This window comes from Miscanthus floridulus, chromosome 11 (assembly GCF_019320115.1).
Source record: "Miscanthus floridulus cultivar M001 chromosome 11, ASM1932011v1, whole genome shotgun sequence".
NCBI lineage: Eukaryota > Viridiplantae > Streptophyta > Magnoliopsida > Poales > Poaceae > Miscanthus > Miscanthus floridulus.
The window spans coordinates 7,528,028-7,672,206 of record NC_089590.1 but is presented as its reverse complement, the minus strand read 5'-3'; the positions used below and the strand labels follow the sequence as shown (position 1 = coordinate 7,672,206).

Here is a 144,179-nt window from a genome sequence, read left to right as displayed (position 1 = left end):
GAAGCACGCGTTCCGTTTCCCATTAGGACGCTGGAAGTCCCTGCTGCCTGATATGAAGAAAACAAGGAAGCATCAGAACACACGTGAACATTTGCACCAGTATCAACCCACCAGTCGATAGACTGAAATGCAGAATAAACAACAGGAGATTTACCGTACCCTCCTGAAGTCGAGGCCTCGCCAATGGTCACATTAGTGAACTTTTTGCTCAGTTCAGTGGTCCTGTCCTTGCGGTCGGGACAATCCTTGGCAAAGTGACCAGGATTACCGCACACAAAACAGGTGAGATTCTTCAGATCCTTCTTCTCTGTTTTCTTCTCTGTTTTCTTCTTTTTAAAGCTAGTAACCTTATTCGCCTTGGGACCCTTCTTCTTGTTAAATTGTTTCTTGTTTTGAACAAAATTGGCACTGTTCTGCACGTTCTTCACCTGCACATCTTTTGCCCTTGCCTTCTCTTCCACATCAAGAGCTGCAATGAGATCTTCAATAGAAATCTCTTCTCTTTTGTGCTTCAGAGCTGTAGCAAAATCACGCCACTCTGCAGGAAGTTTAGCAACAATCGCTGCTGCAACAAACTTTGGAGGTAAAGCACATCCCAAATGTGCAATCTCGCCAACCAGAAGCTGGAGGTCGTGTGCTTGAGTTACAATTGATTTAGCACTGTCCATGCTGAAATCAAAGAACTTTTCGCATACATACAGCCAGCGACCGGCTTCGGCTTCTGCATATTTTTGCTCCAAATCCTCCCACAGCATGGTGGCCGATGAGTAATTCATATACACATCATAGAGTTGATCCGCCAAAATGGTGAGGATGCAGCCCAATGCGGTGTTATTCGCATTCTCAAACTGCATGGTCTGTTCCTCTGTGATGGGAAACACAGGGTATATCACCCACCACAGCCCCAATGACATGAGCCAAAACTTGGCCCTTGTCTGCCATCTGCGGAAGTTCTCACCTCCAAACCTCTCAGGTTTCATGGCATCAGATGCATTATTTGCCATTGCTAGATCATAGAAATAGGCACAATCAGGTTTTTGGAATGTTGGAAATAAGTGCCTAATATACATTCCAGATTTTGTTTGGAGGAAAAAACTCATAGATAAAAAATGATGCAAGCACATAACACAAGTAAACAGGCAACATATTGACTAGAACAGGATTGCGCAAGGAAATTACTCAATGATCCCGCGCAAAACGTAGTCGAACGTGTTGAAAGTAGATGTTGCAGATCACCAAGCGGTCGCGTGTAGACGCTGCCCAAAAACCTGATTGCCGCCCCGTGCAGGAGTCTCGCGGCAGTGGTTTCGGAGATCCCGCTCTCTTCAAGTCCGGTGCACGCCGAACTCAAAGGTCGACGAGGCGCAGCAGCGAGAATCTCAGCACAGCGAGTGGGAAGGTGAGCGTGTGAATCCGTACCCTTCAACCTAGGACGTCTCCTGGTTTTATAGGCCTTCATAGTGCATCAATTCCCTTCATCAAGCAGTAAAAACTGCCCAATTTAATGACAGAAAATGCTGCAATCAAACAGCAGAAACTGACACACCTTATTACTGTTTAAAACGGCAGTTTCAATCACATTGAAGCGCCATTACGCTCAGCATAAAAAATAGAAACTGCACAAATAATAGCCTGCTGTACACGTACGCGTCGCGCTCGTCGCAAGTCACAAGTCACGCGATTTTTCACGCGAAAAATGCGCGCGAGCTGCGCGTGCGTGTAGCAACAGTCTCCTTCTCTCTCATTTTCACCTATTTTGCATAGAGAGGAGACTCCCATATTTAAGCAATGCAACCTCTCCTTGAATTAGCAATATGGGACTATAGGTTGTGCATGCTTTGGAATTTTCAGATTAGGCCAAACATGGGCCTAAATCCAATAGCCCCAAGTACATGCTTGCGGGTGGACGCAGCAGACGAGACGTGGACAGGCAGGACCGAAAACCTGGCACTTGCAGCCGCTACATGTTATACATGAAGCAAATTGACCTTAGCTTACTTTGTTGCCATTCCGATAATCTCGTATTTCAATAGCTATCACAGGTACTCAAACAAGACTAAAAGGCAATATACGTCAACCAGTGAACAAAATAGTAGAATATACCAGAGAATTGCTTAATTTAACTTAGATTTAATGTAATCCAATGAACCTGATTATGCAAATTGCAGAGTCCTAACAGTCTAGCAAATTAAAGTCCAAACAAATAAAAGTAGGCAGCTATTACATTTCTCCAAGCTAATGCGCAGTGCGTTAGCCAAAAGATTATATTTTACCCAAAGCATCTAGCTCTACTTCATAGAGACATGGACCTTTATATTATCTCTATTTATCCATAACCAAAAGATTCTTATCGATCAACAAAAGGAAGAACACTTCTCCAGGTACAAGCTTGACCAAAGGACCGAAGAATATTAGAACCCTACAAAACAATCAGCTCGTTGGTTTCAGTCATGACTTATCGGTCATGGTACGGTATTTTTCTCTCACAACAAACCAGCACCAGCCGAACTTATCAGATTAGAAATCAACCAGCAAACCAGCTGAATATAGTGTAATTTTTTTTTTGACTTGCAAGTGAACATATAAACTTTTGAGTTTAAGGAAACCACCTGAAATTCTAATCAACAGCCAAAGAGGATTAGAGGAGATAATCTTCTCGTACGATCGTACCTGAGATGAACGCCCAGCTGCCAGCTAGTGCTTCGAGAGTTCACGATCTTTTTCTTGTGCTTGCCTTGTTCAGCCGCCAGCCACCAGCAGCTGTCGGAACGAGAGGCTCTCGGAGAGGGGCGATTTGTAAATATGGACTCCAAACCTTGGTCGTTTACAGATTTAACATTAGATCCATATTCATAGACATAGATGGATTCATTTATCATTCACTCGAGTGCCATCATAATTAAGGAGTCAATCTTTCGAGTGTTATTTTTATAATTTTTTCCTCTGAGACGACCAAGAGGGATAGAAAAAGTGAAAACCTAATGATTTTTTTTTTGTCATTATAATTTTTCAACTTTTGAAAAGTACCGTTACAATTCATCCTATTAAAAACTTGTCATTGCAATTATGTTTCTCCCACAACAATACACTGATCTACTCGGGAGCGTACCTAGGCCCAGCTGCAGGCGACGTATTCGCGTATGTCCCTGTATTGCCCCCGGTTACAAGGATAAGAGCCTCTTTGGCATGGTTTATGCCGGCTTCGGCTTTATCTATTTTACGCAAATCGAGGCACTATAGCGTGAAGCCGTTTTGTAAGCCAGAGTTAAAATGAACTAGAAGCCAGAAAAAGCCAGTTTTTCTGGCTTCACCGGCTTTTGCTTCACTGGTGAAGCCGTTTTGGATGAGCCGTGCAAAGGAGACTTAAGGCAGGACCGGGCGACCGGTGGCGCCGGCCTTCGTCTTCTCAAGCGTTAGTCCGTGCTGGTTTCTTCTGCCCTGCGCCGCCGCGAAGGGAAGGAGGATCCACGCCTCCACCATCTTCGCCACACCGCCGCCGACGCCGAGCCAAGTAACGTCGCTGCCCAGATCCGACACGCGGCTAGAGCAAGCACAAGCCGCTGTCGGCCGATGGCGCCCCCGTCGCCGTCGAGTGCGAGTCCGAGAGGTCCTCACCATCACATGCCGCATCGCCAGAGTTCGAGTTCTGCAGGGTGGGCCAGAACTCATTTCCAGCACTACTGACCACTGACGAGCCCTTCTTTGGCGGCGGCGTGCTCCCGCTCCACACCCTCCGGACGACGGCGCGCCTGCCCCTCAACCTCAGGCCGATACCGAAGACGCCACGCCGTCAGACTTGAAGGGCGCGGGCGCGAATGCCACGGCGCGCCCGCTGCTTGAAGCACAAGCGCAAGCGGAGGTGGAAGGGGAGGCCACGCAGCCACTCGTGGAGTCCGGGATTGCACCGACGCTGGACATCTTCAAGGCGGCAACGGCCACGAGACCAAGGTGCGGTAGCTAGCTCACGTGCTTGCGTGCTTGCATGCTAGCGCAAGGTGGCCCCATGCGGCAGCTAGCTCGCGTGCTTGCGCGGCGGTAGCCCGCTTGCGAGCTCTCGCCGGCCATGACGCGGGCACCTGCTCGTCTGGTGGTGGCGCAGCAGTGCGCACGCGCGAGCCTGACTGCGGCTCGACTGGCCCGATGCGGCATCCAGTGGCGGACCTAGTGGGTGGTCAGGGTGGTCCACCGACCACCCTATGGGCCACCCGTCGATCGAGACGCAATGAAGCTTCTTTTAATTTCAGCTGGTGCAAGTTGCAGTAGATATCGTGCAGCGTGTCGTCGTGCAGTGCCAGTGTGTGAGCTGACTGCTGACGAGTGGTTGGTTGCATGGCGAGTGTGTGTCTGTGTGAGATGACGAGTGCCAGTGTGTTGCCACTTTGCCAGTGTTCCAGTGTGTGAGCTGACGAGTGCCAAGGTGCATGCACTGATGCACGGCGCGGAAGTAACCGGGTGACAGGCCGACAGGGTGGTCGGTAAACGTCGTCTCACGCCAGTCGCCATCAAACAACAACGCTCGGTCGTGGACTCGTGGCTCGCGGGGCAACCATACATCATGACGTCTGCTCGGTCACGGGGCCCATGGACTACGGCTCGGGCCACATCCGGCCCAAGAACGCGCTGGACCAGGCCTCGTCTACGACGTGACGGACGTGTCGTACTCGTACCAGGACTTCCAGGTTTGTTCACTTGCGCTAGTGACGGCTCCCAGCTCGACCGCTCGGTGCCGTGCGCCCGTGCCCAGAGCGCCCGCCGCCGCCCTACCAGCAGAGCAGATCATCGCCCGTCGCTTTGCCTGGCCTGGCCGCCCTGGACTGCCGCCATCGCCTGCAAGACTGATCACCAGTCCTTCCTCAGTTCCTCAGGTGATACTCCCCGTCCATCCCCGTTCTTCCTCAGTTCCAGGTTTCTTCCGATCGTTAGTTTTGATAATTGACGAGTGTTTTTTTCAGAACTCTTGAGTCTTGAATTATGAAAAGAAACGGAGACATTCGATCCCTTTTTCAGAAAGCAGCAAAGAAGGCGGCTGCTATTGACCCACCTCCGGATGAAAATATTGTGGAAGAGCAGAATCAAGAAGAAGATAGAGTACAAGTTGAAGAAATTGCAGATCATTTGCCCTCGCCCCCGCTAGCATCACCGCCACCGCTCGCATCAAAGCCGCCGGCGTATGACATCAATCGCCTACCATATGATCCAGGTGAAAGGCTGCCTATTGAAGATTATCCTGTTAATGATCAAGATGCAATCCGTAGAGCATATATTACTAAAGGTGCTTGCAAACCTTATATACATGATTTTCCATACCGAAACATTGGAGGCGTACCTCATCGATTCAGTATACAATGGTTGTATAATTATGAGTGGCTTGAATATAGTGTCAAGAAGGATTCTGCATTTTGCTTCATATGCTACTTGTTCAAGAAGGGCAGTGGGTCAAAAACTTTTATTGTTGATGGATGGAATAATTGGAATATAGGAAACACGGCACTTCTCAAACATTCTGGTTCTAGGGCACATAAAGCAGCTCAAGAGAGGTACATTGGTTTTATGAATCCCAAGGTAGCAATTGATTATAACATTGACAAGTGGAGTGAGGAGGAGCTTCGTCTTTACAAGAAAAGATTGACATATTCACTTAGATGTATCAAGTTTCTTTTGCATCAAGGATTGGCATTCCGAGGACATGATGAAAGTGAAGAGTCTAGCAACAGAGGCAACTTCATTGAACTTTTAAAGTTTCTTGCAGGAAATAGTGAAGAAGTGAACAAGTATGTCTTGAACAATGCACCAGGTAATTGCACTTTGACTAGCCCAAAGATACAAAAGCAAATTATTCACTGTTGTGCCATAGAAACTAGAAAGAAAATAATTGAGGAACTTGGTGATGAGCCCTATGCAATTTTAGCTGATGAGTCTAGTGATATATCACATAAAGAACAACTAGCTCTTTGCTTGCGTTATGTTGATAAACTTGGAAGGCCATGTGAGCACTTTATTGGAGTTGTTCATATAGATGATACTACCTCTTTGTCACTTAAGAAAGCAATTGAAGTTTTACTTGTCAGTAATGGATTGAGTATGCAGTAGATTAGAGGTCAAGGTTATGATGGGGCTAGCAATATGAAAGGAGATATTAAAGGGCTCAAAACTTTAATCATGCAAGAATCACCTTCCGCTTATTATATTCATTGCTTTGCACATCAACTCCAACTAGTTCTTGTTGCTGTTGCCAAAGGAAATACTGACTGCAAGACTTTTTTTGATCAAGTATCTATCTTGTTGAACATTGTTGGGGTTTCTTGCAAGCGTCATGATATGCTTCGAAATGCTAGGCTTGAGAATGTCAAGAAAGCACTAGAGTGTGGTGACCTTGAATCAAGGAGTGGATTAAATCAAGAGATGGGTTTGCCTAGGCCTGGTGACACACGGTGGGGCTCTCATTACAAAACTATATGTAGCATCATCACTATATATTCCTCAATTCATGATGTGCTCATTGAACTTGGTGCTGATAATGCATATAAGGAAGATTGGACAAAGATACATTTTGTGCTTGGAGCATTTGAAACCTTTGAGTTTGTTTTCTTTGTGCACTTAATGTATGTTATTCTTGGATATACAAATGAGTTATCCGAGTGCTTGCAGAGAAGGGATCAAGATATTCTTAATGCAATCTCACTTGTTAATGTGGCAAAGAGCAGAATGCAGGAGTTAAGGTCTAATGGTTGGGATAATTTTCTTCAGAAGGTCACTTCTTTTTGTGTTAAACATGGTGTTGAAGTTCCTGCTATGGATGGTGCTTATGTGCCTTATGGAAAATCAGCACGGTATGCTCGTGCCCGAAACCAAACAAATGATGACCATTTCCGAAGAGAAGTATACATTGGTGTCATTGATCAAATTAGTCAAGAGCTTGATAATCGGTTTGATGAGATCAATATGAAGCTACTCTCTTGTATGTCAGCCTTCAGTCCTTCCAACTCCTTTGCTTCTTTTGATGCACGGAAGGTACGTAGATTGGCTGAATTTTATCCTAAGGACTTCTCCAACAATGATTTGTTAAAACTGGAATTGCAACTTGATAATTATATTAATGACATGCGACAAGATGCTATCTTCCAAGGGCTAGACAACATTGTTGATCTCTCAGTTAAGCTTGTTGAAACAAAGAGGCACAAAGTGTATGATATGGTGTACTTGCTTCTCAAATTGATATTGCTTTTACCAGTGGCAACTGCGAGTGTTGAAAGGGTATTTTCTGCATTGGTTATAGTGAAAACAAAGTCAAGGAATAAGATAGGTGATACTATTTTGGATGATTGTCTAGTCACATTTATTGAGCGGGATATTTTCTTCCAAGTTAATGAAGATGATATAATGGAGACATTCATGTCATTGAGAAAGCGGCGGATAAACAAGTAATATTGTAAGTCTCCTATTGTTATATTTCGAAGTATTTGTATTTCATTTGAACAATTTATATTAAGATTTGACATCATTTTACCGAATTATAATATGGTTTTACCGAATTATAAATAGTTTACCGAATTGTATAAGAATTTTTTTTTGCGGCGCATACCCTATGCAAAAATCCTGGGTCCGCCACTGGCGGCATCCATTGAGGGTGGCCGAGGTGGGGGAGCTGGACGGCGGCTCGAGCAGCCCGACGCCACAGCCAGCCAGCCAGGAACCGGGAACTGTGACGCTAACTCTGGGCAGCCTTGCCCCAACCTCGCCAAGCCTCCCTCGATGCGCCGCGCGCCGCCGACCGTGAACCCAAACTGAGGATAGCGACGCCGTGCCTCTTCGCCACGCCATCAGGAGCCTCTACGCCGAGCCCCTCGACGTCGCGCTAGGCCGTGTCGCACAGCACTGCCGCCTTCGCCACACGCCACCGCCTGGAACTGCGTCAGCCTCACCGCTCTGCTCCGCCCACCTCTATACTGCCTCCTCCTGCGAAGGCGCGACGCCGGAGGTGGATCGGGGTGGGCCAACCAGTCCTGCCTTATCCTCGTAACCAGGGGCAATAAAGGGACATACGAGAATATAAGTAGCGTTGGCTGATTTTTCGTGAGAGGAAAATACTGTTTGTTGACTGAAAAAGTACAGCTTATAAGCCAAACGAATAGGGTGATTGTTGTAGGAGAAACAGAATTGCAATGGCAAGTTTCTAATAAGATGAATTGTAATGTCGTTTGTTAAAACTTGAAAAATTGTAATCGCGAGAATCCAAAAACCACAACCTAATCTCTTCAACTCTCGTTTGTACACCAGAGATAGTTAATTAGTGATCGACTGACTGTTGGACTACTGAGGTATCAGTAATGTTCCACCGCAGGTGTCTGTCCCATGTCCGTCTATCCGCACACTCCTAGCTAGGCCTACGAATCAGCCAACCGGCCTGCTCCTCTCACCACGGCATACACGGTTTATAAAAAAACGAAACTGCTAACGGCTGGACATCCGAGCGCTAGCGTCCGAAGCCTCACGCCTGATGCGCCCCCACATACGCATGTTGTTGCACCCGCCTGTACGCCTGCGCCAGCGTCACGTGGGGCCCGCGCCGCTCCGTTTCACATGCATGCGTGCGCCCATGCAGGGGTCGTGTCTCGATCTACGCTCGCTCCATTTCCTACGCCTGCCACTCACGCCCCCTCCGCTCCCACATGCATGCATGGGGCCAGCAACTACAAGCATGTGGCTATGTCAGGTGGGGTCCACTACAATATGTGTAACACCAGATCTACTTTTGCAACATAAAGATAAAACATTTACAACATACGTCTCAAACAGATAAAATATTTGAGACACACACTTGAAACACCATTGCAACATGTCCAACATTTTGATTTACTTTTGAAACATCCAGATGCAACACTTGTGTCGGTGCAGAAAGTGACCAACAAGTAAATATTTATAGTTTTGTCGTACGTTGTGATCGGAGGTGGCTTAGCACTCAATGACACAGGGTTTATACTGGTTCAGGCAACATGGCCTACATCCAGTTTGAGTCGGTCGGTGACTTTATTCCTAAGCCCAGGTGCTCGAAGTTTGCAGTGGGGTTACAAACGAGAAGGAGAAAGATGGGGGGTGCAAGAGGTACGGTAAGACTCCAGTCGGAAGGGCCGAGAGCGACAGGAGCTCCGCTATGAGCTAAGTGTTCAAACGTGTGCTTGAGGTTCGAACCTGGCGGTTCTGTGGTTGTGAACTAGTGAACTTGATCGATCTAATGAATCTGGAATGACTCGAATGTTGGGAGAAAGCGTATCCCCTTTTATAGATGAAGGGGATGGCCTTACAAGTGATGGGGAGAGGGTACGTATGTTTCTGAGCTTTGTTGTCCACGCCGACGGGTACAGAACGATGGTAGGCGCCCACAATACTGTTGAATGTCAGATGCACGTGGGAGGTGGTGTTGTCTTCTTCGGGCATGGCAGACGTCGACGCCTGCCACACTATTGATACCTAAGGCATGTAAGGGGTTTTTAACATGTTCGTCTGGTACGGTAAAAGCCAGCGCCCACAACACTATTGATGCCCAGAGGCATGTGGGGGGCCTTACTGTATGGGAGTTGTAGGCGCCCACAATACTGTAGAGGAAAATATCGGTGCCTACAACACTGTTTGTGTTAGAAAGGTTGTAGAATATTATTTCTGCAGGTGTACAGGGTATGGTCCCCGGTATCGTTGTTTGACTTGTGCGCCCTGCCTTGCTTTCCCCGTTCGTTCCCCGATCCCTTCCGAGTGGGCGTCCCCGGTCAGTTGGTCCCAGTCGGTTCTGATCGCGCCAGTCGGAGATGAGCAGTGAGCAGGGTTTTTGCATACCCTAGTCGGAGATGTGGGGTTAGAGTCGGAAGTAGTGTCTTGGCCAGGCCTTCTGATCAGAGAGGTTGTCCGGAGGTGGGCTAGAGACCGAAGTGAGCCCTTCGGTCAGAGAGGCGGGCCGGAGTCGAAAAATGGGCGTCGCTCCTCTTCGACCATACCTTCGGGTCGCTGATTGGATCGCCCTTCTTGCCTGTTTGTTCAGATACTTGGGCCGGCCCATGAGTTGCGCGTTGTCTGCTTGGGTCGTGCCTTTGTTGGGAAGATGGTTTGCGAGGGACCCTGGGTTTATGAACCCGACAACTTGCAACATATAAAAGAAGACAGATGAAATACTTGAAACAAGCATCTAAAAAACTTGCAAAAAAACACTTGAAAAGCAATTGCAAACATACGTAACATCCAGATAAAAACACTTTCAACATATGTGTGCAACATATGTAACATCCAGATAAACACACTTGCAACATACATCTGAAAAAATAGATGAAACATTGGGGACAGACGCTTGCAACATACGTGTACAACTGTTGCAACATATGCAACATCTCGATCTACTTTTGCAACATCCGTATGAAACACTTGCAACATACTATTCAAGTGTTATTTTTGCAAGTGTTTCAGACACATGTTCCAACTGTTTTATCTGTCTTCTTTTATATGTTGGAAGTGTTGCATCTGGATGTTTCAAAAGTAGATCAGGATGTTGGACATGCGGCAATGGTGTTTCAAGTGTATGTCCCAAATGTTTCATCTATTTTAGACTAATATTACAAATGTTTCATCTGGATATTACAAAAGTAAATCTGGTGTTGCACATGTTGTAGTGGGACCCACCTGACGTAGCCACTGCTTACCATTTCTGGTCCCATGCATGTGTCTAGGAGCAAAGGGGGCGCGAGCGGTAGGCGCGGGAAACGAAGCAGGCGTAGATCGAGACGCAGCCCAGCGTGGACACGTGCATGCATGGCAAACGGAGCGGTGTGAGCCCCATGTGAAGCGGGCACAAGGGTGTGGGTGAATGCAGCATCATGAGTACACGGGGACATAGCAGGCGTGAATGTCTGGGCACTAGCACCTGGATCGGATGTACGGGTGCTAGCAGGCCACCGCCACTCCAAGCTATAGCAGGCGATTGATATGCCTATCGGGCTTTTATATACCTAATACTAAAGAGGCAAAATTTCTAGACAACTTTAATTTTTCGTCGAACCAAATAATCCTAAATAGTCTCGGTGAGGATTTTCCAAAAAAAACTAAGGTGCAAGGAGACCGGGACTCTTCAATACGGTCTCCATAAGTCTACGTCTGGTGCAAGGAACCAAATCTGGGTTAGGAGCCTTGTTGCAGGTGTAAGGAAAATGGACCCTAGGCCTATTTACTTTGGATTTTGGTGTTTGATGACCAACACAACCAAATTGGACCAATGAATTTGCAAGTGATTGTTTTGTAGTTCAGTAGGGTGCAAGACATGACTTGGATGAAGGCGATGTGATGATCCGATGATCAACACCATAAGCAAGACCTTAGGAGCACAAGAAAAGACCCAAGATATCAAGCAAAGTCCAAGCATGAAGATAGGAACCAAGCTGTACACAAGATCGTGAAGAAACGAGCTCATAGAGGTGACCGGACGCTGGAAGAAAGTGATCGGATGCTCCAATCAGTGGCTCCATAACAGTAGGCGTCAGCAGCAGCGACCGAACGTTGAACAAGCAAAACGACCAGATGCACCGATGGCACTATTCATCAGTCTGGCAACACATTCAGTAGTGACCGGACGTTGGCGGCAAACCGATTGGACACAGGACAACAGCATCCGATCGAGTACAGAGAGGTCCCAAAGCGGCGAAAATGCGATCGGACGAGTCCGGTGGCATGTGATCGGATGCTGGCAGCGTCCGATCAGTCGATCGCAGCTCTAACGGTCGGGACGACACACGTCCGGTCAGGACGTGATCAGCGTCTGGTCAGTAGTAGAAAAGCTGGATTTCATCCCCAATGGCTACTTTCTAAGTGGGGCTTATAAATACAACCCCCAACCAGTCAAATGAGATAAGTGTGGAGCAAAGGAAACATATCAAGGGTGTTGGTACACCATTTTAGCGATCTCCACTTGCATAGTGCTTAGTGTTTTATTAGGTGATTAGCGTAGCTGCTTTGCGAAGTGTTTAGGTTAATTAGACCACCGCTTATGCGCTTGCTCTAGGTTTAGGCCTAGTGTTTAGTGAGGTTTGCATACCTCTTACCACTCGGTGCTTGCGCATTATTGTTATACATCGGAGGGGCTTGTATTCTTACGAGATCACACGAACTGCGTTTGTGGTGTGGCCGCCACCGTGTACCGAAGGGAACAAGGCCTACGGCATTTCAGTTGTGAAAGGATCAAGATGCCCAAGAGGTGGATGAATTAGGCTAATTCTAAATTTCTTTGTAATAATTAAGCCCTATGGTCAGCCCAACTTCACCCCTTGTGCCTAGAAAGTGTTTCTAATGTTCTACCGCACAAAAAGACTTATAACCTAAGTTCCAATCCTATTCTAGCATGGCAATTCTATGAATGTAAAGACAAGAATTGAATTGCACAAAGTAAATGTTCAAAGTAAAGAGAGAAGGAGGAACGCGGCGATATTTTGTTGACGTATCGGAGAGTCGCCACTCCCCACTAGTCCTCGTTGGAGCACCCACACAAGGGTGTATCTCCCCCTAGATCCACGCAAGGATCAAGTGCTCTCTATGAGTTGATTCTTTGACACTCCGTCGCGGTGAATCACCCACAACCGCTCACAACTTGAGTTGGGTCATCCACAACCTCCGTCGGATGATCACCAAGCTTCCAATCACCACCAAGCCATCTAGGTGATGGTGATCATCAAGAGTAACAAGCACAAATTATCACTTAACCATGACAAGCCTAATGAGAAGGGTGGATGCAAACTTTGCTACTCTTGCTTTCACTAATGAGGTCTCACTCTTAGATTCTCAAATCTCAATCACCTCACTAGGACCTTGCTCTTTTTGGCACTCTCAACGGTGTTTCTCAGCTGTTGGAATGAGCAAAAGTACTCCCTCACATGAATGGAGGAAGTATTTATTAGTGTTTTCCTAAATGCTAAACGTTAAATAGTCGGTCACCTACCGTTTAGCCATTATTCGGGCAAAACGTCCCATTAAACGGGCTAAACGGCCAATTAAACGGGGTAAACGGGTGATTAAACGGAAACGATGCACCACCGTGTAGCGTTTACATGGTGTTTAAACAGGCTAAACAACCGTTTAGGTGAATAGTGGTATTTATACACCCATGTTCAAAATGAATCGTTATGTGCCTCTACGGGGTGATCGGACGCTCTGGTCAAGTTGACCGGACGCTCCGGTCAATTCTCCCCGACTTCCAGTGTTCAAGTTGTGACCGGACATGTTCGGTCATGATTTTCCCTCTCTGGAACCTTACTGGAGTCGATCGGATGCTGGGACCCAGTGTTCGGTCACTCACCTCTCAGCGTCCGGTCACGCTAGACAATTTCACCTTGATCAAATGAACTGACCGAACTCTGCGCCAGCGTCCGGTCACACCGGAACCAGCGTCCAGTCAGAATTTGACCCTCCATTCACTTCCAACTCTCAATCATACATGAATGAAGTTTGCTCCAATAGATCTAAGGGCTTTTTAGGAGCTACCTAGTGCTAGATTTAGCAAGTGTGCACCACACCTAACTCACTAGACTCACCTAGGTCAAGGGACCCATCCATACCCCCCTTAATAGTATGGCCAAAGGAAAAACAAAGTCCTAAACTACTCTAAGTGTCTCCTCAACACCAAATGACACTTAGAACTAGTCCATCCTTAACCTTGTCGTTTATCCTTCGAAAACCGAAACGATTTACATCGTAGGGGCAAGACCACCATGATTGCCCAATCGATCTCCATTACCATAACCTAACTTAATTGTCTCTATAAAACACATGTTAGTCACAGTAATCATGTATTGTCATTAATCACCGAAACCCAACTAGGGGCCTAAATGCTTTCAATCTCTCCCTTTTTGGTGATTGATGACAATACCACCTCAAGTATGTGAAAGAGATGAGGTTTTTAACATGCTTGGTTCATATAAGCTTTTGTTAATAAGAACAAAAGAGTTAGGCAAGCTTATATGACCCAAGCCAACATATTGTACTCCAAAGATATGAAATAAGCATGAGTACAAGTAATAAAGCTCATTTGCATCGGAGTACAACGCGAAAGCAAAGCAAATGAGCATAACGCAAGTGATATGACATATAAATAATTCAAAGTAGAGAGCACACATGTCACATATCACATAATATCATGATCATATAGATATCACTATCACATAAATATAGTTTGATGCATGAAAGTAAACACACAAATGCATAATAGTGTATCACACATAAAAAGCCAAATATAGTAGATAAACTCCCCCTAAATAAATCGCTCCCTCTGAGTCTATCATACTCAATCCCTCTCCCCCTTTGGCGTCAAACACCAAAACCTAAGGGTCGGTCGGCGGGGCTACAGCAGATGAGTCAGGCGCTGAGGTGTGAGGAGCGAGCAAGAACTGTGTGCCATCATCATCTGATCCTAAGCTCTGAGCAGTCTGGCCCTCTGTAGCTTGAAGCGATGCTGAAGCAGTCTGGGGCGGATCTAGAACTGGCGCTGCCTGCTCTAATGATGCAACTGAAGAAGGGAGCGTCTCTATAGTCCTAGTAATAGGTGCAACTATGGAAGGACCTGGGACATGTAGCTCTGGCAGTATAGGCTACCCTGTCAACTCACTGAATGAAGCACCAAGGCTCCTGGAAACTAGGGTGAGCACTGATGAACTCTAAGGCGGAGTAAAGCTCGTATGAAGAGGTGTGAACTGTGGGGCTGGCACTAGCGAAGCAAACCACTAGGACACCTGCTCTATAGGTGAAAGAAACTATGGCGCTGGTGGTCCCTGACTCTAAAGCCCACTGGGCTGGAAAGCTGGAGTCATAGAAGTGGTGGTAGGCTAACCAAGCTAGGGTGAAGGCTGTGGCAGTGAAGCCCCAATAGCTGTCACAACATGCTGCATAAACCCAAGTAGTTGTTGTTGTATGAGAAGCTACTACTGATGCATGGCCTGCTACTGCTGTATAGCCTACTGCTATCACTGGAACTCATCCTACCTAGTCTGGAACTGTGTGAAAGTAGTAGCGGTCTCCTGAGCCTGGCGAGCCTGATTGTACCTCATCCGCTCAAGGATAACAAGTAGAGCGAGATCTATCTGTGGTGCAGGTGGAGTTGAACTGGAGCTACCGGCCTCATGGTCATGTCATCGAGGAGGCATCTGAGGAATATCCCGGTAGTCATCATCTGAGCTATCACTGGGGTCGCTCTCGACCATCCCCTCCTACTGAGCATCAAGCTGCTCCTCCACTATAGCTGTTATACCCTTGATGGTCTCATCATGTTGTGCTATAGTCTCTGGCACCTCTGGGTGATGGCGCGGCTGGCTGGGTGTCCTCACTACACTATGGCAGATCATCTGAGTCATGTTGTATGTAGGGAACTCTATAGTAGCACTACTATACTCTACCAGCATCTCAGGTGGCCTCATAGTAACTGCCCTATGGATAAAGAATATAATCTAGTGAGCATATGGGAGCTACATGTGACCCCTGAACCCCTCTATAATAGTATCCTCCATCTCTAATAAAAGGAGATCCCAAATGTCAAACATAGTCTGCTGCATCAGAGAGTTCAGTAGCCATAGCTATATGCGAGTCAAGCCCTCGTGATACCCCATCCTCAGAAGCACTGTCCTCCTCATAATAGCATCAAGCACTCTAGCAGTAGGAGTGAGATCACTGGGTGTCCTACTTGGCCCCTCGCCGAAAGGCTCTATGAAGCAATGGCGAACTAGATCTGTAGGGGGCATAAGACCGCTATGAGGGTGTCTAGGAGGTGCTGTCTATCCATAGCAAACCTCATGTAGCCGAATGGGCTGCTCCTGAAGCCTGAGAATCTCCCTAGCCCTAACGGTCATTAGCCTATAATCTCTGCCTCTAAATGCAAAGTGTATAAATCTGTGCTAAGTGTATAAATCTGTGCTGCGAGTCAGTCTAGAGTGTAGAATAAAACTCATGGACCCAAGATGGAACAAATAAGCCTATCCGTCCAAGTAAATCTGTCAGCCCTAGCAAGTAAGATAGGTAAGGGTGAATATGCTCTCTAGCTGCTGCTACTATGGACTCAATGTTGCACACCCTCTGAGATCTGAATACTGCCCCACTGTTAAGATATGCATTATAAAAATCTTCCTATAGTGGTGTGTAGAAGCCCTCTGAAGCTCGGTCATCCCTCCTCAGCGGGAACCACTACTCAAAGTCCACAAATCTAAGCTGCTGCACCTGCTTGGCCATGGCGGCCCTCAAATCTAGATGAGTCACTAGAGGCGGACCTTGTGGTCTAGGAGGTGGACGAGAACCCCTCCGCTATGTCTCTGGGCTCGGTGTGACCTAGGTCTGAGTACGACTAAAGCGGCGAAGCTGTGGCTGAGGTGCTTGCTCTGTCTCCTCGGCCTGTTCTCCCTCCTGAGTCTGCTCTGCTGGCTATGGCTGCTGCTGTGACTCCCCCTGAGGCTGACTCTCATCAATAGTAACACATCATCCTCCAACCATGGCTGTCCTAGCTGGACCACCATGACGATGCTCAACCTCCTGGATAGCGGCCATCTGCACTGGTGAAAGTTGATCTGCAATAACAACACCACTCCTAGCACCTCCTCTCTCTGTGCGCTCTGTGGCCTCTACACTGTAGCTGCTCTCGTTGTATCTGCATCAGGGTACTTGCACTTCTTCATCGCTAGCTTCTTTGTCACCTTGCCTTTTGCATCTGCAGGCTCGTGAGGCGGGGGCCTCGGATCCTCATCACCGGGAACTCCTCTGACATTCTTGACATGAGCCATCTAATGGAGCTTAAAAGAACAACTGTCGCTGACAAAGATCAACTGTCAACTGTCACTTCTGAGGTTTGGCCTCAATCAATACTCGCGAGCTTGGCCCTGAGAGGACTAACAACTGCCACTGAGACCTCAGAAACACTAACTCACTGCAAGTTAGAATAGATCGGATTTATAAATAATTACAATATATCTAGAGATACGAAACCCTAAGAAGCAAGCATTAGATATGAAATTGGAAACGAGGGCTTGCTACCTGACATACCGGTGAACCAAAGAACAAGGAACGGATCACGGAGAACCACCGGGACGGCAATTTAGGGTTAGGGTTGGCACTGTGTGGTGAATGTGGCACTGTTGGGGAAAGGCGGCAGCTCTGGTGGCGGTGTTGCGGCGATGTAGGCGCAAGAGGCTGCTCAGGTGGCGATGTAGGTGGAGCGGGAAAAGAGCACGGTGGTGCTAGGGCATAGAGTGGGCGAGCTGCGGCGCAGGCGTGGACGCGGCGGTGTAGCACGATGGCTCATGGGTGCGGGGAGCCAAGGCTATGCGGCGGTGCTGGCGCTGAGGCGCGGGTGCGGGAGCAACGTTGGCACATCGGCGGTGCGTAGTCAAGGCGTGAGCAAGGGAGCAGCGTGGGAAGCGGCGGCGTGGAGCATGGCGTGGATGCGGGGCTAGGTCAAGGTGGCGCTGCGGTTATATGAGGTGGCCCACCATGATAGATAAGGAAACAGAGAAAAGAGTTGGAATCCCTCACATTATCTACTGACCGGACGCTCCGGTGGCAACGACCAGACGCTGCCACCCAGAGTCCGGTCGACTCTAGAGAGGTCCAAAACCTCTGGAGCCACGACCGGACACATCCGGTGAACTCCGACCGGACGCAGCCAGAGTCTGGTCCTCACTGCCTTGATCGCCTTCGCTTGATCGGGTGCTGAACTACCATCTGACCGGACGCTGAACAGCAGAGTCTGGTCACTCCATCACAGTAGGTTCACCTCTTGTGAACAGACTAGACACTGGACATCAGAGTCCGGTGCAGCGTCCATTCACTCTTTTTCTAGCAAATCTTCAAAGTCTTTCATGCTGCCTGTTCCTAATAAAGTCCTAACTTCAATAAGATCCAAATAAACACCAATTGGGACTGATATAAGTGACCTCTCTCAAACCCTCAAATTTTTCAAAATATTTTGCCTCAGGCTATAATTCTTTTTAACAAAATAGGCAATAAGAGGGCAATTGAAGATAAACGACAAAGCAACATTCATTCATATGCAATGCAATACTTGAAAGTAAATCTAGTTGCTTGTCATGTTTGATCCAAGGTTAAGCTTCTTCACATGCTTTACGGCGGTTATCTTAACCATGTTAGACAAGCCCTAAGTGCATTACCATAAAGTAAACATGTTGTATATTATAATGCAATGCAAAGGACAACACAAGCTCATTTTTAGTGAAGTTGCTAAAATCAAGAACATTGAGCTCATTCCGCAATCTACAAAAAGTCGCCTCATCTAGTGGTTTAGTGAAGATATCCGACAATTGATCATCGATCCTTACACCTTCTAATGAAATATCATTCTTAGCAACATGATCTCTAAGAAAGTGATGGTGGATATCTATGTGCTTGGTACGAGAGTGTTGAACCGGATTATTTGCAAGTTTTACCGCACTTTTATTGTCGCACAAAAGATGTACTTTTTCTAGAACTACACCATAGTCTAGCAAAGTTTGTTTCATATAAAGTATTTGTGCACAACAAGCACCCACGGCAATGTATTCCGCTTCGGCGGTGGACAAAGCCACACTATTTTGTTTCTTAGAGGACCAAGACACAAGTGATCTACCAAGCAAATGGCACCCTCCGGATGTGCTTTTTCTATCAACTTTGCAACCGGCATAATCCGAATCAGAATAGCCAACTAATTCAAATATAGCTCCTTTGGGATACCAAAGGCCAATGCTTGGTGTGTGCTTAAGATACCTAAGGATTCTTTTAACGGCACTTAAATGAGTTTCCGTAGGATTAGCTTGAAATCTAGCACACATACACGCACTAAACATGATGTCGGGCCTAGATGCGGTTAAATATAACAAGCTACCAATCATAGAATGGTAGAGAGTTTGATCAACCATGTTACCTCCCTCATCTAGGTCGAGATGTCCATTAGTTGGCATTGGTGTCTTGATTGGCTTACATTCATTCATTTTGAATCTCTTGAGAAGATCATTTGTATATTTCTCTTGAGAGATGAAAATCAATTCTTTCATTTGCTTGACTTGAAAACCAAGAAAGAATTTAAGCTCTCCAATCATTGACATCTCGAACTCCTTCGACATCAATTCACCAAACTCTTTGCAAGAATCTTCATTTGATGATCCAAAGATAATATCATCAACATACACTTGACAAATGAAGATATGTCCATCAAGCTTCTTGGTGAATAATGTGGGGTCGACATTCCCAATGGTGAAGCCCTTCTCAATGAGGAAGTCCCAAAGGCGCTCATACCAAGCTCTTGGGGATTGCTTAAGTCCATATAACGCCTTGGACAACCTATAAACATGATTAGGATATCTAGGGTCTTCAAACCCGGAAGGTTGATCAACATAGACTAGTTCATTAATAAAGCCATTTAAAAATGCACTTTTCACATCCATTTGGTATAGTTTCATTTCATGATGTGATGCATATACAAGGAGGATACGAATGGCTTCTAGTCTTGCAACCGGTGCAAAAGTCTCTCCAAAATCCAAACCTTCAACTTGAGAGAACCCCTTTGCAACTAGTCTTGCCTTGTTCCTCACAATAACGCATTGATCATCTTGCTTGTTGCGGAACACCTACTTTGTTCCAATGACTCTTGCACCTTGTGGTCGCTCTTCAAGAGTCCAAACTTTATTGCTGGTGAAGTTGTTCAACTCTTCATGCATGACATTTATCCAATCTAGATCTTGAAGATCTTCTTCTACCTTAGTAGGCTCAAAGCAAGAGACAAATGAGTGATGTTCAATAAATAAAGCCAGCTTTTGAGATCGAGTCATTACTCCCTTTGATGGACTCCCTATGATGAGATCTTGTGGATGAGCTTATAGTAGAGGTGAATTTCTTCTATCAACCACTTGAGGGGAAGATGTGGAGCATCAACATCTTGTGCCTTGTGTCACCATTTGCTCATGGGAGACATGAGTATCTTCATTTTCTACTCTCCCATCTTTTTCACCATCTTGTGGCACACTTGATGAAGAAGCAGGATTGATCACTTGTACATCTTCATCATCATCAATAGGCCTGATGTCTCTAACCAGAATATTCTTCATGGCCTCCCTCAATGGTTCATCACCTACATCATCAAGATTCTCATGTGCTCCTTGGGAGTCATTAGATTCATCAAATTCCGCATCATATGTTTCTTCAACCAAGCCGGTGGTATGATTAAATACTCTATATGCTTTGGACTTTGATGAGTAACCAACAAGAAAATCAATATCACAACGTCTTTGAAACTTCTCTAGGTGTTGTTGCTTCTTGTAGATGTAGCATTTGCAACCAAACACCCTAAAGAAGGAGACGTCTAGCTTCTTCCCATTGAGCAACTCATAAGGTGTCTTGCCAAGAAACTTTTGAAGGAATAGGCGGTTGGATGCATAGCATGCAGTGTTGATAGCTTCTGCCCATAGAGCTTCGGGAGTGTTGTACTCATCAAGCATTGTTCTTGCTAGTGTGATCAATGTCTGGTTCTTTCTCTCAACTACAACATTTTGTTGAGGAGTATATGTTGCGGAGACCTCATGCTTGATCCCAACTTTATCACAATAGGCTTCTATGTTTGTGTTATTAAATTCTTTCCCATTGTCGCTTCTAATCTTCTTGAGCTTCACTTCAAACTCATTTTGTGCTCTCTTGGCAAACTTCTTGAAGCATGATGAAACTTCGGATTTATCATGAAGGAAGAATACCCATGTATATCTTGAATAGTCATCAACAATCACAAGACAATAAAGATTTCCTCCCAAACTCTTGTATGTTGTTGGTCCAAATAAGTCCATGTGAAGAAGTTCTAGCACTCTTGTGGTTGACATAAAAGCTTTTGTTGGATGAGTATTTGTAGCTTACTTGCTCGTTTGACATGCACTACAAAGCTTGTCCTTTTCAAACTTCACATCCTTCAACCCTCTCACCAAATCATTCTTCATTAGCTTCTTGAGTGAGCTCATCCCAACATGAGCAAGTCTTCTATGCCATAGCCACCTAAGTGTTGTTTTGGTGAATAGGCAAGTCTTCAAGTTAGCATCTTCGGATGTGAAATCCACTAAATATAGGTTGTTGTATCTAAATCCTTTGAATATCACTTGATCATCATCCTTCTTAGATACAACAACTTCCTTCTCGGTAAATAAGCATTGGAAGCCAAGATCACACAATTGTCCAACGGATAGCAAGTTGAAACTCAATGAAGCAACATATAGCACATTTGAGATAGAATGATTATTTGATATTGCCACTTTGCCCAACCCTTTAACCTTGCCCATTGAATTATCTCCAAATGTGATTCTTTCTTGTCCATCTACTTCTTCATCTAGTGAGATGAACATACGAGGATCACCGGTCATATGTTGTGTGCAACCACTATCAATAACTCAATGACTTCCACCGGTCTTGTAGTTCACCTACACATAAGAGATCAAGCTTTAGAAACCCAAACTTGTTGAGGGCCCTTCACCTTCTCAACAAGTGACTTTGCTACCCAAATTTTCTTAGGCCTATTCTTGTTGGGAGGTCCTAAGAACATGACTTTCATCTTTCCACTAGAATCCTTTCTAAGCATGTAATGAGCATTGAAAGCAAAAGGTCTAGCATGCTTGGGCAAGGGTTATGGTGGCGGAGTTTGGCACTCATGGGCAAAGTGGCCTTCTTATCCACACTCAAAACATCTCTTTGGCTTTGGCTTTGACTTGTGTTGTTGTTGAGCTTGAGCCTTCTTCTCTTGGTTTGCCATGTACCCAATGCCACTTCTATCCATTTTCATGACGGTGTTCATTAGTAGCTCACTTTGAAGATGCTTGCCTCTTGTGAACTTGCTCAATCCAATCTTGGGATGCTCTTTCTCCAATTTGAGCTTCTTGTTCTCTTCCTTGAGTGCATCATTATTTTTCTCTTCCTTGAGCTTCTTGTTCTCTTCTTTTAACTTCTCATTCTCAAGAATCAAATCACTATTATGATCAAGAGTTTCTAGCACTATGGTGTTGGTGGTTTTGAGCTCTTCAAGATCTTTCTTTTGCTTTTTAGTGTCATTCTTGAGCTTGATATACTCATCATAATTATCGGTCTCAACCACTTGCTTGCCCTTGCTACTAGAACTTTGCTCAATGCTCTCAATGATCAAATCATCACATGATGTAGCTATATCAATCTTAACAACATTGTCAATAGCATCATGTGGCTCATTGGATAAAAATTCTTGAGCAATGACAACATTATCATGATTAATCTTAAGAGTAGTATATTCTTCTTTCAGCATATTATGGCTAGTTATGAGCTCATTATGTATCCTCTCAAGTTTATTATGTTTTTCTTTAAGCTCTTTCTTAGAAGATTTGAGCTCCTTGAGTTTGGATGATATAGCATCATTTGCTTCTCTAAGCTCAACACTAACATTTTCGGCTATATCATATTTAGCTAAAAGAGAATCATTCTTAGCTTCTAGCTTGTCATTCTTAGCTCTAGTCTTTCTAATGATCCTAGTATATTTGTTTAGCAATTTGACAAGTTCATCATATGAAGGTGATTTAAATTCATCATCATCACTATCACTATCACAATCATCATTGTTAGCATGATCATCACTACTACTATCATCATCATTTGATACCTTTCGTTCACCCTTGGCCATAAGGTATAGGTGTGTAGAGGATGATAGCGGTGGTGTTGGTGAAGATGATGAAGAGTCAATCACAATGGCGGCCACCTTCTTATTATCACTATCATTATCGGATGAGTAACTTGATGAATCAATGTCTGTGAGCCAATCACCAACGATGTAGGCCTTCCCATTCTTCTTCTTCTTGTGGAAGTCCTTCTTCTTGCTATCTTTCTTCTTGTATGGCTTGTTCTTCTTCTTCTTATCTTCTTCTTCATTACTTGAGTCATCTTTCTTGCCCTTGTACTTGTCTTTCTTGGGCTTTATGCATTGGTGTGCTAGATGACCAAGTTCTCCACAATTGTAGCCATCTTGTGGTGTGATGTGCATGTATATCTCATGAGCATTGATCTTTCCCAAGATTTGTGTTGGTGTAGCAGTGGAAAGATCATCTTGATGAAGCACGGTCATAATATGCCCATATTTGTCAATGGGGAGGACACTCAAGATTTTTCGTACAATGTCGGATGGTTGCATTTGAGTAAGTCCAAGCCCATTGACTTCCTCTACAAGAACATTCAAGCATGAGTACATTTTATTAGCACTCTCTTTGAGAAGCATCTCAAATGAATTTAGTTTTTTCATGACAAGATGATAGTGTTCCTCATGCTCGCTCTTTGTTCCCTCATGGAGCGCAAAAATATCCGATCATAGTGCATGGGCGTCTTTGTTGTTCCTCATCCGGTTAAACACATCTTTGCAAAGGCCTCTAAAGATGGTGTTTCTAGCCTTTGCATTCTATTTTTTGTAATTCACCTCATCGCCTTGTAGGTGTGTCATGTGTGGCATCCCAAGGTTTTGGGAAACCTTGTGAGGCGGCTTTAAGTATTCCAACATCTAGAGCTTCTAAATACGCCTCCATGCATATTTCCTAATATGGAAAATCATCCCCCTCAAAGATAGGAGGAGGTCCATCCCCGTGAGACATCTTTCTCCAGACGGTTAAGTCTAATTCGTGAGAATGAGGCTCCGATACCAATTAAAAGGATCAAGATGTCCAAGAGGGGGGTGAATTGGACTAATTCTAAATTTCTTTATAATAATTAAGCCATATGGTTAGCCCAACTTCACCCCTTATTCCTAGAAAGTGTTTCTAATATTCTACCGCACAAAAAGACTTACAACCTAAGTTCTAATCCTACTCTAGCATGGTAATTCTATGAATATAAAGACAATAATTAAATTGCTCAAAGTAAAGAGAGAAGGAGGAACACGATGATGTTTTGCCGAGGTATCAGAGAGTCGCCACTCCCCACTAGTCCTCATTGGAGCACCCACGCAAGGGTGTAGCTCCCCCTTGATCCACATAAGGATCAAGTGCTCTCTATGAGTTGATTCTTTGACACCCCGTCGTGGTGAATCACCCACAACCGCTCACAACTTGAGTTGGGTCATCCACAAGCTCTGTCGAATGATCACCAAGCTTCCAATCACCACCAAGTCGTCTAGGTGATGGCGATCACCAAGAGTAACAAGCACGAACTCTCACTTGACCACGACAAGCCTAATGAGAAGGGTGGATGCACACTTTGCTACTCTTGCTTTCACTAATTAGGTCTCACACTTGGATTCTCAAATCTCAATCACCTCACTAGGACCTTGCTCTTCTTGGCACTCTCAACGGTGTTTCTCAGCTGTTGGAATGAGCAAAAGTATCCCCTCACACGAATGGAGGAAGTATTTATACACCTATGTTCAAAATGAACCGTTATGTGCCTCTGCGGGATGATAGGACGCTCCGGGTAAGTTGACCGGACGCTCCAGTCAGTTCTCCCCGACTTCCAGTGTTCAAGTTATGACCGGACGCTGGACAGCGTCCGGTCAGCACTAACCGGACACGTTCGGTCATGATTTTCCCTCTCTAAAACCTTACTGGAGTCGACCGGACGCTGGGACCCAGCGTCCGATCACTCATCTCTCAGCGTCCGATCGTGCCAGACGATTTCACCTTGATCAAATGAACTGACTAGACTCTACGCCAGCGTGCGGTCACACCAGAACCAGCGTCCGGTCAGCATTTGACCCTCCATTCACTTCCAACTCTCAATCATACGTGAATGAAGTTTGCTCCAATGGATCTAAGGGCTTTGTAGGAGCTACCTAGTGCTAGATTTAGCAAGTGTGCACTACACCTAACTCACTAGACTCACCTAGGTCAAGCTACCCGTCCATACCCCCCTTAATAGTACGGCCAAAGGAAAAACAAAGTTTTAAACTACTCTAAGTGTCTCATCAACACCAAACGATACTTAGAACTAGTCCATCCTTAACCTTGTCGTTCATCTTTCAAAAACCGAAATGATTTACATCGTAGGGGCATGACCACCATGATTGCCCAATCGATCTCCATTACCATGACTTAACTTAATTGCCTCTGCAAAACACATGTTAGTCACAGTAAATCACGTATTGTCATTAATCACTGAAACCCAACTAGGGGGCTAGATGCTTTCAGGCCGGAAGCTTGACAGTGCAGACGGCGGGGAGCATCCGGGAGAGGCTTGTCGGAAGGCACGTCGGAGACCCACTTGCGCGTGGGGAAGGCCCGAGGCTATCCACGGAGTTACCCGACCGGAAGCTTGGCCCTTGCGAGGGATTCCTTACGAGGGGCTCCAACGAGGACTAGGGGAAGCTTGCGCGCTTCTCGATACCTCGATAAAAATACCGGAGTCGTCGACGGGAGTTTGTATATATCTCTACCTTGTTCTTTAGCTTCCGCATTTACATTGATTGTATTACTCCTTTTGCGGTAGAGATAGCAACATACTAGCAAAACCATAGTTGCATATTTAGATAGCTTTTGCATAGGTTTTGCTAGGATTAGAAAAAAAAAGACCATAGTTTAGAAGTAGATTTTTAAGTTGTCTAATTTACCTCCCCTCTTAGGCGTCGCGGTCCCGTTCAGCAGGGTGGGTGCCAGTGCACCACGTGCTATGGAACATGAGCTAGGGTTTTTCTTTTCTTTTGTGTTTACGGTGATTTCTTCCGTTTGAGATGCAAATTAGCTGTTATGTCGCTCTACGCTAACCTTGTCACTTATGCCATATGCCACAACATTAAATTATGGAACCATGTAAGATTATTATCTTTCGTCGATATGGAAAAATGAAAAACGAAATTAAAAAAGCTCTCTGTGGTAAGATAAAATATTAAAATTAAAAATTAAGATAAAATTCATATTTTCTTTCAACCTGGTTTTTTTATTTCCAAAATAACCCCGGTGTCCCGCGGACTCCGTATGCGTGTTGCTGACATGGAAGTTAGAAACCCGGAAAATAGTCAAAGCCACCGACAGAATCGAAAACGAACTCCAAATCAAAACCAAAAGGGCACCCACGTCGCACCTATCCAGCTCGTTCTTCGTCCGGATTGGGTTATGTTTCTAGAACTAGAACTCGCATATGCTTGCAACCCCATAAATCTGCTTGCTTCAGCGGTCATTGCCGCATTGCCGAGCACCACCATTGCGTCGTTCAATCTGAGGAAGAGGATGCCGGCCATCACCTTCCTTCACCGGCATCATCAGTGTGCTCTGTCACACCACCACGTCGTCGTCGCAACAACTGCAAGAATTGCCGAGATGGCATAGCCATGGAAGAAGCAAGTAGAAATACAAGAAAAGTGTGCCTGGCGGTCTGAGTTCTGATTAACACGACAACATGGAGAAAGTGACATACGATGACAAGTTTATTAGATTTTATAGAAAGAGCAAAACATAAATAAATACAAATACACTATTTCTGTTTTTGTACCTGTAAATATTTGATATTTTTTTCTTTTCGTTGCAACGTACGGCCACTTTTGCTAGTAATAAATAATACTCGGGCCATGGTTTTTTTAAAGGCCATTAAAACCAGCACCAGGCCCGTCTGGCAAGTAGTCACAGGCCAGGCTTAGCCCGCCGGGCCGTCAGGTCGGGCCAGGCCAGATTTGCTCAGGTCTATTGACAAATGAAGAATTTGCAGCAAAGAGAAGCCCAAGATTTCATTTCCAAGGTGCAAAGCGAATTGAACCAAGGATAAAGGCACTATAGGCCGAATAACCGTACCTAATAAGACTCAAATTTTCTTTTGATTATATATACTTTTGTACCAAAAATGAAACATAAATAGACTGATCGGTTATTAAAGTCTTATCCTAACAACACCAAATACACCTTATATGAAATTCAACTAATCACATATGGATCTGTGAAATACATAATAGATATCTCATAAAATATTGGGCAAACTTTACCCCTCTACAAGGTCTTCAATAACCATCCTTCCTTTAGGTATTGCTAAAAAAAATTGCAATGTCCAGACACATGCATAATCTGATGTCCCCAAACTGAACCATGATCAGAACGCACAAAATACAAGGTGACACCACCATTTCACAGCAGAGGAGTTGAGTGAAATGGGACCTAGAAACATCATGGAAGATTAAATCACTTCTTGGGATAGTTGGTAGGATCAGGTCCAATATCACGTGATCCAGTATTCACATATGGCCCTCGGAAAGTAGCCTGTGGTGGCAGAGGTTTTGAGGAATCAATGATAGGCCTGTTCTTTGATTTCCTGCAAACAGTGTGCAGATTATAAAACAAAGGTTAGTGCACAATTCCTCTTTCCAAGTTCCATGTTGGTGCAAAACAGTACATAGGTTGGTCTTACACAAAAAGGAACGGAAATGATAAGCCAGCACCAGCGAAGACCAGTAATCCAGTGGCAACTAAAGCATTACGTGCCTTTGACATGAGCTCACCATATAACTGTATGAAATAAGGGAGAGATACACCAGATTAGAAAATACAACCAAAATCTCTATTTGTTATCACAAGATTAAATAGGACTCAAAAAGACAAGGGCACCTTAGATGACTGGAAGGCAAGAGCTATATTGTGCCTCACAAGATTTCATAAGTATATTAAAACAGAAATTAGTTGGCAAAGATTTGTTTCCACATGTCTTCTTATTTGTGACTAGAGAAAGCAGTTGTGAAACCGGAAAATCTCAAAAAAGCTACTTCTAATTCCTGTATAAGGTACCAAATTGATTGGGATACTGGTTCAAGATTTTATCTATAAACAAAGATTTTGTCTATACTGATTCAGAGTGGCAAAACAAAGCTTATGAGCACTGTTTTTGCTTCACGATTTTATCAATAAAAAAAGTCAATTGAATGGATCGACCATATTTATGATGGTACAAGTTTGCCACTGAGCAAGATACCATACACAAACCAATGAATCAACATATAGTTGCTGAAGATGTGCTAGCTGGACCTAGTGTTTCAGTTTTCTCAATTAAGAACAAAATAAGGTTTCGTGAAGCGTTTCAGAGAAATTCATATGAGGTGCATTAATCTGTAGGGCAGACCCAGTGCCGGAGGTTCCCACATGAGTGGGGTCTGGGGAAGGGAAAAACCGAGGCAAGCCTCCCCCCCGCAAAATCTGTGGAGAGGCTGCTTCGAACTCACGACCTGGTGACTCAGTGAGACAGCTCTCACCACTGCACCAGGCCTGCCCTTCCAAGGTGCATTAATTTGTATCTCAAAAAAAATATACTTAGCATTTAATTCACAGTGTTAACCTCAGTTTGTCACTTAACAGCTCCACTGAGTTTCTCTGCATCAAGTTTGTAGATACTAACTAGTTAAAATATTCAGTGAGACATTCATGATTTCACATATGTTTACAAAATTCTAGTCTAAAATATGAGAAACTAATTGATCACTTCATTTTGGATCATAACACCTGAATCTCATTGGACAAGGTGTGATTTAAAAGGAACGTAGTTCATCACATATCTGGGAATCCTGGCTATTTGGGCACTGGCGCTTTTTCATATGGCTTGCAGCCAGCAGATCGCTTGGCTTTAAGAAGTATGCCACACCCTGCTATCTGAAAGCTCTACGATCAGGAGGGTGAGCCCATCAACCATCTCTCGGTGCCCTGTGCTTTTGAACAACAAATGGAGTCTGTGGACTTTTGAGGGATGCAAGTTGTGTTAACATGTGTTCTGGTGTGAGTCCTTTTCTTTTCTCTTGCTGTTCTGGCACAAGTTATGTGTTTGAGGCAGTGTTAAAAAAAAATGCAACTAAACGCTTGCTTAGGCGCACTTTTAATAACTTAAGCATGGAATGGAGCCCTGGCGCCTCGCCAAGGCCACAAGCATCCAATTAAACGCTGGCCAACGGGTAAATGGCGTGGAATCATGGGGAATCAGGAAGAAGGCAAGCTAGCGTGTGCATGGGCAAGCGGCAGGAGTAACTGCGAGCACGGTGGGCAGCAGCGCGCACAGAAACAAGATCTTGAGCAGTGGCCACAGCTGCCACCTCCGCATCTGCCATTGATGCCAGCAGCACGGGTAATCTCGAGCACCAACTCCTCAAGGAGCCACCGGTGCAGCCCTGCGCCCCTGCCACCCCACGTGTGCCTCCCTGGTGCATGCTATCAAGAGGCTTATGCCACCTGAGGCCAGCAATCCCAAACCTTGTGGTTTGCGAAGTGTGACTGGCTGTGCGGGTGTGCGGTGGATGTGTGCGGGCGCACGGCGCTGGGAGGAAGAGAGCCGGGAGGGGAAACAGAATGGGAGTGGATAAGGCAGGGGACTTGCGATGTAGGGCCGGCCCCTTAATATCTTTTGGGCCAAGGGAGATACTACTGCTGGCCTGCTGGCATGTTGTTGTAACAAGGATTGGACTAAATTTGTGATGCAATGATACACTTAAACATATTCCGGTAAAAAAAAGCACAAACACTTAATCGTGTTTAATCTCCGCTAAGGCATCCTAGGCGCTAATCAGTGGGCTGGCGCCTGCCTAGCGCCTAGCCCCTTTTGGAACCTTGGTTTGAGGATGTTGCTGCACCTCTTTTCCTCTTTTCAATGCAAAATATTCGAGAAAACAAAGTTGACTGCATAGTTGTTTGAAAGCATGCTTTTTGAGGCATTGTAGCATACCCCAGGCACCACAGGACTCCACAAAGTTTTAGTTGCACTATATTTCCTAGGCATCTAGGCGTACCCCCAGTGCCACAGGCACCACAATGCCTCAGAACCCATGTCTGCAAGCAAAGGGAACTGATAACATACCAGATAAAAAAATAGTGTTTTATGTGCCATGTCTAGTCATGCCATGAGAAGCCTCGTCTATCAAAAATTCAAAATGTTGTTTCATGTGCTAAACGTGAGCTCCCTTCATGTAAAAAACTGAAAACTGATGAAATCAAAGTTTCTCTTGAGATAATGAAGTGCACATTTGAAGATGATAACCTGTAGGGATTGGAAACTGTGACAATAGAAAGTGATGATGAAATGCACAGAGAAAGGAAACCAGTTTTACAAAAGGATGGTGAAGGTAGTACAGAGGAAGTTGACAAGGTGGCTGAATCATTGGCCTTGATATCTTCCCATCCCAAAGCCCTAAATCTCAGTGATAGAAGTTTGCCTAAAACTTTCAAATGTACTATTTGCACTGAGATGCTGAATGCCTCTGATGTGCATCGACCACCCAGTACTGGATGTCACTGTTTGTGGATCATGAGATCAACGATTTCTTGTGATAGAGAAGAATCATCTTGAGGTGAATGTTTACCATCTTTAGTGTAGTAGTAAAGAAAATTTCAAGCTTGTACAGAATTAGTTCTGATTTGTGCTGCCATGATCTTGGCATTAACAATTTCTAAACAAGTCCTAGACAATACATGTTGTCAAAAAAGCTACCATGAGACGATGGGTGGTGCACGTGCCGGGTGCAACTCAACTACAACTACAAACATTCTAGGAAAGCTGCATCAATCCTGTAAAAACTTATGTGCCCTGCTGCAGTTGTACTAGACAAATAGGCTTATGTTGTGATTAGAATCTCAAGTTCGTCTGCTAGTCCCATGTGTTTGAACAACTACTGGTATATTGGGAACTTGCAATCTTGGAACTTGGGAGCAAATTGTTCATACCAAACTGAAAATATAAAACGATAGCAAAACAAGGGTTCATTACAGCAAACTGAATTTTTATACCTACCGCTTGCTTACTTCTTTCCAAAAAGTTAGCACCTCCGCACCTGACAGTGGAGGAAAGCCGGGAGGCCACACGCTGGCAGCCTGGCGCCGCAACCCCGGGCGAGTGCTCGCGCCCCGCACGGCCACAGCTGTCGGCGTCGCGTCGAGCCGTCGACCGCCCGTCCCCGCCGCCCACTGCGATGCTAGGGTTGCGGATTTGCTGATTTGGTCGGCGTCACGCCCCCACGCACTGCCGCTGCCGCAGTGCTGATGGTGGTGGGTCGGCGAAGGTCCGGAATAGTTAGGTGGGCTTCTCTTCTCCTTCAAAGCCCATGCTTAATTTTGCATTGAGCCCAGTTTAATGGCCGGCCCAACGAGAAAAAAACCCACATTACTTCCTCAACTTTTACGAAAGTCTAAAACTGACTAAACCACCTCCTAAACTTTTAAAATCATTTGTTTTACCTCCCTGACTGGTTATAAGCGATTTTCAAAAGTGATTTTATCTTTTTCTATTTTTATTTATTTCGGTTGAATTTTTGAAAAACCATAGTAAATCACAGAAAATTTATAAAATGGAAAATTCAAATTTTTTTGACTCCACGTGAGTAGATCTACATAGTGAACATATATATGATATGTTTTAGTATATTTTTTTTGATGTAGCTTTAGATCTATGCTAATCTATAATTAATTCATAGCTGCAGTTTTCATGGTCCAATTGTGGTGAAATTTTTGGGCTAATTATTATATGTTTGAACTGTAGTAAAAATTTCGTACTCATAGGATCATGTATAACTTAGTTATAGATTTATGAATTAATTATAGAAAAGCATAGATTTAAAACTACAGCAAAACATTTGTACTAAAACATACCATATTATACGTTCACTGTGTATATCTACTCATATAGAGTCCAACAAAATTGGATTCTCCATTTTATGATTTTTCTATAATTTATTATGATTTTTCAAAGACTCGACCGAAATAAATAAAAAAGAAAAAGACAAAACCATCCTTGAAAACCGCTTATAACCGATCAGGGAGGTAAAACGAACGGTTTTAAAAGTTCAGGAAGGTGATTTACCTGGTTTTAGAGTTTGGGAGGAAAAGCATACTTTCACAAAAGTTGATGAAGGTAATGTGGACTTTTTCCGCCCAACAACGCAATGCGCATTTCATTCAGGTAGTCTGTTAACTCTACGGGGTTGTTTGGTTCGTGACAAAACTTGCCACGCTAAAATTAGTCATGCGTTTTTCGGTAACTGTTTAGTTGACTGCAACAACTATGGCGTGCCATACTTTCGTAGCACCATATCCCACATGTCATAGACTTATTTTCGTGCCAAACTCTGCTACAAGTATGGCTTCGATTTTGCTCGCCACACTTTTTATGGTAGTCATAGTTTATCGAAGGTTAGACATGACAAACTTCGGCACCAATTAAACGGACCCTACATCGTGATAGCCCAAAAATACTTATAAATATTAAAAAGAGCATGTTATCAAATAAACGCTCAAACTAGTTCGTTTAGTCAGGCCTCACACTATGGTGTGAGATGTGACTGATAACCTCGGTCACGTTATATGTATTGGCGTGACTAAATAGATATGTTGTATGGTACCGAGTCTGTCACCCTAGCTAGATGTCATGAGTGGCTAGTTGAGTCACTTAAAGGATGCCCACCGTGGATGGCTCGCTGAGTGTTGACAGAATATCATCGGCAGTTCTTTGAGGGGTATCTCACGAAGATAGATTGATCGACAGAGAAGCGTGAGATCAAGAACAAGAAGGCAATAGAGACACACGAGTTAGACAGGTTCAGGCTATTAGTATAACGTAATACCCTACTCATGTGATCTGTTGGTTTGTATTAGCTATCGTCTGATATTGTGTGACTGCAGAGATATGTATCTTGATGTAGCCTATCCGCTAGGGGACCCCTGCCTCTCCATATATACTCTAGAGGGGTAGAGTTATAAGAAAAGTATCATATTTGGTACTATACAATAGCTTGCGGTGTACGCCGAGCAGCGTCGTGCACGCCTTGATCTTGTGGGCTGGGCCACCTCTGATGGTGTGACACATGTCTTGTCTTATGGATACCGGGGGCCATACCCCCACAGCTAGTCCCCGAGCCTAATAGTAGGTGACGTAGTCACGTGGTGCCAGGGTCAGAAAGTAGAAGACCAGCCAGTCCCCGGGTATAGCCTCGAGATGAGAACAAGCATATTCACCGTAAGATGAAGTGTGCCCACTTAGTCCCTGAGCCTGTTGGAAGATGAAGAATAAATCTTGTAGCAGGGTCAAAGAAAAATAAGTCTGAAAGCTTTGCCGACATCATCCGACATGCGCGCATCAAGACCCCAAATGTGCTGCCTAAGATCAGCACCCTGATCCGAACAACATGAAGCAGCTTGATAGCACACCGATGAGACGTAGCAAGATCCGACCACCAAGGGAGCACTAAGGAGTCCCCAGCATCGCTGGCGATGTCCGAGCACCGAAGAGCGAGGAGTCCCCGGTGTCGCTGGCGATATCCGAGCACCAAGGAGTGAGGAGTCCCTGGCGTCGCAAGCGATGATCGAGCAATGAGGAGCAAGGAGTCCCCAACATCGCTGGCGATGACCGAGCACCGAGAAGTGAGGAGTCCCCGGCATCACTGACGATGACTGAGCACCGAGAAGCGAGGAGTCCCTAGCGTCGCTGGCGATGACCGAGCACCAAGGAGCGAGGAGTCCCCGATGTCGCTGACGATGACCGAGCACCGAGGAGCGAGGAGTCCCCGGCGTCGCGGGCGATGACCGAGCACCAAGAAGCGAGGAGTCCCCGGCGTCGCTAGTGATGTCCGAGCACCGAGGAGCGAAGAGTCCCCGACGTCATTGGCGATGACCGAGCACCCAGGAGCGAGGAGTCCCCGACGTCGCTGGCGATGTCCGAGCACCGAGGAGCGAGGAGTCCCCGGCGTCGCTGGCGATCTTCGAGCACCGAGGAGCGAGGAGTCCCCGACGTCGCTGGCGATGTCCGAGCATCGAGGAGCGAGGAGTCCCCGGCGTCGCTGGTGATGTTCGAGCACTGAGGAGTGAGGAGTCCCTGGCGTCGCTGGCGATGACCGAGCACCGAGGAGTCCCCAGCGTTGCTGGCGATGTCCGAGCATCGAGGAGCGAGGAGTCCCCGGTGTCACTGGCGATGACCGAGCACCGAGGAGCGAGGAGTCCCTGGCGTCGCTAGCGAGGTCCGAGCACCGAGGAGTCTTCGATGTAGCTGGCGACGTCTGAGCACCGAGGAGTTCTCGGCGTCGCTGGCGACGTCCGACCACCGAGGAGTCCTCGATGCAGCTGGCGACGTCCGAGCAGCGAGAAGTTCCTGGCGTAGCTGGCGACGTCCGACCACCGAGGACTCCTTGGCGCAGCTGGCGATGTCCAAGCATCGAGGAGTCCTCGACGCCACTGGTGACGTCCGAGCATCGAGGAGTCCCCAGTGTAGCTAGCGATGTCCACAAGGTGAAGTGGGGTGAAGTATGCTCACTTAGTCCTCGAGCACGAAGAATCCGAGGGTCGAGGAGTAACCGACGTAGCTGGCGATGAAGCACGAGCAACGAACAGTCTGGTCAACTGGTCGGCGGCGAAGTAAACATTGAGTAGAAGCGATCGGCGGGTAGTGCGATCAACTGGTCGGCGACAAAGTCTATGGACCTAGCGGTCTGACCAGTTGATCGGTGGAGAAGCCCAAACACCAGGTGGTCCGATGATCCTGCAATACAAATATATAGAACAGGTAGTACATGATGTACAAATATATGAACCCTAGAGAAAAATCAGCAATGGCGACGAAATAGCGTAAGTAGCTCAGCGATTAGTTGGTGTGAAGATGTATTTAATATAAACCACCCGAATAGTTAGTGTGTAACTGAGTCTCTAGCCCTAGCTAGCCTGTTAACCATAACGCGGAGCGCAGAGCCCGTGCACGTGTAGAAGGAACAGGCATCGCTAAGGAGCCACTGCCGACCACCCATAACGCAGAGGGCAGACGCTCGTGCACGTGTAGGGAGGAGCCAGAGACAAGGCTGTCTCTGGAGGCATCCGAGCATCAACAGGACTGTTCAGGGGTTCAAAAAATCGTTTGGAGAGCAAATATGGAAAAAACAGCTCGGAGAAACATTATGACGATTAACAAAGATTGGAGAATATTTAGAAAATTATTAAAGCGTGACTTAGCTTTAGAAAGAACGTCTGGTCGGCGAGAGGATGGACATCTTCAACCTGGTTGGCGAATCTGTCCCTCAGGGCATGTTGGTAAGCGGCGGTGGTGTTGGTGAACCCAAAGGGTAGGGCCATAACCCCTGGAGTTTCTCGAGCAGCCTCCGATAGATCTGGATCGGAGGGTGGTCGACGCTGAACCAGAGTGTCTAGAGCCGATTCGGCGATGGAGAGGCAATCGGTGAGCTTCAGACCGACCCGATCGATGGATGCGATTAGATCGTCGTTGTTGATCTGCCTCCTCTAGTAGCGAGGAAGCGGACGGCGAGTTGTTGATGAAGGCGACCTCAGAGGCGGTTCCAAGATCGGATCTGCAGTCGCAGGTGTTGGAGTGATCGACGCAGAATCGATCTGCACCGGCTCGATGAGCTCTCTGACTCCTTCAGCGTTGATGACCCATGAGAGAGATCCGACCATGAAGATCAGGCCGGGCTGCGGGAGGGACGAAGAGCCTATGAAAAAAGTCATCTTGTTCGACAAGGAAACAGCACGCACAACCCCTACCTAGCACGTCAACTGTCGACGGAATATCGTCGGCAGTCCTCTGAGGGGTATTCCACGAAGGTAGATTGATCGGCAGAGGAGTGTGAGATCAAGAACAAGAAGGTAACAGAGACACATGAGTTAGACAGGTTCAGGCCGTCAGTATGACGTAATACCCTACTCCTGTGGTCAGTTGGTTTGTATTAGCTATCGTCTGTTATTGTGTGACTGCATATGTATGTATCTTGATGTAGCCTGTCCGCTAGGGGACCCCTGTCTCTCCTTATATACTCTGGAGGGGTAGAGTTGCACGGAAAGTATCCTATTTGATACTATACAATAGCTTGCGGTGCACGCCGAGCAGCGCCGTGCATGCCTTGATCTTGTGAGCTGGGCCACATTTGATGGTGCGGCCCATGTCTTGTCTTGTGGATACCGGGGGCCATACCTCCACACTGAGTCACGTTAATTTACTTGCATTCAAAACTAGGTTTACCTAGCTATTGGTTTTTTTCGAATGCTTTTAAATTTAGTTTCGATGAAAACTCAAATTTTGAGCATGTAATTTGTTAAGAAACTTCGGATTTCACCTAAACAAGAAGGATAAGAAATTCCATGGCAAAATAATACTTTCCTAACCATAAATTTAGATACTTAGATTTTTGAGTCCATTTTAAAACTAAATTGGTTAACCTACGACTCAAATATAGTATTAATTTCAAAATTACATGAGGTACAAAATAGCTCGTGCTTATCTTCTAGTATCTACTTAAAATTTTGATGAACTTTGGAGATGCATAAATCCTTTATTTTGGATTGACAAAAAAGCTAAAAAAAAATCTAAACACCTATGAACGCTAACGGAGATGTATCACGTTACTGGTGGTGGCATGACTCGTTAGCTCCGGCATCAACTTTGGCATGACTTATCTGGCCAGTCACGCTTCGCAAATGGTGTGACTCGGTACCGTGCCCCGTCGGTGTTTTTTGTGAAAAGTATTAGGCCGCGTTTAGTTCCTTCAGAATCAGCGCCGCCGAAATTCTCCGGCACTGTTCTGGCACTGTAGCACACTATAGTGTTGTTTGTATTTGATAATAATTGTCCAATCGTTGACTAATTAGGCTCAAAACGTTCGTCTCGTAAAGTACAACCAAACTGTGTAATTAGTTTTTGATTTCGTCAACATTTAGTACTCCATGCATTTGATTTCGTCAACATTTAGTACTCCATGCATGTACCGTAAGTTTAATGTGACAGATAATCTTCTTTTTGTATGGTGCCAAATTCAGAAAATTTGATGAACTAAACCGGGCTTATATGGATGTGTCAGCGTATGTCTAATTAGTCACGTCAACGCATGTAGTTTGACAAAGGTTATCAGTCACGTCATGATCTCTGGCACGACTAAAAGGACTAGTTTGTGAAAAATTAGTAGAGGACGGACTCCTTTTAACATTTTAGAATTTTTTGGACGAAAATAATAATTACACTATATGTATATACTTTGTATCGATATTTATACTTAACATTAAAGAGCGAAACTTTCTTTTCTCCATCTTTTAACTTGGTATATGTGGTTTTCTTCCGGTGGCAGACCATCGGGTGCTTGGTTTTTGTTTTGGGTTATGTGCAGTGCATTCATGGTTGTGTTTCAGGGCTACTGTCTCTTGTGTTGCTTCCATATTGCTTTGACTTGCTTCCGTATTGGGGTATAGGCTAAGACGCTAAGAAGTTGTTTGGTTCGGCAAAATGTAACGCCATCTAATTACGTCGGGATTGAACGATGATACAATCATTTGGTTCGGCCCGGCCCGTTAAAACATAACGCACAATCAGATAACGCTCCATTGAAGTCTGATACCACCCCTCCCGGTCCCTTATCCCATTACGCGACCGCTGCTCGAAGTCGACGCCTTCCTCTCTCCCCGCGTGGTGTTCCTCATTCGCACGACGGCGGCAGCGGCGACCACAAACTCTCACCGCTCACCGGTGAGCTCTCTCTTGAAAGCATCTAGGCCTCTAGTTGGGTTTCGGTGATTAATGACAACACTAAATTACTATGACTAATGTGTGTTTTACAGAGGCAATTTGAGTTAGGTCATGGTAATAGCAATTGATTGGGCAATCATGGTTGTCATGCCCCTGTCGATGGAAATCGTTTCAGTTTTCAAAGGATGGACGATAAGGTTAAGGACAGACTAGTTCTAAGTGTCGTTTGGTGTTGGAGAGACACTTAGAGTAGTTTAAAACTTTATTTTTTCCTTTGGCCGTACTATTAAGGGGGTATGGACTAGTAGCTTGACTTAGGTAAGTCTAGTGGGTTATGTGTGATACACACTTATCAAACCTAGCACTAGGTAGCTCAGGAATAACCCTAAGATCAATTGGAGTAAACTTCATTCACATAGGATTTCGAGTTGGAAGTGAATGAAGGGTTAAATGGCTGACTGGACGCTGGTCTGGTTATAACCGGACGCTGGAGGGTGAGTTCGGTCAGTTCATTTGATCAACTGTAGTCATCTGGTACTGACCGGACGCTGAATGAAAGTGGACCGGACGCTGGGTGCCAACGTCCGGTCAACTCTAGAGAGGTTCCAGAGAAGGATTTTCTTGACCGGATGCGTCCAGTCAGTGTTGACCAGACGTGGGTCAAGATCCGGTAACTGACCGAACGCTAAATAGTGAAGTGACCGGACTCTACGAGTCAACATCATTGCTGACCGGATGTAGGTCAGAGTCCAGTCAGAGCATAACAGCTCTTTGCGGGTATAACTGACCGAAGCGTCCGGTGACCCTGACCGGAGCGTCCGGTCACCCCGCAGAATGCTGACTCAGCCTTCAAATGTTATGTTTTGAATGAGTGAGGTATAAATACTTACTCCACTCATCCAAGGGAGGACTCTTGCCCATTTGTTCAGCTAAAAAATACCCTTGAGAGTGCAAAGGAGAGCAAGAGACTAGTGAGGTGATTGAGATTTGAGAATCCGAGATTAAGGTCCTCATTAGTGCAAGTAGAGTAATGAGTGTGCATCCACCCTTCTCATTAGGCTTGTTGTAGTCAAGTGAGAGTTTGTGCTTGTTACTCTTGGTGATCGCCATCACCTAGATGGCTCGGTGGTGATTGGGAGTTTAGTGATCATCCGGCGGAGCTTGTGGATGACCCAACTCAAGTTGTGAGCAGTTGTGGGTGATTCACCATGACGGAGTATTGAAGAATCAGCCCACAGAGAGCACTTGATCCTTGCGCGGATCAAGGGGGAGCTACACCCTTGCGCAGGTGCTCCAAGGAGGACTGGTGGGGAGTGGCGACTCTCCGATACCTCGGGAAAACATCGACGCGTTCCTTTCCCTATCTCTTTACTTTGAGCATTTACATTTCAGCAATTCATTTCATGTCTTTATATTCCTAGAATTGCCATGCTAGAGTAGGATTAGAACCTATGGTGCAAAACTTTTGTGCGGTAGAATAATAGAAACACATTCTAGGCATAAGTGGTGAAGTGAGCTAAGTGTAGGGTTTAATTATTGCAAAGAATTTAGAATTAGCCCAATTCAACCCCCTCTTGGGCATCTTTATCCTTTCAATTTGTATCAGAGCCTCGTGCTCACTAAATTAGGCTTAACCGCCTAGAGAAAGATGTCCTATGGGGATGAACCCCCTATCTTTGAGGGAGACGATTTTCCTTATTGGAAAATCCGCATGGAAGCTTATTTAGAAGCTTTAGACGTTGGAATTCTTAGAGCTACCTCACAATGCTTTCTAAAACCTAAGGATCCCACACACCTTCAAGGCGATGAAGTTAATTATGAGAAATGGAATGCAAAGGCTAGAAACACCATCTTTAGATCCTTTGCAAAGATATTTTTAACCATGTGTGGAACCACAAGGACGCCCATGCACTATGGTCGGACATTTGTGCGCTCCATGAGGGAACAAAGAGTGAGCATGAGGAACGCTATCATCTTGTTATGAAAAAGCTTAATTTATTTGAGATGCTTCCTAAAGAAAGTGCTAATGAGATGTATTCATGCTTGAATATTCTTGTAGAGGAAGTAAATGGGCTTGGACTCACTCAGATGCAACCATCCGATATTGTAAGAAAGATCTTGAGTGTCCTCCCCATTGACAAATATGGGCATATTGTAACCATGCTTTATCAAGGTGATCTTTCCATAGCTACACCAACTCAAATATTGGGAAAGTTCAATGCACATGAGATATATATATGCACATCACACCACAAGATGGCTCTTCTTCCACCAAGAAGAAAGACTTGGCATTCAAGGCTAGCCAAGAGAAGAAGGGCAAAGCAAGAGTTGATCATGAGAGCTCAAGTGATGATGAAATTGATGATGCAAGTCTTGCTCTCATGGTGAGAAAAACCACCAAGATGCTTAAGAAGCTCAACAAGAACGATGTCAAGTTTGATGGCAAGAAGAAGAAATTCTTCACTAGCAATAGAAGGAAGCCAATCTCCAAGATGGATTGCTATAATTATGGAGAACTTGGTCATCTAGCTCATCAATGCCCCAAGACCAAGAAAGATAAGTACAAGAAGAAGTACAAGGGCAAGAAAGATGACTCAAGTGATGAAGATGATGATGAGAAGAAGAAAAACAAGCCATACAAGAAGAAGGATGGCAAGAAGTAGGATTTCCACAAGAAGAAGAAGAATGGCAAGGCATACATCGTTGGTGATTGGCTCACGGATATTGATTTATCAAGTTGCTCATTCGATGATGAAAGTGAGAACAAGAAGGTGGCCGCTATTGTAATTGACTCTTCACTATCTTTAATGACACCACCGCTGTCATCCTCTACACACCTATGCCTTATGGCCAAGGGTGAATGAAAGGTACAAAATGATGATGATAGTAGTGGTGATGATCATGCTAGCAATGATGATAGTAATAGTGATGATGAATTTGAATCACCTTCTTATGATGATCTTGTCAAGTTGCTCAATCAATATACTAAAATCATTGGAAAGATAAGAGCTAAAAATAAAAAGCTAGAACTTGAGAAGGACTCACTCTTAGCAAAATATAACATAGCCAAAAAAGCTAGTGTTGAGCTTAGAGAAGAAAATAAAATTATGTCATCCAAACTCACTAAAAAGGAGCTTAAAGAAAAACATGATAAACTTGAGGGGATACATAATGAGCTCACCACTAGCTACAATATGCTAAAAGAAGAGTACACAAATCTCAAGGTTAATCATGATAATCTTGTTGTCTCTCATGAGTTATTATCCAATGAGCCACATGATGCTACTAACCATGTTGTTAAGATTGATATAGCTACATAATGTGATGACTTAATTATTGAGAGCATTGAGCAAAGATCTAGTAGCAAAGACAAGAAAGTGATTGAGACCGACAACTATGATGAGTATGTTAAGCTCAAGCATGAGAATGAAAAGCTCAAGAAAGATCTTGAAAAGCTATCAACCACCAACACAATTGTGATAGAGAACCTTGATCATGATTGTGATATAGCTCTTGAGAATGAGAAGCTCAAAGAAGAGAACAAGAGACTCAAGATGGAGAAAAATCATGATGAACTTAAAGAAGAGAACAAGAAGCTCAAATTGGAGAAAGAACATCTCAAGACTAGCTTGAGCAAGTTCACAAGAGGCCAATATCTCCAAAGTGAGCTACTCATGAACACCGTAATGAAGATGGATAGAAGTGGCATTGGGTATTTAGCACATCAAGAGAAGAAAGCTCAAGCTCAACATCAACAACAACACAAGTTAAAGCCTAAGCCAAAGAGATGTGTTGAATGTGGAAAAGAAGGTCACTTTGCCCATGAGTGTCAAACTCTACCACCACAACCCTTGCCCAAGCATGCTAGACCCTTTACTTTCAATGCTCATTACATGCTTAGAAAAAATTCTAGTGAAAAAATGAAAGTTATATTCTTAGGTCCTCCCAACAAGAATAGACCTAAGAAAATTTGGGTTGCAAAGTTACTAGTTGAGAAGGTCAAGGGCCCTCATCAAGTTTGGGTCCCTAAACAACAAGCTTGATCTCTTGTGTGTAGGTGAACTACAAGACTGATAGAAGTCATTGGATTATTGATAGTGGTTGCACTCAACATATGACCAGTGATCCTCGTATGTTCACCTCACTTGATGAAGAAGTAGATGGTCAAGAAAAGATTACATTTGGTAACAATTCAAAGGGCAAGGTTCAAGGATTGGGCAAAGTTACAATATCAAATAATCATTCAATATCAAATGTGCTATATGTTGCTTCATTGAGCTTCAACTTGCTATCCGTTGGTCAATTGTGTGATCTTGGCTTTCAATGCTTGTTTATCAAGAAGGAAGTTGTTGTATCAAAGAAAGATGATGATCAAGTTATATTCAAGGGCTTTAGATACAACAGCCTATATCTAGTGGATTTCACATCCGAAGATGCAAACTTGAAGACATGCCTATTTACCAAAACATCACTTAGGTGGCTATGGCATAGAAGACTTGCACATATTAGGATGAGCTCACTCAAGAAGCTAATGAAGAATGAATTGGTGAGATGTTTGAAGGATGTGAAATTTGAGAAGGACAAGCTTTATAGTGCATGTCAAGCCAGCAAGCAAGATGCAAACACTCATCCTACAAAAGCTTACATGTCAACAACAAGAGTGATAGAGCTCCTTCACATGGACCTATTTGGACAACAACTTACAAGAGTTTAGGAGAAAATCTCTATTGTCTTATGATAGTTGATGACTATTCTAGATATACTTGGGTATTCTTCCTTCATGACAAGACCGAAGTGGCTTCATGTTTCAAGAAGTTTGCCAAGAGAGCACAAAATAAATTTGAAGTGAAGCCCAAGAAGATAAGAAGTGATAATGGAAAAGAATTTGACAACATAAACATTGAAGCATATTGTGATGAAGTTGGAATCAAGCATGAGGTCTCCGCAACATATACTCCTCAACAAAATGGTGTAGTAGAGAGAAAGAACCAGACACTTATCACACTTGCAAGAACAATGCTTGATGAGTACAACACACCCAAAGCTCTATGGGTGGAAGTTATCAATACCGTATGTTATGCATCCAACCGCCTATTTCTTAAAAAGTTTCTTGGCAAGACCCCTTATGAGTTGCTCAATGGGAAAAAAGCCGGATGTATCATTCTTCTGGGTGTTTGGTTGCAAATGCTGCATCTATAAGAAGCAGCAACACCTAGGGAAGTTTCAAAGACATTGTGATATTGGCTTTCTTGTTGGTTACTCATCAAAGTGCAAAGCATATAGAGTATTTAATCATGCCACTGGCTTGGTTGAAGAAACATATGATGTAGAATTTGATGAATCTAATAACTTCCAAGGAGCACATGAGAATCTTGATGATGTAGGTGATGAACCATTGAGGGAAGCCATAAAGAACATTCCAGTTGAAGACATCAAGCCCAAAGATGATGAAGATGATATACAAGTGATTGATCCACCTTCTTTATCAAATGTGCCACAAGATGGTGATAAAAATGAGAGAGTAGAAAATGAAGATACTCATGTCTCTCATGATGAAATGATGGCACTAGCTCAAGATGTTGATGCTCCACAACCTCCCCCTCAAGTGGTTGATAGAAGAAATTCACCTTTACTACAAGCGCATCCACAAGATCTCATCATAGGGAGTCCTTCAAAGGGTGTAATGACTCGCTCTCAAAAACTTGCTTCATTTATTGAACATAACTCTTTTATCTCTTGCATTGAACCTAAGAATGTAGAAGAAGCTCTTCAAGATTTGGATTGGATAAATGCCATGTATGAAGAGTTGAACAACTTCACCTGTAATGAAGTTTAGACTCTTGAAGACCGACCATAAGGTGCAAGAGTCATTGGAACAAAGTGGGTGTTCCACAACAAGCAAGATGATCAAGGCATTGTAGTGAGGAACAAGGTAAGACTAGTTGCAAAGGGGTTCTCTCAAGTTGAAAGGTTGGATTTTAGAGAGATCTTTGCACCGGTTGCAAGACTTGAAGCCATTCGTATCCTCCTTGCATATGCATCGCATCATAAAATGAAATTATATCAAATGGATGTTAAAAGTGCATTTTAAATGGTTTTATCAATGAACTAGTCTATGTTGATCAACCTTCCTGGTTTGAAAACCCTAGATATCCTAATCATGTCTATAGGTTGTCCATGGCGCTATATTAGCTTAAACAAGCCCCAAGAGCGTGGTATGAGCGTCTTCGGGATTTCCTTATTGAGAAGGGCTTCACCATTGGGAAGGTCGACACCACACTATTTACCAAGAAGCTTGATAAAGAAATCTTCATTTGTTAAGTATATATTAATGATATCATATTTGGATCATCAAATGAAGATTATTGCAAAGAGTTTGATGAATTGATGTCGAAGGAGTTCAAGATGTCAATGATTGGAGAGCTTACATTCTTTCTTGGTTTTTAAGTCAAGCAAATGAGAGAGGGGATTTTCATCGCTCAAGAGAAATATACCAATGATCTTCTCAAGAGGTTCAAAATGGATAAATATAAGCCAATCAAGACACAAATGCCATCTAATGGACATCTCGACCTAGATGAGGGAGGTAAATTGGTTGATCAAACTTTCTACCATTCTATGATTAGTAGTTTACTATACTTGACCGCATCTAGGCCCGACATCATTTTTTAGTGTGTGTATGTGTGCTAGATTTCAAGCTAGTCCTAAGGAGGCTCACATGGTTGTCGTTAAAAAAAATCCTTAGGTACCTTAAGCACACACCAAGCATTGGTCTCTGGTATCCCAAAGGAGCTAGATTCCAACTAGTTGACTATTCTGATTCGGATTATGCCGGTTGCAAAATTGATAGAAAAAGCATATCTAGAGGATGCCATTTGCTTGGTAGATCACTAGTGTCTTGGTCCTCCAAGAAGCAAAATAGCGTGGCTTTGTCCACCGCCGAAGCGGAATGCATTGCCGCGGGTGCTCGTTGTGCACAAATTCTTTACATGAAGCAAACTTTGCTAGACTATGGTGTAGTTCTAGAAAAGGTACCTCTTTTGTGTGACAATGAGAGTGTGGTAAAGCTTGCTAATAATCTGGTTCAACACTCTTGCACCAAGCACATAGATATCTACCATCACTTTTTTAGAGATCATGTTGCTAAAAATGATATATCACTAGAAGGTGTAAGAACTGAGGATCAATTGGTGGATATCTTCACTAAATCGCTAGATGAGGCTACATTTTGTCGATTGAGGAATGAGCTCAATGTGCTTGATTTTAGTAACTTCACTAAATAATGAGCTTGTGTTGTCCCTTGCATTTCATTGTAATATACAACATGTTTAATTTTTGATAATGCACTTAGGGCTTGTCTAACATGGTTAAGATAACTGCCGAAAAACATATGAAGAATCTTAACCTTGGATCAAACTTGGCAAGCAACTAGAATTACTTTCAAGTATTGCATTGCATATGCATGTGTGTTGCTTTGTCATTTCTTTTTGGTTATGTTTTGAGCACCTGCTGTGTTTGTCCACAAATAGGGAGAGCATTTGAAGCTTCCATTGATCATGAAACCCTATTGTGTGACCACATGTTGCTCCTCGCCCCTTTTATTGCATATTTTCTTAAAAAGAATTATAGCCTAAGGCAAAATATTTTGAAACATTTGAGGGTTTGAGAGAGGTCACTCACATCAGTCCCAATTGATGTTTATTTGGGTCTTATTAAAGTTGGGACTTGATTGGGAACAGACAACGCGAAGGAACTTTGAAGATTCGCTAAAAAATGGTGACCAGACACTGCACCGAACTTTGCTTCCAGCGTTCGGTCAGTTCACAGTAGGTGAACCATTGCTACATAGGAGTGACCGGATGCTGCACAATATTCATCCTGCATCCGGTGTGAAGGTATCCCTACGTCCGATCAAATGAAGAAAAAGTTGTCCGGGTCGACCGGGCTCTACATGCGTCCGATCACGTGGGACCAGACGCGTCCGGTCATGACTTGAGGGGTTTTAGACCTCTCTGTTGTCAACCAGACTCTGGGTGGCAGTGTCCGATCATTACCACCGGTGCGTCCAGTCAATGGAAATTGAGTGGATCCAGATTTCTTTCCTTTTCTTATCCGACACATGGGGGCCACCTTAAATAGTTCCTCTTCTCGCACCCACGCAGCTAGTCCCTATCTTGCCCACGCTCATACTACCCTAATCCCACGCTGCCACATCTCCCGCCATCATGTAGCCACAATGCATGTGCCAACCTCGTCCGCGCCGACACTACCTCGCGCTGCCGTGCCTACGCCCGCACCACTGCACCAGCGTCGCCATCTACCCTAGCCACATCTGCTCCATGCTTGCCTCATGCCACCGTGCTCGTGCTCATCTCAGCTGTTGCACCACCGCATCCACACATGCAGAGCCCCATTGCCTGCCCGTGCCGCCGCGGCCACTGCCATCGCACTCCATGCCACACACCAGCGCCATCCACTATCTCGCGTGCCTGCATTGGACTGCCACCATGTTTCCTTGGCCGCCGCACCACTTCACATCGAAAACCTAACCCTAGCCCTTACCGATCCCAGTGGTGCCCCGTGGTCCTTACCTTTGCTAATTTGTCGTCGAATCATCAGATTTCATTAGGTCGCAAGCCATCGCTTTCAATTTCTTATCTACTGCTTGCTTCTTAGGGTTTCACACCTCTAGATGAATATAGTGATTATTTATATATCCTATCTATTCTATCGTGCAGCGAGTCGGTGCTCTTGTGGTTGTCTTTGTAGTTGTCAGTAAACTCAGGGCCAAGCCCATGTGTACGGATCAAGACCAAGCCTCGCGAGTGTCAGTTGGCATTGTCAGTGGTAGTAATTCTCTTCAGCTACAGCAATGGCACGTTGCAAGAATACCGGAGGTGGTCCCAGCGATGAGGACCCAAGGCCTCTGCCTCGCCTGACTGCTTAGGAAAAGGGGAAGGCAAAAATGACCACAACAAAGAAATGTAAGTTTGCTAATGCTAAGACAGAAAGAGGAGCAGCAGTGGTAGCTGCCGCAGAGCGAGCAAAGAGAGGTGGAGCTAGGAGTGGTTTCTATATTGTTGATCAGCTATCACTAGCTCAGAGGGCCATTGTCAAGAGGGTTGAGAGTCATCATGGTAGTCCACCTAGGACTGTCATGTTTGGAGGATGGCATGTCACATTAGAGGATAGTCAGCCTAAGGGGGTGACTATTGAGCTACAGACACAACCAGTAGAGTAGATAGAGGACACTCATCAGGTAGAGCAGATTGAGGAGACATAGCAGGTAGCATAGCCATGGCTTCGACGCTCTAGTCGTACACGCACTCAGGTGTCACCGAGGCCTGAGACATAGAGGAGGGGCTCTCGTCCTCCTCCTAGACCATAGGGTCCGCCTTCGGTGGTTCACCTTGACCTGAGGGCAGCCACAACCAAATAGGTGTAGAAGCTCCACTTTGTGTAGTTTGAGGACTAGTTTCCATCAAGGCGGGATGAGTGTGCGTCAGAGCACTTCTACACAGTACTGCAGCAGGATTTCTATAATGCATATCTTAACAGTGGAGTTGCCTTCAGATCTCAGAGAGTCTGCTCCTTAGAGTCCCTTGTTGCAACTATAGGTGAGTAGATCCATCCTCACCTTACCTATCTACCAGGCTTGACAGATCTTCTTGGATGGATTGGCCGCTATGTTCCGTCATGGGTCCATGAGTTCTACTCCTCTCTTTAGATTGACCCAAGACACAGATTCATTCACTTTGCATTTAGAGGCCATGACTATAGGCTCTAGAGCTCGAGGGTCAGAGAGATTCTTAGGATTCCAGAGTCACCCATATGCCTTCACAAGGTTTGCTATGGTCAGACAGAGCCTCCGAGATGCCCTCACGATAGACTTGTGCCTCCTACAGATCTTGTTCGACCATGCTTCATATAGCCGTTTGGCGAGGGGTCGAGTAGGACACCACATGATCTTATACCTATAGCTTGGCTTCTTAATGCTATTATGAGGAGGACTCTGCTCCTAAGGATGGGTTACCATGAGGGTTTGACTCGCATTCAGCTGTGGTTAGTGCATTCTCTGGTGTCTCAGACCATACTTGATATTTGGGATGTCATACTTTCAGAGATGGAGGATACACTAGCAGAGGGCTTTAGAGGTCACCATCAGCTGCCTTATGTTCATTGGATCATGTTCCTAATCAGAAAGGTAGTTACACAGAAGTCCCCAGAGATGATGGTAGAGTACACAGATGCTACTACTGAGTTTCCATCATATGACATGACCTAGATGCTACGTCATAGTCATGCTAGGACACCTAACCAGCCAAGCCATCACCCTAAGGTACCAGAGACAGCAACCTAGCAGGATGAGATCATCAGGGGCATTGCAGCGATAGAGGAGGAGCAGCTTGATGCTCCATAGGAGGATGTGGTCGAGAGCAACCCAAGTGACAACTCTGATGATGACTACCAGCCTATTTTGCAGATGCCTCCTTGACAACACGATAGAGAGGCCAGTGGCTCTAGCTTTGCTCCACCATAGCCACCGTAGACAGACCTAGCTCTTCTAGCTATACTTGAGTGGATGAGGCAGGACCAAGCATGTCAGGCATAGGAGACCGTAGCTGCACTTACTCAGGTTCAGGCCTGATAGGATGAGTTCCAGAGGCTTATGATTCAGCAGTAGTTACTTGGCTTCATGCAGCATGTCTTCACTGTTATTGGGGTTGCTCCTCGGTAGTCTACACCTCAGATAGGCCAGCCTGCTACTACTACTGCAGTGACTTCAGCTGTATAGCCCAATGGGCTTTAGAGTCAGGGACAACTAGCTACTTAGTTTGCTTCACCTATAGAGTAGGTGTCCTAGTGGTTTGCTTCACCAGTGACAGCTCAGGGTCCTCATTTCATTCCCATTGTTCCGGGCTTCACTCCGCCTTAGAGTTCCTCAGTGCTAGTGACTAACACCCCAGTCTCTAGGAGCCTCAGTGCTACTTTCAGTGAGCTTATAGGGTAGCCAACACTGCTAGAGTTGTGAGTCCATGTTCCTACCATAGCTGCTCGTATTACTTGGACTACTAAGACGATCCCATCGTCTGTTGCATCATCCAAGCCAGTTATTTTAGTTGTTTCAGCAACAGCAACTACAGCAGATGTGGTTCCACTTCCTACAGTGATACTTCTAGAGTCATAGGCCATGGTAGTTACTAAGCAGACCCAAACCGCCTCACCTTCACTTCCAACGACAGAGGGTCAGACTGCTCAAAGCTTAGGGTTAGAGGATGCTGCTGCTTAGTTCTAAATTTCTCACCGCACCTTAGTGTAACATCCTAGGTGTTTGTCACCAGTTAAGCAATGGGTTGGAGCCCAAACATGACGTGTTAAGTGGTGATGAAGGTGTCAAGATCAAATCTACAAGAGTGAGCTCCAACTTAAACTCCAACAACACACCTTTACTTACATGTGTACCCTTGTTAAGATTATGCAAGGGTAATGTTAAACATGCTTATTTTATATACATTACATCAACATGCATCCATCTTGACTAGTGGAAAAGTTTCATGAAGTTTGGAATCAAGAAGTCACATGAAATGATAAGTTATAATCTTTCTTGGATTGCTTTAGTAAGTAAAGGGGAATATGAGATGTCAATCAAACCTTGCAACCTAGCTCAAACAACTCTACTTACACTCATGAACAAAAGTTATGAAGGGTTCATGTTGAGCAAGTGGCCAGAAAATGCCTCAATCGGTCTAAAACTCTAATTTAAGTTTTACCGTGATGCTATTTTAACCGGTGTTGACCAATTGCTTACAGTGCTTGCATGGAGTTCCACCTTAAATAAAAGTTGAAGTTTGAGTGGAGTGAAACAAACTTTGTTTTTGGACCAGGAGCCAGATCAGCTTGGCACCAAGTCAAATAGAGGCTTGAAGATTGAATCAGCTGCTGTCTTAGGCTCTCAGAAAAATATTCTAAGTCCCCGATTGACAACAACAAGTTGACATGTTTGTGAATTTTTATCTTTCAAATTCATGTGGTAGCTCAATTGGATTCCTTAAGATGAGTTGAAGTAGTTTTCATGGTGAAAACAATAGATCAAGTATCATCAAATTTGGAGTTTATTTGGTTCTTCAAAAATAGTTTTCAAAACAGCAAAGGTTTACTTTGTCACTTAACTAACATCGACATTGACATTCTGCGTTCTCCAAATTTTTTTAAGCAACTCGATTTGGTCCAAAGATAAAAGTTGGAGTATACATTGTGGAGAAGAGCGTACAAAAAGATGGCATCAGTTTGACTTCATTTTCACCATCTATTTTGGAGTTTGTTAATCGCCATCAATGCATTGACAATGTCGTCTTGGAGTGTAATTAGCCACTAACCTGCAGCCCTAATGGATAGTTACCCTTAACAAAAGTTGGAGAGGACTTAGAGAGCAACAACTTTGGTACAGGCACCTAGGTCTAAATCCAAGTGGAATACGCCAAAAATAGGACCCAAGGTCGGGCTTGTTTGCGCACGACGCGTGCTCGATAGAATGCCCGCGTGGCGACCATGCAACAGAGCATGCCCCCACCATTGTTGTGCACTGCTGCCACATGGCCTACCTCCCTATCATGTCCTTGCTCCCTCCTGAAGTGGACGCTGAGTTTTCCTCTCTCCCTCACTCGCTTTTCCGCTCCCCGCCTCGCTCTGTCGCTCTGTGCCGCGCGCAAAGCACGGTCGTGCCATGGCCATCGCTAGCTCGAGCTTGTCTGCCATCATTCTTCCACCTCTGAGTGCCCTTGCAGCTCCCATTCGCCTCCACCTCAGTCGCTCCATGATCCACTGTCCTTGCCGCGCCTCCGGACTGCCGTTGCCGACCGTAGCCATGCCGCCATCGCTGGCTGCTAGTCGCCATTGATGGCTGTGCATGGCTGGGCCACTATAGGCCACCATGGGCCATGCTGAAGCCCTGCACCAGTGTGCACAAGCCCATGCATGCTGCGCCGCCACTCCTCATCGCCGTCGGGCCGCCGGCTGGCCCTCCCCGCCGTCCTCCCCTACTCTCTTCGTGTTGAAGAAGAGGAGGGACCTCACGCTCAAATAAGGGAGAAGGGAGGGGGTTAAGTGAAGAATCCATGACTCAGAGAAATAGTACCGAGAAGGGCCGGTTCGCTGATGTTTTATTTATGTTTTCTATAGGGACCCTAGTGAAAAAGTGTTTTCCTTTTGTTTTTCATTATATGCATATAATCATCTGAAATTTGGAAAATTGTAGCAAATTGTAGAAAAATCCAAAAATGGCAAATGAGGACTTTTTGGAATATTTGTGAAATTATATACGCAGTAGATCTATAATGTGGCATGCTTTAGTTTAAAGTTTTTGCTATAAAAATCAATTTGTGCAGTTAGGTTTTTAATACTAATTGTGTCTTGTCTTTTTCATAACTACAGTTGTGCTCAAATAAATGTGAAATTTTTATGGAGTGCTAAATAGGTGATGGTTGATGTCTAGTAAAAATTTCAAGAGTTTAGGCTTGATAATTTAAGAGCTATAAAAATAACAAGTTCCCTATGTTGCTTTGCTCCTATTCTAAATAGGCCTGCATGTTTAAATTAATTGGCTCAGTTAAGTTATGAATCATGCCTTCATGACAATACATGGATTGTAGTACTTTTCTTAAGATTTTCATAAAGCTAAATATCACAATTTTTGGTTAAGTAGATTTCTAGTTATAGTTGCTTAAAATTCTATGGCTGTTTCTGCCCAAACCCAGACAGGGTTGCCTTGTTGGTACTGTGGGGCCTTTTTAGTAGTAGAATTAGCTTTATGTGTTTATACCAACGTTGTTTAGAATTTGCTCATCTTTCCAAAAAGTATATAACCACATTTATTGGACATGTAGAACTCTAGTTATAGCTGTTTAAAGTGGCATGTAAGTTTTTGTCTATGTTTTGGGTAGAGATGCATTTATTGGATTAATTGACCTTGTTAACTATAGAATAATCTTAAGATGAGAATAAGAAAGTTGTAGGTAACTTCATAAGCTTTTCAAAAAGTTATGATTCATGTTTGTTGGAGGTCTAGAACTCTAGTTATGCTTTTCTGAAGTTCCTATCAATTTTATGTACCACTGCTGTTTGGGCTGCATGTGTAGTTTTGCTTGTGCAATTATTTTCATGGTGCAAATGATGTTTTTTGTGGTTGTAGTGAATACCAGAGTTGCATATAATCTCATAATCTTGTTTGTGTTCAAATTTCATGACTAGAGGTCTGATAGTTTAGGAGTTATGAATTTAACAAATGATCTATCATGTTTGGTCTATGCTCTGTGTAGATTTGAAGGATTTCATTCTTTGACCTAGTTAAGTATGAAACCATGTCTTAGTTATAATATAATAGTTATAGTTCTTTCCTTAAGATTTTCAAATTATCCTAGATCACCCCTTTTGGTGTTGTAGAGCTCCAGTTATAAGCTTGTGAAGTTGCATGGTAGAATCTGTCTAAGTCTGGGCAGAGGTGCTCAATTGTGCTTGATTGACTTTGTTAATTATGGAATCACCTTATGATGATAATAAACATGTTTTATATAATTTAATAATATTTCTAGAAAGTTAAGGTTCATGCTTGTTTGATGTCTATAACTCTAGTTTTATATTTTTGAAAGTACTACTACTTTTCTATCCTAGTTCTGTGCAGATCTGAAACATTGACATGGTTGACCTAGTTAGATTTGAAATAAGCTTTTGGTGATAATAACAATATTGTAGGCAATTTCATTAGCTTTCTAGAAAGTCTAGGATCACCTTCTTTGGAGGTCTGGATCTCTAGTTATGGTTAAAATAAGTGACTGTTGTGCTGCTGTCCAGATTTCTATACATGTGTTAGGTGATTGCTTTAGCTTGCTCTTGTTTTGGCTAAACATGTTGGTTAGTTCTTGATCGATGCATGTGTGCAATATCTGAACTTAAGTTTACTTGTGTGCCATGCCTAATATGCTTGCTATCCCTCTATAATAGGTTGAGTGATGTTTAGTTAAATAACTCTAGGTGCCTGTGTCTTACATAGTCTTATGTTTGCCTTGAATGCTATTATGTGATGCATCTCATATTACCATTCTTTATATTCATGCACTTGCATCTAGCATCTCATCTAGATACGTTAGATGAACCACGTGAAGGACGTGCTGTTCGAACCGAACCTAAAGATGGTGTATGGTGGACCTATCCCGAAGATGGAAGGACCCCTAGAGTACATGCCTGAATAGGAGATGATCGCCAAGCGAGTGTCATCTAACAAACACTGACCTAGTGTTGGATCACAGGCAAGCCCCGAAGCATTATAAGTCTCCCTATTTTATTAATGTCACCTAAGTTATTCGTATTGATGCATTACGTGACAGGAGTTGTTTGGAAACACTTGCTACATATTACCTTTCCTTGACCAAAAATATCTACCATGAATCCTATTTAAGTACAGGAACACTTATTATGCTTAGCTATGCTTAGACCGGTAGAAGTCGGGTGATTTCTTGTCACCTGCGAGCTATAGGCGATAACTTGATCACGGTTGGCTATATTGTGCTATCGTGGAACATAACCTGGTACTATTGAATAAATGGAGACCGGGCAGAGTCTTATGTTGTGGTATCATAGTGATTCCATCTGTGTTGTTTAAGGACCGACCATTGGAGGTCATCTTGTCATGTTGAACGCATGCCTCTCACATAGTTGGTCGGATAAGTCATTCCGACCACGAAGCCGAGTAGCTCAACTCAGGCAAGGGACATGAGCAGTTAAAGTCCACACCCTAGAGGTAGTAAGGATGTGCGGAGAGCCAATGACGTAAGCCCAAGGGAGGGTTAGAGTCCCAAGCCCCCTTGGCAGATTGGTGATATCTTTGAGGGTGCGGCGTTGGTCCTACCCACAATTGTACTTGAGTTGTACCAAAGGTGACCTAAGACTACCTTGGCGCAGGTATGTCTGGGTGTAAGTTAGGAATAATTCCCCAGCTAGGTAGGAATCGATTTGAATCGTTGTCTCTCCCAGATAATGAGAACTTGACAGGATCACACTTCATCGTAGTAATTGATGGAAGTATGGTTATGAGATTATGTAAGAACTCAACTAGATATGGTTAATATTGTGATGACTTAATGGTACCAACATGTTTGGCATAGGATAGTGCTAATGTAGTATGAGATAGGATTAATAACTGGTGATTCATAATTAAATATATATTGGATAACTTATGCTTTTTATGCAAATAATGTCTACCAGCTCTACTTATAAAGCCTTGCATACTCCTTGGTGTCTTAGTATTGTAGTTGGATGGGTAAGTCTAGCTGTGTACATTCGAGTACTCAGGGTTTATCCCACCATGTTGTAGGTGAAGTTCTTGGCCTGCTGAAGAGGGTGACTAACCACCGGTGGGCTCGGTGACTCTATATTTATTTCTCATCTATATGCTTTTGTTAGAGGATGTCACTTATGCTAGCAATGTATTTGGAACTTATATTAATGTAATCATTTGAAAGCTATGTTGTTTTCATTAATTGGTTTTGAAACCCAAACTTGTACTATTATTTGTGAACGCATTTGTAATATTTTTTCTGCTGCAACTCTACGTATATAATATGTATTTGCTTAATCACGCGATCTTGGTTGTGATGTTGATTTACCGAGGTCCTTCGTGACACTCGGCGGACTACCGGGTTTATATGAGTGAAAGTATGCGCATGTCAACGTGTTAGCGGGGACAACCATACTTGATCTTATATAAATTAGGCGGTTCTGTCACACTCAGCGCCTGACTCGACTGCTCCTATCCCACCATCCGACCCTTAGGTTTTGGTGCTTGATGCCAAAGGGGAGAGGGAGCGAGTATGTTAGATCTAAGGGGAGCGTTACATCTAGGGGGAGCATGTGATTCGTTACTTTTGGTCTTTGTGTGTGATACTTTATGCATTCACGTTTACCTTCATGCATTGCATTACATACTTATGATGGTGAGACTTATGTGACATGTGTGCTCTCTACATTGATTTATATATATGTCATGTCACTTGGTTATGCTCATTTGCTTTGCTTCCGTATTTTTATTCAAATGAGCTCTATTTCATGTACTCATGCTTAATTCATATCTATTGAGTACACCATGATGGCTTGGGTCATATAAGCATGTCTAACCCCTTTGTTCTTATTATCAAAAGCTTATATGAACCAAGCATGGTGAAAACCTCACTTATCTCTTCTACATACTTGAGGTTGTGTTGTCATCAATCACTAAAAAGGAGGAGATTGAAAGCATCTAGGCCCCTAGTTGGGTTTTGTGATTAATGACAACACTAGATTACTATGACTAACATATGTTTTGCAGAGGCAATTTGAGTTAGGTCATGGTAATGGCAATTGATTGGGCAATCATGGTTGTCATGCCCCTATTGATGGAAATCATTTCAGTTTTCAAAGGATGGACGACAAGGTTGTTCTAAGTGTCGTTTGGTGTTGGAGAGACACTTAGAGTAGTTTAGGACTTTGTTTTTTTTCCTTTGGCCATACTATTAAGAGGGGTATGGACTAGTAGCTTGACCTAGGTAAGTCTAGTGGGTTAGGTGTGGTGCACACTTGTCAAACCTAGCACTCAGTAGCTCAGGAATAGCCCTAAGATCAATTGGAGTAAACTTCATTCACAGAGGATTTCAAGTTGGAAGTGAATGGAGGGTCAAATGACTAACCGAACGCTAGTCTGGTTGTGACCGGACGCTGGAGGGTGAGTCCGGTCAGTTTATTTGATCAACTGCAGTCATCTGGTACTGACCGGACACTGGGTGAAAGTGGATCAGACGCTAGGTGCCAGCATCTGGTCAACTCTAGAGAGGTTCTAGAGAAGGATTTTCTTGATCGGATGTGTCCGGTCAGTGCTGACCGAACGCTGGTCAGGATCCGGTAACTGACCGGACGCTGAAGAGTGAAGTGACCGGACGCTACGAGCCAGCATCCGGTCAACATCAATAAGGTTCCAGAGAGTGTTTTTCCTGATCAGACGTAGGTCAGAGTTCGGTTAGAGCATAACGGCTCTTTGTGGGTATAACTGACCGAAGCGTCCGGTCACCCTGACCGGAGCATCCGGTCACCCCATAGAATGCTAACTCAGCCTCCAAACGTTATGTTTTGAATGAGGGAGTATAAATACTTACTCCACTCGTCCAAGGGAGGACTCTTGCCCATTTATTCAACTAAAAAACACCCTTGAGAGTGCAAAGGAGAGCAAGAGCCTAGTGAGGTGATTGAGATTTGAGAATCCAAGATTAAGGTCCTCATTAGTGCAAGGAGAGTAGCAAGTGTGCATCCACCCTTCTCATTAGGCTTGTCATGGTGAAGTGAGAGTTTGTACTTGTTACTCTTGGTGATCGCCATCACCTAGATAGCTCGGTGGTGATTGGGAGTTTGGTGATCATTTGGTGGAGCTTGTGGATGACCCAACTCAAGTTGTGAGCGGTTGTGGACGATTCACCATGACGGAGTGTCAAAGAATCAGCCCACAGAGAGCACTTGATCCTTGCACGGATCAAGGGGGAGCTACACCCTTGCGCGGGTGCTCCAACGAGGACTAGTGGGGAGTGGTGACTCTCCGATACCTTGAGAAAACATCGCCACGTTCTTTTTCCTCTCTTTACTTTGAGCATTTACATTTTAGCAATTTATTTCATGTCTTTATATTCCTAGAATTGCCATGCTAGAGTAGGATTGCAATCAAGGGTGCAAAACTTTTGTGCGGTAGAACAATAGAAACACATTCTAGGCACAAGGGGTGAAGTGGGCTAAGTGTAGGGTTTAATTATTGTAAAGAATTTAGAATTAGCCCAATTCACCCCCTGCTCTTAGGCATCTTGATCCTTTCATCTCTAATGCTCCACCTCTCCTCTCCTCTCCTTCTCTCTCTTCTCCCGTGCACCAGCGTGATTTCTAAACCCTAGATGGCGTTTTTTCTTTAGGTCCAAGATCCTTGCATGGAGAAGAGGACGTGCTCGATGGTGATCTCTCTCTAAGGCTCCGCCCTCCTCTCCTCTCCCCTTTCCTCTCTCTCTTCTCCCCGTGCACCAGCGTGATTTCTTTCTGAACCCTAGATGGCGTTTTTTCTTCAGGTCCAAGATCCATGCACAGAGGAGACCGCTGTTCAGTACTAGTGAATATTAGGACCAAAATAACTACTGGGGACCGTTGTTCTCCCTTGCCTTATGTATGACATCGTGGTTGCCTTCCTCCTCTCCCTCTCAAATCCCTATTTGTTTCATGCGCTTGTGTTGCAAAAGTAAGATACATGTCCGGGTGCTGTGAACTTTGAATAAAATTGGAGATATTTTTGTTGTGTCAACAAAATTAAAGTATCTCATGCATATTGTCAATTCCATGCCACCACCGATGCCTTCATGCAATTGTATTTGAGTGACCAGCTAGCAGATCCATTCCATACAGATGACAAGGTTGATGAAATTGACATGTATGCTCATTCATTCACTTATCTAATTAACCATTCGATTTAATTTGTACAGTCCCATACTTCCATTTGTCACTCCATATATTTTTGTTCTCACGGCACAGAGTAGGAGTGGACAAAAAGATTGAGCATGCTCTTGAAAACAGCACAAATTTCTCATTAATTGAATCCAAAACATGCTGTCTTAGTTATCTAAAACAATGTATGTGTACTGTAGAATATTACAGTGCAATCCAAATAAGTTTAAACCACGTAGAAAATGTTGGTTTAGTGTTAAATTCTATTATTTTGACAATATAGCTCTGCTTTGTATATTTAGAAGTTATACGAGATGATCAATATAGCTCTGTGTTGTCAAGTTAGTGTAAAAAAATCCATGTTGTATGTTGCTCTGCTCCATGTCAAATACGATATGTTGCTGGACACTTGTCTGAATTCTTACTTGACGATGCAACAATGCATTTTTTCCTAAGTGTATAGCAGATTATTTTACTGGTTAGTGCTTAAATAATTAATATATATTACTAATGTTGTGTCCAGCATCATTGCTCGTCTTCCTTTAACCACAAGAATTCGAAGAAGAAACATGGCCCTTAGAAATATGCTGACTTCCATCGTCGTCATGTACTATTACATGTGGTTCTTTCTTGCATTGGCTTATAGAAGAAGGTGTTTCAAGATAGAGAGAAGGATAATAAATGAAGAACTTAGAAATGAGAAGTTGTTCCAACTAATTCGTAACAGTGACACTACCCTTATTAGTGAGCTTCGCATGGATAGGAGAACGTTCTACATCCTGTGTGAGATACTTAGAGATGTTGGTGGGTTGAAGGGCACACGTAATATGGTGCTAGAAGAGATAGTGGCCCAATTTCTATACATACTAGCCCATCACTTGAAGAATCGGACGGTAAAAAATACTTTCTTCCGAAGTGGTGAGACAGTTAGTAGGCAGTTTAATTTATGCCCGCTAGTTGTTCTGAAATTGAACCATTTACTGCTTAAGACCCCAGAACCAATTCCGGAGAATAGCACAGATAGTTACTAGAAATATTTCAAGGTAAATGACTTATTAACAAAATTTTCTTTTAACAAAGAAAAATACATATTATAAAGTAAGCATGTGACAGTTCTTTTTTCTACATGGATCTTGTTTGTAGAACTGTTCGGGAGCCTTGGATGGAACTCATATAAAGGTGACTGTTACAATTCAGCTAAAAGGAAGGTATAGGTCTAGAAAAGCAGACATTGCGACAAATATCCTAGGTGTTTGTGCACCTGATATGCAATTCATCTATGTACTACCTGGTTGGAAGGGCTCAGCACATGATAGTCATGTGCCGAGAGATGCCATTACCAGGCCAAATGGCTTGCGTATCCCCCAAGGCGAGTTTCGTTTTGTTAACTCATGTGGTTTTCCTAATAAGTTATTTAGTGCAAATGTTGATTTTGTTTCTATTTGCAATCTTAAGGGTGTTACTATCTTGTGGATGCCAGTTATTCAAATGTAAATAGCTTTTTAGCTCCATATCGAGGTCAAAGGTATCACTTGGGAGGTTGGACTGCACAAAATCCACCACATAGCACAGAGGAATATTTTAATATGAGGCATGCAAAAGCAAGAAATATCATTGAGAGGTGTTTTGGAAGGCTAAAGGGTCGGTGGGGAATTTTGAGATCTCCATCTTATTTTCCTATAAAAACTCAATGCCGAATAATAATGGCTTGTGCCCTTTTGCATAATTTTATTTTGCAAAATATGTCAAGAGATCCAATGAAAGATGAGGATGAAACAGTGGTACCTTCAATGGAAATTATTGAATAAGTTAGTGAACCAGAATTTATCACCTGTGTGTCAGCTTCTAATGAGTGGACTAATTTTCGAGATGTTCTTGCTCAAGGGCTATATAATAACTATAGGGCTTCTTCTAGTTCTAATAATTGAGGTCTGCTTTTCATATTCTTCTAGTTCTAAAATTATTATATATTAGTTGTGTAGTATTTTAACATGGCCTTAATACTATGCAGCTATGAACCTTTCTCAGAAATCAACAATTGTGCATGGAAGGGGAAAGAATAAAAGGAAGTGGACTATGAATGAAGATGATATGAGCTTATGAAAGCACTGTATGAGATATCATTGGAGCCAAAGTGGAAGGGGCAAGGAGGAGGCTCTAATAATGGGTATTTATCTACATTGGAGGACATTCTGGCTGAGAAGCTACCAGGCGTTGGAATTTCAGCTTCACCTCATATTGAGTCTAGAGTCAGGCATTTTAGGACAAAGTATGGAGCACTGGAACAAATGCTGAACAAAAGTGGCTTCACCTGGGATGATACTAAGAAGATGCTTCAGTGTGAAAAGATACAGTACGATAAACATTGTAAGGTACGCTATCCTTTTGACTTTACATATGCATGTCTGTGGTGATGAGACTCATGAGAGCTGATTTCAAGTACTTAATCTTGTTCTGTCCAGGATGTATCTGTGTGCACTTTCTTGTTTTGTACTATGTAGCTTCTCGATTTTGGAAGTTATGTACTATGTAGTTAAGGTGTACTTGTTGAGTACACATGGTAGTTCTAATGGATAATCTGGCATCACTACATAATGTAAATAAGTAATCTAGTGATCGCAGCATACTAATGCAAAGGAAAATACTTTTGTCCTTGCATGACAAGTTTATTTTTAGTTAATTTGGAGGAATTAGAGTTTGCATAGAGATGGTTCAGATCTTGCATTGAATCTTATATATTTTTCAGGACCAATACTTTATATAATAGGGAGGTTGCTGCTGAACATGGGTTATAATAGGGAGGTTGCAAATTGTTTTGCATCAAGTGTGAAGATCAAATAGTGCCATAAAGGTTTAATTGTTGTTTTATTGAATCTCAAATCTTTCTACCATGGTCCATTATGACTGGCCATGGTTTAATATTTCGTAGAAATACATTAGGTGCTATACATATGCATATAGTTATTAGTTTGTATTTTTCAGCACATAAGTGATACACACAACAGTTTGTTTACATCCTGATGCTAAGGGCCTATATGGCATCAAATTCCCTTACTATGATACATTATCTGCAATATATAGAAATGATATAGGCACTGGTGAAGGTGCCGAAGATATCAGTGAGGCTGTTGGCAACATGGAAGAAGAGCTTGCTGCTGAACATGGTAATCGGCATGACGAAGAAGAGGATAGGATGTCCAGAGAAACCCCTAGAAGGTCTGTTGACTCAGCATCATCTAGCTGCAAGAGGAGGAAGCGGCAAGGAGGGAAGAGCAAGGATAGTGGAACAAGTGATCCTTTTCTGGACATGTTACATGAAGTCCAAGGTGATCTGAAGGGTGTGGCTAGTAATGTTGGAAAAATGGCAGAAGCCATGGACCGTGAGGCTGCAATTCAAGAGAAGACGATGAATAAAAATCCACAACATATTTAAAGGGAGAAGGCTGTAGCAGAGTTGCACAAGCTGGGGTTCACAGGGACAGAACAAATCAAAGCTGCTACTGTATTTGTGAAATCGCCAGATCAAATAAGTAAGCTGCTAACCCTTGACTAATCTTTGAGGAGGGAGTTCATTCTAAGCATGTTTAATGGTACGATTGTTAGCCAACACTCTTTATAAACCATGCATACATTGTACTGTTGTCATTGTGAGCTATGCACAAAATCTGTGGTGCTATTTTTGTGATGCACATATACTCTATCTTTCTAAAATCATTTTTTTTGTAGAGGAGGAGACAAGGAAGCGGATAGAAGGAGGAAGATAAGATGTTTGCATATTCATTCAAGAGTTGAAGGTGGAAATGGGATGTTGATAGTGCTTACTGTTGGAGGTGGAAAAGGAATGTTGACAGTGCTTGCTTTTTGCATTTGGAGTATCTTGTTTTTTTTGGCTTTATTTGATTGGCTTTGAGCCTTTTGCCAACTAATGCTGGTTTGCGGTATGGTTAAATTTTCAATGGTTGACATGATATTTTAAGACATGTTACTTTTATCTTTCTAGAGGATCAACATGGTAGAATTCCAAATACTATGTTGGTTTTCAGTACGGTTAAATTTCCAATGGTTGGCAAGTTATTTTAAGATATGATATTTTGAGACATGTCTTTTTTGAGGGAATATTTTGAGACATGTCAGTTTTATTTAACAGGCACTTTTCAACATGGTAGAATTCTAATGATAGTCTGGTCAGCAATTTTAAGCTGGCGTAAATTTTCTTTGATGATCTTGTCATGTTCAAGTCCGAATATATTAATATATTTGTGCGCTTCACATCAATTAATTTACTCAATTGAATGACCTGTTAATTTAGCGATCAGACTAGTATTCAAATTTTGGAGTAATACCATAGCATCAAACCAAACACAGTAACGGTATCCAATACCTTTACTATAACAAATCAAGGATCAACGATCCCCCCCCCCCCCCCCCCCCCCCCCCCCCCCCCCCCGAAATCAGTACATTACCGTTTACGTTACCGACCTGGGAACAAACAGCTCGCAAGTTCTATCAGACTTTTTATTGCTGATCCTTCAATTTGAGATGATAGAATAATTATTATTAAAAATTATGAAGGACAAGCATTGTTTTAAAAATCGTAATAAATACGGCACTAAAGTATTTACTAAAACTAGCTCTAGAAATAACGTGATAAACAGAATGATTTATAATGACTAATAGCTCCGCCATCTCATTTTTGTCATAGAAGATCACATTTCTTGGAGTGATAATAAATATTTCTGATTTGTTGTTGCTGTCTCATTTTGTTACGGTGCATCTTTCAATATGTTGTTATAGTTCTCTCGATTCATCGAGATAATGTTTTCTATTTGTTTTCAATCATATCTCGACCTTTTGTTTTGTTTTTAGGTTCCATAGAGCACCAACAAGGATCATCATCGTTCACTGCATTGAAATATGAGAATGAGTTCGAACGAGAGCATCCCCGGCGGCGGCGCCCCAGCCTCCCCCGGCCACAACCCCACGGCGTCGGCCACCCGGCCGCTGTCGCCCACAGCCCAGCTGGCCGCCCCCACTTCTCAGGAGACGGCAGCGCCCAACCCACCCATCCCAACCCCACTCTACTCGACGGAGGTTGCTGAGGAAGTGGAGCTGGTGGACTGGGACGAGCAGTCTGTCGGCATTGATGACGAAGATGGAGGAAAGCCTGCTGATCCAACTGCAGCGACGGCCCCTGCTCCGCATCCTGGGGCGCCACAGGCTACTGCGACGGGATCCGCCAGATCTGGTGACGCCAAGACGGAGGACGCCCCGCATCACGCCGAAGCCATGTCGGCATCGGCCTCGATCCAATCGCCTCCACCCGCAACGCCTCCCAAGATGCTTGCCCCCGTCCGGATCCTGGTGGTTCCTGAGCGCGCGCCATCGCCACCGGGCCATCATCGCAAGCAGGTCTGGAGGCGCCTGAATCTGAGGCCCACCACCCCATGCTTCGGGCACGTCAGCGGCAACGGCGCCAAGCTCCAAGCCACCTCTGCCGCCTGCTGGGAGTTCGACGAGCCATCCCGAGTAAATGAGGTGCAGGCCGGCGCTCTCTCGCCGGAATGGCAAAAAGCCAGACGGAAGCACTGGTGGAGGAAGACTGCTCCCCTGCCACAAGACGAAGCTGCAATCATGACGTCCAAGATGATGACGACAAGCTCTTCGACGGCGACCAAAATAAATCGCCTCGCCGGCCGCTGCTTCCGATGCCTCGCCACAGATCACCGCGTCGCCCAGTGTCGTGACCCAATCCGCTGCCTCAAGTGCAGTGGCCTGGGACACGTCTCCCGCTCTTGCCCGTCTCGCAAGCACCGCCCAACTTCGCTCCCGCCTCGTCTCCCCCCCGGAGAACATCCACAATCGCATAGCTTTCCCCCCGCTCCCAAGCCTGCATCATTCCCCGCTCCTGCTGAGATGACGCACGTCCCGATGCACAATGGTGTCGTCGTCGATCGCGGCATCGGAGTCCATGACCCAGGAGGCAAACCGCCTGAAGCTCCACGCGGCCACCATCGTCTCACTGCCAGAGGGCTAGCTATCGCCTCAGCACCCTGGAGGTTGCTTATGCCCTGTCCCAGCAGCTCCATGTACCGCGGCACAACATCTACATCTCCCGCCTGCGGTCTTTACAATTCCTCGCGGAATTCACAATGTCGCCGGAGCATGACCGTTCTCTTTGCAAGGGCTACATCGAGGCAGCGCGTGCGTACACTCGCTCGCCCCCGTCTTATCGACAGGCAGGGGCGAGGGGGGAGGAGCCAATGGACTGTTGGACAGAAGACATGGAGCCATTGGACCGCGGGCGTTCCTGGTCCCGCTCGCCCACAGGCTAGGACGCACGGTCGTAGGCGAGGACACACATCACCAGGCACGGCAGCACCCGCACCTAGCCACAGCCTCATCGCCGTCGTCCGCCCCCGAGCCAGGCTGGGCCTGCGTGCGCGGTGGCCTGGGGCGGCGCGGCCTGGCCGCTGGCCGGCGACGCGAGCAGGGGGGCGAGAGGCACGGCCTGTGGCGTCGCGCAGGAGGCGGCGGGGTGGCCTGGGGAGGAGCGACAGGGGGAGGTGGCCGCTGGCGTCGGTCGGGCTCCCGCGCGGAGCTCGGTCGTCCTCCGTGCCGGTGAATGCGGACAGGTGGGAGCAGGTATGATGAGCACGGGCGGCGGGGCCGGGCGCGGCGACACGGGCGCCGACCATGCGTGGTCGCTGCTGCTCTCACTCCCGCTCCCAGAGAAGGACTCCGAGGAGCTCTAGCTGATGGGTGCCGCGCAGACCGCCGCTCCCAGGAACGCCAGCCCTAAGGGCTATGTGTGTCCTGTTGTTGCGTGGTTCACGGAATGGATGACAACAACCTGGCAATTTCTGGAACCAAGTTTGGTTGTTTTGACTCCCTGGAGCATATGCAGCCAGAGGAATGCGAATACCTTCAGGAACTGCAGGGAAGTGGAGCATGTTGTTTTTGCGGGAGGGGTTTTCTTGAAGCCCCTATTTGTTGTGAAAGTAGCTATTATGTAATAGCTCTCCTGTGTTTCCTTGAACTCCTTGCAGCTTTGGCTGTGGGGAGCAGGGCTCCTCGCGCATGTAATCACTGTTGCTTCATTCTCCTTATTATAAACCAAAGCTGGGAAACCAGATCTTTAAAAAAAAAACCTTTTGTTTGATCTTTCTGTTCGGCATAGGACTCTACATGTGATATTTTCGTTGGATTAATTGGAAACATACCATTATAACTTTCGTGGATTGAAAAACTGCCATTACTATTCATCATATCGGAATATTGCCATTACAATTCACTGTCTCGCTGAACCGTGTATTTGTATGCCTGAGACGACGTTAGACCCAGATACAGGTCACTATATTTTCGTATACACCAAAATTCCCTGTCTTCTTCGTTGCCCCCCTGCTGCTCCGTCTTCTTCGTTGGACAGAACCTATCTCTTGTGTTCAGCTCAGCACTGCGCCGCAACCCCCTCCCCTCCACCGAACTCCCATGGTGCTGTCTCTGACCACTGCCGCCGGCGCCGCCAAACCTCACCTCATTCCTGCACAAGCGATGCTCCGCTGCCGCATCGATCGAGAGTGGGGGATTTGGGTTGGGAGCTCGCTGGACCTGTGTGCGCAGCGTGTGAGGCCGAGTTCGCTGACCCCAGCCATGACACCGGCCACCACATCCGTTGCTGTTCCCAGCTCCGGCCACCCCGTCAGCCCGCGGCGGGGCTGAGCTCATGCGCCCACGCCGGGGCCGAGCACCCCGCACGCGCGCTGGTTGCGGAGCTCACGCGCTCACCCGGGGCCGAGCTCGCCCGCCCGCGCGCTGGGGCGGAGCTCCCCCGCCTCTGCCTCGGGCCGAGCTCTCCCGCATGCACGCTGGGGCCGAGCTCACTCGCCCACACGCTGGCCCGGGGTGAAGCTCGCGTGCCTCCGTGCCTGGTCGAGCTCACCGGGCCGCGTGCTGCTCTCACTTGCCTCCCCTGTTCGTCCGAATTTTTTATTTCTTAGCCCCCCCCCCCCCCCCCCCCCCTTTCCCTTTTTTTTAAGTTTTTCACAAATACGTTTCTGGAAGAAAGATTTCAGAATCTATACCCTTAGCTCGGCGCTATCGATGCTGACGACAAGCTAATACGTCTCGACGTCAATGTCTCTGGCGCCGAGCTTTTGGACTCGAGACACACGTGGAGGTGACATGGCAGGAGGCGCCGAGCTTCACCCTGGGCCAGCGTGTGAGCTTCAATGATAGGGCTTCATTTAGTGAGATGCTTGCACAGGCTTAGGAGGAGCTGCATTGTCTTGGAGATTGAAAGCATCTAGGCTCCTAGTTGGGTTTCGGTGATTAATGACAATACGTGATTACTATGACTAATGTGTGTTTTTGCAGAGGCAATTAAGTTAGATCATGGTAATGGAGATCGATTGGGCTATCATGGTGGTCATGCCCCTACGATGGAAATCATTTTGGTTTTAAAAGGATGGACGACAAGGTTAAGGATGGACTAGTTCTAAGTGTTGTTTGGTGTTGAGGAGACACTTATAGTAGTTTAGGATATTGTTTTTCCTTTGACCGTACTATTAAGGGGGTATAGACGGGTAACTTGACCTAGGTGAGTCTAGTGAGTTAGGTGTGGTGCACACTTGCTAAATCTAGCACTAGGTAGCTCCTAAAAACCCTTAGATCTATTGGAGCAAACTTCATTCACATATGATCGAGAGTAGGAAGTGAATGGAGGGTTAAATACTGACTGGACGTTGGTTCCGGGGTGACCAGACGTTGGCGCAGAGTCTGATCAGTTCATTTGACCAAGATGAATTCGTCTGGTGCGACCGGACGCTGGGTGCCAGCATTTGGTCGACTCTAGTAAGGTTCTAGAGAGGGAAAATCGTGACCGAACGCGTTCGGTCAGTGCTGATCGGACGCTGTCCAGCCTCCGGTCATAACTTAAACACTGGAGTTCGGGGAGAACTAACCGGAGCGTCCGGTCAACATGATCGGAGCGTCTGGTCACCCCGCAGAGACACATAACGGTTTATTTTTCAACCGAGGTTATAAATACTTTCTCCATTCGTGTGAGAGGCACTTTTGCTTATTCCAATAGCTGAGAAACACCTTTGAGAGTGCCAAGAAGAGCAAGGCCCTAGTGAGGTGATTGAGATTTGAGAATCCCAAAGAAAGCCCTCATTAGTGAAAGCAAGAGTAGCAAAGTGTGCATCCACCCTTCTCATTAGGCTTGTCGTGGTCAAGTGAGAGTTTGTGCTTGTTACTCTTGGTGATCGCCATCACCTAGATGGCTTGGTGGTGATTGGGAGCTTGGTGATCATCCGACGGAGCTTGTGGATGACCCAACTCAAGTTGTGAGCGGTTGTGGGTGATTCACCATGATGGAGTGTCGAAGAATCAACCCGTAGAGAGCACTTGGTCCTTACATGGATCAAGGGGGAGCTACACCCTTACGTGGGTGCTCCAACAAGGACTAGTGGGGAGTGGTGACTCTCCAATACCTCAGTAAAACATCGTCGTGTTGCTCCTCTCTTTACTTTGAGCATTTACTTTAAGCAATTCAATTCTTGTCATTTACATTCATAGAATTTCCATGCTAGAGTAGGATTGGAACATAGGTTGTTAAACTTTTGTGCAGTAGATCAATAGAAACACTTTCTAGGCACAAGGGATTAATTGGCCTAACCGTAGGACTTAATTATTGCAAAGAAATTTAGAAATAGCCTAATTCACCCCCCTCTTGGACATCTTGATCCTTTCAGAGATGATGGCATTGCAGTTGATGGTGTATTGCACCTAGGTTCTCCTCCCAACATTCTCAAGCGAATGATCCCAATTGGTTGTGCGGATCAATGTCAGAACTATGTGAGATCGGCTATGAAGAGTCAGCTGCAATGTTTAGATGTGGTTGTGCGTCAGGTGTTAGTTGATCCCATCCCTCATGGGGTTTTCCCACCAATGGGTCAGTAGGCACACATCGACCCTCCTGTCCTAGAACCTAATATAGATGTGGAGGTTGCACCTACAGTTCTCGATGCTCAATCTGCCCCCAATGCGGTAGTTGGAGATGCTTGTCAGACTTATGTTGTTGTGGCAGATCCTCCTCATGAGATCCCTTTGACATAGAATCATCCAAGTAAGTGTCTTAATCGCATGCTTATTGGGAGCTTACCCCCTTCCTTACATCCATTTCTTTCATTCTTTTCTCACTTCTCTACTTATGTTGCAGGAGACATTCTTGAGAATGTGGATGTGCCCCCTATTGTTGCGCAAGTGCACTTTGGAGATGAATTCCGTGGCTCCAATAGTGCTGAAATTATGCATGATTTGGAGCCATATGAGATGGTAAGGGCTCTTGATTCTGATGATGATCGCCCTGTTAGAGAGCTGATAGAGAGTGATGTTGAGATACTGAGGCGTATCTTTCCCAACCACCTGATCCAAGAGTTCACGAGTTCAGCGATCTTACTCATTCCGATTAGGCATGTGTAGAAGGACATGATGATGAGCTCCTAGAAGCTCCTGAGGCCAGCCCTAACATGGTAATTAAGAATGGGAGGGTGTTCAATGACCTCCCTGCATTGAAGAGGTGGTTGCAGGAGTTTGCAGTGATACGAAAGAGACCTTACAAGGTCTTTCATTCATATGCGGAGCGCCGTTACATAGTTGTGTGTGACAAGGAACGCTGCCCATGGAGGGTTTGTGCAAGGAAGCAAATGATCACCAGAAAGTGGAAGATCATAAAAGTTGTTGGGCCACACAATTGTGCTGACAAGGAGTTGACATTGAGGCATCGGTAGTTGACATCTACCCTCATTGCCAAGCGGTTGATGGGAATATTGTAGGGAGAACCCAATATGAAGGTGAGGATAATTATCAGGACCATTGAGGCGTTGTATGGAGGTTATGTGATAACTTATGATAAAGCTTGGAGGGCTAAGCAGCGAGCGTGGAAGATGATATATGGGGACTGAAGGGTTATGAGGATGCTACGCTAGACGGAAAACAAAAATTTCAATCTCATAAACCAGGATCTACTACTAGTTATAGATCACAGGATTACCACTAGACGTGCAGGTGCAACAGAAGTGACTCGATGTAGTCAAACGCGTCATAGCAGTGCCATGCAGTTGTGAGGTCGTCCGTCCGTCCGTCCCCTTCGTGCGGTTCGTCCTTGTGCTCTAGATGCAGCACCTCCGAGGTATCCACACGTACAGGGAGGAAGCGTTGCGCCTTCGGACTACTAGGTCCGCGAGGAGCAGCAGGTGCAGGCATAGGATGGGCGGCGGTGGCTGCCAAAAGGCATGGATTGATTTGCCCTGTTGCCCCACCCCACATATTTATAGGCGTCCCTAATGAACTCCTGAGTTGGAGGCCCATTAGAAACCCTAAGCCTTGTCTAATTCGGATCCAATCCGAACTAGACTTCCAGCCCCTTAAGCGTGTGACCATATGGGTTCACGCACACATAAACATGGCTTGAGTACTCCTACTCGGCCATTAGTTGATAGCGGCCTCTAGCAAGGCATGTCAACTCCTATGCGTACGCAAAGATCATATCAGACGAACCACCATAAAACCACATACTTGTTATTCCCTTGCCTCACGATATTTGGTCCAACTCATAGGTTAACACTTAACCCAAGCACGGCCATGTATTTCTTGATCTAATCATTAGAGTGATCCAGTGATATCTCTCTCATATATAGAGAGGGGCAAATTCCATCTTGACTGTCTATGTCTCATAGCATGTTTCCCAACAAACCCAAAACCACCTTTATAACTACCCTGTTACGGAGTAGCGTTTGATAGTCCCTGAGTAGGTCATTTCACATCTTGAATACATACAACAATCTCAGGTCTAAGGACATAACGTACATGATGTGAATAGAGATAATAACGACATCTCACGTTGGGTCAGTCCAGCCCCATGTCATACATGTGCCAACATTATTAGTTTGACACCTTCATGTCTATGACTTGTGAAACATAGTCATCAACTAATAATGTGCTGATCCATTATTCATGTGTGTCCACACATGAACTCTGACCAGGGACAATATTAGAATAACCATTCAAGTAAAAGAGTTTCACAAACAATTCACATAATTGCTAATCGATATAGGTTGTCTTTAATGGAAATTCAATGAACTCATAATATATCATGGATACAAGGCAATATAATCATCTCTATGATTATCTCTAGGGCATACTCCTAACAATCTCCCACTTGCACTAGAGTTAATCTCAAAGATATCTAATACCCATAGCTCTTATGTGCGCCTCATGCTTAGGCTATGGAAGAGCCTTTGTCAAAGGATCTGCAACATTCAAATCTATGTGTATCTTGCACATCTTGATCTCATCTCATCTAACGAACTCTCGAATGAGGTGAAATTTCTATAGTATATGTTTGCTCTTTTGGTGATTCCTTGGCTCCTTAGCCTGCGCAAATGCCCCATTGTTGTCACAATGTAGATTCAATGGGTTGGATGCATTCAAAAACACACCAAGTTCAATGAGGAACCTCCTCATCCAAACACCTTCCTTCATAGCTCTAGAAGCTGCAATGTACTCGGCCTCTGTTGTAGAATTGGTCACCGTCTCCTGCTTGGAACTTTTCCAACTTACAGCACCACCATTTATTGTGAACACAAAACCTGATTGAGACTGTGAATCATCCGTGTCAGTTTGGAAACTAGCATCGGTGTAACCATTTACAATGAGCTCCTCCTCACCTCCATAGATTAGGAACACATCTTTAGTCCTTCTTAAGTACTTAAGAATGTTTTTAACAAGTGTCCAGTGACTCTCTCCTGGATCAGCTTGGTACCTGCTCGCAACACTTAGAGCATATGAGACATCTGGGTGAGTACATATCATGGCGTATATGATGGAACCAACTGCCGAGGCATATGGAACCTTACTCATGCGCTTCCGCTTATCAGCTATCGAAGGACACTGTTTATCGCTAAAGCGCATACCATGTGACATAGGCAAGAACCCTTTCTTGGACTGTTCCATGTTGAATCGTTTCAACACCTTGTCAATGTATGTATCTTGGCTTAATCCTATAAGCCTCTTCGATCTATCTCTATAGATCTTGATGCCCAAAATATATGCTGCTTCTTCTAAATCCTTCATAGAAAAATTATTATTCAATGAAGTCTTTACAGATTGCAACATAGGAATGTCATTCCCAATCAATAATATGTCATCCACATACAAGATCAGAAATACAACAGTGCTCCCACTTTCCTTCTTGTAAACACAAGGTTCTTCTTCATTCTGATGGAAGCCAAACCCTTTGACCACTTCATCAAAATGAATGTTCCAACTCCGAGATACTTGCTTTAACCCATAAATGGATTTCTGAAGCTTGCAATTTTTTCCAGCATTGTTTGGATCAACAAAACCTTCAGGTTGTATCATATACACGTCCTCATCCAAATTTCCATTTAGAAAGGCTGTTTTAACATCCATCTGCCATATCTCATAATCGAAATAAGCAGCTATTGCTAGAATGATCCGGATAGATTTAAGCATCGCTACCAGCGAGAAAGTCTCATCGTAGTCAATTCCTTGAACTTGTCGAAAATCCTTTGCAACAAGTCGAGCTTTATAGATGTGAATATTTCCATCCATATCCTTTTTCTTTTTATAGATCCATTTGCACTCTATGGGTCTAACCCCATTAGGCGGGTCAACCAAGTTTAAAACTTGATTGTTTCCCATGGAATCTATCTCGGATCTCATGGCACTTTGCCATTTCTCAGAATCTGGGTCCATCATTGCTTCTGCATAAGTCGCAGGTTCATCATCATCTAACAGTAACAAATCCCCATGCAACTCATGGATTCTTGCTGACCTTCGTGGTTGTGGCGATGTTTCTATTGCCATGGGTATCTCAACTTGTTCTGCTACATTAGCATCACTCGTAGAGTCCTTCTCAACTGGCTCATCGTGAACTTCTTCAAGATACACCTTCTATCCACTTTTCTCTCTTTTGAGAAACTCTTTCTCTAAGAAAACACCATTCTGAGCAACAAACACTTTGCCCTCTGATCAGTTGTAGAAGTAATACCCTAAAGTTTCCTTCGGATATCCCACGAAAAAGCATTTGTCTGATTTGGGTGTTAGTTTATCTGTCATAAGTCATTTGGCATAAACTTCACAGCCCCAAATTTTCAGAAAAGAGAAACTGGGACTCTTACCAGTCCACATCTCATGTGGTGTCTTAACTACTGACTTAGATGGTACCCTATTCAATGTGAAAGCGGCTGTTTCTAGAGCGTATCCCCAAAATGATAATGGTAGGTCTGACTGGCTCATCATAGACCGAACCATGTCCAACAAAGTTCGATTACGTCGCTCAGGCACACCATTTCTCTGAGGCGTTCCAGGTGGCGTAAGCTGTGGAACAATTCCGCAACTCTTTAGATGATTGCTAAACTCGTGGCTCAAATATTTGCCTCCACGATCAGATCTCAAAGCCTTAATTTTCTTACCATGTTGATTCTCTACTTCACTCTGAAACTCCTTGAACTTTTCAAATGTCTCAGACTTATGTTTCATTAAGTAGACATAGCCATATCTACTAAAGTCATCAGTGAAGGTTATGAAGTATTGGAATCCGCCTCTTGATGTCGTACTCATTGGTCCACACACATCAGTATGTATGAGTTCTAGCAAGTCTGCCGCCCTCTCAGGAAAACCTTTGAAAGGCGTCTTGGTCATCTTACCCAGCAGGCAAGCCTCACATGTCTCATATGATTCAAAATCAAACAAAGTTAAAAGCCCATCAGAATGGAGCCTCTTCATGCGATTCTCACTTATATGACCTAAACGACAATGCCACATATAGGTAGGACTTAACTCATTAAGCCGAGGCCTTTTAGCACTTATATTACAGACAGGAGCATCTTCAAGATTTAAAATAAATAACCCATTCACAATGGATGCAGAAGCCACAAACATATCATTTTTAGAGATCACACAACCATTGTCTTTACTCGCAAATGAATAACCATCCTTCATCAAACATGAAGGTGACATAATGTTTCGACTTAAACTAGGAACAAAATAACAATTATTCAACTCCATAATAAATCCTGACGGGAGGTGGAGTTGCATCGTCCCGACGTTCAACGCAGCAACTCTTGCATTATTGCCCACGTGGAAATAAACTTCTCTCTTTTCCACGCTTCTACTTCTTATCATTCCTTGCATCGTATTGCAAATATGAGCAACCGATCCGGTATCAAATACCCAAGAATTAATATAAGAATTAGCAAGGAAAATGTCTGTAACATAAACAACAAGTGTACAAGTTGCGGGAGTACCTTTACTGCCACGGTCCTTAATGGATTCTGGGTATAGCTTGCAGTTCCTTTTCCAGTGACCTTTCCCATGACAATGAAAGCACTCAGCATTAGCAGGTGGTCCAGCCTTGGGCGCAGGTGGGTTTGGCTTAGAGATCTCATCTTTAGCCTTGCCCTTTTTCTTCTTCCAAGAATTGCCCTTCTTCTTAAACTTAGGCTTGTTTTGGACCACCATCACATGGCTACTGCCAGCACCTTTCTTGATGTCATCCTCTGCTATTTTAAGCATGCCACATAACTCATTCAAGCCCTTCTTTGCCCCATGCATATGGTAGTTTGCGACAAAATTTCCATAGCTGGGCGGAAGAGACGCGAGAATAAAATCAATAGCTAATTCAGGGCCAATTGGGAAGTCCAGCTTCTCCAACCTCTAAGTATAACCAACCATTTTGATCACATGTGGCCCAACTGCTGCGCCCTCTGCTAGCTTGGTTTCAGTAAAAGTCTTTGAGACATTGAACCTTTTAGTCCTGGCTTGAGTCTGGAACATATCATTGAGCGCCATGATCATATCGAGCGCTACATGGTTATTGTCAAACTGCAACTATAGATCTAGTTCCATATAAGCAAGCATAAGGCAACTCACTTCAAGATCAGCATCACATGCTTTCTTGTAAGCGTTTTTCCCTGTAGCAGGTGCATTATCAACAGGCTCATCTGGTTATGGGGTGTCTAGAATTTCTTCCTTTTTCTCTGGTTGCGGATCCAATCCACATAGTTTGTTCCATTCAACTTATCTTTCTCAAGAATTGAACGCAAAGTAAATGGTTGATTGCTAGGTGCCATTTATCTACAACAAAAGTAATGCAAAATACTAAGACAATGTATCCAAGATAGAGTAAACAATATTAAAACTTTAATATAATCTACTCCCACTAAAATCAATATCCCTCTATTGAAACTTAGTGATTCAAGACCCACAACTAATAAGTCTACTAGTGAGCTTTAGCATCACCGCTAGAAGACATGGTAGATTGGTAAGCAACTCTTTGCTAATCATATCACATATGACTCTTGTTATTGGGTAGCATCTCTATGCTTTGGTGCCCAACTACTCATGCTCCAAGGTCCCTAACCGTTAGGATGACCTTGTTCAAGTAACCAACCCTTCTGCTGTAAGTATTCGATATGAACCTGTCTAGTCAAGGAAAACCAGTGGCACCCTAATTTCATAGACTCACCACCGATTGTACAAGACACCTGACAGTGTAAGGTTTGGGGAAGCATTTTAACTTAAACATTGCTGAGGGATCATTCTACTTCACCATCGCATGTAGACAAAAACATTATTGCACGTGAAAGTAGAATATAGTAAGAACGACATTAACACAGAGATATGACATGGTATAGCCCAATGTTCCTTTGGGGATCTCCATCTCCATCGAATTGTTCCTCATGATGATCTCCATCTCCATGATCCATGTATGCCATCCTTCAGTGATGAGTCCACCAAGACTAGCTATCACTAACGCAAGGCAGGGAAAGTAGATTACATAGTCGCGGGTAGGATCATCACAGTTTGGCACGCAGGCCATTACATCAATTTGACAATATCTTAGTGGCTCTAGCCATATTGTCATACTCACGACATGCAAGCCATGAATTAATTACATACATGCATCACATACACATAAGGGCTATACCAGTCACAAATTCCTGCAAAACAGAGTTAACTGATTCCGACGTCTAATCTTAAAACGCCGAAAACACCATCTTCCTGGCTTTTTTTGCAAATCTAATTTTAGCAAAACTGGCAAAGCGAGTGAGAATCGAATGTAAAATTTTTTTCTCTACAATTTTCATATAGAATTTGTCTCAATCCGAGGTCGTATGCAAAAGTTATGGCTGTTTTACCGAACAACACTTTTTCTTGCACCCCGGCGCCCGGCAGTAGATCCAATCTATCACCGTTGCACATCACATGTGCTCGGCACTTGACCTAGGTTTGATTCGATCAATCTAATTGATCGCCATCTTGCCATGACTGGATTTACATGTATCACTTAACTCGGATGGTGGAATTCCGACCGGTATGAGTAGATTGTTACAAGACCAACACGATAAAATCACGAACCATGATCAGAGACTCATCTACAATCACGCATATCTCCATACGCACTCATCTGAACCTATAACGACGTAGTAACGGCTTTGATACCACTGAAGGGTTATGAGGATGCTACGCTAGCTGGAAAACAAAAATTTTGACCTCATAAACCAGGATCTACTGCTAGTTATAGATCACAGGATTACCACTAGATGCGCAAGTGCAGTGGAAGCGACTCGATGTAGTCGAACGCGTTGTAGCAGTGCCGTGCAGTTGCGAGGTCATCCATCTGTCCGTCCCCTTCGTGCGGTTCATCCTTGTGCTCCAGATGCAGCACCTCCGAGGTATCCACACGTACAGGGAGGAAGCGTTGCGCCTCTGGACTGCTAGGTCCACGAGGAGCAGCAGGTGCAGGCGTAGGATGGGTGGCGGCGGCTGCCAAAAGGCGTGGATTGATTTGCTCCACCCCACATATTTATTGGCGTCCCTAATGAGCTCCCGAGTTGGAGGCCCATTAGAAACCCTAAGCCTTGTCTAATTTGGATCCAATCCGAACTAGGCTTCCAGCCCCTTAAGCGTGCGACCCTATGGGTTCACGCACACATAGACATGGCCCGAGTACTCCTACTCGGCCATTAGTTGATAGCGGCCTCTAGCAAGGCATGTCAACTCCTATGCGTACACAAAGATCATATCAGACGAACCACAAACCACATACTTGTTATTCCCTTGCCTCACGATATTTGGTCCAACTCATAGGTTAACACTTAACCCAAGCATGGCCATGCATTTCTTGATCTAATCATTAGAGTGATCTAGTGATATCTCTCTCATATATAGAGAGGGGCAAATTCCATCTTGACTGTCTATGTCTCATAGCATATTTCCTGACAAATCCGAAACCACCTTTATAACTACCCTGTTACGGAGTAGCGTTTGATAGTCTCTGAGTAGGTCGTTTCACATCTTGAATACATACAACAATCTCAGGTCTAAGGACATAACGTACATGATGTGAATAGAGATAATAATGACATCTCACGTTGGGTCAGTCCAGCCCCATGTCATACATGTGCCCACATTATTAGTTTGACATCTCCATGTCTATGACTTGTGAAACATAGTCATCAACTAATAATGTGCTGATCCATTATTCATGTGTGTCCACACATGAACTCTGACCAAGGATAACATTAGAATAACCATTCAAGTAAAAGAGTTTCACAAACAATTCACATAATTGCTAATCGATGCAGGTTGTCTTTAATGGAAATTCAATGAACTCATAATATATCATGGATACAAGGCAATATAATCATCTCTATGATTATCTCTAGGGCATACTCCTAACAGGGACTGGGAGAATGGGTACAAGCAGCTGCTAGTACTTTTCAATGCAATCAATGCGGTGAATCCAGGCATGCATTATGAGTACATACCAAAACCAAATGCATGGAAGGATGGAAGGCAGGTATTCTTCCGTGCTTTTTGGTGCTTCCCTCAGTGTGTCGAGGCCTTTAGGCACTGTCGTCCCATCTTCTCCATTAATGGTATATTCCTGATTGGCAAATATCAGGGCACACTTCTTATAGCCATATCCTATGACGCGAACAACAAGTTAGTTCCTTTGGCATGTGCTTTGGTTGAGAAGGAGAACAATGACAATTGGGGATGGTTCTTGAGGCTAGTCCGGATACACGTGGTTGGGCCTAGTAGGGAGGTTGACATCATATCTGATAGGCACTAGGGCATACTTAATGCCGTACGAGAGCAGATAGAGGGGTATGCACCTTTGCACCATCGTTGGTGTACTCGGCACCTTGCCGAGAATCTACTCCGGAAGGATGGTGTGAAGGGTAACTTTGATCTGTTCCAGGAGGCTTCTCAATAGCTTGAGGACAAGTACTTTTAGAAAAAGTTGGAGCAGGTCAGAACTGCATCAAATGCAGAAGGTAGACAATGTCTCACTGGTTTGATGAGGGATTTAGAGAAATAGACGAGAGCTCACGACACCGGTGGATGGAGGTATGAGTTTTAGTACAGCAATATGGTGGAGTCATTCAATAAGTTGCTATTGGGGATACGTGATATGCCTGTGAATGTAATCGTTCAATTCATCTTCTATAAGCTTGTGGCCTGGTTCAATGATAGACACACCCATGCATTGAAGTTACGGAGTGATGGAGAGATATGGGCTCTGAAACCGAAGGCACACCTAGAGAAGGCAAATGAAAGGGCTATCACACATGAGGTTACATGCTTTGATCATGCCATAGGGACTAATCAGGTCAAGCATAGGGGTGGTACACCATTTGACGGTGAGGTCCAAGAGTCGAGGATGCATGTGGTTGTCCTCCAAGATTTCAAATGCACTTGTGGTAAACCAAGGTAGTACCACTTTGTTTGTTCCCATTTGGTGGCAGCAACTAGTCATCACAACTATAATATAGAGAGCAGGATACCTCATGAGTTCAGTGTCGACATGCTTGTGCACACATGGAGCCCCCACTTTGTGCCTTTCTGGGACCTTAGAGAGTAGCCTCCATATGATGGGCCGAAGTACATTGTGGATCTAGCTTACCGTTGGAATAAGTGTGGATCAAGGAAGAGGACGAGGCACAAGATGGTTATGGATCAGATACCCGAAAGAATAAGGCATGGGAGAGGAACCCCATTTGTTACTGACCCTGAGCAATATGAGTGCGGCAAGTGTGGTAGACTTGGCCACAATTCATGAAGTTGTCATTGGCAGATTAGTGAGGTGCGATTATTGGTTGATTATATTACTTGATATTTGTCGTATTCATTTAATTAATTATGCATGTAATTATATCAATTACTTGTACATTTCTAAGTTCATGTTTCATTGCATATTGAATTTCTAATTCATTGAATTTTTTTGTAGGATTGCACAATTCCACCTACTCGACCCGACGTACGAGGAGACCCACCGAGGACGTCTCATAGCGTAGGGGCAGGTAATAATCTATATGTTTTGTTTAAATTTTGGTGAGCGTACATGTGTTTGTGAAGTAATAGGAGACTATGTTTTATTCCATGCAGGACCTTCCTCTCCTTCATCCTAGAACCTATAGTGGGTTCTTTTACATGCGGTACGATGATAGGTACACTCCTTTCCTGCAAAGAGCTGGCCTGGATGTCATCTCTTTTCAGGTTCGTCGTGGGCTGCCCAAGTTCAACTCAGCAGCCATAACTACATTGGTTGACAGGTATTATATTCAATCATTGCCTCCATTCATGGCCATTTGTTCATGTGCTTGCCTTTTTGATATGTAATCTTGATTTGTCTAAAATATAGGTGGCGGTCGGAGACTCACAGCTTCCACCTACCTTTCGGGGAGATGATAGTCACGCTTTAGGACTGTCAGAAGATGCTAGGCCTAAGGATTCACAACAACCCAGTCACCAGGCAGTGCAGGTCAGAAGGCTAGAGAGCATGAATGGAGGCCTTCCTTGGGCGTGAGCTTGGCGAGCAAGGGGCTCGCACTTCTAGAGTTCTCATCTTCTGGCTCTGGCAAGAGTTCGCACAGTGCCCCGAGGAGGCAGATGAGGAGACAGTTGGGTACTATAGTAGGGCATGGATCCTACACATGTTTGCCTATGTTCTCTTCCCCGATGCCATGGGTGACACTGCATCCTAGATGTGGGTCTATTGCCTTAGTGACTAGGACCAAGTGCGTCACTACAGCTGGGGCTCTACAGTCTTGGGTTTTCCATACCAGCAACTATGCAAGGGGTGTCGTCGGACTTCGTCCAACGCATCACTTGGTGGATGCATGTACCTGTTATAGCTGTGGATGTGGGCTCATCTTCTAGTTGGCCGTCTAGAGGTTCTGGCTTGTCGTGAGTGGTTCTAAGGTCAGCCTCCAAGTCGGCAGCCAACATGGGCGTACCTTTAGGACCAGGTCAGGGTTCCATACGTGAGGTTAGAGCGGGCATAAATTGAGTTCACGAATGAGCTAGACACGCTGCCAGCGTCTAGTGTAAGTAAATTTTATTTCCCATGCTAGTTTGAAATGGATTAGTATACCATCTAACATCTTGTTTGGACATATTGTAGGTGGAGTGGGAGCCGTACGATGGAGAGGGGGCACTTCCTTTTCAGTTGAGCAACGTTTGTGGGTTCGACGATGACTTCTATAGGATGAGGTGCCCTCTAATCTACTTCTATGCTATTGAGTTCCACCTGCTAGATAGAGTTGCACGCTAATTTGGAGTGAGACAGCTTTGGCCTATGGCTCCGTTCTCGACTGGCGTTGACTTACACAAGTAAGCGTTTTGCTATTTCAAATGTCTTGTGATGGTCCATTTCTATTAATATGGTGACATATACATGGATTCAAGTAATGATGACATACGTGTAGGTTGGATCATCAGAAGAACAGAAAGATTTTTGACTGGGAGATACATTGAGCAATGGGAGGAGATGCACGACAACGTGGATGAGAACAACGAGTCGCACACGAACCGTGAGTTCAGGTGATACCAAGCTTGGTACCAGCGTGCGACACATTGCAGGCTAAGGGTACAGTGGACAGAAGATGACTATGCCAACATCGAGTCCTCCAACAATGAAGACACGACGTACGACTAATCTACTTGTGCAGGAAGGCAGGTGGAGGCAGTACCGATCTTGGACAGAGTGGTAAGTCAATTGCCTTATTTTTCTATGTTAAGTTGCATACCAATACATTAGATGTTCTTGGACCGACATTAGGAGTTATCTATTTTAGTTAGTGCCACCTTCGAGCCGTATCACCCTTATAATACGTTAGATTCTTGTACAAAAGAAAACAAAACTTATTGATATATGTTCAGAAGTATTATTACTAAGAACTTTGTTGCAGGTAATACACTCAAATGCTCCATTGAAGAGATTGAGCACATTCGACCGAGAGTTAGGGACGACTACATGCTTAGCTTCCTAGATATAAGATTCAAAATATTCTTTCAAACATATTATTAATACGTTAGATTCTTTCAGTTAACATAATTTTGTACAACAGAGGCTGTCACGTCGGCTACGTCGTGCGACTGCTCGTTGTGGTTGTAGGACAGACACGATGCAAGACGTGTATATTCCTTCCGTAGGCAGAGGAGGCTTGGGTTCCTCTAGCCAAGCAGCTACAGGGGACAGGGACGAGGATGAGGACGATGACGACGACGTGGACCTGAGGCATGAGGAGCTTGGCCCCTCTCAGCTCCATGACGCTCCCTCGACTCAGCCAACACCACCTCCAGGCACTAGGCGGAGCCATCCGCATGACCCATACACTCTAGGTATGAGCGCTCTCGGTCACAAGGGTAAGGGCAAGAGTAGGAGACAGTGAGGGTTGTGGTAGATGTTAGTATGCACTATTATGAATTTTGTTTTTACTTTCCTATAACTATTTCGGATTGTATGGACATTGTGGACTATTTGTACTGTGCAGGACATGTTATGTTGGTTGTGATGTTCGTTGTGATTGCATTTTGCTCCTTGGATGATTAAATATTTGGAATATATAATGATGTCTCTGTTTGTAACTGTAGATGCTCCTGAAACAAGGGAAACTCTTGCGAATTTTTTCCGTGAATCATTAATCATACTACACTCCTAAAAAGGCACAAATGCATTTTCAATATATCCATAATATTAAGCGGAATATTAAGACCATAAATAATGAAAACAACCACATAATGAAAAGTCCAATACTATGCCACATTAAACAATATAATAATACTAGAAGTACATGCCGACAGTAGACATAGGGGGCAAATGCACTTTCAAATCCTCAGTCTAAAACATACTGAGTAAGCAACTCATCATCCGAGTACCAGTCCTCTACCACAACCCTATTGTTGTGGCTAGGCTCACCTGCATTGCTCTGACCTGCCTATCGCCTATAGTAAGCGGCCTCCACTTCATCTGTGGCTGCTGCGGCCTGAGTGAAGAATGCGTCGTCATCCTCCTCCGTCTGTAAGCCCGCCTCTGCTAGAGCGATGAGCTCGCTCAGTCTGCCAATATCATCCTCAGCCTCCTGCAACTACAAGCCTGCCTCTGCTAGAGCAATGAGCTCACTTAGTCTGCCAGTGTCGTCCTCATCCTCGTCCTCCTCATCAGACAACAAAATCGATGATTGAACGGTGCGACCAGTTCACGATCTATGCTCATCTAACTTCTTCTCCTCATACCTTGTATGAGCCACCTCTATGGCATGTTCCTCGCTGCAACCAAACCCTTCATATATAAAATGCAATCAGTTAGCAACGCGATTATATTACATTTAAAATCAGGAAACAAAAAAAAAGACTTTCAAGCACTCACTGGCACATAATGCAACAACATGCTCGTTCAAGACCTACATCTGTACTCTTGTCTCCTCCCTTGCCTCCTTCCTTGCCCTCTCCTCCTCTAACATCATCCACTTCTCCAATCCCCATTTGTTAAGCCCAACATCAATCAGGTTACAAATACCGCGCTGTCTAGCAAACTCACGCATCTTTTCTTTGTGATGTTTAACGAATAGGTTGACATAGTCAAGTCCATATCCCCTCTTCCATGCAATTACTTGCCTCCCCTTCAGTTCATCCAAGAACTTAGCTTGACCATCATAACATTTCCACCTGCATTTTCTAGTGCTCTGTTCAAAAGAAATATTATATCATATATGTCTTAGCAAAAGAAACAAAATACGATTTCATGTTTACCACAAAAATAACCAATCTCATTATACTCAACCATATGGCTGCAATAATGGCCTATTCCAAGCTCCAAAGGGACTAGGCCATAGTTAGATTTAACACCATATTCGCACATGATAGGAGGTGCTTTGTAAATTACCCTTTCTTTCTTCTTTTCCTTAACCTTTCACGGTTCTTTTGATCATTGGTTCTTAGGATCATACAACCACTTCTTGAAATGACACTTCGCCATTGCAAACACCTAAATAAGGTGACATTAGTACTTGAACACATATAGCTTAAGATTTCAACACATACACTTTGCACTTACTTCATGCTTGTTTGGACACATAAACTCCAACGTATTCTTAGGGTTTATCACAGCTCGATCTCCGTAATCGCACAGAGGAGGTTCCTCGAGTCATCTAACTGCGGCTAGGTGCTTCTCCTTAGCCATCATTGGCGGAGTGATAGGGGGGTGGAACCCACCGCTTGAAGTGCTCACGTGGATGTCTCCCTCTAAACCAATCGTCGAAAATGAGGTATCTAGGATCAAACTTGTCTGCACCGTCGATCTACTAAAAGAAAAAACATCTCTCATGGTCCTACACAACGAGATTCCAATAAAATATTAGTAGCATACTTACACAAATAAAGAAAAATGATAGTGGAAACAATTTCTTACATTAAAACGACTGCATGTGTAGAAGCACCGCGCCGCTGTGTCCGGATGTTTTGATTGAAAAACATGAGCTGGGAAACCACAGTCACAGTTAGGGATAGGGAGGTCAGGAGGGACGGGGGCATCTTTGCTAGACGCGTCGGGGTATAATTCTCGAGGATGACCCCGTTTTCGCCAAAACTCCACCCAAAACATTTCTTGCATCTAACAAAACGGATGTAATTTAACAAACATAAATCAAAACATCACAAATAAATATCAATGAGAACCATAACTACAATACAACTAATTTCGTTCTAAGAACCAAAAGCAATTAACATTAAACCCTAAACCTAGGGTTTGTCGTTTGATGCACAATAATGAACCCATAACATAACTACATGCGCCTAGGTTTGCTAGCTTTTCTATGCCTTTGCATCATCCTACGGTTGTATAATACAAATATTGAGGGATAGAATGAAACCCTAAGTAAAGACGATTCTTAGGTTGAAAATCCGACTAATATATATCGAATCGATGCGAAAAAACTAGAAGAGAGCGAGGATACCTTGCTCTCGAAGATCTATGGATCAAATCAAAGTTTTCAAGGTCCAATATGTCGATTCGTGAGGTAGGGTGAAGTGGGGAGAGAAAAAACCCGAGAGAGAGGAGAAAGAAGAGGAAGAAGGCTCGAGCAGGAAGGTTGGGCCGAGGTTAAAACACAAGCTCGGCGCCATTCACCCTGGCGCCAAGCTCGACACCAAGATCTACGGCACCGAGCTTGGCGTCAGGGTCACCTCCACGTGGGTCTCGAGCCCAAGAGCTCGGCGCTAGGGACGCTAGCGCCGAGCTAATGGTCCAAATTCTAAAATCTTTCCTTCAGGAACGTATTTATGAAAAACTTTCAAAAAAAGGCTAAAAAAAAAATTGGCCTGTTCATCGTGACGCGCCACCGCTCTCTATCCCCACGGCGGCTGCTGGCCTATGGAGGCTAGGCACAAACTGGAGGAAGGAGAGGTAGGGGACGACGGGTGGACCCCGCATGTCATTGACACGGAGAGAGGGGTGTAGCAGGGTATGTCGGCATACGAAAATACTGACATCTGCACATGGGCCTAACGGATCTAAAGCGTACAAAGTGACGTATCTCAGGTGTACATAATTTTTTTTTTGAGGAAACTAGGAGGAAAAAACCTCTACTGAACTCATTTTTATAAAGGGTATAAGTCTGTACAGGAAATCCCCTACTGAACTCATTTTTATAAAGGGTATAATTCTGTACAAAAGTAGAAAACAAGCTATACAAATCTGTGAAAGTTGTGAAGCCGTGTCCGGACGCTAGCCCCCGTTCTGACGCTATCCCAGTTCGGACGCCAGCGCGTGCGTGCCTGCCTGCTCCGCGTATACATGCTAGTGCTGCATGCCTCGCCCATTGCACCCGCCCGCATGCGTCTGATACTGCTGCGCGCCTATAATGCTGCTGTTGCATGCCCCGCCGGGCTCCCGAGGCGGCTGGCTGGACTGCCATTAATTCCATGCAAGACTTGCGAGATGGAGATGCCATCGTTCTTCCATGCATGTCATCAGTCATGACCTAAGCATACCGAGCACGTCTATCTGCACGCCCGCATGCGCAAGATGCTGCTGCGTGCCTACGCATGTGCTACTGGGCTGCACATGCCCGTATGCGCCTGCTGCTGCTTTCGCATGCTGCCTGCTAAAGAAAACACCGGCAACACGAAGCACTTTCTTTATGAGGTGAAATATTTAGAACATATGTTTACAACAAATATATATAACCACTGCAACATATATAATATTTAGATAAAATACTTGCAATATATTTTTGAAACAGCCGAAAAATATTTAGAACATACACTTGCAACCTACGTGTATAGCCACTGCAGCATATGCAACATACAATTGAAATAGCTGAAACATTGGAAACATATAATTGCAACATATGTGTATAGCCATTGCAACATATGCAACACCAGATCTACTTTTGCAACATCCAGATGAAACATATGCAACATACATCTGAAACGTATGAAACATATGGTTGTAAACATGTGCTCCTCTACTTGCTTTCACCCAATGGAGCTCGTTGACGTGGTGCGGGGGAGCACGGCACGAGGCACGGGCAGCATGCGACACGAGGTTTGAACGGGGGCGTAAGCGCGAGGCGGGTCCGGCTTGACAGGGGCGCACAACGCGAGGTGGGTCCGGCTTGACAGGGGCGCACAACGCGAGGCGGGTCCAACGCAAGGCGTGAGAAGCAAGGGCGCGCGACATGAGCTGGGTCCGGCATGAGGCGCAAGAAGCAAGGGCGCGACACGAGGCGGGTCCGTCCCGTCCGAAAGGACGGACGCTGCCGTGGCATGGTTTCGATTAATCCCTTGGATTTTTGGAGCTTGTGAGACATGATTCATGCATTTGTTTTCAACATTTAGGGTCTCTTTGGCACGGCTTATGCCGGCTTCGGCTTCATCTATTTTGCGCAAATCGAGGCACTGTAGCGTGAAGTCGTTTTGTAAGCCGGGGTTAAAATGAATTAGAAGCCGGGAAAAGCCAGTTTTTCTGGCTTCACCGGCTTTGGCTTCACCGGTGAAGCCGTTTTGAATGAGCCGTGCCAAAGGGGGCTTTAGCCAATCTTTTTTATTTGCGCCCTCCGAAAATAATCCCCTTTATCAGTTGAGACTTTTCCCCGTGTGCCATTATAAAAGATCGTAATCCCCTATGTGCCCCTAAAAAAATTCAGTGGTCTTCAGCGCCATTACTCTAACTTTTTCGTGTCCTCCATGCCACTTCCGTCAGTTTGGGCTCTAACGCCATCAAACTGCAAGTGTGAAAAGACAAAAATGCCCTTAAGTTCAAATATGTTATTATTATTTTTGAACATCTTAACGACTTCAAATGAAAAAACTCAAAACTAGAAAGTTGTAGATCTCGTCGAGATCTATAATTTTTATATAATTTTTTTTTTCATTTAATTCCGCAAAAAAAAAAATAATATGATTTTTCTAAGATATATTAATCATATTAAATCATATTTTTTTGCGGAATTAAATGAAAATAATTTTTATATGAAAATTATAGATCTCGATGAGATCTACAACTTTCTAGTTTTGAGTTTTTTCATTTGAAGTCGTTAAGATGCTAAAAAAAATTAATAACATATTTGAACTTAAGGGCATTTTCGTCTTTTCACACCTGCAGTTTGACGGTGTTAGAGTCCAAACTGACGAAAGTGGCATGGAGGACACGAAAAAGTTAGAATAGTGGCGCTAAAGACCACTGAATTTTTTCAAAAACACACAATAATTACGATCTTTTATAATGATACACGTGAAAAAGTTTCCTATCAGTTCACCAGTCAATTGACTTACGCAGAGACAAGATTCAGGCACGGACAGTACAGTTTCTCTCCAGTTCAGGAGAGAGCACTACCAAACCTGCACCAAATCGGAAAAGGGAGCCAGATCTACACCAATTTAATACTGTAATCGGTGGACTGAAGTGATGACGATCCGTGCATTAAGACATCGATTCGATTCGTACGTACGTGACGCCAATTACCACACATCCCCATCATCGCCCGGCCCTTTTCTGCTGCTGCAACAGGTGAGGCCAACAGCTAAGCTAGACCAGCAGCAATCAGCTGCTGCGTGATGCAGCTAGCAAGAATATTTAGACACGTATATAGAGTATTAAATATAGACGGTTATGAAATTAATTATATAGTTTACGACTAATTTGTGAGGTGAATTTTTAAATCAACGTGGTGCTACAGTAAACATGTGCTAATGTTGGATTAATTAGTCTTAAAAAATTTATCTTGTGAAGTACTAACAAATTATGTAATTTATTTTTTTTATTAGTATCCAAATATCCTATACAACATCCTCCTAACATGCCTCCTCAATTTTAGTCACGGCATCTGAACACCACCCGATACGATGCTAGATAGATAGCTCACGCCAAGCGTGAGGGGCCGACATAAATTCGCCGAAAAGGTGGAAACTTTTTCTTCATCTGTTGCCTGCCTGCCTGCCTTTTTCTCTTCTCCACGCATCTTCTATCCGGCCCACGGCCTATCTATCTATATATCTACGACAAAGCTACAACCAACCACCGTACCTGCTGGGGCTAGCTAGCTTCTTGATTTTGCTTGCTATATATACACGTACAAGACAGATCGAGATCGCCCCGGTCATTATCTGATTCTGAGATCGAGATCGCGACTCGCTGCCACTGCCATGGCGGTAGCTCACCTTCTTCTCCAACTCTCGGCCGGAGGCAATGGAGTTAGCAGGAAAAGCAGGATGGTCATTCCGGCCATTCTCCTGATTCTTCAGCTTCTTCTCTTATCAGGTGTGGTGGGATTCTTTATTTTTCCCACATGTTTTTTGCTCTTTCTTTGTGTTCTTTGGTGCTTTTTTTTTCATAGGTTGATCCAGCATTCTTGCGGAGAAATTAACCAGATTTCATCATTGGTTCTGGACTTCTGGTCTGTGCGTGAAATTGGATTCACATCAAGTTTTTGTTTCCTATAATCGATCTTGACTGAGTCTTCTTCAACCTTTTTTTTATCTTTATTAATTATTAAGTACGTTTAATTCCTGCATGATTTGATTTTTTTCATTATTATAGGAATCCTTCCATGATTTCTCTCTGCATGCATGCATGTAAATATAATATATACAGCTAATTAGTATTACATTACATTATTAAATTAGTCTGCGAATTGAATGTGTGCAGCGCTAGGCGTGAATGGAGCGGCATCGTTCAGCTTCACCAACGCGTGCCAGCACCCAGTGTGGGTGGGCGCGCTCCACGGCGCCAGCTCGCCGCCGCTGGCAAGCTCGGGCTTCTACCTGGCGCCGTCTGCCACGTCCCGCCTGGACGCGCCGTCGTCGGGGGCATGGTCGGGCACGTTCTGGGCGCGCACGGGCTGCGGCGTCGACTCCACCACCGGCCGCTTCTCCTGCGCCACGGCGGACTGCGGCACGGGCGACGTCGCGTGCCAGGGCCGCGGGCCGGCGCCGCCGGTCTCGCTCGTCGAGGTCACGCTCGCCGCGCCGGGCAGCGGCGGGGCGGACTTCTACGACGTCAGCCTCGTCGACGGCTTCAACGTGCCGGTGCGCGTGGCGCCCTCGGGCGGCGGCGGCAGTGGGGACTGCCGCCCCGCGGCGTGCGCGGGAGACGTCAACGCCATGTGCCCCGCGGACCTCCGCGTCGTCGCCTCGTCCGGCGGCGGCAGCGTCGTGGCGTGCAAGAGCGCGTGCGGCGCCTACGGCAGCGCGCGCTACTGCTGCACCGGACAGTACGGCACGCCGGCGACGTGCGGGCCCACCAACTACTCGCAGGTGTTCAAGAGCGTCTGCCCGTCGGCCTACAGCTACGCCTACGACGACGCCAGCAGCACCTTCACCTGTTCCCGCGCTTCCACCTATGACATCACCTTCTGCCCTGGGAGCTGATTAATGCCGTGATATGATTAGCGATAGCGTAAAAATCGATCACGGGCAGAGGATTATAATTCTTATATTTATTTGCTTAATAAAGAGCGCACAAATTTATAGAGAGAGATCAAGTAGAAGCATGATGATGCAGAAAATTAATTTTTTCCATACATATGCTAATCAGCCATGGAAACTGGAAAGGAGGGTGGTTCAACGCTCTAATGAAATGTTTCAATGCTTTTGTACCGTTGCCATTTTGGATGGATGATGCAAGACTTCAACATCATTTATTTATTTATTTATTTATTTTGAGAGCTATACATTGCTTCTTTTTTCTTCCTGTTTTGGTAATCAGTGTCATACATATGGCAAAGCAAGCGCGCCTTGGCAACTTTGGCACTTTATTTTCATATATTCATATATAGCCAACCTCTTATTCCATCTATTTATATACTGTAAATGTATATAATGTACTTCTCTCCTATTTCATTCATTTACTTCGATGCCCAAATGCACTTGCTCGCGAAAGCCATCCATCAGCACCTGGGTTCAACAAACACTGCTGTTGTTCTTTTTGGCACGGTGAATCGACCTGTGGTGGCCTCGTAGGCAGACTGCCTGACTAAAGCATCTGATGAATTCACCTGAAATATTTCATATAAGAACCATTAGATATAAACTTTATTAACTTAGAGTTTTTACTGCTTCAGATCCATCTTTTTCTTCACACATCAATTTGGATTAATGATTAAATGGTTTATGAAAGAAACTGATACTCCAAAGTACAAGGTTACATTTCTCCTTGCAAATCAGTGCTTATTCAATATTACACACGATTTGCAGACCGAACAGTGTTCACATTTTTCACAGTTTTATTACACTGACAACAGAGACGCGTGGTGCAATAAAGCTGCAAATCATGAGACTCAATTATTCTCTATTCAATTTAACAGGAAATTTCACTTCCCAACTACACTAGAAAGTGTGAATACTGGAATGGGAGTAAAATCGTAACAATGGTAACAGAGCAATGCTGTGAGCCGTGACAACTGCCTATTGTTGATGAGAGTATGATTAGTTACCTGCACTGGATGCAACTGAAGCCCCAGTGATGCAAGATCAGGGATTTCTATAGACACTTCGTACGGACATACATTGAAGACTGCAACGACATAAGAGAAGCTGCGGAAAGTCATAAACAGTTAGCTCTTGCAGAGAACATCAAAAGATCTCCATAGCAGATACATAGAAGTGCAGAGAACTAAAAGATTGTAATTAATTTTCAATTTTCAGTCAATATAAAAAAAATTACATTGTCCAAGACAGGAATATAAATATATATCAATGCTGCTTACGTTTCATCTATCTGGGCCATCTCATGCCTATCATTTCTTGCATCTTCAACGCTCATGACAATAACTCCTGGAACCAAGGAGGGCCCTGTGTTGTGAAAGTGAACCCTTTGCTGAAACAAGATGACAGCTCGTGACAGTCAGTATGAGAGAAAGAGCCAGAGATCAAATAAACAAATGGTAATTCTTTTCCCCTCAAACACAGCTCATTATATTAAGAGGAAACATGCCATCCAAAACAATAGACACACAAACACATTACATGAACAAGACTCATGACTACAGCTAGCAACAGAACAACCAAAAACAGAAAAAAAAATCAAGATAGCAGCTTTTTTTTGGCGGCAGTTGGTTTTTATTAGTTCATTTGTTGTACCTATGCTGTGGATCTGAAAAAACAAATGTTACAGGAGGATTATTGTTTACTCTAATTTTCAGGAAATAATTGGTTTCCAACTGCATGGTGTTAGTTGACATACATTTGTGTCCCATTGCAAAGTATAGCTCCATGGCACATGAAATCTGTAAATTTTACTTGATACATAGATCAAAATTTGCATAAAGGTGGTTTATGCTTGTGCTTAGCAAGGAAAAGCTGCTCATCTATATGATAGCAGTACAACAGTCTGGTGAGGTTCACAAAGAAATCCATGTACCTCAATGTCACTTGCTGTAGTTAGACGAAAGAGAGGTGATGAGTATCTGATCTTCAGGATATCGACAAAATTGTCTAAGGCAGCAATAATGTCACATTTGGCAGGTTTGAATGACGGGTTCTCCAATCTTGGCTTCATCCTGAAAATTTTCATATTGTGATAAAATGGTCACTTGCTACTTTACTGCAAAATGGAAACAATATGATATATAACAACGATAGAGGAAGTGTTCACTTCAGCTGCAATAAATTAAATCACACGGTTATCCTGCATCATTCAAAAATAAATAAATAAATGCCCTATGAAGTCTCAAGAAGAATTTGAAACTTACAAAGGCCAACTCCCTTCATTCTTTTCTCTTGGTGGAAGCCCAACACCCCAATTGTTTGTTTCATAGGTGAAATCAATCCTTCAAAAAGGAAGAGAACAGAATATTTACCCTGTTTTACATTCTAAGTGATTGGGAAGCGTCCGTTCAACTTAAAATAGTTCTTCACATAGGATAAGAATTGAGAAGTTATGGTAATGACAAGCAATTGTAATGTTCAATTTAAAATTATCATCCCTGAAAGCAATTCAATTTTTGCTAGCTGGTAATTGCTGTTTGTGTCAAGATCCAAAGGCCAGAGCAATACTTGTTAAACCAATCACCAGAGTTATATGAATCTCGATCAAGCGACTTAGATCGTAGTATCTCATCGCCAGCATGGAAAAAGGGTATTCCCTGGAAGTACACATAAATACATAATGATACAAAAATGAGAAACCCATTCCAAATGCTTAAGTTATTGGTCAATGCATGAAAAGTTGAAAACATATAGTACATGGATATTAAGAAAACCAAAAATTTACATAATCAGCAGAATATGTTAGTGCTGAAAGCTGAAAAAACAAATCAGGTTAGTACAATGTGCCTCTGAAGGAGTTTAGCTAAGCCTCATAATATTTATAGTTTTGTGTCCCAATATTTACAAATACTAACATCCTAACAAAAGGGGTCTCATGTTTACTTACCCAAACGAAGTAATCTGCAATTGGTATCAGAAAACACGACCATTTAGTGATTCCATATGCAGCAACAAGTTTAAGGGTTTTTTTCAAACCAGTAGTAGAGCTGTGTACCATTATATTAAGAAGAAAAATAAGTTTAAGGTTTAGCTGATGCGACTACCACTATGCTAGATAGATCAGACAGGCCACACCACACATTTTACTAAGCAAATTATTTTAGTGGAAATTCAAATTCAGATTATCCATATTGAAAAACAAGTGATCAATAAAAACTTTCATAAGGACCTGAGATAATGCAATCATGCTTGTGGACAAATGATTTATCCTGCATCGCTCATCAATTGAGAGGTTCATCGGAGTCTGCACAAGCAAACCAAGGAAAAGCTTCAGAAAGTACCAGATCATGCCTGAACTAGAGAGTAAAATTGTTTCTGGAAAACTATATTGTCACATAAATAACATGATTACTTTACAAATATAAAGCATAACTTCAAAAGGTAGCAAATACTGCAAGCAGTCAAAAAAGTGTAACAAAACATCCACGGTAATCTGTCTTGCCAGTAAATGTTTTTTTGAAGAAAGAAAAAGAAAATGATTGATTGGCAGATTGATAATTGATACCGAACAATAAGTAAATTGCAGTCAATTTCCTGGATATCCTGATAAGTTCCATACCTTTAGACTAATAATATCAAATAGTGTTTCATTGTCATGAGCAGAGGCATAGTTGATCTGAAATCCAAGAAACAGTGGTATGTTTCAGTAACTGAATTTTTAGCAGAATAAATAAGGAAAAAAAGTAATTCAATTATGAAGGCCGTCCTAATCAGAAAGCATATTATGCTCCTCCAGAATGTATTCCTGGATATTCCAATTTAATATATACAGTTTTTTTTTTTTAAAAAAAAGTTCACAAATTTACTATTTCTATAGGGGATGAAGCATAGCCAACTGGTGAGCCATCGAAGGTGCGAATTTCAGATCCTTTCCTAGCTTCTCCAGTATGAGATATTAATACATAGTCCTTCAAATTGCCAGCTAATCCAATCTGCAAGGAATGCTATGCACATAAGAAGAAAGTTCCAAAATCGGCTCATAGTGATAGCTCTTGTTAAACAAAATTTAAAATTCCTCTGTTGATAAAGGAGTTCCTTCATGGACAAATACTGCAAATCTTTCTAGGAACACCTGTTTGTTTGGACTTTCTGGATATGAAAGACAAACATGGAAAATTCATAATATACTTGGTTGTAAGAAAGACTTAGCATATAATTGATGGAAGCAAACAGAAGACAACTTACAGAATAGGAAAATGAGAATTTAGAAGTTTTGGTGTTTTGCTGGAGCCTGAAAGCTTCAGAATTTATTTATTTTTTTGTCGTGTAGAGGGTATTGTGTAGGGTTTCTTTTCAGGTCGGATCGTGCTTCTGTTGGTGTCGCAATCTCATCTTACCTCCTAGGTGAGATAAGTAGGTCTCTTTGTACAGGGTTCTTCCCCTATTCTCTCTCCCTGCAATATAAAGGTATGCAGTTCTCCTGCGTGTTCGAGATTTTTTTTTGAGAATTTAAGGTAAAAGTCAGTTCAGGTGAATGTTCATAACAACAAATTTATGGTAAAAGTAAGTTCAGGTGAATGTTCATAATAACTTACAGGTATACATTTATACCACTTAGTGTCAATGTAAATACCATTTCGTTCTCTTTCACCATGAAATTTAGCATTAGCAAATCATCACTCATCATTATTAATTTCTTATTACAGCTGAACCAGTTACAAGGCTGCATGCACTTGCATCCAAAATACTAACTGTCACGGGCCTAAATACAGGTCCCCGAGCCAGGCTAAACGAGGCCCAGAGGAGGGCCCTGGCCGGTCACACCCTGGCCCAAGGCACCGCCAGGGGCGCGCGCGACCCGGGGGCGGCCTCTATGGCGCCGCCAGCCCCTCCCACCTGGAGGAGTCCAGATTAGATGGGAATTAAAGAGAGTTAGATGAGGATTAGAAAAAGGAAATAGAGTCTGTTTAGGAAAGGAGTCCAGATCTATAAGGACTCTACCTATAGATTGCTTGGAGGTCAAGTCCCCTAGGGACTAGAAATATAGGGGTCATGTAACCATTTGGATCTTAAGCAAGAATAGAGCATTGCTCTTCCCCTACCCCTCTCCCTGTCTATCTCTCAGTGCCTCTCTCCCTCTCTCCCTGCGCCTCCCTCTCCTTTCTCTGCGCCTACCTCCCTCCCTGCGCCATTCACAGCAGCCGCACCCCCCTCCCCTAGCAGGGCTGTGACACTAACTAATTAACTTTATTCAGCTTTGCTACATTTCGACATGACTGTTGCATTGAGGAAATCCATTTATGGCTAAGAGCCCAAGACATTACTTCTTTTCCTGAATTGTATCCATGTGGTTGCTAACAGAAAACCTCCAATTTTTCCTATAACAGAGCTGCATCACACATATGTAACAATCGATTCTACGATAGAAGCAATTTTTCATGCCCACTTGTATAGTAAGTTCAACATACAACAGAAAGTGAAGATCAGCAACAGATGTTGCAAAATATTGATCTCAAATATTCAATCTCTAGTTTTCTCATAGGCCACCATTGACAGTGTTTATTTATATATCCATGCAATAAGATAATACTAGTGAATAGAATATGTTCCCAATTAAATTGGTGCACAGGTAAATACCTAGTTGAAACTCAGCAAGCAGGAAAAGAAGAACCAACCTGTATATGGTCAGCGTATGTAGCAAGCGTGAGCCTTGTCTCTGTTTCATTGCCCTGATAAAATCCATTTGGCTGCAGAAAAGGATCAATACAAACTAATAAAGCAAATTGAATTTTGGAGCTAATCCAGTAAGATTTCAGATAATTGTTATCTTTTATCTTGAATGGCACAGGAGAGCTACGTGCTATTTCATTAAGAGAGACAGAGGTACAGGTGTGGGCAACTGCCCCACCCAGAAACACACCGGCTAGAAACAAAAACAACAGGTGCCCCCGACTAGAGGAAAACATAACCAAGGGGGCGGCAGCCTACCAACAGAGCCTAAAGATCTCGGGTGAACGACCTAATGAGCACACTCATCAACCACTGTTTGCACGAGACCCTAAAAGTTTGGTGAGGCTCCCTCAAAAACTTAGGCATTCCTATGTTTCAAACCATCCCAGGCGACTAAGATGATTAGAGAACACAATACACAGCCCTCTGCGGAGTTAGGAGTGCTTCTGATCGTGTTACCCCAGCATACGAAGAAGCAAGTTGCAGTGACTGGAGGTGCTACAGCTGCCATGGTAGGTTTCTGAAAACTTATTGTCCAGATCTGTCGAGTGAACACACAGGAGATAAGAATGTGCTGAATTGTTTCCTTGGGATCACAGAACGGACAGGCAGGCTGGTGGGGCAAACCACGCTTGGCTAGGCAATCGGCTGTCCAACACCAGTTATTGATCGCTAAACCAAAGGAAAAACTTACATTTTAGAGGGGCCCAGCTCTACCAAATTCTTTTTCTGGGACCAAACTTGATAGATCCCAGGAAGAAGGCTGCATAGGCCAATTTGCTAGAGTATGAACCAGATTTGGAGAACTTCCAACGGTACTGGTCAGTAATATCTAGTCAATGCCATCCACCAAGTCCCAAATATGCAGATACTCAACTAGCACCTGTGCAGTTAGAGTTCCTTTGATATCAGCCACCCAGGCACGATGGTGAAGCACCTGAGCTTACTGTCGGTTCTTGACAACCCTGTTGGAGATCATCTTGTGCAAGTTTGTGCAGTTAGGGGCCAATCCTGCTATTGTCTTTCCCTGTAACCAATGATCAGCCCAGAACCGTATCTGCTCACCAATTTCAGATATAGTTTGATAAAATATATCAAAAGCTAAGCATGAGAGTTTGTACTCTAAAATATTTTCAGCTCCATCGAGGGAAAGAAGATAGTAGATAGCTTAGTGGTTCAATCAATATCAATACCTAAAAATACTCTATACCTGAAGAATGCACGTCAAACCATCTGACAGAACTGGCAGACTAACACAGCTTAAAAACTATGCAAGCCATGGTACGAGAAACAAGTTTGTATGACCATGGATTGTACAAGTGGAGAGACTACCACTGCACCAGGCCTTAAAGGGTAAACAAGGAAATTGTTCTTGGCATATACTATTATAGTTTAAAACAAATTTGGTTCCAAATACTGCTGTTCAGAAAATTAGAGCAGTAAGTGCATTGTTCTTTCGAATAGTTTAATCGAAAGAACCAACAAGGTTTCGGATATAAGCAGCAATTGGCAGAGGAATAGTCATAGATCCGGCTCTTGGCGTGCACAAGTAAATGAGTCTTGAAAACAGTAAACTCTTATTTGGATAGACCTCAGGAGTTTTCATTTTTTTTTTTGAACGGGAAATACAGCAGGGGAAGCCCCCACTGTAGGATTTTATTTAATTTTAAAACAAACATAAACCTGTACAAAGAGATAGAATATACAACAAACCAACCAGCTGGAGGGCTGAGGTAGCTACAGCAGGAAGGGAACCGCCGGCCCAAAGCCAGGGAGGTCTAAGAGAGAAGATCTAAATAGAGGAGAAAAGCTGCACATTTGTCATCTCTCATTCTAAAAGCTTGAAGTTTGGCCTCTTCACAGAAGAGGTTTTTCCAAGAAGAGAAAGAAGGCCGGCCTCTATCAAAAATGAAGTTGTTTCTCTGCTTCCAGATATGCCAAGCAGCAATGATGAAGGTCTCCATGAAGAAGGGATTTTGGTGTTGCTGTTTTGACTGTATCATCATTTGAAATAATTCACTCTGAAGGTTCCAGTGGATTCCCAAGTGCTGCCAACATTCCTGGCTGAAGGGGCAGCTGAAAAACAGGTGATAAGCAGTTTCCTCAACATTATTGCTGCACAGAACACAGTTGTAGTTATTTCCCTCCAATTTGTGCTTTTTTCTCCTAAGGATGTTTCTAGTATTTAGCCTATCCATGAGCAGAAGCCAGGAGAACACTCTGAGTTTGTTGCAGCACTTTGAATTCCAAATCCAGAGAAAGGGAGCAGGAGGCTGTAAATTTTTGTAGGGTAGGTGGTAGAATCTAGATGATGTATAGTTGCTGCTCCCCCACAAGTAACTCCAAGAATCTTTAGTATCTTGCTCCACCTGAATTGTTTGTATGTATTCCTGAAGATCTTGATATTCAAGATATGCTTGTTCAGACAAGGGGAGATGAAACTGTGATTGTTTAACAGAAATTGTGACACAGAGATCTTCTTGTTCTTTGCAAAAGAGTAGAGCCTTCGAAAATTGATCTGCATGACATTCTCATTCCATAGATCTGACCAAAAGAGAACGGTTGATCCATCTCCAACTTTGCAATTAGCAATCCCTCTAAAAAGGTCGCAAAGCTTCAAAAAGGAGTTTTCATTCTCCTTTGTAATTCCTTTACTTTGTTTGGTTTGTACATAAACTTTTCTTAATAAAAAAATATGTGCCAAAGAGGGCAATATTACAGTTTTGCGAAACAAAAAGAAAAGAAAAAAGAAACTGCAAGATTATATGGAAATATAAAAGCAGCAGAGGTCTCATTTCTTGATAGGATATAATTATAAATGGCATGAATATTACCTCTAAGAACAATCCAGTAGAGAAACCTTGTTGTAGTGGATTCCCAAATGGACTGCCACCATTTATAGCATCACGGATTCTATCGTTGAAACTGTAAATATGGTAGTGGTATGGGATATAGTCACATTGCATAGATTAAAAGAAACTAAATACATAACAAAAAAAAAAAGAAAAGGAAAGATTCCAAGACAAGCTATTTAGTAGATAAACTGTACCAAGATGCTTTCTTTTTTGGAATGTTGATAATTCACTTTTTCAGTCCATTTTATGATAGTTAAAATATACACCGAAATTTGTTCTGCATGTCTAACAAGGCCAGCTTGTTTACAAGTAGCAAATAAAAGGTGGCCACTGAACATCACGAGTTTGTTCCAATTAAACTTACCTACCAATCCCAGTGCCACTCATATTAAGCTGGGATCCATTTATCCCACGTTGATTTTGCGCAACTTCACCGAAGTCCCATCCTTCACCATACCTGTGACGATGTAAATGTCTTAAACAGTTGAACATATGGAAACTGTGTGCCAATAACATTAAAACCGATTGCTCTGAGGCTCAGGAATCTCAGTCCTTACAAGTATATCTTTGAACCATCTACTCCATGCTCATCAATTGTAAGGCTTTGAAGAGCCGATTTTGCTCTAATCTGTGTTCAACAAGCAGGATTGTTTTCAAGTATATAGTACAGTACACTAAATTACGAAAAAGGGAAATTCAACTGCCCACAGACATTCTGTGCAACAATCCAACCTCATTGTCACATGTCGCAAAAAAGCTAGTAACATTTGGTTTACTCAATAGCACAAACTGTTCTTTCTCTCAAGTTTCTAAAATAATATGAACAGATGCATAGATTTAGCTTTTTGGTATTGAATTTCATATACTTATTGTTCCATCCTTGTTAAATAACAAAAAAAAATGGTTTTCTCCATATTGACTGACATGCTAGACATAGATAACTGAATACCTAAGGCAAAACATATCACCCACCTAAGCTACAAGGTACAAAATTCAGCAACTAAATCCACAGCCTGCATATTGATATTTGCTGTATTTTTGTCTTAAATATACCTTGCTGAAAGAAACTGAGGTGAGAATTTCATAAAGAATTTTTTTTCTGAGAACGTGCTTAAAGAATATTTATTAGGTCCAGTTAGATCAACTCCAGCGAATCAATATGCTGAAATCAGAGGTTAAAAGGAAATTATTCAAATTGTACTCCCTCTGTTTTCATAATTTCTGTCGTTTTGGATGGCACGATCTCTAAAACATAGATTTGACTGATTTTATATAACAACAACAACAACAACAACAAAGCCTTTTAGTCCCAAACAAGTTGGGGTAGGCTAGGGTTGAAACCCAGCAGAAGCAATCAAGGTTCAGGCACGTGAATAGCTGTTTTCCAAGCACTCCTATCTAAGGCTAAGTCTTTGGGTATATTCTATCCTTTCAAGTCTCCTTTTATTGCCTCTACCCAAGTCAACTTCGGTCTTCCTCTGCCTCTCTTCACGTTACTATCCTGGCTTAAGATTCCACTACGCACCGGTGCCTCTGGAGGTCTCCGTTGGACATGTCCAAACCATCTCAACCAGTGTTGGACAAGCTTTTCTTCAATTGGTGCTACCCCTAATCTATCACGTATATCATCGTTCCGAACTCAATCCCTTCTTGTATGACTGCAAATCCAACGCAACATACGCATTTCCGCAACACTTATATAACAATATTACAAAAAATCAATAAGTCGTTTTAGCTTTTCTAGATACATAGGTTTAACTATATCTAGGTGCATAGCAAAAGTTATGTATCTAGAAAAGCCAAAACGATTTTACATTTTGGAATGGAGGGAGTACTTTTCAAAACTAATCTATAAATGTTTTCTTTGCGTCTTCAAACTAAATATTAAAGTTCTAAAAAGTTGACCTCAACCTTGTTCAAAATGTCAGGAATATGGAACCATAGGGAGTATAGTTTCAGTGCCACTAGAGAACAACTTCCACAAACAGCTATTACAGTATTCTCAAGAGACTTTTGGTTCTCCCTCCTGTTGCGCTTTGGTTTTGCAGCACTTGCTCCTCACCCTTCTGACCAATCATTTGATAATTGGTGGAGAAAAGTTGATAGTGCTGCTAGTGGAGATTATAGGTTGGGTCTGAATTCCCTAATCATTTTGGGAGCCTGGAGCATCTGGCGGCATAGAAATGATTGTGTTTTTAATGGGGCAACCCCAAATGTTAACTTGGCTCTAGCTCTGGCTAGGGAAGAGCCTCATTGGTGAAGCCTAGCAGGAGCCAAGGGAATTTCCCTGCTCTCTGCTGGAGGATCAGTCTAATGGACTGTTGTAGGGTCGTCTTTTTGTCTTTCTTAACCGGTGATCCAGTGTCTAGGTAGTGGTGTGTGTGTGGGTGGGGGGTGGGGGGTTCGGGTCTATGTATGACTCTCTTTTTCTTCTACTAATACAATGATACGCAGCTCTCCTGCGTGTTCGAGGAAAAAAAAACAGCTATTACTAAGTGAGATTTGACAAGATTAATGCAAATACTTGTACTAGATCATGGGGATCAAACCAAAAGAATTATTTCGGTTTAACCACCAAATCATCATGATACTTAATCCAGTCTGAAGGTGAGCTTACTTACCATTGTCTTTTTCATGATATGTCCCATTAGATCAAATCTGAACCCATCAACCTAGGGCAACAACTATACAATCATAAATATAGATAATAATGAATAATAGGTCAGTGTTAAAAGACATGCTACCACTAACACAATTTTTTTTGGCCAAAAAAGAAAGGAGAGAAGCAGCATGTTGTCATTAACTCATTAATATATTTCCTGTGATTCTACACAAGATCATCTACATATTTCCTGTGATTCTACATATGTATGATATTTTACAATTACGACTCACTTTGTAATTTACTGCCCAATTCAGAAGGTCATCCACGATTAATCTATCAACCATGAACTGCTCACTTGCTGTATTGTTCACAGCTGCGCTGTTCTCAATCTGACCGTTAGAGTCCCTTCTAAGGTAGTATCCAGGTACGATCTGTAAATATCATCAACAAACAATGATTAGGAATAAGGATACATGAAGAAGGTAGCACATATGTCATCTTTTTTGTCAAAAAATGGATGAGGAACTTTGAGATAACCGACAAATGTATATGTTAGAACTATAAAACATATTTCAGGGTGTAGAGACACACCTCACACCCAATATGGGTGGGTGACCTTCATATATATAGCCAATATAGCTGGGTATACAAGGAATACAATCAAGTATACATAGCAGGTGCTAAACATAGCTAATCACACATGGACTTGCCTAATACCCGCCTGCAGTCTAAGCGGGAGGATCCCGGATGCATAGACTGGACCTGAACTCAGTAAATAGCTATACAGGAAGGCCCTTGGTCATGATGTCTACGAACTGGTGAGAGGACGGCACATGAAGGACCCGAACTTGGCCCAAGGCGACCTTCTCACGGACGAAGTGAATATCAATCTCAATGTGCTTCGTGCGACGATGATGAATGGGATTGGTTGTCATGTAGACAACGCTGACATTGTCGCAGTAGACAACCGTCGCCGAAGCAATGGGAACATGGAGCTCCTGCAGGAGCTGGCGCAGCCAGCAACACTCGGCCACCACATGAGCAACAACACGGTACTCTGCTTCTGCACTGGAGCGGGAGACCGTGGTCTGACGCTTGGAGGACCAAGAAATCAGATTGTCGCCGAGGTAGACACAATAGCCGGAGGTGGAGCGCCGAGAGTCTGGGTAGCCAGCCCAGTCGGCATCGGAGTAGGCGACCAGGGACTAAACAGAGCCAACACCAATGTGGAGGCCGGAGGAGAGAGTGCCCTTCAGGTAGCGTAGAATCCGCTTGATCATCGAGAGATGTGGCTCGCGGGGATCATGCATGAAGAGGCACACCTGTTGGATGGCGTATGCCAAGTCAGGACGGGTCAGCGTGAGGTACTGGAGTGCGCCAGCAAGGCTCCGGTACGCGGACGGATCAGCAACAGGGGCACCGGCGGTGGCAGAAAGCTTGGCATGAGTGTCAACATGTGTCGCCGTAGAGTGACACTCAGCCATGCCGGCACGTTGAAGGAGCTCAACAGCGTACTGTCGCTGTGATAAGAACAAGCCGTCGGCGGAGCGAGTGACGGAGATGGCGAGAAAGTGATGGAGTGCGCCCAGATCAGTCATGGCAAACTCTGAGTGGAGACGCCCAATGATCTGCTGTAGAAAAGCCGTCGAGGACGCAGTAAGTACGATGTCGTCAACGTACAGAAGCAGGTAGGCCATACTGGTCCTGTCTTTGTAGACAAAAAGGGAGGTGTCGGAAGCCGAGGCGACGAAGTCGAGCTGGCGAATGTATGTCGCAAAACGCTGGTACCAGGCTCGGGGAGCCTGCTTGAGGCCGTAGAGGGAGCGCTGCAACAGACACACATGATCAGGAAAAACAGGATCGACGAAGCCTGGGGGCTGCTAGCAGTAGACGGTCTCCTCCAGATGTCCATGGAGAAAAGCGTTCTTGACGTCTAGCTGATGAATAGGCCAGGCGCGTGAGGCAGCAATGTTGAGGACAGCCCGGATGGTTGCTGGTTTGACCACCGGGCTGAATGTCTCGTCGTAGTCGATGCCGTGGCGCTGGGAGAAGCCACGAACCACCCAGCGAGCCTTGTGGCGGGCGAGGGTACCATCGGAGTGGTACTTGTGCTTGAAGATCCACTTGCCGGTGACCACGTTGGCGCCGGGTGGCCGGGGCACGAGGCACCATGTTCCGTTGTCGATGAGCGCCTTGTACTCCTCAGATATGGCCGCACGCCAGTTTGGATCAGCCAAACCGCTACGGTAGTTGGAGGGAAGTGGAGACGAAGTGGTTGTCGCAGAGAGCCCCACATACCGCATAACCGGTATGGCCCCAGACTGGGTCCGCGTGATGCGTCGTTCCTGCTGTACGGGAGGTGTCGAAGGAGCTACGGACGCCGTTGGCTGCTGTACAAGAGCAGTAGCCGTTAGCTGCTGTACAGGAGCAGTAGCCGGCAGTACAGGGGCCGGAGGCTGCTGAGCAGATGCAGTAGCCGATCCTGGTGCTGTAGAGGATCCGTCATGCGCCCGGGGACGGCGGCTGTAGACAAGCCGGATGTCCCGCGGGAAAGCCGCTGGAGGGGCAGCCACTGGAGGAGCAGCTAGAGCCGGGGTAGCCACTGGAGGAGCAACTGCTGGTGGAGCAGCAAGAAGTACAGGGCCGTGGAACAAGATGGCGGGGTCGTCAGCCAGCTCCTCAATAAAACTGGGATGTGACGGCCCAGCAGCAGAGGGCAAAGGTGCAGGGCGCACCGGCACTGTAGTACCTGCAAGCAAAAAATCCAGGTCGCTTGGCGAGGACCTGGAGGGGTAAAGCCCGAAGGGAAAACAAGTCTCATCGAAGACCATATGGCGAGAGATGATGACGCGCTTAGTGGCCATGTCGAGGCAGCGGTACCCCTTGTGGGAAGATGGATAGCCGAGAAAAACACATGCTGTGGAGCGAGGAGAGAGTTTGTGGCGAGCTGTGGCGGTCAAGTTCGGATAACAGAGACACCCAAAGACACGTAAGTGGGAGTACTCGGGAGGTTTGTTGTGGAGGAGAGTATATGGAATGCCGTGGCGAACAGCGGAGCATGGACGCCTGTTCAGAAGGTATGTGGCTGTGGCGAGCGCCTCAGCCCAGTACTGAGCAGGCATGTGTGCATGGAGGAGCATCGTGCGACTGATGTTGTTCAATGTGCGAAGAAGACGTTCAGCCTTGCCATTTTGTGGGGAGGTATATGGACACGAGAGGCGTAAATGAATACCACGGGAAGCAAAGAGAGTATGGAGGGTATTGTTTACGAACTCAGTGCCGTTGTCGGCTTGGACAGCTTTGATGGCAAGGCTGAATTGAGTGTGGACATAATTGCAAAAAATTGCAATATGTATGGAGACTTTAGATTTGCGAGTGAGGGGAAAGGTCCAACAGAAATGAGTAAAATCATCAAGTAAAACGAGATAATATTGATACCCGGATACACTTGCAACCGGGGATGTCCATACATCACAGTGAACAAGTTCAAAAGGCATGGAAGTATATGAACTGGAATCTGAAAAAGGGAGGCGCACATGTTTGCCAAGCTGACAAGAATGACATAGCAGTTGCTCTACTTTATTACAGCCGATGGACGCATTACGACGAAGAATGTTGATGGTGGCGGAGTTGGGATGACCAAGACGGTGATGCCAGAGGTCGGTGGAGATGGCAATGCTGGTGTGTGGAGCGGAAGATGCGGCAGGGAAGGTGTAAAGATCACCAGCACTATTGCAGCGAAGCATCACGCGTCCGGTCGGGATATCCTAGACAGAAAAACCAAGAGCGTCAAATTCTATAGAGCAGTTGTTGTCCCTAGTAAATTGACGGACAGATAGCAGATTGCACTCTAGAGATGGGACAACTAAGACATTATTAAGATGAAAATTGGACGTTGGTGTATGAAGAACAGACTTGCCACGACATGAAATAGGAAGATGTGCACCATTGCCAACCGTAATGGAAGAGTGAGGAGGAGGATGACGAGAGAGGAGTATACCATCTGAGGAGCTCATGTGGGAGGAGGTGCCGGAATCCAGGACCCAGGGATGCTAGCCCTGGAGATGCATCTGATTGAGTGCAGCGACAAGACCATCCTGGTTCCACATGGGAGCTGGTGGAGAGACGTGGAGCGGCGCAAATGTCGTGGGAGGCTACGGAGGAGCGAAGGCCATGTGAGCCTGAGGAGGAGGGGCGCCAAGCACGCCTGGGCGCCAGCCGGCCTGCTGAGCCGAAGGAGGGCCCTGTGGCGCCCATGGATTGTGTCAGTCGCTGAATTCTCACTCTTGGTAGTAAGAGAATTCTTACTCTCATCGAGAGAGGATGACACTAGGAGTTGGGGCAATTTTCTTGTCTATTTCTCACACAAGCTCACACAAATGCCATGCCAACCCAAGGGGTTGGGGTTACATATTTATAGGCTGCTAGCCAGCCAAGCATATGCCAAGATGCTAGTCTAAGATGCTAGTCTAAGATGCTAATATGCTGTCCTAGCTAAGATGCTGTCCTCTAGTCTAAGATGCTGTCCTCTAAGATGCTGTCCTCTAGTCTAAGATGCTGTCCTAAAAACAGAAAAACAGCTACAAGGACCATGACCATGTGAGCATCATAGCCCCACAAAGACCAGCCACACATGAGACTTATCCATCATTCTCCCCCTAAGTCTTGTGCGTCGTCTTGTGGGAGAGTTGAACCATCCCGGTCCTGGAGCAGAGCTCAAGGAACTTGATCCTCCCAAGGGGCTTGGTGAGCAGGTCCGCAAGCTGGTCCTTGGTGTTGATGTAGCTCGCCTTGATGCTCCCTTCCTCCAAACAGCTTCGGATGAAGTGGTACCTCACCCGGATGTGCTTGCTGCGTTCGTGGAACACGGGGTTCTTTGCCAGGGCCAGAGCGGACTTGCTGTCCACCCTGAGCTCCACCGCTCTAGTGTCTCTGCCGAGGAGATCACCAAGCAGTCGAGCGAGCCAGAGCGCCTGAGTCGAAGCGGTGGAGGCCGCTATGTACTCGGCCTCGCAGCTGGACAGGGCCACCACCTGCTGCTTGACCGACTGCCAGCTAACAAGGCACTTGCCGAGGAAGAAGAGGATCCCGCTCGTGCTCTTGCTGGTGTCGATGTCGCCGGCGTGGTCGCTGTCGCTGTACCCGACGAAGTGTGCCGCCCCAGGGCACCTCGGGTAGTAGAGGCCGTGGTCGAGAGTCCCCGCAACATAGCGGATGATCCTCTTCACAGCCTGCTGGTGCTCCGTCGTCGGTCGCTGCATGAACCGACTAACGTAGCCGACGGAGAATGCCAAGTCCGGCCGTGTGTGGGCGAGGTAGCGAAGGCTCCCCACAAGACGCCGGTACTTCGTAGCGTCCACCTCCTCCGTCGTGCTGTCGCGGCTCAGCTTCAGCCTCTCCTCCATCGGAGTAAGAGCTGGGTTGCAGTCGGTGAGCCCAGCTAGCTCAACGACGCGCTTGGCGTAGGCGGTCTGTCGAAGCGTGATCCCAGAGTCATCCTGGTGTACCTCGATTCCCAGGTAGAAGGAGAGAGGCCCCAGGTCACTCATCTGGAAGGTGGCCTTCATCTCTTCCTTGAATGCCGCCACCTCCGCATCCTTGGTGCCGGTGATCACCAAGTCGTCGACGTAGACACCCACCAACAGGGCATTACCTCCATTGCCCCGTCGGTAGATGGCCGCCTCGTGCGGGCTTTGCTCGAAGCCCATCCCCTTTAGCGTGGAATCCAGCTTGGCATTCCACGCCCTCGGTGCCTGCCGCAAGCCATAGAGGGCCTTGCGCAGGCGGAGCACCTTGCCCTCCTTGCCGGGGATCGCAAACCTCCTCCTTCAAGTCGCCGTTAAGGAACGCCGACTTGACGTCCATGTGATGAACACGCCAGCCCTCCTGGGCAGCTAGCGCAAGGAGGAGTCGCACGGACTCCATCCGTGCCACGGGAGCAAAGGCGTCGTCGAAGTCGACCCCCTCCTGCTGCACGAAACCTCGTGCCACCAAGCGAGCCTTGTGTTTGACGATGGCACCGGCTTCATCCCTCTTCAGCTTGTACACCCACTTAAGGGTGATCGCGCGATGACCACGAGGAAGGTCAGCAAGCTCCCAGGTGCGGTTCTTCTCAACCGCATCCATCTCCAACTGCATCGCGGCGCGCCATGCCGCGTGTCTCTCGGCCTCTGCGAACGACCGAGGCTCGCCGTCGTCACACGCAAGGTGCAACTGCGCCTCCAGGTCCTCCAGGTCATGAGGCACCAGTCCCGGCACCAACTGGTCGCCGAGAAGGTTCTCCATCGTACGGTACCGCAACGGCTCGCCGTCGTGGTACGCGTCGATGCGCTCCTCGTCGTGAGAGAGCGGAGTAGCGAGCTCAACCGGGCTATGCTCGACACGAGCTGGTGTTGGAGTAGACGTGCCCGGAGAGGTGCCTGTCGGTGCTGGAGTGCGTGGCGTTGCCGGCTGTGGTGAAGCCGGCGAAGAACTCATCGCAGCCGAGGTCCTGGCTGGAGAGCGTGGAGCTGTCGGAGTAGCAGGCGCCGGGGTCGGTGGAGGCTCGGGGACTGGGGTAGACGCGCTCGCCGAAGAAGAGCTGCCTACTCCCCCAGCTCCCTTGAAGTGGAGGTACTCGACAGTGAAGTCGTCGTAAGTCGGAGCCGAGCCATCGTCCACCGCCTTGTCCCACGCCCATCCTCGCCCTTCGTCGAACACAACGTCGCGCGCCGTGCGCACACGCTGTGTCTTCGGGTCGAGGATGCGGTAGGCCTTCGAGCCCTCCGCGTAGCCGATGAACACTCCCGGAGTGCTCCTGTCGTCAAGCTTGCTGATGTGGCCAAGCTCCTTGGCGAACGCGAGGTAGCCGAAGACCCGCAAGTGGGAGACCGCCGGCTTGCGCCCATGCCAAGCCTCGTACGGCGTCCTGCCGTCGAGCGCCTTGGTAGGCGAGCGGTTGAGGATGTAGACGGCCGTCACCACCGCCTCTCCCCAGAAGACAGCCGGCATCCCCCTCTGCTTGAGGAGGGCCCGAGCCATCCCCACAACCGTCTGGTTGCGCCGCTCGACGACGCCGTTCTGCTGCGGGCTGTACGGCGCGGAGTAGTGGCGCTGAATGCCCTCGTCAGCGCAGTACGACGCGAATTCAGCCGCCGTGAATTCGCCGCCGTTGTCGGTGCGCAGCACGCGCAGCTTGCGGCCGCACTCCGCCTCCGCAGAAGCCTGCGCGCGTCTGATGGCGTCCGCAGCCTCTCCCTTGCTGCCGAGGACCATCACCCACATGTAGCGGGAGAGGTCGTCGACGAGCAGCAGGAAGTAGCGTCGTCCTCCCGGTGTGGCCGGTGTCACCGGGCCACACAAGTCCTCGTGCACGAGCTCGAGCCTCTCCTTGGCTCGAAAGCTCGCCTGCTGGGGAAAGGGGAGTCGCCTCTGCTTCGTCAACACGCAGACGTCGTAGAGCTGCTCCACATGGTCGAGGCACGGCAGGCCTCGCACCATCTCCGTGGCACTGAGCCGCTTCAGGGCCTCAAAGTGAAGGTGCCCGAAACGCTCGTGCCACTGCCACGCCTCGTCGTCCCGACGAGCAGCGAGACAGAGGGGTTGTGCCACCTGCACGTTAAGGACGTAGAGTCGATTTGCGCTTCTGGATACCTTGGCAAGAAGGCGACGACGACGATCCCAAATCCTCATGACTCCGTCCTCAACCACCACGCGCGAACCGTTCTCATCCAGCTGTCCCAAGCTGATGATGGAGTTCCTCAACGCGGGGATGTAGTAGACTCCGGTGAGCAGCCTGTGCTCACCAGACACGGCGGTGAAGATGATGGAGCCGACGCCCTTGATCTCCACGCCGGAGGCATCCCCAAACTTGACGGAGCCTCGGACGCTAGAGTCAAGCTCGGTGAAGAACTCCCGTCGACCGGTCATGTGATGGGTGGCGCCGGTGTCGAGGCACCACCCGTCAGTCTTGTCGTTGCCGGAGCTGTCGCCGAGGAGGGCGTGTGCTTTTGGCTCGTCAAGGTGGAGGAGAGCCGCTGCGGCCGGTGCCGCTGGAGGTAGCTCGATGCTGGCATGTGCCATGAACAGAGCCGGCTCCTCCTCCTCCGCCTGTGCGACGTGGGCCTGGCCGCGTCGTGGCTGTCGACAGTCCTTGGCCCAATGGCCAAGCTGGCCGCAGTTGCGGCAGGCGTCATCTCGTGCCGGCTTGTGCCTGCCGGCGGCGCCGCCCTGGGCGCCTCCGCGGGCATCACCCTCGGCACGTCCTCGCGCCCCGGCCTGGGCGTCTCTGCGCGCCTTGCGTGGCTTGCCACGCTTGCGGCCGCCTGTCGCGGAAGAAGGCTCCCCCTTCCTCCGGTCACCCTGGCTGGCAAGCCACTGCTCCCGAGTGAGAAGAAGCTTCCCGCCAGTGGTGATGGGCCCTGAGAGGGACTGTGGCTCATCACTATCGACGACCTTGAGGCGACCTATCGCCTCCTCGATCGACATCGTGGAGAGATCCAGCAGCGACTCGATCGAGCGAGCCATCTGCTTGTACTTCTCGGGGACGCAGCGGAAGAGCTTTTCGACAGCTCTCTCCTCGCCGTAGGTGTCGTCGCCGAACTGCACCATCTTCTGCAACAGAGTGTTGAGACGGAGAGCAAAGTCATCAACGTCCTCACCTGGCTTGAAAGCCAGGTTCTCCCACTCCTTGCGAAGTGCCTGCAGTGTGGACTTGCGGGCGCGGTCGCTGCCGATGCGTGCCGCAGCGATGGCGTCCCAAGCCTCCTTGGCAGTCCGCTTGCTGGTAAGCGAGAACTGCATCTCGGGCGGGACTGCAGCGATGAGAGCATCCAGCGCCCGTCGATCTAGGTCGTAGTCGACGTCGCCGTACCGGACTGCCTCCCACATGTGCCGCACCTGGAGCTTTACCCTCATCACCGCAGCCCACTCGACGTAGTTGGTCTTGGTGAGGGTAGGCCACCCACCGCCAGGACCGACGTCCCTGACAACAGCCTGGAGCCCGTGGTAACCACGGTACCGATCCGGGGAGAGAGAGCCACGCTGCCTGTGAAGGCCGCGCTCTCCATCGACCCGTCGGTACCGATCCGGGGAGAGAGAGCCACGCTGCCTGTGAAGGCCGCGCTCTCCATCGACCCGTCCGCCACCGTTGCCGTGCGCGCCTCCTCCAGGAGCGCCACCGGCGCGTCCGCGCCTGTCTGGGCTGCCGCCGCGCTCGTGGGCGTGCGCGGCTGCCCCAGGAGCGCCACCGCCGTGCGCGCCTCCTCCAGGAGCGCCGCCAGCGCGTCCGCGCCTGTCTGGGCTGCCGCCACGCTCGTGGACGTGCGCGGCTGTCCACTGTGCCGCCCGCGCTCGCGCTGCCTCCCTCTCTAGCAGCTCGAGGTCCGCGTCGGCGGTGTCGTCAGCGGAAATGGAGCTGCCGATGCTGCCGCGCAGAGCCTCGACCTCCGCCACCGCCGCACGCGCTGCATTCGCCGCCGCCGCTGCTTCCGCCTCCGCTCTAGCTGCTGCCAGCTCCGCCGCTGCTAGCCTCGACGCCCTTGCCGCCGCCGCAGCGGTCTCTGCCGCCGCTCGCTCGCGTTCCTCTGCCGCGGCAAGTTCGGCCTCCTGCCGACGCCGCGTGCTCGAGGCGACCGAGCGCTGAGACTGCCCTGCGGACATGACGCGCTACCGGGGGGCTGCTGCGTGGGGAGAGGGCTGCTTCAGACGAGCTGGGAGAGGAGTGAACAGGAGCGGCCGGAGGAGCTGCTGCTGCCAACAGCTGGGGCTGTTGTGGGGCTGGGAGAGAAGATGAGCAAGAGATGCTCAGGCTACAGGATAATACGGCTCCGATACCAGTTGTCAGTCGCTGAATTCTCACTCTTGGTAGTAAGAGAATTCTTACTCTCATCGAGAGAGGATGACACTAGGAGTTGGGGTAATTTTCTTGTCTATTTCTCACACAAGCTCACACAAATGCCATGCCAACCCAAGGGGTTGGGGTTACATATTTATAGGCTGCTAGCCAGCCAAGCATATGCCAAGATGCTAGTCTAAGATGCTAGTCTAAGATGCTAATATGCTGTCCTAGCTAAGATGCTGTCCTCTAGTCTAAGATGCTGTCCTCTAAGATGCTGTCCTCTAGTCTAAGATGCTGTCCTAAAAACAGAAAAACAGCTACAAGGACCATGACCATGTGAGCATCATAGCCCCACAAAGACCAGCCACACATGAGACTTATCCATCAGATTGTAGCAAAGCCAGGGGCCCATGGGGAGGTATTGACCAGTCTGGCCAACGCCGCCACGCTGCTGCGCAGAGCCGCTATTCCAGCGCCGGCCCTTGCCCTTGCCCTTGCTGCCGCTGCTGTTGCCACCGCCGCCGCCCTTGGTGCTGCCGTAGCCGGTCACGTGTGGGTTGAGTGGACCTCCAGAGGTGGCTGTGGCAGCAAGAGCACGGCACCCGCCCGGGCTGGTGCAGCCAGAGCCGGCGGTGGTGAGGAGGGCGGTGCTGACGACCGTCTTTTCGTCATTGGCGAGACGGAGCTCCTTTAGGGCCAGCATGTCATGGGCCTTGGCGAATGTGGGAAGGACAGCGGAGTTGGCGATGTCGTCGGCTGTGTTGGAGAAGCGAGGATTGAGGCCACGCAGAAGGGCGAGGACGAGCTGCGAGTCCTGGACAGGATGGCCGACGTCGCGAAGAGCGACGGCCTTGATCTTCAGCCGCTGGCAGTACGCCGATATGGTGCTGTCACCTTGCACCATGGAGTGAAATTCGTTGAGGAAGATGGCGCGTGGTTCCCGGTTGACGCGGAAGATCCCTTCAATGGCCACCCACAGATCACGGGCGGTGGGATCGGCACCGTCCATGGCGAGGTCGAGGACGGAGTCGTCGACGGAGCCGGAGATCTAGCCCCGGACGCAGCACTCCGCGGCATCCCACTGAGGATCATCAGGACGAGGGGGAGCAGAGCCATCGATGTGGGAGCGAAGGCCGAACTTGCCGCACAGCGACTTGAAGAAGAACGCCCACTTGGAGTAGTTGGATTGCAGGTCCAGCGTGAAAGGGATGTGAGACTTGACATTGACCGTGGCGTAGTTGTGAGCCACGATCGGGGCAGCAGCGCCGGTGCTCATGGCAGCCATGGTTGGGGTGCCTGTCGCGGGCAAGGTGCCGACGCTGGTGGCCGAGGAGGAGGAAGAGGCCATCGGAGATGAGAAGGGGAGTAGAACAGCCGGTGAGGGTGGACGGGCGCGAGGGAGACGCGCGCGTTGGGCTGCTGCGCGAGCAGGAAGGGTCGCGCGGGGGAAGGTACGATCAGGGAGAGTCGCACGGGAGGAAAGGACAGGAAAGTAGGATCTGATAGGCTGATACCATGTAGAGACACACCTCACACCCAATATGGGGGGGTGACCTTCATATATAGAGCCAATATGGCTGGGTATACAAGGAATACAATCAAGTATACATAGCAGGTGCTAAACATAGCTAATCACACATAGACTTGCCTAATACAGGGCCAATGAACAAAGCAATCAAGGGGCAAGCATTTCAAATACCTGCCATTTCTTTGTCCAAAACTATAGTTCACCTATTTCTTTCTACTGGTATACAACATAGCATCCAAGGAAAGCTATTAGTATATATTTTTATAATTTATAGGTCAGTGGAACATTTTATTAGCTTCACAGAAAGGACACTTTGGTTTTTTGAGGGGAAGAAAGGACACCTAGTAGTGTTCAGTAAACCAAAACTATTTTCAATGTCCCAAGCTCGAAAGAAAACTTCACTAATTTATGTAATGTAATGGTTTTTTATCTCAACTACATTGTAAAAAAAAAAGGTTACTATAGAACTAGTTAAGAGAAGTAACTTCAATTGGACATCAGTTAACCTCTAATATGTATAACTCTAGAGTAGGACCAATTTCAATGAAACAATAGCAGGGCCTTCTGGGATCCAGTTTCTTGAGAAATAGTTTCAGTTTCAGTTTCTTGTAAGAAGTGTTTTTTTTCTTGTTGGGTTTCTGATTCCTGGAAATTTGTTTGGCTAACTGGTTTCTCCCTTGCACTGAAAAAATAAAAACATTTCAACTGGTTTCTGTTTAAAAACATCAGGTTTGCATCATTTGGCAGAATTTCTGTGGTTTATGCCAACAAACTCAGCCTAAAAATCCTGCAAAACAGGCCTTTTTTATGTCTTTAACTCTGCATATGAGAAATGACCTGATGTGATCTTGTGAGGCCCAATGGCCCGTTTGGTAGAGCTCTGGGCGGCTCTGGCTCCGGCTCCTCTGTGCACGGAAGTGAGAAGCCTCTTTTATCTCTCCTCTCAAAATTAACTAGGAGCCGGTGAAGACACTATTTCTGGCTTCACCCGCTTTGGCTCCATGTAAGGAGCCCGGAGTCGTTTGGAGCAATTCTAAACGGGGCCTAAGTATATTTAATAAAGATTAAGAAATACTTTTTTATTTGGGATGGTTACGGAAAAAAAGAACATAACCAGAAAACATGAGGCAACCTTGTCAAGAACGGAAGTGATGGCAAAAGGGCCACTTGAGTATAGATGATTGTATACAACATCCATGACAACTCGAAGACCTAGGCGATTCAAGACCTGCACTTCAAAGTTTATCATAAAAACATCTGTTATCCTGCAAAGTGCCACATTAAGCACACAAGTCCTTCCTCCATGCATTGCAATTGCAGGAATAGGATGAGTGATGCAAGTTGCAACTGTTCATGTAAGAAAGTTGAGTGATAGAAAGAAAAGCTTACCTGCACCATCTGTCGGTACTCAATGATACGACTTGGACCATCTGGGTTACTTGCATAGCTTCCTTTCGGAACCCCCCAAAGCACAGGATTATACCTTTTAGTTGTATGTGACCATGCATGAGAATAGTTTGTGGGCAATAACATAAGAAACATAACATTCATTGTGATACATTAAATATTGCATGTTTGACAAGCAAGAGAAATGAAGCAAAACAATAAGTACCCCCAATTATAAGGGTCCTCTTCCTGAATAGCCACAATTGCAGCTTGTTGTAAATCTGATCCTGGAGGGAGTTTTGACAGTTCAGCCTCATCTGCCAAAGTACATAAAAGTTCTGTAGTTACTCGAACAACAATAACCTTAATAAATAAAATAAAAGCACACAAAATGTAGCTGATGGAGTCCAGTTTAATCGATTGAAAACTTATTGATAGTAATCATAGAAAGCTATGTATGAAATAAAAAAAAGGAAGATACATGGAACCATATTAAACCCTAAAGAGATGAAATTTCTTTGATTCAAAACGATACGTTATGAGGTTTACATATATCTTAATATTCTAATTCATAGACCAGACTAAAAAGCTTGGGTTCTGATTTCTTAGCTATTGTAGAAGTTAAAAGTAAATGAATAGCATGCAAGACGCAACAGTGGCATTACCATCTTGATTCTTGAGCAAGACTGCAAGAGATTTACATTTGCCTGGTAAAACATAGAGAAAGAGATGAATCTTTACCAACACATTTCCAATTGTTCTTTATGTCATCAACACCACCAAACTGAAAGCTTGGCAACAAATGGACATGAGTCAAACCGGCATCAGATAGTTTCTTTAGGTGTTCTATGCCTGCAGAATCCTGTATAACAAGTTGTAGAATGGGTCTAAGATGCCTGTTGATGAAATAAAGTGGTGAAAAATCTGAATTTTCTGTTAATTTAACTGTAAATAACCTGACATGTAAATGCACAGAATCCTCCTCGAAAATTGCAGTCCACTGTGCTATCATGGGCACTGTAATAAAAAAAAATTGACAGCAAGCAGAGGGCTCAATTCTGTGTATACTAGCATGCATAGATCCATCCCACCAAATTTACAGTCGCAGAGAACAGTTCACCTGAAATCACGAATGTGCAATTCATATATGCTTATGTCAGAGAAGGAATCAAGCTTTGGCTTTTCAGCCGCCAATCCATCCCAGGCAAGTGGTTTTAATGTTTCATTATTAATATCAACCAACCAAGTCCTTGTGCTATTTGCAGAAAGCCTGGTCAAAATAACAAGCATTAATGTCTTCCTATTTCTCCATGGCTAGTATCATGAACTAAGAAAAATGCACTTTACCCTCTAGCATAAGGATCAGCGGCTAAACATTTCTCAATGTTTGCTGTAGCTGGATGATATACTGTGACTTCATATAGATAATACCGGTTCTCCCAGTTTCTTGGACCAGTAACACTCCAAACACCATTTGACTCGTTGAGTTGAACTGTTTCCAGAAAAGGGCCAGCTGGACCATCATAGAAGTTCACACTTACATCCTGTGCTGTAGGAGCCCATAGGTACATACTCACAGCTTCCTCACTAAAAATAGTACCAAGTGGTCCAGTGTAGGCGAACATGTCATCCAATACTCCAGGTAGTTGCAACCCAGTAACATCTTGCCTGTTCCCATGAGCTGCTTGTAACAATACATATTGTCCTGATGAAAGTTTTGGTGAAGGTATTTACAGAAAAGGCAGCATAGCTTAGACATTACCATCAAAAGAAGCAACAGCAAGTTGACATTTCACCAAGGTGGCAACATCAACAGAGCTCGGAATTCTAAAGGCTCTATAAGAGATGATAAAAGGGAATTTCTGGGTCACCTGAAGATAGTGAAATGGTACTCCAATGTTAGAATATTGTTTGGAAAAACAAAACAGAAAGAGGGACAATCATAACAGGAACTGCAGCACAACAGATAATTACAATAATACTCGTACACTGGATGGAAGTCCGTCATTTTCTGGTTGCAGCTCAACATTGGAATCATAACCTACCAAACCAGCAAGAATTGTAACGTTAATGAGGCTCAGGCTGTTACTATCGTAATCAGTTGGTGCATGAGTTTACAAGGCACCTGTTGATGGCACCTACCTTCAATTACCCCACTTGACATGCACATTGTAGCATTTCTGCTTGCATATAAAAAGAGAGAAGTTTCCTGATCACTGACATCCCATGCAATCAAGGATCTTGTCACCCAGTAAGCCCTCGCATCCAACAAGAACCCCTGCAGATGCAACATCAGCGTTTGACCAAAAGAACACTAAGAAGTTAGAAAGCAGTATCAAACAAACAAAATACTAAAAAATCCTCAGTAGAAGGCTTTGAGTGAGCTGCAGACGTCATTTTAAGAGCAACTCCAAGAGACTTGGTAAAATTAGATGCTAAATTGTGAGATTTAGCCATTATGTAAAATAGAAAGCCCATCTAAAATGTAGAGTTTTACAACAGCCTAGCTAAATTGGAAAACACAGATAGCAACGACTCGCTAGGGAAATATGGCCAGCGGGAAAAATGGAAACAATATAGACAAGCTGTTGGAATCCTTTTTTGGAGCACAATAGCTATAAATGGCTTCACGAATACATTTACCTAGTCTGTTTGGAGTTGCTCTAACAGTGGGGCCAAATCAGAAATAAACAATCCATGGTAAAATTTTGTGCTCCAAAGTTTTGGGCAACAACATGGTCTGAAATGTGAGACTTGGACCGATAATTTCCACTGAAGACACTAAAAGTTCAAATTCTACGGAAGTACTGTCCAATCTTCTAGACAAATGTACACATATCATTCCCATATGCTGGATCCAAATATTTCACAATGTTCAAAGGAAAACCTTCCAGTTTTCGTAAAAGTTCACTGGTTTCCAAATGTATGCCACTCTTAATGACAATGACAAGTGGACCACCATCATTATCCTGCTGGTGTTCGTGCAGGTGGAGCACCTGAAGAGCTCAGGATCAGATCACCACCACGAGCTCACTAATGGTGGATGGCGTTCGTGTGACTACCATGTGCGCCCAACCAATACAGGTTAAGGGGTAATGGCGTAATTGTTGGCATGGGCAAAAAGGTAGCCCAAGCGATAATAATTGCGTAAACTCCGCAACGTGAGGAGCGGCAGTGGCGGCCGGACCTGGGTGGCCTCGGCGAGGCCGAGGTCAGAGCCGGCGCCCTCCTCCCCCGTCGCCATGGGGGCCCTCGGCGCGACGGGACGCACCCTCCGGGGCCCGGGTGCAGCGGCGCGCGCGGAATGCGACGTCGGCGGCGAGGATTGCGGTGTCCTCGATCTCCTCGGCGAAGCTGACGACGGGGCTGTAGCGTCGGCGAAGCGCGGAGGTGGCGCGAGCAGGAACGAGGGACCGGCGTGGAGCAGCATTTGCATCGGCGTATGGATTCGGAGGGAGAGAGAAGAAGGCGGAGAGGCCAGCCTCGTAATAAATACTTGATTTATACAGAAGTGGACAAACTGACAAAGAGAAACGGAGGAAGAAGAACTAGAAGAGTGTTTGTTTGGCTAATAGCTACCGTGACCATCTTCTCTCTTATCTTTTTCTTTTCATTTCTATACATAAACCCTTTCCTATGTTTAATTCACACTTTCGGGTCATTTATTCTTTTTTCTTTTGTTTTCTTGTTATATCTTTTGGCTCCCCTTTGTTAGTATTATATGCTTTATTAAAAGATTTTGACTCATCGTGAACCAAGATGTGTGTTTATTTTGGGACGAGGAGGATATGTATTTGCATAGCTGGGAAGAGGAACGGACTTAGTTATAAAGACAAGAAAGAGGAGCCAGTAAGGTATCCAGCTCATTTCCTTCCAACCTCAATGTTTTTCATCTGGCATGTCTTCGCGTGTGGTTTTCATATTTTCTAAAGTTATTAGTTTCTCGTCTTTTCTATACATTTAGTCTTCATATCAACCACATTATGAGAACAAAAGATTGATCAATACATACCTCATGCTAATGGTTTCTTTCTTTGTGCTACCGTGTGGACAAGGGATAAAAGGAGTGTCTAATCATCTCATTTGGCTCTTTTTTATAGCATTTGGTTGATTGATAAGATAGGGACAAATGTTTGGTTCGGAGACACGGTGTGATGTGGGGGCGCCATTATGAAAGGCGTTCCAGGGCTCTAGATGTGGCCAAAAGGGGCCAGTATCCAAGGAGGTACCAACTGTAGTCAGCAACAATTAAGGTTTATGGGGAAGGGGTTAGAGTAACGAGAGAATGTTTAATGGGGAGAGAAACGAAGAGACCAGAGCTAGGCGCCCAGGGGCTAGGGTTGCTCTATATATTCTGTAATCAGCTTATGATGAATCAATCAAGAAACAAGTTATCTCCTAATCTACCTTTGCTACTCTTAATCTCACCCCCTTCACCATAGGGCATCCAGAGAAGAATCCCAGCGCCAGTACCCAATCTACCTACGAACTCCAGAGTCGGGGACCTGCTGTCTTGGGCACCAACGCCCTTGACAACCTGGTATCGGCTTCCAGGCGTTCTTCATCCGCTACTGAGCCACCACCACCCCTCTAGCCACCACCACGCCTCCCACCCTAGCCTCACCATCCACCTCAGGCGCCTCCATATCCTCAACCATGGATGAACCATCAACACTGATCTGCCCAAGTTGATCCAGGACTTGACCACCTCCATGAACGCCTCCATCAGCACTGTCCAGAGGCAGGTGGCGGCCCTGCAACAAGAGTGACTAGAAGCATCCTTCTCAGGCTCCTAAGGTTCTGGCCATGGCAACCAAATGGGTGATCGACCGCCCCAGTTCCAGAAGCTCGACTCCCCCAAATTTGACGGGATGTCTGATCCACTGGCCTTCCTAAACCGCTGTGAGTCATATTTTCATCAACGGCGCATTGCGGTGGAGGAACAAGTGTGGATGGCATCATACAACCTGGAGGCTGGCGCCCAGATGTGGTACCTCCAGGTGCAGCAAGATGAGGGCACTCAATCCTGGCGGCGTTTCTCTGAATTGCTGAACCTCCGCTTCGGGCCACTGATCCAGTCCAATCCGCTGGGTGAGTTGATGGCCTGCAAGCGAACCAGCTCTGTCTCCGAGTATCAGGACCGGTTCGAGGCTCTACTGCCCCGTATTGGCATGCTAACGGAGGCTCAGCACGTCTAGGCCTTCACGGTGGGACTCCAGCCACCACTCAGCCTCGACGTCAAGATCCACAATCCCCAATCCCTCATCGTCGCCATGAGCCTCGCCCGCAAGCTAGAGCAACACGAGCAGTACATCAGGGTGGCTGCATCACTGCCTGCTCCACCACGGGCGTCGGTGCACCACCTCCTCACACGGCCACCCCTCAGCTGGCGCTCCCTGCTCCCCTGACCAGGACTGGATCCTCCACGGTCTACGTCAAAGGCCGCTAGGTAAAGCGTCTTTCGCAGACCAAGATGGAGGAACGTCGTCGCCTCGCCCTCTGCTTCAACTGTAATGAAAAATTTGGTCGGGGTCACAATCGGGTCTGCCAGCGTATTTTTCTCCTCGACCTGGCTGAAGAAGATGAAGATGAAGATGTCCAGGCCACTGAGGACGTGGCTACAGCTGAGACGGTCAATCCGCACATCTCGCTGCACGCCATCGATGGCGTCCGCACCAGTGAAACAATGCAAGTGCATATCCAGCTGGGCGGTGCCTCCCTCCTCGCGCTCATCGACTCCGGCTCAACACACAATTTCATCTCTAAAGAAGCCGCAACACGCACTTCGCTTCAGCTCCTGCCCCGTGGCAACATGAATGTGACGGTGGCCAATGGGGAGCGCGTGCTGTGCCTTGGCATGTACCACGCAGCGGCGTTCTCCATCGACGATGAGACATTCTCCACCGACTTCTTCGCCCTGCCGCTAGCCGGCTATGACGTCGTCCTCGACACCCACTGGTTGGCATCCCTTGGGCCAATTCTTTGGGATTTCAGAGCACTCACCATGTTGTTCTGGCACCAGGATCATCGCGTCTGCTGGTAGGGCGTCGTCGGGCCAGTCAGCCCCTCTCTACGGGCATGCAACAATGTCGACCTTCTTCCAGCCTTGTTGGATGAGTTTAGTTCTGTCTTCGCCGAGCCCACCGGCATGCCACCACCATGATCTTGGGACCATTGCATCAACCTCATCCTAGGGTCGTCGCTGGTGGCTGTCCACCCCCTACTGCTACCCTACTTCCCACAAGGATGAATTGGAGCACTAGTGCTCCGCCATGCTGGCACAGGGGTTGATCTAGCACAGCAACTCGGCGTTCTCATCCCCTGTGTTGCTGGTCAAGAAGGCGGACGATACATGGCGGTTCTGCGTCGACTATAGAGCCCTCAACGCCATCACCGTCAAAGATGCTTACCCAATTCCAGTGGTGGATGAACTCCTAGATGCATGGTGCTCACTACTTCACCAAGCTTGACCTGCATTCTGGCTACCATCAAGTCCACATGAACCTCACTGATGTGGAGAAGACGGCGTTCCGGACTCATGATGGCCTCTATGAGTACCTCATGATGCCATTTGGGCTATGCAACGCCCCGGCCACATTTTAGGTGCTAATGAACGATGTGCTACGCCCCTTCTTATGCCGCTTTGTCCTAGTCTTCTTTGACGATATTCTGATCTACAACAGCTCACTGGCGGAACACCTGTGCCATGTCCGCGTTGTCCTCTTCGTGCTTCACCAACATCGCCTCTTTGTCAAGTGCTCCAAGTGCGCTTTCGGCCACTATGAAAGACGTCCCAGGGCTCAAGATGTGGGTGCACCATTATGAAAGACGTCCCATGGCTCGAGATGTGGCCAGAAGGGCCAGAGCGGCATCCAAGGAGGTACCAGCTGTAGTCAACAGCAATTAAGGTTTATGGGGAAGGGATTAGAGTAATAAGAGAATGTTTAATGGGGAGAGAAATGAAGAGACCAGAGCTAGGCGCCAAGGGGTTGGGGCTGCTCTATATATTCTGTAATCAGCTTATGATGAATCAATCAAGAAATAAGTTATCTCAAATCTACCTTTGCTGCTCTTAATCTCACCCCCTTCACCATAGTGCATCCAGGGAAGAATCTGTGGTAGAACCGTCTAATCTAATGCGTTACAGGAATGCTCATCTTCCATTAGACACTAAGCACTCGAGGGAGAACACTAAATTACTCGGTTCCGTCGGGCACACCCCAGGGGAGAACCCGAAAATCCACATTTTTGCCACCAGGATCACAAATGAGAGAATAAAGCTTACATCATTCTTAACCATTTCTTACATCACTTTACATATACATCGGAGTATAACATTTATTAGTATAACAGCGGAATGAAATCATATTATTAGAGTTATAAATAATTTAATTAAACAGCGGAATAGAAACATGTGAATAGAGTTACAGCGGAAATGAATATCTATTAATGACAGGGTGAAGTATTGATATATAGACTACGATAACAGATTATGAAACTTTCGTTTATAAAAGTATTTGGTGAGAGTTATAAATAACAACTACGATCGCAGCGTAAAGGAAATCCTCTCTGAGCCCACCAGGAGGAATCCACACACAAAGGTCAGCTCAAGCGTCCACCTGTCACCTGCAACAGGGGGAATAAAACCCTAAGTACTCAATTATACTCAGCAAGACTTACCCGATAGAAGAAAGAAAAAGACTCCAAGGATATGTAAGGCTATCTAGCTTGTTGTTTCATTGCATTGCATAAAGCATTACTAAGCGTGCGTCCTTATATTCGATTTTTATTAAAGCCGCATTGGTTCATTAACTAACCATTCTATGTAAGCACCTATGCTACTTTCAAGCAGGTGGTAAGCAATCAGATTTCCTTTGTCCACCTTCCATCTTTCAGTTCTTACTACGATGCTAAACCGTAGACAAGCCATACCGGATAGCCCGGCGATTCACGAATCAATGCCCCCAGCTAGGTACCCCGAAAACACACGCCCCGCTTATACCCCGGGCACAAGCAGGACCAATCCATCACTCTCCTGTCCTGGGTGTCTAGGTCCCTGTCCAAACTGGGACTCCAAGCCCCCGCCCCTGAGTCCCGGACTCAGTGCGGTGCAAGGACCTTCTCCACCAAAATAAAACCCTAACAGTCGGTCCGGAAAGAGCCGGATTCACGACAAGAGAGCAACAAGCTTTCCAAGTGCCCATACACAAGTATGTGCTCGGGATAATAAGTCTGTGACCTGCCTAGAGTCATATACAACGATCGGTCCTTAACCGACTAGACAGGGAAAAACAGTGTAACCAAACTATGCCCCGTGTCCACGGCGACACAACTCCTTACACTCACCAATACCCAAACCATATCCCTGCCCGGTCACCATTTTCCTTTCCACCATTTTCATATTTTCCAAGTGATAGTAATCCAATAATATATTTCCTATCTCTCGCGAGTGACAGGCAATCACTCGACTTCTACCGGAGTCCTGTAGCATAGCATTCTACACGATCATGTCATACTAGTAAGACTCATAGGAATAAAGATGTATATGCAAGTGGGTTTCATTCAACTCCTTAAAACTTAATGCACAAATATAATTTAAACTGCAGAAAGTAGGGGTTATGCACCGGGGCTTGCCTGGGTAAAATATATATTAAAAGTTAGTATCTGCATCTTCAGATCATCCATCATCTGAGTAGAAAGCCCGTTGCATCATCTTCTGTAGAGAATACCATTTGCAGATTCCCAATCATCCTTCAATTGATCCGTTGATCCATCATCGTACCTATATGATATGCATTGATGCAAACACATAGATGTAATTAATCAACGGTAGCCGAAATGCTTAGAAATCCGATCACGCCTCACAAGCTAACGAGCTAGCTCTAACATTGGTCTACGTATCCACGTTGTCGAATAAAACGCTATTTACCAACAAATATTTAGTTATATAAACCCAAGTTGTTTCTTCATTTTATCCTCTCGATTTGATCATTATTCGAAATAGGACATCATTGTCTATTTAGCAAACTAATTATTCCGGAGCTACAAAAATTACAGCGAATACCTAATATTGCTAGGAGCCTACTGTACAAATTTCAGATCCAACACTATTACCAATTTACCACGGAAATTCATACAAGTTCTCCTTTAATAATATTAAGCATTTTAAAATAATTAGAGCAACCCTAAAAACTTTTTGAGTCTATGTGAACAAAATACACTACTAGGTAGATTATGATTTTAGGAGACTAACAAAACTGGTTTTACCATTTTTAGGTTCCTATACCCTTTTATATTAATTTTACAACTTTACCACCGAAACTAATTAGTTAAATGTTTTCTAAAAATGAAAAGGCCGACAGAGGAAAAATGACCCGGCGGATGGGCGCTCGATGGCCCAGATGGCGAGCAGCGGCCCAGAGGACGCGCGGCCCAGGCGGTTAGTGGCGCGGGCGGCCCAAGAGGGCAGACCGCAGCCCAGCAACCGCAGGCAGCGGCCTAGCAGGCGGCAATGATCGGCCAGCCCAGCTGTAGGCAGCAGGCCGGCCCAGTCAGCGGATGGCGTGGCATTTTCGCAAAACGACCCCTGAGCTTTTTCTAAATCACATCACAGTACAACCAATACTATTCTGATGGCTCACGTATTTGTAGTAAAGACCTCGTATAAGTTTTTGTCTTGTACTTTCACCCAGCTCACCTTCAATCCGTCTTCTACATCCAGAGGAGCAGAGGAGGCCAGCCGCCGGCAGGGCGACAATGAATAGAGGGGCGCGGTGTGGCATGACCACAGGCGCCGTGGGATGGCTGCGAGGCACGGCAGAAGCCGTGGTGGTGGTAAGACAGAGGAGAGCGCTGGTACCACGGCTCCAGCACGACCAAGGAGCTCGCGCACGCAGCAGGGCTCGAAGGCTGGCGAGGTGGCTCGGTGCGCGAAGCTGAGACGGCGGGCAGCACAGCGGGGCCGAGGGCTCGGTGACCGGCGAGCATGCAGAACAAGGGCACGGGCGGTCGCGGTCTGGTCGGCTTGGCTCCGGCCATGGCGTGTGCAGCCGGGTAGCGGACTAGCGCAGGCTAGGGCCAAGGGACGCGCGTTGCGCAGTGCACCAAAGGCGGCCGTGGGGGCACCAACGCATGGGGGAGCAGAGGGTGGCGAAGCTGCGCGCGGGTCGGGGCTCGCTCGCGGGGCGGGGCGCGGACGCCGGTGAGGCGCTGCGGCTGCGGTGGCGGGAGCTCGACGGCGCTGCCAGTGCGGACCAGGGCAGAGCAGCGCTGCTGCGCAGTAGGCCCAACGTGGGGGCGCGAGGAGCTTGGTCCGTTGTGGGGCGTGGGAGGAGCCGCGGGGTGCAAAGCGAGGGGGAGTGGGGAAAAGCGAGCAGGAGTTGCTGCGGTGGGAGGCACGGGGTGAAGAAGAGAGGCGCTGGTGACGCGAGTGCGCCCGAGCATGCGAGGAGGAAAAAGGAACCGGAAAACCACGACGGACTGGAGCAAAGACAAGACGACTCGGCAGCAGAAAAAAAGAAAGGAAGAGAGAGAAGCAATGCTACCGACACGGAGGTGACCTGGCGAGATTTTTCTTGGCGCGTCGGGACTTGAAATTTGCTCGCTAGCCACGGCAGACACGGAGCTGCGATCAGGACAACAGCGAGACAACGAAGGCCGTAGAGTGATGCGATGACACTGACATTTGGATAGTGGCACTTAGCGGGGGCATGGACACGACAGCGCAGTGTGGCCGGCGGAACAACACGGCATGACACGAACGAATTAAATAGTTTTTAATTTCTAACTTTGATTTTTGAGCTATCATATATATATATCATTCTCTTTTATTTATAAAAGTCGCTTTTCAAGCTTAATCTAACAGAACAATCCGTTCGCTATTTAATTACTTTGCTCACTATCGTTTGCTAAAAATGGCATTTTAAACATGAGCACAATATTTAAATTTTTAAAAATCCGAGAAACTTATTTAGGAAATTTTTCTTAGGCCTAAATCGCAGTGCTAAACGAGATCGTAACACCGGGGTGTTACAACCAACCCCCCTTAAAAAGAATCTCGTCCCGAGATTCGAAACTTGGAAGCAGAAAAGGTGAACCGCGATTACATTCTGTAGATCAGGGATTACACGAACGATTACACGACTTCGAATACAAAACCGCATGGGGATCTAGGGATACATGGTTAAGAGCAACTTGGTACAACCGAGACTTAATCCAGAAGTTGAGATAGACGAGGACAATGGAGAAACAACAAGATAATGATTATCCAAAACATGGCGTAGCACCAACAAATCCAGAAACAGTCGACTGAGAAGTAAAACATCGTGAATCCTAAGGCCAACTAACCAAGGGAACTTGAACTTCTTCGACGAACTGGATCCCTTCTTCTTCTCAGATCACACCATCACCTCAAACAGATGAACCTAGCTTCACAACGTCGACTGGATTTCGTAGCTCTGCTCCGAATGCGAGGGAATGGGATGAAGAAGAAGAGCAAGGTCCAATAGGACTTTATAGAGGAGAACGGAGAGGGGAAGCGATGCACCAGAGGTGGAGGCGAAGTGAATGGGATACACAGATGGTTCATGCTGTGGGGATAAGCACAACCATGGTGTGCTTCTTGCGCGAGCGGCGGAGGGGAAATAAAGGAGAGTAGAGGAGGTCCGCTCGACGAGGCAGGCGTGCGGGCGATCGTGTCACCAAAAGAAGAAGGAAAAGAGAGGGAAATGGGGGGGGGGGTCTGGTACGGTGAACAACGATGCGGGGTAGAGAGCCGACCGGATGCTGGGAAAGGAGAAGTGCACAGTGCACAAAGATGGCGAGCACTGCATGATGCCGTGGCCACGCGAAAATGGGATGCTACCGATCCTGACATAGACGGCGTTTGCAGGGCACGCAGCGAAATAACCCGGCATGCGTAGCACGGTCAACTAAGCACAGGGCTTGGGACAAGACATCCACTCTGACTTTTGCAACTACTCCCGACTATCCACTGCTAACCTTCCTCGACCACATCCATCTTTTCTATAAACCCATATCATGTCATACTTTCTTTCTCCAAACCATCTCCTGTTTACCTTGAAAGACACTTTTGCATCCCCATTATGGATTTCCTGTTTGAACATCGGAACATTTCCAAGGAGAAAATTTTAAAACAAATGGTACGGCGGTGTAACTCGGCAAGGTACTTGGTCAATAACCTCGATACCAGCGCGTGCCGAGCAGCATCACCATGTGGCAGCTGTTCCACAGGGAGCCCTCGGTTTTGTCACGGCACCGTAAGCTATTAACCAGGCAACTACTACCAACTTACACGCCATGAAGGCAGTGGGGTCATAGACCACAGAGTAAGGGGAGTATTGCAAGGGAAAAAATTCAAACAACAAAGGTTTCCCTCCACAACAAGGGACAAGGAATTCAAATCTAATGACGGATTTGTTTTAAAAAGATTCAAGTGTTCTGCTGGGACACCCACAATTAGCCGATATAGTGTCCTATATTATCCAATCACGGCTAATCTGCTAGCATCAGAATGGCAACTTCTCTTGTAACTCACTTAACATCGCCCTTGAAAACTTGGAGCATGTCTAACGAGACTTTAAAGTAAATGAACTCAATAAACACAGCGAAATAATTAAAATGCATGTTCCAACGATCTTATACGGGTGCAACGTACAGACACTCAGGCTCCCTTTCACAACATAGCATTCACCTATGGTCGGGTGATCTCAACACTACGGACGACAACAACGACAAGAATACAATACCGGAGGACAACAGCGAAAAGCACTACTACTACGGGTACAACATCCCAAGGCAACTAATCTACATCTTCACGGGGCAATGGCTGAGCAAGAGAAATCAAGGGTTCTTCTTCTGACACTTCCGAGGGTGGAGGTGTGGGCGGTGCTGCAACACCAGTTCTTCTTCTCTCGGGTGGGTGGATAGGGATCCCTTCCAAGATTGGGGCATCCTGCCTTCCAGCAGCCAACATCCTCCATTCGGCCCTGGTGACAAGATAGGCCACCCACAGCTGATGAACATGCCGGTCTTCAGCTCCCTTTAGAGCTTCCTCCATGGCAGCCTCTCGGCTCTCAGCAGCTGCAGCGCTAGCATGCGTGTCGGCGAGCCGCACCTGGAGCATCCGGTTGAAGATCTCGGCTTCCTCGGCGCGCCGAAGGCACGCCCTCAGCTCCAAGGCTTGATGGTCGTACTGCTCATCCAGAGCGAGCAGGTATATGGTCAAGTGCACCATGGTGGGACTGTCCTCTTGCACATCTCGTCCTTGCAAAGCCTCCATGCGGGCCCTCCATGCCCGCCGATTCTTGTCCAAAGGAGGAAAGAACCACATGGGGGTACGAGCAATGGGTTCCTCATAGATCTGGCAGAGGTACCGCAAGGCTTTACGGGCCACAACCTGGTAGGTGTCGACGAAGCGAAACCCGGTTGCGGTCACACTCCAGGCTTTAGTGATGTCGGGAAACTCCTCACTCTTCCCAATGTAGACGGTAACCTCACACCGCTCGGTGCCATGCTCCTCATACTCATGGCCCTCATACTCGGGGCGATCATTGACTCTGAGCTTTAGCAGGGTGGCATGCAGGATTCTAGGAAAACCCTCAATGTTTAGGCAATAGGTACTAACCCAGGCTCCTGCCATCTTTGGCGGTGGTTGCAAGGAAGGCTGAGTGAAAAGCTGGCTCAAAGGAAAAGCTAAGTGAGCTAAAGTGCGCCAAGTGGTGGTACCAATGACTAAGTCAGGCTCTGCTTATAAAGGCGGAGCGTTCAGTGGTCCTGGCGTGGTTCACTAGGGTTCCCGCACGATATCACTACGACGAATCGACCAATTCCCGCGTGCTCGAGGCGAGCGACGTGCGAGGCCATTACTGACTAGTACGACTATAGGGCAAGGGTCCGACAAGAGCGCAGAAAGGGGTACAGAGAGACATGGGTCATGACCGGCACGAACCACGGGCGAACGTGAAACATGAAGCCACAGTGCAGACCTAACTATCGGACAGAAACGAGTCAGACGTGCACAAAACGACATGCGTGACACCTATGGATAGCGTATCTACAAGCGATACGAGTGCTACAATGCACAAACATGATATGCAAGAATGCACGTCCTATACATCCTTTCACTGTTGCCAACATATAGGGCAACCGTTCTCAGATTTTTGGCACATCGTTCTCTCCCTGTAACTAGTCGATACTATCAAACTATGCTCGAGTCAGTGTACCTGCAGAAAACTTGATCAAGCCTATCTAAGTCAGCAGAGTGCCATCTATCTTGGATACATAACCATAGTAATAGGGCTACTTATATAACTTCGCATATAAACGTCCTAACTTTTTGCAACAATGGGTTGTCAAATTTTAGTTTAGAAAAGGTTTTTTGAAGCTTTATTTCCTCATTTATTCTTTGATACCACCTGTGGCAGAACCGCCTAATCTAATGCCTCACAGGAATGCTCGTCTTCCATTAGACACTAAGCACTCGAGGGAGAACACTAAATTACTCGGTTCCATCGGGCACACCCCAGGGGAGAACCCGAAAATCCACATTTTTGCCACCAGGATCACAAATGAGAGAATAAAGCTTACATCATTCTTAACCATTTCTTACATCACTTTACATGTACATCGGAGTATAACATTTATTAGTATAACAGCGGAATGAAATCATATTATCAGAGTTATAAACAATTTAATTAAACAGCGGAATAGAAACATGTGAATAGAGTTACAGCGGAAATGAATATCTATTAATGACAGGGTGAAGTATTGATATATAGACTATGATAACAGATTATGAAACTTTCGTTTATAAAAGTATTTGGTGAGAGTTATAAATAACAACTATGATCGCAGCATAAAGGAAATCCTCTCTGAGCCCACCAGGAGGAATCCACACACAAAGGTCAGCTCAAGCGTCCACCTGTCACCTGCAACAGGGGGAATAAAACCCTGAGTACTCAATTGTACTCAGCAAGACTTACCCGATAGGAGAAAGGAAAAGACTCCAAGGATATGTAAGGCTATCTGGCTTGTGGTCTCATTGCATTGCATGAAACATTACTAAGTGTGCGTCCTTATATTCGATTTTTATTAAAGCCGCATTGGTTCATTAACTAACCATTCTATGTAAGCACCTGTGCTACTTTCAAGCAGGTGGTAAGCAATCAGATTTCCTTTGTCCACCTTCCATCTTTCAGTTCTTACTACGATGCTAAACCGTAGACAAGCCGTACCGGATAGCCCGGCAATTCGTGAATCAATGCCCCCAGCTGGGTACCTCGAAAACACATGCCCCGCATGTACTCCGGGCACAAGCAGGACCAACCCATCACTCTCCCATCCCGAGTATCCAGGTCCCCATCCAAACTAGGACTCCAAGCCCCCGCCCCTGAGTCCTGGACTCAGTGCGGTGCAAGGACCTTCTCCACCAAAATAAAACCCTAACAGTCGGTCCGGAAAGAGCCAGATCCGCGACAAGAGAGCAACAAGCTTTCCAAGCGCCCATACACAAGTATGTGCTTGGGATAATAAGTCTGTGACCTGCCTAGAGTCATATGCAATGATCGGTCCTTAACCGACCAAATAGGGAAAAACAGTGTAACCAAACTATGCCCCGTGTCCACGGCGACACAACTCCTTACACTCACCAATACCCAAACCATATCCCTGCCCGGTCACCATTTTCCTTTCCACCATTTTCATATTTTCCAAGTGATAGTAATCCAATAATATATTTTTCATCTCTCGCGAGTGACAGGCAATCACTCGACTTCTACCGGAGTCCTGTAGCATAGCATTCTACACGATCCTGTCATACTAGTAAGACTCATAGGAATAAAGATGTATATGCAAGTGGGTTTCATTCAACTCCTTAAAACTTAATGCACAAATATAATTTAAACTGCAGAAAGTAGGCGTTATGCACCGGGGCTTGCCTGGGTAAGATATATATTAAAAGTTAGTATCTACACCTTCAGATCATCCATCATCTGAGTAGAAAGCCCGTTGCATCATCTCCTGTAGAGAATACCATTTGTAGATTCCCAATCATCCTTCAATTGATCCGTTGATCCATCATTGTACCTATATGATATGCATTGATGCAAACACATTGATGTAATTAATCAACGATAACCGAAATGCTTAGAAATCTGATCACGCCTCACAAGCTAACGAGCTAGCTCTAACGTTGGTCTACGTATCCACATTGTCGAATAAAACGCTATTTACCAACAAATATTTAGTTATATAAACCCAAGTTGTTTCTTCATTTTATCCTCTCGATTTGATCATTATTCGAAATAGGACATCATTGTCTATTTAGCAAACTAATTATTCCGGAGCTACAAAAATTACAGCGAATACCTAATATTGCTAGGAGCCTACTGTACAAATTTCAGATCCAACACTATTACCAATTTACCACGGAAATTCATACAAGTTCTCCTTTAATAATATTAAGCATTTTAAAATAATTAGAGCAACCCTAAAAACTTTCCGAGTCTATGTGAACAAAATACACTACTAGGTAGATTATGATTTTAGGAGACTAACAAAACTGATTTTACCATTTTTGGGTTCCTATACCCTTTTATATTAATTTTACAACTTTACCACCGAAACTAATTAGTTAAATGTTTTCTAAAAATGAAAAGGCCGACAGAGGAAAAACGGCCCGGCGGATGGGCGCGCGACGGCCCAGATGGCGAGCAGCGGCCCAGAGGACGCGCGGCCCAGAGGACGCGCGGCCCAGGCGGTTAGTGGCACGGGCGGCCCAGGAGGGTAGACCGCAGCCCAGCAACCGCAGGCAGCGACCCAGCAGGCGGCAATGACCGGCCAGCCCAGCTGCAGGCAGCAGGCCGGCCCAGTCAGTGGATGGCGTGGCATTTTCGCAAAACGACCCCTGAGCTTTTTCTAAATCACGTCGTGGTACAACCAATACTATTCTGATGGCTCACGTATTTGTAGTAAAGACCTCGTATAAGTTTTTGTCTTGGACTTTCACCCAGCTCACCTTCAATCCGTCTTCTACATCCAGAGGAGCAGAGGAGGCCAGCCGCCGGCAGGGCGACAACGAATAGAGGGGCGCGGTGTGGCGTGACCACAGGCGCCGTGGGATGGCTGTGAGGCACGGCAGAAGCCGTGGTGGTGGTAAGACAGAGGAGAGCGCTGGTACCACGGCTCCAGCACGACCAAGGAGCTCGCGCACGCAGCAGGGCTCGAAGGCTGGCGAGGTGGCTCGGTGCGCGAAGCTGAGACGGCGGGCAGCACAGCGGGGCCGAGGGCTCGGCGACCGGCGAGCATGCAGAACCAGGGCACGGGCGGTCGCGGTCTGGTCGGCTTGGCTCCGGCCATGGCGTGTGCAGCGGGGTAGTGGACCAGCGCAGGCCAGGGCCAAGGGACGTGCGTTACGCAGTGCACCAAAGGTGGCCGTGGGGCACCAGCGCATGGGGGAGCAGAGGGCGGCGAAGCTACGCGTGGGTCGGGGCTCGCTCGCGGGGCGGGGCGCGGACGCCGATGAGGCGCTGCGGCTGCGGTGGCGGGAGCTCGACGGTGCTGCCAGTGCGGACCAGGGCAGAGCAGCGCTGCTGCGTAGCAGGCCCAACGTGGGGGCGCGAGGAGCTTGGTCCGTTGCGGGGCGCGGGAGGAGCCGCGGGGTGCAAAGCGAGGGGGAGTGGGGAAAAGCGAGCTGGAGTTGCTGCGGTGGGAGGCACGGGGTGAAGAAGAGAGGCGCTGGTGACGCGGGTGCGCCCGTGCGTGCGAGGAGGAAAAAGGAACCGGCCAACCACGACGGACTGGAGCAGAGACAAGACGACTCGGCAGCAGAAAAAAAGAAAGGAAGAGAGAGAAGCAATGCTACCGACACGGAGGTGACCTGGCGAGATTTTTCTTGGCGCGTCGGGACTTGAAATTTGCTCGCTAGCCACGGCAGACATGGAGCTGCGATCAGGACAACAACGAGACAACGGAGGCTGTAGAGTGATGCGATGACACTGACATTTGGACAGTGGCGCTTAGCGGGGGCATGGACACGACAGCGCAGCGTGGCCGGCGGAACAACACGGCATGACACGAACGAATTAAATAGTTTTTAATTTCTAACTTTGATTTTTGAGCTATCATATATATATATCGTTCTCTTTTATTTATAAAAGTCGCTTTTCAAGCTTAATCTAATAGAACAAGCCATTCACTATTTAATTACTTTGCTCACTATCGTTTGCTAAAAATGGCATTTTAAACATGAGCACAATATTTAAATTTTTAAAAATCCGATAAACTTATTTAGGAAATTTTTCTTAGGCCTAAATCGCAGTGCTAAACGAGATCGTAACACCGGGGTGTTACAGAATCCCAGCACCAGTACCCAATCTACCTACGAACTCTGGAGTCGGGGACCTACTGTCTTGGGCACCGATGCCCTTGACACACAGACCGGTGTAGTCATCCTTATTAAGGGAATATTTCTTAAATTTTTGGTGCAAACTCGTCCCAAAATTTGGACAAATCAATCCCAAAGGAAATATTCCTTGAAGAACATCTCTAATGGTAAATCGGTCATACTTTTTTCTCATGCCACATAAAGCTTCTCCACTCCAAGATCTTGACTCTAATCTCCACCTCGAGTCCTTGATATGGAGTACAACTGACATGCAACAGAAGACTAGGGTGATGAGTGATGTGAAGGACAAGACCAAGGATGGTAGTGAAAGAGGGAAGGACCAAGACAATTGAGCCGGCCAAAAGGTAAGGTGTGGCTGCTAGATGTCAAGCTCTGGATCATGAAAGGCAATATGGAGGTACGGTCAGAGTCTTCTTAGGAGAGAGACGGCCGGTGCGGGTGGCAAGGAGAGGATAGTTAGTGAGCATATTCCACCCGAGAGGCAGCGATGTGCATTTTGCTGCGCCCACGACGAGTTCATTGCAACAAGCCAAAGATGCACTTCCTGCATTGGAACATCATCCACTGCTAGTTATGATGTCAATCAGTTGAATGGATTCAATTTTTTATTTCCTATGATTCAATAAAAAGATTAGAGTTGACTCTTCTCTCCCCTCTACGATTCAACTCCCTCTAGCAATTGGGTTGACTCAAATCAACGCAGGACCATGAGTCGATTGGTATGCCTCACTGGAGATGGCCTAAATATAGGGTTTTGTATTGAAAAGCACTACAACATCATCATATTATTTTTTAGATAAAGGAAACAAACATCTCGGCCTCCACACAAGTGCATACAGTGGATACATAACCAAAGTAGCATTTAAGCTACAACACAAGAACAAAACAATACAACACAAGAACATGCTTCAAGAGAGGAAAATAAAACAAAACTCAATCTAAGTTAAACTTCAATCCGCTTGGTCGACCTCCCACCAAATCTGCTGAAAAGCTCCATGATGGTAGTCTCAATATTTCTGCAGCCCATCCTCAAAACATGTCTCTCTTCCTCTTTAAAGAATAACAACCAACTTCTGGTCCAATACCAATCCCCTTGAAAATTACCTGCATGTGGGTGTAAGAAGTGGCTCTATTGAAAACGACATCATTTATTTTCAACCAAATAGTCCAACACGCAGTTGTACCTACTAGAATTTGGATCCTAAGCTCAAAAGAAAACCCTTTGAGCCATGATCCGAACATATTAGATACACTAAGAGGAGGTTGAATGCCGAAGTTGATCAAAATGGTACTCCAAATGAACTGTGCCATATGAAAATAAAAAATAGGTGTTGAATTGTTTCACTAACATTATAAAAACAACACTTGAGACTACCCTGCCAACGTCTTTTGGTCAGATTATCTTTCATTAAAATCACCCCCTTTTTTAAATATCACAAGAAGATTTTGATCTTAAGATGAACTCTTGCTTTCCAAAGATCACATTTTCTTGGTAATTGTATTTTGCTGAATCAAAGCAGTATACATAGAGCGGACAGTGAAGTTCCCATCCTCATCAGTCAAATTAACATAAGCTACCCTTGAAACTAGTTCAAACCAAGCAACTATTTTGTCTCCTACTAAAGTTCTCTGAAAAGAAACATTAAGAGGGGCAGAACTTAGCACACTATCCACTGTTACATACTTCTTCCTAACAATTCTATACAACATGGGATAAGCCAACATTAAAGGTTTGTCACTAGTCCAATGATTCTCCCAAAATCGAACTTTTTCTCATTTTTTACCTTAAAGGTGCCAAAAGACAAGAAATGATCCTTTACCTACACGAGACCTGACCAAAACTGCGAGTTTGCAGGTCTTCTAGTGACCTGAGTAACGGTCTTATTATATAAGTACTTCCTTTTAAGTAAGTGTTTCCATAGGCCATTCTCGACTAACTTAAAAAGCCATTTGCTCAAAAGACATTTGTTTTGAATCTCTAAATTCAAAATTCCTAATCCTCCTATGTGTTTCAGAGTGCAAAGAATACTCCATTTGGCTAGGCGGTACTTTTTCGTATGCTCATCACATTGCCAGAAAAACCTAGTAATCTAACTTTTTGAGAACACCTTTAGGAGCCTTAAAGAAAGAAAACATAAACATAGGAAGGCTCGAGAGGACTGAGTTAATTAAAACCAGCCTACCCCCGACTGAAAGTAGTTTCCCCTTTCAACTACCAAGTTTTATTTGGTGGGGGGGGGGACACAAGTTATTTTTTTTGAAATCTTTCTTCCACCGCCGACCTGTCCTTGCTAGAAATTAGGACAGGGGCAAATTCATCCTTTCATGTGGCAGATTTTAGGAGAAATAAAGAGAAAGGAGGAAAAAAAGGAAAAATGGTAAAGAAAACAAGAAGCAAATGTCTATTTTTACGAAAGCAATATTTGGGATGTAATTTTGTGCGTTGTTTACCGGTAAAAATGCAATTTTCTCGTGAGAGGGAGGGTGTCACGACTGCCGCGACTTAGGATCTTTGTAACGGTCGAGTGACACGGAACTCCCCATGTGACAAACCAACGCACACAACACCCAACATCATGCCTAAGGTTATTGTAGTTAAAAGAGCTTGCTAGGAATAATTTTAATTCAAAAATACATAAGACATGGAATAAACACAATTTTTGGATTTCCCTTTATAGGTTCAACTCTTCACTTATTCTCTTGGATTCTTATCGGAGTTAACTTGTAGTTCATCCCAGGGTCACCCACTCTAGAGTCTACTATGTAGCAGCGAATAGAGCATTGACTCACATCAACCAACGACATTACCTGCAAAACAACTTAATGGCAGCGCCGTGAGTACATTTCATACTCGCAGGACTTAATTCCAACACATAGATATTTGGTGGATGCAAAAGTATTATCAGGAATTTGTACATTTGTGGAGAAGCATATGGCGTTTCTTAGATGACATGCCATGAATTCATTATTAGGGAGTATTAGCATTAGTAAGGTACGATATCTAAAGGAGTGATCAACATATGTAAACTTCTCATCACATTTGGTTCATTACACTACCATGAGTATAGAAAGTAGGAACAACCATAAGGGGTCCATCTCGAGGGACTTTAGGCTTTCAAAACTCTGTAGAGGTGTACAACTTGTATCCACATGGAAGAACGGGACTAACCACCATACCTTGTGCACAAGATAAGGGTTGCCTCACGTCTTCCAACTTTTTCCCTAAATCGGCCCAAATATCCCATGAAAGGTTCGACTGGTGCCCGGTTAATGCTACCACCATCTAACCGGCGCCACCTTCTTGCTAGTCTCATGGATAGACCAGTCGCAATTAGCTACTAGGCTTGCCGCCCTCATATGCAACATATGGTTTGTATGGGCGGTTACTCGGACTCACGTATCCCAATACACGGTCCTTAACTACTCCACGAGCTATGTCAATTGAGATCCCACACTCACAGTGACCTACCCCTCGCTTGAGCAAGAATTACCAAATTGATCATCATGTTCATATACAAATTTAAGGTGGGTCCTTAGTCAAGATTAGGGAAGTAGACAAGTTGTAACCCTCATTCATTTTAGTAGTTAATTATCCCGGTGTAGCATCCTACATGCGCAAGTATGAGTTCTCTTCTCATACTCGACTTCTACTGTTGTCTAAGCAAGTAAGCAATTAAACGTTACCAAACCCATTGATTAAATGAAGGCTCTAATTAATTAGTGAGTAGTTCTAACTTAGTGAAACATCATAAAGTTGATTAACCAAATCTACATGAAATGCATAACTCATAATGAAACATGATAAGTATCCAAAATATAGCTTATAATAGTGGGGTGCCTGCCTGGTTTTGCCGCTCGAACAAATTAGAAGTTGTAGACAACAACTCACACATGTTCCTCATGCTACTAGGCTCCTGAAAGAAGACGAAGATTAGGGTTGAAGATAACCGATGGAGGCTTAGGAACAAGACTCGGCTTAGAGCTTTGGATAAAGGCTTCTAACTTGGCTCTACTATTGCATTGTTTGAAACTAAGCTTAACCTAGTATTGTTGGGTAAGCTTTCTAAACAACTAACACTTACTGTTTTCTTGACGGATACTCTGACATAGGTGGTGGACACTCTCCGAGGTGACTCAGGTCTAGCTGAACTCTGTTTGGTTTGATAGACACTCCGGTAGGAACTAGGACGTCTCGGGTTTTCTAGGTTATTGAGTCACACTCTGTGAGGGGTCACGGACTCTCCGCTGAGAACTCGATGCTCTCAGGTTTCTGGGTCATACACTCTTATAAATCAATGGAGACTCTGGTGAAGCCACGAACACTCCGTTGACTCATGTCGACAACAGAAAAGGCTCTGATGGGTGTCTTTCTAGGGTTGGCGGACACTCCGTCGGATTGACGAATGCTCCGTCAGGCTGTCGATAGAACCTATGTTCTTGGATGATCTTGGGTTTCAAACTTAGATGTGCTCAGCTGTGATCTATGCATGTGCAAGATATCTCTAGGTTAGCTTAGGTGGCTTACTAGGCTCAAGATATCTAGGTTTGAAGTTTGTTTTGCTAAGTGTGGCTATAGGTTTAGGATCAAACTTAGAGATATGAGGATATGAATACAAAACCATGATATTGAGATGAAATCCTTAGCTCTGAGATTTGAGAGTTTCCATAGCCAAAAACTTGAAGATCCAAACCTTCTTCACTCTTACTTCTCCATCCAAACATGACCTATCTTCATATGATCTTCCTCTTGCAAACATTCCCAAAAAGATGAATCAAAGAATAATCCATGGGGTTGTTGGGTGATTGAGCTAGATAAGAACTTCTTGAACTTACTTACATATGATGGAACCACCACTAGCAAGACGCTTTCAATCCTTGCATCAAAAGACTATGGATTAGATCTTTGGGTGGAAAATCCAAGAAATGGGGGTGGTTCTTCTTGAGCTCACCATGAAGGGGTTGAGGGTGAAGGGTGTCCATGGGCTGCTGTTGATGCTTTCCTTCTTCCTCTCCCTTTCCTCCAATCTTTTCTTTAATATCTCCCCTCTCTAGCTTCTAGGGTTCTTGCTTGTTCTTGAGTGGGTAGAAAGAGAGAGAGTGAGTATTGCAAATGAAAGGATGAGTGAGAGAGTATGGCTTTAGCTGAGAGATATCTATCCCATTTCATGCTGACATGTGGGTCCCACTCCCATAAGTGGCAAACAATTCATCTCCACTTTTTCTGCTGCTGTTCTGTGTTTCACCGGATGGTCCGATAGAAATGGCGGACTGTCCGGTAACCCTGATTTGATCCAATCCTTGAATGGTTTGGCATTGGGGCTAGGTTATCATGTCCTGGGGTACTTGGCTAAGGTTAAATTGGGGTTGATGAAGTCAATAGGATATCTCCTAATTCGCTTGGGGTCGCTCTCCTTGCTTTGGGTGTAAGCCTGACCATGGCTATCCGAAGATGATTGCGGGTTATTTTTGGCAGGTCATCAATGACCATTCATGTTTAGAGCACCAGAGATCTTCACAGAAATTCAGGTGATTGCTTCTTTCAGTGGTAAAAAATGACTGCCTATATTGTAACGAACTCGGGTTGTTACAGAGGGGCAGCGACTGAAGTTTCAGGTGGGCTGAGAGAGAGAAGGGAGGGAGTCAGGGTTTTGCCCACTTATATAGTCGAGACTCAAAATTGGGCTGAAATGGGCCAAATGAATTCATTTTAGGCTCAGCCTATCAACAGAGATGGATCTCTATAAATCAATTTAAGGAGATAGATACTATTTTGCCATCTCCTTAGCTAAAATGACTATCTCCCGAAAATCATTGGTTATTTGAGGAAAATCTTTCTTTTAGTAGTGTTATTATTGTCGTGCTGCATCGTCCGATGGCCATCATGCTACCCATCTACCCATCTATATAAAGCCTAAAAAAATTAGAGAAAATTCCTCGTCTGCCATAGAAGCTATACACGTGGCATCCAATAGCTTTTGTTCGTTGCCATTGAAAAAACTGCTATACAATTGTTAAACGGCATTGTTTTGTACTTCCATTTGATTATGTTTTTTTGGGGTAGTACCTATAGTTTGCTTGGTATATGTGTCAGGCAAAGAAAAAAACTTGGGACCGACATAGATCCAAGTCCCCTACAAATGCATGATTTGTAGAGACGGTTCGGTAGGGGTGGCTGGCCAAACTGCCCCTACAAAGGGTTATGAGCCACCTCTAAAAATCGATTCTATAGTAGTGGATAGATCCAAGTCCATTGACCTGCATGGGCAATCTATAAGCAGGTCGTCGTGCCCTACTCTAGATCCTCCAAACAAACCATGGCCGGTACGTGCCGCCACTGCCAACAACTCTAGTGGCAGAAGCAGAAGAAGCAGTTGGATGTTGAGCAGTGGGTCGCTGCCGCTACCTAGTTCTAGCGCTTTCCACCAGAGCTGCTGGCCGAGATCCACCACCGCCTCGACTTCCTCAGGCGCCTCACCTTCGCCTCTGTCTACTACGCGTCGGGGTGAAACCTACCGGAGACGCCGTGGCTCCTCCTCCCTGGGCCCTAGGGGTACGATGTGAAGGCCACGGTGCTATCCCTGGCCAACAGGGAATCCACCTCCATGCGCACATCCGACATCGCCTTACGCGGCCACGTTGCCATCGGTTCCTCGGGCGGGTGGCTCATGACGGTCGATGAGCGGGGCGCCCTACGCATGGCTAACCTAGTCACCGGGGCACACGCTGACCTACTGGCCATCGCCACCGTCCTGTTCCTCTACCCGGTTTCCGACGGTGGCTGGTTCTGCCTCCACTTTGAGCCCCTCTCGCAGATTTGTTTCGGAGGCTCACCGCCCCTGCTAGAACACAAGCCGACGACGTACACAGGGATGTACACGCTCACGGCCGCCTAGATGTGGCAGGTCTTCTACCACAAGGTTGTCCTCTCCGCGTCGTCACACCCAGGAAGCTATGCCGCCATGCTCATCATGGATCGGTCCATCGGCACCCTGTCCTTCACGACGGCAGAGGACCCCACGTGGAGGATGGTGCCCTCCCATGATGGCATCGAGGACACCATACACCACGATGGCCGATTCTTGTCCATCACCTACATGGGCCATGTCGAGGCGTGGCAGCGCAAGGTCGAGACCGGCAAGTTCACTAGCGACGCGGTCGCGCGCGAGGCTGGCTTACAAGGACCAATAGCTGCACTGCAAGTACCTCACCGTGTCGACGAACGGGTGGCTCATGGTCATGCTCAAACACTCTAGGGATGAGGAAAACCCTAGCCATAGGTACCACTCTAACTTTGAGAACACGTGCGTCTTGTTCAAGGTCCAAAAACTATACACGACAAAGGCTAGTGGGAGGAGGCGGAAGACATTGGTGACGCCGCAATCTTCATCGGCATCAATGGATCACTATGCCTATCGACGAGGGAGCACTAGGGCATCATGCCCGGCTACGTCTATGAATGCAACAAATAAGTGGAAGAGAGTTCATGATGTATCATTGAAATTATGGCACTGTCGTTTAGGGCATATTTCGAGGGGGAGAATAGAGCGATTGATTAAAAAATCAATTCTTCCACCTTTAGAATTTTCATATTTAGAACAATGCATTGATTGCATAAAAGGAAAGTATGTTAAGAAAATAAAGAAAGATGGCAAACGAAGCGCATGAATTTTAGAAATAATTCACACATACATCTATGGTCCTTTTCCTATGAAGAGTGTGGATGATTATGATTCATTTATAACATTCACATATGATTATTCTTGTTATGGTTATATTTATCCAATTAAGGAAAGATCAGAAGCATTGGATAAATTTAAGATATTTAAGGCTGAAGTAGAAAATCAGCACAATTTAAAGATTAAGATAGTAAGATCCGACCATGGGGGGAGTACTACAGTCGACACACCCCATATGGCTAAGTTCCTGGACCTTTTGCAAGATTCTTATAGGAAAATAACATAGTTGCCCAGTACTCTACACCGGGCGAGCCTCAATAGAATGGAGTAGCTGAAAGACGCAACCGCACCTTAATGGATATGGTGAGAAGTATGATAAGTTACTCTACTCTACCGATAAGTTTATGGATGGAGGCGTTAAAAACCGTCATTCATATTCTTAATCGAGTGCCAATCATGTCGGTGCCCAAAACACCATATGAGTTGTGGACAGGAAAGGAACCCTCACTTAACTATTTACATGTGTATGGTTGTCCAGCTGAGGCTAAAGTCTTTAATCCAAGCATAGGGAAGCTAGACTATAAGACAGTCAGTTGCCATTTCATTGGCTATCTAGAAAAGTCAAAAGGTTATCGCTTCTATTGTCCTGACAGACATACGAAGTTTGTAGAAACGAGACACACTGTGTTCTTAGAGGATGATATGGTCAAGGGGAGCATGGCAGCACAAGAAATTAATTTTGAAGAGAAGCGGGTATACGTGCCCACTCTGATGGTTCAGGAACCATTCTTTATGCTACCCGTTGTTGCTGTACCAATAGTGCATGACACTATAGTAACAACACTTGTTGTTAGTTCTTCTGTGGCAACATTGAATGAACATGAGGAACCTATCATTCAGGATCCCATAGAACCCATTGTCACACATGAGGAAGAGCAACAATAGCCTCATATAGAACAAGCGTCAACTAACGAGGCCCCCTAGAAGGTCTCAAAGAGTCAGGAGATCAGCCATTCCTGATGACTATGAAGTTTATGAATGTGAAGACTTTCAAATGGAGGGTGATCCCACCTCATTTGAAGAAGCCATGAGAAACACTCACTCATCAAAGTGGCTTGAAGTCATGCAAGATGAAATGAAATCAATGAATACCAACAATGTTTGGGACTTAGAAACAATTCCTAAAGGAGCCAAGACAATAGGCTGTAAATGGGTCTACAAAACTAAACATGACTCCAAAGGGAACGTAGAAAGATTTAAAGCATGACATGTGGCGAAAGGCTTCACGCAAAGAGAAGGCATAGATTACAATGAGACATTTTCACCAGTCTCATGTAAGGATTCTTTTAGAATTATAATGGCGCTTGTAGCACATTATGATTTAGAATTACATCAGATGGATGTAAAGACGGTGTTCCTAAATGGGGATTTGGAGGAAAATGTTTATATGGCACAACCAAAAGGTTTTGTTGTGGAAGGAAAATAACGTATGGTATGCCGCCTGAAGAAATCTATTTATGGATTAAAACAAGCATCAAGATAGTGGTATTTAAAGTTTGATAGTATAATAAGAAAGTTTGGGTTTCAAGAAAATATAGAGAACAATTGCATTTATGCAAAGTAAAAGAATGGAAAATACATTTTCCTAATCTTATATGTGGATGACATCTTACTCGCTAGTAGTGATGTTAATCTACTACTAGAAACAAAGAAGTTCTTGTCCTCGAATTTTGATATGAAGAATCTCGATGAAGCTTCGTTCGTTCTAGGAATAGAGATTCACCGAGATAGAAGAAAGGGGATTTTAGGATTATCACAAAAGGCATACTTAGAAAAGGTTCTAAAGAAATATAGTATGCAAAATTGTAAGCCTTCACCTGCTCCCATAGTCAAAGGCGATAGATTTGGAGAATTTCAATGTCCTAGGAACCAATATGAGATTGATTAAATGAAAGCAGTTTCATATGCTTCAGCTGTCGGAAGTTTACAGTATGCTCAAGTGTGTACACGCCCTGACTTAGCATTTGTTACCAGGTTACTTGGCAGATATCAGAGTAATCCAGGAATAGAACACCAGAGACTAGTAAAGAAAGTTTTGCGTTACTTGCAAGGCACAAAAGGTTTCATGCTAACATACAGAAGATCTAATTTCCAACTGAAAGTGCATCTAGCCCTTTAGTGGGTTTTGGATGATTGAATGACAACATGATTAAAGATCTAACATATTCACTAAGTGTTGGACATGAAATTGGTTATCTCACAGATACTTGATTAAATTGTATAAAGCTAAAATGATGTGTTGTTGTATAAACAATCTAGTTAAAGCACAAGACAACAATGCAAATGGAATTCATGCAAAGGCTTATTTATTGTGGGATTTCCATGTACTATGTGAAAGCAAGCACGGTAAGAATTAATTAATGAGACATGAGGGATTGCATATGGAATGGTCTCATATTTGAAGAAAGTACTCGCATTTAGTTGAGGTACTAATCAAGCTATGATAGTCATGTTGATGTGGAGGATCAAATCACTATTGGAGTGTTTGATGGAAGTGATTTGATGAATGGAATCAAGTCACATGCTCAAGATGGCTATGCTCAAGTGAAAAGATCAATATCAACATGTTGGCACCCTTACTTGATGAAGATTGAAAGAGGCGGCATCAATTTAAAAGAGATCAAATCAAGCGATATAAATTCGTTTTCCTTTGATCTTGAGTTTAATAGGTATGCCGTACTATCAAGAGGGATGCATCATATTGATAGATAATCATTCATAAGTGCTCATGCCAACCCATGTGAGTTTTGAGTATTTGAGAGACAAGAGAGCTAATTTGTTTTTCACTGGTCTGGCAATACCAGATGCGTACGATATTCATGTCGGACGTGTCCGGTATTCACCCAGCTAGTAAAATTCTTGGTATTCTTAGGGTAGGTTCGTTGGGAGTTCCGACGTGAGTCGAGAGTTTTGACGGTTAGGAGTTCCAGCAATCGTTGGGAGTTCTGACATCTCACGCTTAACTGACTTGGAGAGTTGACCACCTGGTCACACCAGACATGTCCAATATGGATACCAGACGTGTTCGGTATAGTGGCCAGAGCCCAATGGCTAGTTTTCAAACGAGTCAAGGATCGGGAGTACCGACTTGTGTTCATCAGGAGTTCCGGTAGTTGGAAGTTCCAGTAAGCGTCGGGAGTTCCGACACCTCGCATACTTTAACTTAGTTACCGTTGGTGCAGTGCAAGTCATACTGGACGTGTCTGGTATGATAACGACTAGAAAACGACTAGTTTTTCAAAGGGGCTATAAATAACCCCAAGCCTCCACCTTTGGAGGCTACTGATTCTGCAGATCCTCTAGCATGTTTTTGAGCTTTGTGAACTCTCCTAAACCCTCTCTTAGTGATTGTGTGATCCAAATTGCCTAATCCATTAGTGGGTTGAGAGAAATTCAAAAAGAGAGCAATCCAACCACTTGAGAACTTGTGCATATTCTCAATCTCATGATTTGCATTTGTTACTCTTGGACTCTTCGGTCCTAGATGGCTAGGCATCACCGGAGAGCGCCCGAGAGATTGTGGTGTGCCTCAGAAAGTTTGTAACGGTCGATTCCACCGCCTCAGAATCAACTAGTGGAAGGAGGAAAAGGAATTGGAAAAGGCTTCGACTAGAGTGACCTTCGTGGTACCCTCTAGGGCTGACCTTCGATGGGTCGTCCGCAGCCCCCTCAATGGAGAGTTGGACTCGAACGAGTCCGAATTTCGACAAAACAAATAACGTGTCTCAATTCACATTTCATTTGATATCTGTGTTGCTCTAGCTCTTGTGCAGGTTACCTGTGTGTGGCACTATCTTTAGTGGGTGCCTATAGGTTGGTCTAAAGATTGAAATCAAAAGGAGCAAGTTTGGGGCTGTTCTGCAGAACACGTGTATACCAGACACGTCTGGTATACCTACCGGACACATCCGGTATACCTACCGGACACGTCCGGTATTAGAGCTCAGTGATGAATATATTTGATCCATGTTCTAACTCTTGTGTTGCAGGTTCTAGGCTCCTAGGATTATTTATTTACTTGTAGGCTTACTTGTGAGGGGTGATATTACTCTTAAGTTGGAGTTTCCATTTTGGAAACTCCCATTACTAAATCGTTTCCGAATTTAAAGGTGTTATTTTTCAGAAACGCTTATTCACCCCCCTCTATGCGGCATCCTAGGTCCTTTCAAGTGGTATCAGAGTAAGGTTCTCACCTAAAACTTCACCACCGTGAGAAAAGGATGTCGACACCTATCGAGTTGGAGCCAGTGCTTCTTCAAAATGATGGTTCAAACTTTCTACCTTGGTCAATTCATGTACTCAATGCTTTTTGGGATATTAGTCCTCTTGTTGAGCATATTGTGGATGCAAGCATACCTCTTCCTATAGTTGATTAGAGCAACTACAAAAATTTGTCAAAAGAGGAAGAGATATGCGTGCAACTCAATGCTCAAGCTATTAATGTCATTTTGAGTACATTGAGTGCAGAGGTTCAAGATGAGGCAATCTTTAATGGACAACCACTTCCAGAGAGTGCTCATCTCATTTGGACTAGACTTGTTGAATTATATGGAAAATCCAAATGTGATGATGCTATTGAGTGCAATTCAATGGAAAGTATGTCCATTATGTATTCATGCAGTGAAGAAGCCTCACAAGACCTCAAGAGCGCTAAGCCAGAGCAAGAAGAGCAAGCAACGCATGACCTGCTGTTTGACTGCACATACCGGACGCCTACTGGACATGTTCGGTATGGCCAAAGCAGCAGAGCAGCAAGCAGCTATTTGCAAGGATGCTCAAGACCGGTGGCGACCAAGTGATGATTCAACTTCAATATCTCATGATTCTCATCACTTGTGTTTCATGGCTAAGAAAATCAAGAAGAAGAGTAACAAGAAAGATAAAAAAAAGGAGAAAGCACAAGTGGATGATCAAGATAAGAGTGATGTTGAAGTTGAAGACAACTACAACCTTGATAATCTCAACCACAAAGACAAGTTCATCATCATGAAGATAGTTGAAAAGAATGATGAGCTTGAAGAAGAGAATGAGAAGCAAGAGCAATCACTTCAACAGCAAGACATGTTTCTCATCTCCAAGTTAGAAGAACTAATGGAAATCAATGAGAGGTATGAAAAATTGTCAATTGAGCATGCTTTAGTTACTAGCTCCTCTTCTAGTGTTTCACAACTAGAGAAGGAAAACTTTGAGTTCAAGGCAAGGCTAGATGAACTATCAAACATGTGTAATGTGCTACAAGCAAACTATGTTAATCTAAAGTGCTCTCATGAGGAAGTAGTAGAATCAAGCATCATGCTTGAGGTGGCTCATGAGGTTGTGATCACATTGGTAAAATTTTCTCAACCTCTCACACATTCACTCACTAGTACACCATCTCAAAGTGTGCTCCTCAAGCAAGCCAATCTTCGATTGAGCTAAATCTCATAGAAAACATAGAGCTCAAAGAAGAGGTGGAAAGATTAAAGAAAGATGTGATTCGGTTGAAGGGTAAGGAGAAAGCACAACCTTCTCAAGATAACCGTGATAACATGGTGAAGAAGCTTGAGAAGGGTTCAAACCTTGCTTCCTCCAAAACCCAACAAAAGAATCACATTTCAAGCAAGGCCAACACAACCAAGAGCAAGAAACATGGAAAAAGGTTATGCTATGGTTGTGGATTATATGGACATGAGTGGGCTATGTGTCCACATAAGAGTTGGGCCGACAAGTGTGAAGCGGATGAACAAAAGGACTCAAACAAGTTGGCCAACCAAAAGAAAAGTGATGGACAAAGCGCTTGTCTCATGTGCAAAAAATTGGGGCATCCTACCAAGAAATGCCCAATATACAAAGAGGCAAGAAAGGAAGCCCAAGTTGCAATAAGAAGATGCTATGGATGCAATGAGATAGGCCACAAGGTTGATAAATGTCCATACAAGCAAAACAAGCATAGAGCAAACAAAGGCCAAATATGCTATGCTTGTAGAAGAAAGGGGCATCTAAGCTATGAATGCCCAAATGGTAACACTCCTGAGCCAAACACATTTGTTTATAATGATATACTTGGGAAGACCACAAATGGAGTTAGCACTAGCAAAGTGATGTGTTCACCACAAACTAGTGCTAAAGCCATTTGGGTGCCTAAGCACTTGTTGACTAACTCAAAAGGACCCAACAAGAGTTGTGTACCAAAGTGTGCTTAGGTTAATGATGTAGGTACTTGGTGATGAGATGAAGGCTTCGGGGTGCTTGAGCAAGCAAATTTAAATTTTCACTTAAGCTATCATTCTATTTCTCTCATATTATTTCATATGGTTGACCCAAAGACAAATTAATGAATATATCATTTACCTCATCCTCACCATTGGTAACAAGTACCCAAACCTTTTAGGATAGCCACTTTGTATGTTTTGTGCTAAATAGCTCAAAAATAGTCATATTTGTGAAACATTGAAAGTGGCTAATTAGTTTCACTTGATAATTATCATGTTTGCCATATGGTGCTTTTAATAGCTCTCTAGTAGAGCAATTTATTTGTTGAGATGCAGGGCATAAAATAAATACTAGAGCTAAAATGAAGAATCACAAGCAACGGGTTAATTGTTTCTGTCCTACACCTACCGGACATGTCCGGTATGTCTACCGGACGTGTCCGGTATTGCAGGAACTAGAACACTGATTGAATTACAACTGAGTCTTTGATCCATATATTTTCATATATTCTTAATGTAATTAGAAGCTTGAGATTTATCAAATCTAAGTGGATTGTGAGCATCTCTTGAACTCAATTCTAAATATGGCATTATTACTTCGTGTTGGTCAAAATAGAAAATTGACTCCCAAATTCTTAATAGAATAAAGTGCTAGTTGAAAGTCATTCAAATTACTTAAAGCACTTATTTAGGGGGAGCT

At 45.3% G+C, this 144,179-nt stretch overlaps 4 protein-coding genes and 2 pseudogenes across 9 annotated transcripts; 5 read left to right on the top strand and 1 right to left on the bottom strand.

Moving 5' to 3' along the window:
• The first annotated feature begins 5,550 nt into the window (after positions 1 to 5,550).
• Positions 5,551 to 7,425, top strand: LOC136491598 (uncharacterized). The gene is made up of 2 exons (XM_066487892.1): positions 5,551 to 5,794; positions 6,218 to 7,425. Exons 1-2 carry the CDS (start codon positions 5,551 to 5,553, stop codon positions 7,423 to 7,425), a joined length of 1,452 nt encoding a protein of 483 aa, XP_066343989.1.
• A 51,492-nt stretch (positions 7,426 to 58,917) lies between these two features.
• On the top strand, positions 58,918 to 60,337 carry LOC136491597 (uncharacterized; annotated as a pseudogene).
• A 25,459-nt stretch (positions 60,338 to 85,796) lies between these two features.
• Positions 85,797 to 87,255, top strand: LOC136494380 (thaumatin-like protein 1b). Its single transcript, XM_066490551.1, has 2 exons — positions 85,797 to 86,041; positions 86,429 to 87,255. The coding sequence occupies exons 1-2, from the start codon at positions 85,927 to 85,929 to the stop codon at positions 87,148 to 87,150; spliced, it is 837 nt and encodes a 278-aa protein (XP_066346648.1). The 5' UTR covers positions 85,797 to 85,926; the 3' UTR covers positions 87,151 to 87,255.
• A 137-nt stretch (positions 87,256 to 87,392) lies between these two features.
• On the bottom strand, positions 87,393 to 114,684 carry LOC136494379 (pullulanase 1, chloroplastic-like). 6 transcript variants are annotated; one of them, XM_066490548.1, is made up of 27 exons: positions 114,316 to 114,684; positions 113,271 to 113,406; positions 113,117 to 113,169; positions 112,891 to 112,999; positions 112,729 to 112,809; positions 112,476 to 112,641; positions 112,249 to 112,398; positions 112,085 to 112,145; positions 111,870 to 111,990; positions 111,355 to 111,445; positions 111,132 to 111,225; positions 110,875 to 110,970; positions 98,688 to 98,828; positions 98,414 to 98,464; positions 96,350 to 96,420; positions 96,157 to 96,249; positions 95,772 to 95,862; positions 92,883 to 92,954; positions 91,074 to 91,199; positions 90,827 to 90,883; positions 90,437 to 90,511; positions 89,776 to 89,864; positions 89,472 to 89,549; positions 89,141 to 89,279; positions 88,488 to 88,597; positions 88,215 to 88,314; positions 87,393 to 87,776 (listed from the first exon to the last, which is right to left on the bottom strand). In XM_066490548.1, the coding sequence occupies exons 1-27, from the start codon at positions 114,562 to 114,564 to the stop codon at positions 87,669 to 87,671; spliced, it is 2,808 nt and encodes a 935-aa protein (XP_066346645.1). In that variant the 5' UTR covers positions 114,565 to 114,684; the 3' UTR covers positions 87,393 to 87,668. The 6 variants fall into 6 exon arrangements, 5 of the variants coding, with proteins under 5 accessions (XP_066346645.1, XP_066346642.1, XP_066346644.1 ...); XM_066490545.1 differs by having other exon boundaries at positions 112,476 to 112,809; XM_066490547.1 differs by having other exon boundaries at positions 91,104 to 91,199; positions 112,476 to 112,809.
• A 1,261-nt stretch (positions 114,685 to 115,945) lies between these two features.
• LOC136491596 (uncharacterized) lies at positions 115,946 to 116,326 on the top strand. Its single transcript, XM_066487891.1, has one exon. The coding sequence runs from the start codon at positions 115,946 to 115,948 to the stop codon at positions 116,324 to 116,326; it is 381 nt and encodes a 126-aa protein (XP_066343988.1).
• A 19,540-nt stretch (positions 116,327 to 135,866) lies between these two features.
• The window catches only part of LOC136494568 (uncharacterized), a 15,902-nt pseudogene continuing 7,589 nt past the window's right edge, over positions 135,867 to 144,179 (top strand).

Bases quoted from the DNA above. Each gene is read 5' to 3' on its own strand.
- LOC136491598 (XM_066487892.1), top strand. From the start codon at position 5,551: ATGAATCCCAAGGTAGCAATTGATTATAACATTGACAAGTGGAGTGAG. The intron at 5,795-6,217 runs GTAATTGCACTT...AACTCCAACTAG, and splicing joins TGTCTTGAACAATGCACCAG to TTCTTGTTGCTGTTGCCAAA.
- LOC136494380 (XM_066490551.1), top strand. From the start codon at position 85,927: ATGGCGGTAGCTCACCTTCTTCTCCAACTCTCGGCCGGAGGCAATGGA. The intron at 86,042-86,428 runs GTGTGGTGGGAT...GAATGTGTGCAG, and splicing joins TCAGCTTCTTCTCTTATCAG to CGCTAGGCGTGAATGGAGCG.
- LOC136494379 (XM_066490545.1), bottom strand. From the start codon at position 114,564: ATGCAAATGCTGCTCCACGCCGGTCCCTCGTTCCTGCTCGCGCCACCT. The intron at 113,000-113,116 runs GTACGAGTATTA...CACTATCTTCAG, and splicing joins ATGACGGACTTCCATCCAGT to GTGACCCAGAAATTCCCTTT. The intron at 110,971-111,131 runs GTAAGCTTTTCT...TTTGAAGTGCAG, and splicing joins AGTACCGACAGATGGTGCAG to GTCTTGAATCGCCTAGGTCT.
- LOC136491596 (XM_066487891.1), top strand. From the start codon at position 115,946: ATGGGTGATCGACCGCCCCAGTTCCAGAAGCTCGACTCCCCCAAATTT.